The sequence below is a fragment of the Pongo abelii genome, chromosome 8, assembly GCF_028885655.2.
Source record: "Pongo abelii isolate AG06213 chromosome 8, NHGRI_mPonAbe1-v2.0_pri, whole genome shotgun sequence".
Classification (NCBI taxonomy): Eukaryota; Metazoa; Chordata; class Mammalia; order Primates; family Hominidae; genus Pongo; species Pongo abelii.
In genome coordinates, this window is record NC_071993.2 from 106,386,267 (window position 1) to 106,504,831 (window position 118,565).

General features: G+C 43.6%; 1 protein-coding gene, 2 long non-coding RNA genes and 1 pseudogene across 4 annotated transcripts; 2 read left to right on the plus strand and 2 right to left on the minus strand.

The window, feature by feature from the left end:
- Positions 1-11,656: 11,656 nt before the first annotated feature.
- Positions 11,657-80,392, minus strand: LOC129048337 (uncharacterized). 2 transcript variants are annotated; one of them, XR_010141605.1, is made up of 6 exons: positions 80,324-80,392; positions 35,570-35,613; positions 21,846-21,916; positions 20,915-21,058; positions 18,708-18,913; positions 11,657-11,747 (listed from the first exon to the last, which is right to left on the minus strand). It is a non-coding gene; the product is annotated as an uncharacterized LOC129048337 (long non-coding RNA). The 2 variants fall into 2 exon arrangements; XR_010141604.1 differs by lacking the exon at positions 11,657-11,747 and having other exon boundaries at positions 18,006-18,913.
- On the plus strand, positions 68,288-68,330 carry LOC112135319 (U7 small nuclear RNA; annotated as a pseudogene).
- An 11,296-nt stretch (positions 80,393-91,688) lies between the features above and the next one.
- LOC103891710 (uncharacterized) lies at positions 91,689-96,538 on the minus strand. The gene is made up of 5 exons (XR_655953.3): positions 96,373-96,538; positions 93,923-94,017; positions 93,137-93,452; positions 91,962-92,027; positions 91,689-91,805 (listed from the first exon to the last, which is right to left on the minus strand). It is a non-coding gene; the product is annotated as an uncharacterized LOC103891710 (long non-coding RNA).
- A 1,765-nt stretch (positions 96,539-98,303) lies between these two features.
- On the plus strand, positions 98,304-101,890 carry NKX2-3 (NK2 homeobox 3). The gene is made up of 2 exons (XM_002821057.3): positions 98,304-98,851; positions 100,362-101,890. The coding sequence occupies exons 1-2, from the start codon at positions 98,494-98,496 to the stop codon at positions 101,093-101,095; spliced, it is 1,092 nt and encodes a 363-aa protein (XP_002821103.3). The 5' UTR covers positions 98,304-98,493; the 3' UTR covers positions 101,096-101,890.
- Positions 101,891-118,565: the final 16,675 nt, after the last annotated feature.

The following is a 118,565-nucleotide window of genomic DNA, read 5'->3' on the forward strand; positions in this document are numbered from 1 at the left end:
TTTGTATAACAGATAGATCAATAGGACTGAAAACTACTGATGGTTTTACCTACTTGTTGAACGTGATTAAGTTCCATGGCACCATTTAGAAATTGTGCTGTGTAGTTTTCGTATGTTGCTTAAGAAACAGTTTAGCATAATGGTTAAAAGCATGGCCTCTGGAACTAGATTGCCTCTGTATGCCTCAGTTTCCTCCTCTGGGAATAATAATAGTTCTACCTCATGGGGTTGCTATGAGGATTAAATGATTTAATTTAATTAAATGATTTCATACAAAACTCTGAATTGTACTTGACACTTAGTACTCAAGTATTAACTGGGACTGTCATCATTACAGATGTTGTTTACAAGCACTTGCCTTTGAGATTTGTTTAGCTTTTTTATTAAATTATGAGCGGCATAGTAGAACAGTACGTAGGCTGGGGACTGGAGTCAAATTCTAGCTTTACCTCTTATAGTTTTGAAACTTTGAGTAAATTACTTAATGTCTCTGAGTTTTAATATTCTTATATGTAAATTACTTTTAAAAAGAATTTTGCTTAGTGTTGATATACACACATTTAACACAGTTATAGAAATTATTGTTTTTACTATTGTCAAAGATATTAGGAAATTAGTCCCTGGATTGCTGTAGGGTGCTAATGGTTAGGCAAACTCTCTTTGAAGTCTGCCTGATCTGGCCCCTTGCAGGCATGTACTCCGAAATATTTTTCAAATGGAAAAGAAAACAGAGAACACGATTTTCAAAATATCTAGAGCCCTCCAAGAAGTCTTTGTAGAGATCTATAAAATCTCAAGGCAATTTAAAGGTAATAAGACAACTTTATTAATAATTAATTAAAATGTAAATGTTAATGATAGCCCTTTGTATAGCTGTATTATCTTTTTCTGAAGAATAGAAAAATGTTTTAGAAACACTATTCTCTCGACATCCTGGGGCAGCAGCCTTCTCCAAAGAAACACAAAGAAGGAAATGGATTGCCTTAGCAAAAAAACAAATGAAGACACTCCAAATAACAGAAGAATGGGAAGGCTACAGACCTTGAAGTCAGAAGAAAATTTCCTCTCCTTGCCCTGTTTCTCCTTAAATGGATCACCAGTACAGTCTCTTACTTCTAGAGCCATGTTAAGCTTTCTTCTCCAAAGTTGTAATGTCCTTCTTTTGGTTGCGTCGTGTCCCAAAATCCTACTCTTTGGTACAAGATGAAGGCATATGAAGAGATAATGAAGGAAACAAATTCAATGTGTTTGCCAAGAACATAGTCTTTTAAATAACTCTTAAAGGGTTCGTTTAAAACAATGTAATAAATTGTGGTAATCTAGTACACAAAGCTAGTAGGAACCTCGTGTATTAATAATATTTCAACATTGAGCAGTAGAGGGCAGCACTGTCCTTCTTTTGCAAAATGTTGAGTACTCTTGAGGAGGAAAATAAAGGCAAAGCTCCTGACCCCTGTGTCTGGGTTTACTTTTACCATTAAAAAAAAAACAAAAAATTGGAGTATTTTTATTATGGTTTAGGTGATTATGTATAAAGAATGTCAGAGCCTGGATTGCCTGGAAGTGGTACACCAGGTAATGCAAAAAACACGGAAGGTTTGAGGTCCCCCACTCAGGATATGGGTTCTGTCTAGTAAAGATAAACAGTAGCTTGACCCTGGGTAATCAGATAGGGTTATTGTATGAACAGACCTAATGCTCCTGCACGTTCTGGATAGAAGTCAATCTACTGAAATAGCAGGATGTGGTTTTAAAAAATGTGTGTAACTCATATAGTCTTAGCCCTCCCTGATAAGTGCTTCTAAATTCTTATTCACTGCCTTTATTCTGCTGTGTTAGTGTTGCTCTCTGTCATACATGGGTCAGGTCAGAACTATCTCAAATACAGTATGTGTATTATGACTTTAAGGAGTGGTGTCAGATAAGATGGGTAAGGAATGTCTTTCATGGGACTGCAGTTGGCTAAATGGCTGTGTGTAAGTAGTGAAATTGAAGCCTTGTATGCTCGTCGTCATTCTATCACAGTATGATTTGAGTTTCCCTAACCAGTAAATAGCAAGAAAAAATGACTGTTATTTTTTACTAAAAGTTACTTGATGCTCTTTAGCAGGCTGACAGAATAATTCTAATTTTAGCGAATACAAAACCATGGTAATTCTAGCACATTTGGATTCTGTTTAACCCTGAAAACTCTTTTGGCAGCAAATCTTCAATGCCAATTTAGATAAATCCCACTAGGAATAAGCACTGAAAGACGTTGAGTCTAGTTCCCAGCTCTGCCATGTGAAGTTGGGCAAATTACAATCTCTGAGCTTTTATTTCATCTGTTAAATGGAGATAATACCTCCTAGATTTATTAAAAGGGTCAATTTAGAAAATATGTATTAAAATGGTTTGAAAGCCATTTAAGTACCTAATGAATATTTCTATCACTGTAGCCCAAAAAGATTCCTGCCTAGAAGACTTTATGTCTCTTCTCCTCATTTGGTATCATTCTATTGCCTGAGATTGTTAATTAACTTTTATGCATACTCAATATTTTCTCCCAACTTGGTTGCTAGTTCCTTGAGAGCTGAAACCATCAATTGCACTTCTTGGTATCCTCCACAACAAGGTATCTAGGTACTCAAATATTTGTTGGTTGATTACAAACATAAACCACAAGACATAATTAACTCTTTTTAAAATTGTGGTAAAAAAACATGTATTTACCATCTTAACCATTTTTAAGTATACTGTATATTCGTGTTTACTATATGCACATTGTTGTGCAACACATCTCTAGGACTTTTTCATCCAGAATTTTTTTTTTTTTTTTTTTTTTGAGACAGAGTCTTGCTGTGTCGCCCAAGCTGGAGTTCAGTGGCACCATCTTGGCTCACTGCAACCGCTGCCTCCCAGGTTCAAGTGATTCTCCTGCCTCAGCCTCCCGAGTAGCTGGGATTACATGTGCCTGCCACCATGCCTGGCAAATTTTTGTATTTTTAATAGAAATGGTGTTTTACCATGTTGGCCAGGACTGGCCTAGAACTCCAGACCTCAAGTGATCCACCCGCCTCAGCATCCCAAAGTGGTGGGATTACAGGCGTGAGCAACTGTGCCTGGCCTAGCCATTTTCTATAAACCTGAAAATAGATGCCAGAAAAGAAGGTGCCGCTATAAAATGCTTTCATGAGTGATTTATGTCTAACATACAATTAAACATTTATGAGAAGGAAATTATCAGGTTAAAATATAAACTCACTTGCCAATTATTTGATTTTCAGGATATCTGACTTTTGTTAATTACTGAAAATAAAGTATTATTTCTAATCACTGTTGGTATCACAATAGCATTTTTATTTGGCCGGTATGTGTGAGGCCTGGAGTATGAAGGGAAACTGTCCTAGAAAAGGACCTTGCATTGGCTGTAGAGAGTTCTGGAACTCTCAGGATGGCAAGACTGTATTTAACTCTTTTAAAAACAATGCACCTTTTCAAGCACAGATTTTCATCTGATGTGACTGTCAATTATGTCAAATTTGTTTGATATATTAAAAAATTGGTTTTCTCCTTTGCACAAAATAAATTCTAGATGGATATAAGATTTAAATATTTTAAACAATATAGGGAAAATAATATTTTTGAAACATAGTATTAGAGTAGAATAGACTTTCCTAATCATGGCACAATCTCAGAAGCTAGAAAGAAAATAATTGACTTTGCATGGCTATAGACACCATAAATAAATATGTGATAACATGGAAGAATATTTGCAACATGCTTATTAGTCACATCTATTATATACTCAGAGCTTCATTGTATTGGTGGAAAAATGAGGATATAAAGAAATTCAGAAAAGAATAAATACAAATAACCAGTAAACATGTCCAAAATCATCCTCATTATAAAATTGAAACCATCCTAATTTATCAATGTTTATCCATTAGACTGACAAACATTTTAAATGTTCAAAAAATAGTGTTGAGGGGAAAGAGCACTGAGGGGAGACTTAATCAATAAAGCCTTTTCTTAGAGTGCCTTTTGGTAATAACAGTCAAAATTAAAATGCACATAATACCATTTGACCAAGCAATTTCTCCTCTAGGAATCTATCCTAAAGAAATTTATACAAGTTTTCAAAGATAGGTATGTAGATATGTAGGCATACAGTTATGCATTGTAGCTTTGCTTTAATAGAAAAAGAGTAAGCACATGTATTATTTTTGTAGCCTAAAAAAAATCACGTTTTTATTGAAAATAAAAATGACAGGTTTGAAGTAGGACAGTGGCCATGGAAGTCGGAATCCACTAAGGCGTGTGTAACAACTCACCTGCTGAGTCAACAAAAATAAATAAAAATTTTTTTAAAACAGGCTTGAGAGACACTTCACAGGAATAGAAAATTTAGATAGTTTCTAACAATGATAATGAAGTAGAACAGACAGGAAAAAGTAATTCTCCAAAGCAAAGTATGTATGTGTGTAGTAACTTAAAACTTCAGATACTGTGAGAAACTATTTTTAAATGAAGAACAATGTGGTGTGCTACAGTTTAGACTTGATCTGGAAATCTGGGGAGCTACTGATGCTCCTTAGTTAATAAAATAGTGATTTTTAAAAATATGAATCCCCATTATCCGTAGCAAACTAACGCAGGAACAGGAAACCAAATACCGCATGTTCTCATAAGTGGGGCTGAATGATGAAGAACACATGGATACATGAAGGGGAATAACACACACTGGGGCCTGTCAGCGGTGGGAGGAGGAGGGAGGGAGGGCATCAGAAAGAATAGCTAATGGATGCTTGGCTGAATAGCTAGGTGATGGGATGATCTACGCAGCAAACCACCATGGCACACATTTACCTATGTAACAAACCTGCACATCCTGCACATGTACTCCTGAACTTAAGAGTTGAAGAAAAAACATGAATCCCACAATTCTGTATCCAAAGACCTAGAACAGCTCCTGACATGGAACAGACAATAAATATTGGCTGAAGGATTGAGTGAAGATATTTGCACCCAAGTTTTTATAAGAATAGATGTAAAATTGCCTAATGATTATTACTTGTTCTGCAACAAGTGTTTAATAGATACTAGTTCACTACTTATACGTGTCTAACACATCACAAAAGTTTATTTATTTAAAAGAATTTATATAGTGCTTATCATATGTTGGGTACTGTTCTAAGTTCTTTACAAACACTAACTCATTCAAGTTGTGTAAGTGAAGTAGGTAGTCTAATTATTCCATTTAACAGATGAGGCAATTGAGGCAAAGAGCAATTAAGTAACTTGCCCACGATGGCACAGCTAGACAATGGTGGGGATATGAACACAGTCTGCCTCCAGGGTCACTTCTCCATGGTGCCATATTGCATTCCATGTGGTAAAAACTTACTAAATGTAAGAATGAATAAAGTGTTACTGTTTTTGAAATTATATTATGCTTTTGCCCCAGAAACCTCAGAATATTTTACATCAAATCATGCCTAAAAATCATTCCCACAACTTCCCTTTGAGGTAGAGCATATTTCTAAAATCATGTTTTAGTGTATTACTGGTTTAATAGTTGTGTTTAAAAAGAACATGGGAGGTCATTGTTCCTATGATAAAATCACTGTATTTGTTTTTTGACATCATATTCATTTCCATGACAACACTTCCAAGTTCCAAACACAGAAATATCTTGCTCTAGAAATGGAAGAGGCATAGGGCCTACAGAGAATTACATAACAATGTCAAAATTGTTTAAAGGGGTAAGGTTGTGTGTGTTTTAATCTTTTGCATAACTAAAGCAATGAGTCTCCAACTTTTTCAATCAGGAATCATCTTTTTTTTATATCTAAGCTTTGTAGGTTTTTTTTTAAGATGGAGTCTCTGTTGCCAGGCTGGAGTGCAGTGGCATGATCATAGCTTATCACAGCCTCAAACTCCTGGGCAAAAGCAATCCTTCCACCTCAGCCTCCCAAGTAGCTGGGATTATAAGCACAACCCACCCTGCTGGCTAGTTTTCATTTTTTGTTTTTTTTTGTTTGTTTGTTTGTTTGTTTTTGTTTTTGAGATGGAGTTTTGCTCTTGTTACCCAGGCTAGAGTGCAATGGCACGATCTCGGCTCACCGCAATCTCTGCCTCCTGGGTTTAGGTGATTCTCCCACCTCAGCCTCCCAAGTAGCTGGGATCACAGGCATGCACCACCACACCCGGCTAATTTTGTATTTTTAGTAGAGACGGGGTTTCTCCGTGTTGGTCAGGCTCGTCTCGAACTCCCAACCTCAGGTGATCTGCCCACCTCAGCCTCCCAAAGTGCTGGGATTACAGGCCTGAGCCACCGCACCCAGCCAGTTTTCATTTTAACCTTAGTTTAACGCCATTCCATAAAAATACCAGTGTTTCTTTTTTTCATGATTCATTCATTCATTCCATAAATATTTATGGACCATCTACTATGCGCCAGCATTGCACTAGGTGCTAAGAATAACATGATGAACAAAAAGACAAAATCCCTTTCTTCACAGATTGAAATCTAATGGGGAAATAGATAATAAGAGTATTGGCCAAATGAAATACTAAGATTACTAAACTGTAGCCATATCTGAGTGCTACATATCTTAGTAATCTGAGATTACTAAATTACAGCCATGGTAAGTGCCACATATCTTCTTGGAAAAAGTCCATGAAAGCATAAAATAGAGGGAATTAATCTAGTTGAGGCCAGTTCTTTCCCCCTCAGAATCTTCCACCCAGCATGGATAGCATTCCACTTCTAATTCCTACCCCAGCTATACCTCTTAGACCTTACAGTTTGCACATACGACAAAGTTCTGGAGTCCATGTTGGCAGCCAATGTTTTCAAGAGAAAATGGCCCATTAAAAATAATATTTTTAATTTATTGTCTTGTCATTTTATTATTGCTTCTAGCTTTTTTCCCAAAAGACAAAAACATCACTTTAAAAATCTAATTTGCATTCATAAGATATAAGTACTTTTATCTTTGTGTTTCTGTTGGGAAATGTGAAGAATAAGACATTTCCTGTAAGAATAACATAGATCTTTATCAAGTTAAAGGAAGACACAAATATCAAGAGAAGGTAGAACCAGAAACATCTATTTGTGTTTGTTATTCTACATAGGACAAGAATCTCTAAAGGTGAAAAGGAAAACATACTGGCACTGCCCAAAGAGGACAGCTCTGTCATTGGTGGTATGTGGACATCACCGAGTGACATGCAGCATCTCCTTCATGTGTGATGGGCATGGGGGCCAGAGCTAGGCTGCAAAGTCTCCTCTGGAAGACCATTGTGTCAAAAGAGCAGGTGATGGGCATAGACAGGTCATGCTCAGAGCTGGGGCCTCTGGTTCCCCCAAGGGAGGAATGGGCTGTGAGTGAGGCATGGAAAGCAGTGTGATGAGAACTAAAGGATGCATGAGCTCCATCAGGATCCCCCAGAAGGGAAGGTTATATATAGTCAGAGGCAAGAAACAATATTGGAAAAGTTCCAGAATTATAGATGGTGTGACAACCAACAGCTTAGAATGCTTTTAATGTCACATTCAGGACATGCCCCTGTTTAAGGCAAGGGACCCTAAGATGAAGGACACCCTTGCTTAGCTCATGTAGAGGAAGGGCCTCTTTGTCTCCCACCCTTCCCCACCCTGTATTTCCTTCTCCTTTCACTTCTTTGTTATGGCAAGTATTTATCATTTCGATGACACATAGTTTCTTCTAGGGAATTTCCTTCTCCCTTGTATTGAGCTGACTTTTATCTAGGTGCTCTAATCAAAGATTGGTCCTCAGACCAGCAGTATAGTGCCACCCAGGTGCTTGTTAGAAATGCAAAATCTCAGGCCCCACCCTGGGCCTACTAAATCAGGATCTGCATTTTAAGATGATCCTCAGATTTTTCCCAAGCACAATAAATTAAGAAGCATCATTTTACCCCCATGAGCTTCCTGGACTGTAAAATGGACAAGGCCGTTCCTGACCCACCCTGCTCACACCTTTGAAGGGAAGAAGCTCTGAGATTTAAAAAAAAAAAATTATTATTATTATTATTATTAGTTTTTGGCTGGGCGAGGTGGCTCATGCCTGTAATCCCAGCACTTTGGGAGGCTGAGATGGGCGGATCACAAGGTCAAGAGATCGAGACCATCCTGGCCAACATGGTGAAACCCCATCTCTACTAAAAATACAAAAATTAGCTGGGCATGGTGGCACACACCTGTAGTCCCAGCTACTCGGGAGGCTGAGGCAGGAGAATCACTTGAACCTGGGAGGCAGAGGTTGCAGTGAGCCGAGATTGCACCACTGTACTCCAGCCTGGTGACAGAGCGAGACTCCGTCTCAAAAAAAAAAAAAAAAAATTAAAAAAAGAAAGCATTTTCAAAAGATAAAAGTGCAATAGAATTATTAAATATAAAATTTATTTGCACCTGGACAACTTGACTTATTCAAACTTTTTTAGAGTAAACAATTAAAGATTAATCAATGACTATTTGTTTCCATAATTGGTTATGTTAAATATTGTCTTGAAATGTTCTAGAGTTCTGTTTTATTTTGTTTAGATCAATGATTCTCAATCCTTGCTACACTTCAGAATTTTCTAAATTTTTCTGAAAATCCAAAGCCTGAGCCCTATTCCCAAAAGATTCTGATTCAGTGGAAGTGAATCTAACATACTGCCAGAGTTGAAAACCATTGATAGAGATGAGTCCTGAGATGAGGAGAGTTAGATCCATTGTGTAATAAGCAAACATAGAAATGCTAAGGGGCTAAAAATTGCTTGAAAAATATGGCTTGAGCTTTGCCACTGACCCTGCAAGGCTACCTCCAGGAATCTGTCCTGCTAAAATATGTGTACAAGGATGTATATGCCTGAAGGCTTGTGGCAACATTGTTTGTAATAACAAACATAATGGAAACAGTTTTAATGTCCACCAATTAGTGAGTGATTACATAAGTAGGGCACATCCATATGACGCAATACTGCACTGTTAAAATTAATGAGGCAGACCTATATGTACTGCTGTGGAAACATCTCCAAGATATATACTATTAAGTAAAACAAAACACACAACAATACATGTGTGTTTAAATACAAAACTCATTTATGTAAAAGCTATGGGCATATATACATGCACATATACATAAACGTCTAGAAAGATTACTGAAGGTCATGTACCAAATTGTTGACAGTGGTTACATCTGGGAATAGGAATGGAAGGGAAAGGGACATTTTGCTGTGTAAACCTCTAAACATTTTACAACAAAAACATATTCATGCACTACTTGCATAACTATTCAAAACATATTCCAGGGCGGTCAGCTGTCATACCATCTATAATCCTGGATAATAGACTATTTAAACTATTATTTTAATATTACAATTTTGAGTGAGTAATTCTATAATAGATAATATAGTGGTTGACAAAAAACAAAGCAAATCTAAATATAAACTCAAAACAAAAGCTCCTAGGACACGCAGGGCTTTTGTTATGGAGCCTGTCACTTCTTGACCCTGAGATGGCTGGAACTGTGTTTCCCTGACTTCTCTGGATACCCTCCCTATCCAACGTTATGCTTGGCATTGACTCTAACAGCCTCTCTGCTTCCTTGGAAAACTCACCTAGGCAAGCACTGTACTTCCAGAAGAATCTTGATGTTAGTACTTTGTAAATCCTTCCTCGGCCCAGCCCTAAAAATCACTGGAGACAGACAGTCATCTACAACTCAGCCTCGCTGAGAGTTAGGTTGCCTCCATTTCAGGCAAGTGAGAAAAGTACACTGATTAAGCTGTAGGAGAAGGGATCTGCATCCTGTCTAGGGAGAAATCCTCGAAGTCTGCTGTGATAGCTCTTCCTCTTTGAAATGGTGATTAAGCATTGGAAGTGCATAATGAGAGAAACTACTTATAAATCTGTGCCTCTCAGCTCCAGGCCACTTCTTTTTCTGTAGGAGAAAATCAAGGATTTTGCCCTAATGGCATTGGAACAAAGTCAGGGCTGAGGCAGGCCGACAGAGAGGGAGGCTTCCAGCCCACGGCAGCCCTGCTGACAGCTCGTTAGGAACTGTCCCTCTCTAGCTCCTGTTTCATTTCTTCAAGTTACAAAGCCTGACAGAGTTTGATGGGAAAACCAAGGCGGTAATGTCCCCCGTGGCAGCCGAGGCCCTGCTCATCCATCTTTGTTTGACAGATACAGAGAGCAGATGTCACCTACAAAACATTTCACTCACCTGAACCAAGTGTGCCGGGATGGCCCTGTCGCCCTCAAAGGACCCAACAGGAAGAATCCAGACCAAGGCTCATCTACCATAATTGAGATTTCTCACAAAAGAAAATCATTTTTAACAAGACAGTTCCTGCAAACCAAATGCTCATTCATGTTCTCCTCAGAAAAGTACATATAATGCCTAATAATTCAAAGAAAGTTATACTTTGATTTACAAACATCTCTTCCAGGCTACATCCTCCAGCTGGTCTTTGAGGGCTGGCAACCATTTAAGATCTGAGAAGTCAGTCTGAGGTTCCACGCAGAGGGCCTGGGACCCTGATTTTGCTGGATTTTCAGGAAAGGGAGTGTAATGAAACAAAAATGCCTCTCCACTCCAGACAGCAGAGGCTGGGATGCATTGGTATCTCAAAGTCTCCTCAACTCAGCCTCTGTCAGTGGTTCTCCAATCTTACAATCTTAACATACCTCAGAAAAATCTGTGAAGCAGACTTTTAAAATGATGTTTAAAAACATGTTTTTTTGTTTTTTTGTTTTTTTGAGGTGGAGTCTCGCTCTGTTGCCTAGGCTGGAGTGCAGGGGCGTGATCTCGGCTCACCGCAAGCTCTGCCTCCCAGGTTCACGCCATTCTCCTGCCTCAGCCTCCCAAGTAGCTGGGACTACAGGCGCCTGCCACCATGCCTGGCTAATTTTTTGTATTTTTTAGTGGAGACGGGGTTTCACCATGTTAGCCAGGATGGTCTCGATCTCCTGACCTCGTGATCCGCTCACCTTGGCCTCCCAAAGTGCTGGGATTACAGGCGTTAGCCACTGCGCCCAGCCTAAAAAGATGTTTAAAATACAGATCCTGATTCAGAAGATCTGGAGCAGCGCCAAGGAATAGGCATTTTTAACAAACTCTCTAGGTGAGTCTGGCTGCAGGTAATCCTGGGGCCCCTTTGAGAAGCAATGCCACTATCTGCAGCTGCCTAGGGCAGCACCTCCAGCCAGGGTTCCTAACAGCACCCTCAAGAAGCACCTCTTGGGGACAGCTCCCCTTCCAACTGGCTGCCAAGCCCAGACTTGGTTCTCAGCAGCTGTTCCTGTTAAAGGTAGAGCCAGTTCATCTTCAGGGTTCTTCTGAAGACAACAACAGTCCCCAGAGATCACTCCCTGAAGCAGAAGCATCTCCCAGAGACCACCCAGTGCCAACTTCTCAGATGCCCATCTGGAAGGTAACTCCCAATAAAGTCCCTGCTGAGCCCGGTGCTGCCACATGACTTTGTCATAGTAGCTGCTGATTTTAGCCAATTGCTTTTTATTAGCTGTTAAGAACCAAAATTTGAAACCAGAGTTCAACTCTTAACCATTATATCACCTTGCTCATATTCATAATAACAGTAATTCATACAACAATTATTATGGGACTATTAAGTGCTAGTATTAGGGGTTATGCTCTAAGCATACAGTGACAAACAAGACAAATACAGTTGGTCTTCCCAATCTGCAGGTTCCCCATCCACGAATTCAATCAACGGCTGATTGAAAATATCTGGGACAAAAAAAATAAAAGTTGCAATAAAAATATAGCAATACAGTATAGCAACCATCTATATAGGATTTACATTGTATTAAGGATTATAAGTAATCTAAAGATGATTTAAAGTATATGAGAGAATGTGCATGGGCCATATGTAAATACTATGCTATTTTATATAAGGGCCTTGAACATCTCCAGATTTTGGTATCTGCACGGGTCCTGGAACCAGTTCCCCCCAGATACCAAGGGACTCACAACTCTCTGGCCTTCATGGTGCTAACAATCCTGAGAGCAATCCAAATGTATAAATGAACCATTCAGTGCAGTGTGAGGAGAGCAGTTCTAGGAAATTGCTAGGTTAGATGCTGACAGACTAGCCTAGACAAGGAGGATCAAGAGGGGTTTCTCAGAAAAAGTGAGGTCTAAGCTGAGATCTAAATATGGGCACAAATTAGCCAACAGAAAAGCAGGAGAAAGGGGGCTCACAGCTGAGGATACAGCAGTTGCAAAGCCCTAGAGTTAAGAGAGCATATAACATGGTCAAAGAACTGAAAAGTGATTTGGTATGATTAGAGTGGAGAGGAAAGAGAGGTTTCAGCAATAAGACTAAAAAGGTACACTGGATGGGAAGGGTGTGTGAGATGGCAGGGGGATGAAGGGAAGTTGGTCAATGGGTATAGACTTACAGTTAGAAGAATTAAGTCCTAATATTCAGTTGCAGAGTAGGGTGACTATAGTTAGCAACAATGTATTGTGTATTTCAAAATAGCTGGAGGCCAGGACTTGAAATGTTCCCAACACTTACAAATGATAAATACTCCTGACTTCTTATACGTTCCATGCATGTAACAAAATATCACATGTACCCCATAAATATGTAAGATATTTTGTATCAAAATACACTGGACCCAGATTTAGAGGCACCCTATAAAATACCTTAAAGGGTTTTACTGTGTGTCTATGGAGATTCATCAGGTATTAGTCAAAGCATGTAGCTGAGGAGATCTGGCCTGAGCCGATGTGTGCCATGGGCATGCAGCGGGAACTGAAGCTATGGGAAGATGACATTACCCAGGAAAGACAAAAGAGGGCCTCGGCCAGCAGCCTGGGATGTGCCAGCATTTCAGGAATGGAAAGAGAAGGAAGAGTCCCCAAAAGAGCCTCAGAGAGGTAGTAAGAAAACATGAGAGGTGACAGTGTGCCCCAAATCACAAAGCTAGTAAGTGGCAAACTTAGAATTCAAAACATCTCTAACATTCCAAAGCCATGCTCCGGACCTCAACATCTCTTAAATACTGTTTTCCCTTGCTGCTTAAAATTACAGTTGATATAAAATTTTACTTACACATATTTTTCTAGGAATTCATTATATACAACAAAAAAATCATCAAGGCATTTGTTGAGTGCATCCTTGAGTTGCATTAGGAAGCAAACTTGTGAAACCTGCCTCTAGCTGCCTCCACATCTCTCCCCTGGTGTGCCCTGCCATGTCTTCAGTTTGGATATGCTTTCGTTCCCCCTAAGGAGTGTCCTCTAGGGGATAACCACATACAGTCCATTGACAAATACTTAGATTTATCTCCAGAAGTGCTCCCACAGGTGCACAAAGCACCCACAATTCTCCAAGGAGCAAACCAAACAGTAGTAATGAACATGTTCCTTACAACATGTGTGTCATCTCCAAAAGAAAGATCAATGAATGCTCTGGTTGTTTCTACTGCTTATTGTTTTATCAAAACAATAAATGCTCATTCTAAATAAAACAAATGTAGGATATATAACATTTCACAAGTATATAAAGCAAAAATAAGTTATTAAATTCCCCTACCTGTCTCCCCCAATCTATTACCTATAACCCCATTACCAGAAATATCCATGGCAAACAATTTGATATATACACACACACACACACACACACACACACACACACACTCAATTGAAGGGACTCTATTATCTATATTGCTCTGAGACTTGCTTCTTAAACTATATAATGATCAAACTTTTTATGTCTGTGTATATAGCTTTACCTACTTAATTTTTTCCACATACCAGCCCACAGTATGAAGGCACCATTACTTCTTTAACCAGTCTTTTATTGATGACCATTTGTATTGTTTCTGGGTTTTCCTGGCCTGCTTTGATTCCACAGAGTGTGAGGGGGCCCAGAAGAATATTGTTTTGGGCTAAACTCTAAACTAAGCATTTTTTGGTATTTGACATTTTTGTACTTACCTTTCCTCCCTCTTTGAGCTTGTTGGATGTTTCTCTCCTGCTGGTCCCTCCTAATCTTGTTGTTGCCTGATTTAAGGTATGTTTGTTGTTTTAAAGATTTCCGTACAGAGTCTAGGACTCTTTGGGGGATGTAAGTTCAGCAAATAAACAAACTATTGTCCTAACTTTACATTCTTATTTTAGAGGATTTCAGGAGCACAGGAAGAAGTTCCCTTGTTATCTGGGAATCGGCTTAAAAACCTAAAGTCATGTTTGAACTGTGCTTTTCATTTCCCTCTAAAGAGCATCCTAGCTAGAGCTTGACTAAATATATTTAAATTGAAGGCATATCTTATAACCTCAACGAGCTAACAGTCTCCTACAGTCTGTTGGGGAAGCAAAATTGGCATTAGGGAAACAATTAGAGCACAGTTGAGTGCTAAATTATGTGGTACAAGCCCCTGGGCAACAGTTCCGGGATGATGATGGCTCAGAGGAGTTCTCTGCCTCCAAGGGGAAAGTGGAATTTGAGCTGGGTTAGGAAGCAGGAAGTCACATTCTGAAAAGTCCAGGCAGAAGGTGGAAGGTTTTTCAAGTACCGGGTAACTTCTCATACCTTCTCCTTTTCTGACATTTTAAAGTTTTTCTTTTGGGCCTGCCTACCTCCATGAGAATGGAAGCTTGATGAGGTCAAGGACTCTGTCTTTATTGTTCACCACTGAATCCCCAGTTCCTGGAACAGTGCCTGGCACATAGTGGATGTTCCATGGATATATGAATGAACAAACGACCATGGTGTGTGTGAGGAACAGTTAGAAGACTGTTCTGTCTGGAAAGAGGTGTCTCTGTCTCTGGGAGTACAGGACTCTCCAACAGACTAGCAGAGGAGCAGCCAAGTGAGCCTCAAAACACAGGAGCAAGTGGGATAAACAGGATAAACAGGATGTGGGAGTCACTCACAATTGCCAAGGTGGACCTTGTATAGATTGCAATAGGGGACTTGAACCTGAAATCAAAACAAAAAACAAAACTGCTCTGCACAGCCTACAGGACTCCATGTACTTGGTCAACCAACAGCTAAAGTTGGAAGAAGAAAGAAAAAAAAAGATTTGTTCAGTCCTATCCAACCTTTCCCTTGTTAAGAACACAGGGAACTATTAATGTGATCACAATACTTTTATTAATGCCTACTATGATTGCATTCACTATTTAAGCAGATAGATTCATTGTAGTCTCATACTGAGCCAATTGTAGAACAAAAACTGGTCTGTTTTTTCAACTGTTGTTTTGTAGGTCTATATTTTGTTTTCCATCCTATATTTGTGCAATTGATTGTTGGGCCTAAAGGCAGTGCTTTGCATTTTTTCCTGGTGCATTCTTATTGATTTGAGACCGTCTTTCAGCTTATGTAATTCATTTAAAATCTTTATCCTATCATCAATCACAGCAGTTATCCTCCTAGCTTGGTGCATCCATACATGCGATCTGCAAATACCCCAAGGATGTGGATGCCTAGATCTAATTTGGAGAATCCTAAGGGGCAAGGAGTGTTTGCCGGCTGACTCACCCTCAGTGATGGGCAAAACTGAAATGATGTGTGGCCGCTAGGATGGGGATATGTGGGAAACTTCAGGCTGGAGTTGGGAAAGGAGTGACTGTTGGAATTCCAGGTTGAGGAAGATCCAAGTCACAATCTCTGGTTTAAGCAACCCAGAAAGATTTCTTCTAAGAAGCTGCTTTTATAAGTAAAAGGGGAAAAAATAGCTTGGTAATTTTTGAGGACAGGCAGTGACGGGGAAAGGGCATGTTGTTCAGTTTAGAAGCTAAACTAGGGGATAGGAAGAAGATGACTGGCCAGCTGAGACTGTTAGAGCTTGGGTCTCCTCACTGGCAGGAAGATATTAGATTTGCTTAGAATCAAGACTGCTGTGAAGATCTTTCCCCTCTTGCTCTCGGGAATAAATCCTACTTTGGTGTTTTAAGCTGTTTCTCTTCCGTTAGCCACTCCCCAGATTTTCACTCAAATCCTGCATTGGTCTCCTTTGTACCTTTCCTCTCACTCTGTCTCTGTTGTAAAATCAATTATAATTTGCTTACATCCCCACTTATGGGGGTACATTTTCCATCTGCTCCAAACATGCACACCCTTGGACTGCACCATTCCCCGCTCCTCCTGCCTCCCCCACCCGAGCCGCCTCCCCAGCAACTTTATCTTCCTAAGCAGCTCAGGAACACAGATGTTTTCACCCTGTTGCTCCAGCACAAGGGTATTTTCCCAGTGTCTCTCTGTGTGTATGCTCCAGGCACCATCTCTCTGGGGAGGGAGAGAGTAAATGTTTTCATTCCAAACCCTCAGGGTCAGGTCTTGTTTGTCTAAACTGTGTTTGTTGCCGTAATTATCAGATTAGCTGATCTCTGACAGCAAGTTGGGGGTTGGAGAGGGGGGAGACTATTAACCCTCTATAGGATGGTGGCTGTGCTTTCTCATGGGAATACCTTTGGGAAGAGCTGTCATTTATCTTCTAACCTGGAAGATTTGTCTAGAATTCTTTTCACCAACCCTAATAGACCTTCATAATAGTCTGTTCTAAGTAAATCCAACCATCTAGCAGCCTCCACTGCTGGGATCCAACAGGCATTTAGCAGAGATGGAGGGTTGAAAGGGCATCTCTCCAGGGATCGGCTGGGAAGAGAAAGAAATGGAGCTTAAAGAGGATCTGGATAAATAACTCTACAAACGGTGTCGGTGTCTCTTAGACCGAATAAGGAAGCCAGGAGTGTGCACTGAACATGTTCAGCTAGTCCATCCATCCCTTCCCCCTTGGCATAAGTGCAGCGAGGCTACCAGGCCCCACTTAGCATTGTTTGGGGATTTTCTGTTTTTTCTGAGATTGTTAAGATAATTTTTCACTGCTGCTGTTTTAACAAAACTAAATGTGTAGACATTTGTGAGTCTTTGTCATCAGACTCATAAGGCTGGTGCTTTCAAAATGTTCACATCTGCCCTTTCCTTCTGCCCGCAGCACCCTTGAACTTCTATATGGTCTCCAAAGACATGATAAATACAGAGATTGCTCTCTCCTTTCAACTGCAACAGTAATGATTCCTTTGCATTTTAATTAAGCCTTTTACACATGCATAAGTCTTGTATCCTCAAATGGACTAAAGACTCCTCGAGGACAAGAACTATCCTTCAGTCCCATACATTGGTTACCTGGCAAAGGACCCTAAATGCAGGTATTTAATAAGTATTTTTTGTCGACAGCATTTTTCCAAACTTCTTTTTTCTATTTCTTATCTCTGTTCCTTTCTGGGTTTGTATTTGGTTATTAGTTACTTATGATGTTTACAGATCCTTTATTTCTGGAACAGTCCTCCAATTCATACTCATCAACTCAACTCCTCCTCTTCTCTCCAAACACACACACACACACACACACACTACAAACACACACACACACACACAGAGAGAGAGAGAGAGAGAGAAACCTTTACAGAATATCTGTATACCTAGTACTGTACAAATATATTCTATGTGCAATATCTTATTTGAAGCTCACCATGGCTTGTGAAATAAGTACTATCACATGTAAGGAGGCAGAGACTCAGAGAGTTAAGTAACATAAACAAGCTCCCACAATTGTAAGTCACAGGTGTGTGTGACTCTAAAACCCATACAAATCCCATCTTGCTAGTTACTAAAGTGGAGAAAAGTTCAGATAATTAGAGAAAACATATGTTTTGCCCAAAACCTAACTAAAAATCAACCAATCTATCTTCAGTATTTTTCCCCAACAAATATAGCTATAATAATTTCTTTGTAAAATTAAAAGAAGCTCAAACCCAATGAATACATTCTGGACAATATCTTATACAACAAAATCGTTTCGATATTGTCTTAGCATATGTTTTAAAGTGAATTTGACTCATTCATCCATGTCCATGCTGTTTATAAAGCTGTTACTTCTTGCAGGCAAACATGATTTTTAGAATATTCTATGTAATCCACATACTGATTCATCAAACCACCATTAAAAAACTGCTGTTGACTTAGAATATCCCCATGTTCTGAGAAGACAAAAGTCTCTCATCTTTATTGATGTTGCCAGTCCTGGTTCCAAATGTGGACAGGGCACAGGCAGAGATTCTTGAGAGGAAATGTTCAGAAGCAGAATTGGTCAGGGAGTTTCCATATGGTGCTCCTGGTCAGCCCCAGAAGCAGGTATCAGATGGATTTCCATGGAAGCAAACAGCCAGGGACCCAGCTCTTCTCTCCCTCTAGGGAGGTGTTCTGTTCATTATGCAGCCAGCTAAGATGCCATCCTCGTCCCTCCTCTACCCAGGGTTTCCGTCTCTCTGGCACCTCCCTCCACTGCTCTTACATCCCTCACCGCAAGCCACACAGGAGGAAGAGCCAACAGATCTTGAATAGGTCAACCAAACTGTGTTTGTCAGTTCTGATAAGAGAGTCAATTGTAGAGAAATTCGAAGGACTATTTTGCTCCCAATCCAGAAACCCCTGTCCTAACTTGAATAAAAATTCACTTGGCTACATAAGGAAGGTTTTTAAAGAGCCTGGGAAATGGAAAGAGAGATGATACAAGGGCCTAAAGGGAAATTCAAAGAAGGGCTTATTTTTAAAGAAAAAACATTCAGAAAAATAGAAAGGTGATTTTGCCATCTTGTGGAAGAGTATTGCACACATGTTGAGCAAAATGAGACCGGTTCTTATGATAAAATAATTTCAGGTTCCTAAAATACCTTACTTGATCCTGGTTATCAATAATCAGCTTGTTCTTGTTAAGATATTTGAAGTGCTCAGGATATTTTCTGGCCCAGATGCCAGGAGATCTGACTGCCCCTAATAGCTGTGTGGCCTTCAGTGAGACATATATTGTGACACTTATCTGGAAAGTTGGTATTGGACGAAACAACATCAGATTCTTTCTTTTGTTGATTCTGGGCCCCTGGAGGGAAGCAAATAAGGAAAGTTGTTTAGAAAAATGACATTTTCTTGATTTAATTTTGCAAAATGCTTAGAACGGTGCCTAGCACATAATAGTGTTAGAATTATTAGTATCTATAGAAGTGGAAGCTATTATAGAAGTGTTAGCTATTATCATTGACATGATATGGATGATGAGCATGGATCCGTGCACTAGAGACACATTTTTTTACATCCATATCTAAGTTTAAGAAAAATAATGCAGTATTAATCCAGTATTCTGATAACTTTAAAGCCCTTTGTCTCTCTCTCTCTCTCTCTTTTCTTTCTTTTTTTTTTTTTTTTTTTTTTTTTACATGGAGTCTTTCTTTATTACACAGGCTAGACTCAAACTCCTGGGCTCAAGTGATCCTCCCACCCTATGCTCAGCCACCAAGTAGCTGGTATTATAGGTGTGCACCACTGCACCCAGAAAAAACCTTAATAGAAAGGAAATGAGCCATGGCTACTGAAAATTAAGACTAGCTATTATCCACAAGAGGTGCTCGCTGCCTCTTTGCAGAAGTGATTCTCAGCCAGAGACCTCAGTATTTGGAGAAGAGACCTCTTATCTATTCCCCAGGGGTCTCAGACCATTCAAATCAAAGGAAAACAGTTGATAACCTTGTAATTAATGGAAGGAGTGTCTGCTAAGCAAAGAACCACATAGAGATGTTTTCTTTGAAGATTCAGCTTTATTATTTGGCCATGGGATGAATTGGGCTGCCTTGGGAAGTAGGAGTTTCCCTTCCCTGGATTCAGGGATTCAGACATCAGATGGCTAGATGGACTGCATGACTTTGAAGAACCTTTCCCACAAAGTCTCTGATTCTAAAGCAAAGCCTACCCAGAAATACAAAGTGTCACAATGCCTGTGGACAATAGAGCAGCAGAGACTGGGCTTCAGCCAGAACACCTAGTTCTCCGAGAGCATAATATCTTGGACCTTGAATAGTGAAACTGTGTCTTCTAAGACTTTCGTAAAAAGATGATTCATGGAACGCATTACTGAGCAATGCCCTAGTTTATTCTCTCTTTTCAATTCTAAGACCTAAGAATGGAAAGCACTAAGGGAATGTCAGAGCCACGCAATCAGGGAAGGGCCAGAATCCTGGTGTCCAGTCCTGAACCTCCAGCTTTCCCTCTCTATAAACAGGTGGAGTTGTCTTGGGCTGAAGATATTTTCTAACTACTTTCTGCCCATAGCAACAGTCCAATAAAAACCTTCACTGAATAGAAACTCATATGCAATATTAGAGCAAGAAGAACAGAGAATAAGACTGAAAAGAAAATAAATAAAGAAGACAATGGCAAAGGGGCAGAATATAAAGAATTGAAGAGGCAGAGTAGAGAAAATAAGAAAATGAAGGGAGTTTTTTAAAAAAAAATTCTACTCTGAATGTATGAGATGTAGAGAGCCTTAACATTTAAAAACTGCAAAGAAAGAAAGATGGTAACATGTATTACATACTACGAAAGCCACACAAAAGAGAGTAGGGTTAAAAAAAGTTATAAATCTCTATAATTTAACTAAGATTATCTGATGAGAACATACATAAGAGATGCTAGCTGCCTCTTTGCAAAAGTAATTCTCAGCCAGAGACCTCAGTATTTGAAGAAGAGAGGTCCTGTCTATTCCCCAGGGGTCCCAGACCACCCAAATTAAAGGAGAACAGTTGATAAACTCTTAATTACAAGCAAGGCTTCTGTTGTGCCACCGTAGGGCCTTTACACTTGCCTTTTCTCGGAGGACTCCCTTCCTTCCTCCCTTCACTACTCTCCATTTCCTGCTTGTCGTTACTCTAATTATTCTGACTGTTACTGTGTGCTGGTTGGTCTGGGGGACCTTTAAAATCCCTTCCAACCCTCTGAGTCCAGAATTCTCTACCTCTGCTTTCAGAAGTACTCCCTACTGTCACCTTTACTGGGATCTGAGGTCCAGGGAATAGTGTAGCAGTATGTGATGGGCAAAGGGATGACTCACGTGATAGCTTGTGCACATTGCCATGGCTCAGCTATCTCTTTGCTGGTGGAAATAATCTGGAAGAATTGGTTCCAGGTCCATGGAGAGGTTGCTTGGTATCAGACAGTAGTCGCCATTGGAAGCAGAAGCCATGTTTCAAAGTAGCTAAGAGTTATTTTATTAACGACAGTAGAGATGATGAACTAAGTAATTTGATGAGTACTTAAAGACAAAACCATAGAACCTGCCCTTGAGGAACTCACAAACCAAATGTGGCAACTCTAGGTCTTATACATTCATAATAATCATCGCTGCCTGGTACTGAGCACCTTCTAGGTGCTGGGTACTGCTAAGCATGTAACCTTTGCCAAGTTATTTAATCCTCATGACATCCAAATGAAGCAAGTACTGTTGTCATCCTGACTTTACAAATGAGGTAGTGGAAGCCCAAAGATTACATATTTTACTGCTATCAGTCAGCTTGTGACAGATTGGGATTCAAATACTATATGCTTGGAGACACATTACTAGGCTGCCTTCACAAGTCCCCTTTTTGCATCAACCAAAATCCATTTAATGACTCAAGATTGATTGCAAGAGAACTGAGGTCCCCAGATTCAGCTCACTCTGATTTTAACACTACTTTCAAGAACTCATGCTCCTATGAGTCCTTTCTCACCGTGTCATCTGTGATCCAACCTGCTTTAACCTGTCTGTTCTCTTACCTGTCTGAACCTGCGGATGCCCACACTGAGAGATTCTCAGCCTTGGAATCCTCTATGTCTTCCCCTCATTTCACCAATCTATCCAGGACCCTGACTGCATCAAGCCTTTGTAGCAATGGCAATGTTACCCCAAACTGACTGCAGTTGCCTGTGACCTTTGGGATTCCCACCTGTGCTACTTGTCCTGTTCTTAAATCAAATGAATGACCAAGTCAGAGATTATATACCATCTTCAAGACAGGAAGTCCTGCTCTCCGGCATCTTGTCCCCTGATCCGAGGCATGGTGTCACTTTCTGCCTATAGGAACAGTCCAATAAAAAACTTCACTTGGACTCTATACCAATTTACAATTAAAATTACTAGCTTTGTGAGATTATGCAAAGTATTCATGTAACTAGGATTTGGGGATAGAAGAGGCAGAAATGTTTTCCTATAATAATAACTAATATAGCTATTGCAAATGATATTATCATTTTTTTACTTAATCCAACAATACTTTTTCAACCCAACTTGAAGATTATAATTATCTGAAAAGAAGGATATTAATTATAATTCAGACTTTTTTAGACCAACTTCCCCATTCTTCCAGTCGCCCTACCCTACCGTCCCCATGCCCTCCAGGCATCCAAAATTGTGGAATCAGCATGAATAGGGCTGGGTATCCTGTGAATACTCAGTAATTATTAACTGTCTAAATGAATTAATCTATTCGCCTCTGGTATAAGTACTTTTGCTGTCTCTCAAATTCAAATCATTTCCTCTCCTTTTACTAACACAGGCATTCATGCATTTAATTCAAACAGTTATTTACTTAGGGCTATTATGGCCTCCACAAATGCACAGTCTGGTAATGGTGCAAGGCAGTATGAGAACAAGTGCTCAGATGAGGGCCGCAGCAATGGGGAAATAGAAAGAATGTGGGCCTTGACCTCAGCAGACCTGCCTTAATTGTAAAAGTGGAGTATTGACACCCAGTTCCCAGGGTCATTAATAACATTGAATGTTTTGGGGGTTTTTTGAGCACTGTGTGTACAAACCTCTTCAATTCTCCCTGAGCCCCTACATGGGGAGAAGGGAGACTTTAAAGGGCTGAACAATTTGCCTACCTTGAAGTCTCACAGCTAGCGGTGGGCAGTGCTGGAATTTGAACACACTCTTAACTCTTCTTTATAATATCTTGTTTGTGGGAGTGGTCTGGAGGATTAAACTCCTGTCAAGGTCCTCTCAGTATGTCAGTTTCCTCATCCCCTTGTCAGGAGAGGAGGACACTAAGTTCCAGGTGTGGAAATTGGTCATGGAACCTTAAATCTGGAGAAATGTGAACGTTATCTCCTGAGGGGCAGCGGTCCACCGGCCACTCAGACCTATTGTTGCCCTAGGAAGGAAGAAAGAATTGGGATTCTGCTTCCCCTTGAGGGGACTGAGGAGTAGAACTGCAGCTAAATCAATGGACTTTGGGGACTTGTGGGGAAGAGTGGGAAAGCGGCGAGGGATAAAAGACAAGAAATATGGTGCAGTATATACTGCTTGGGTGATGGGTGCACCAGGATCTCACAAATCACCACTAAAGAATGTCTCATGTAACCAGATACCACGTGTACTCCAATAACTTATGAGAAAAAAAAAACCCTTAGCCACTCTGGAAGGACTGCAGTTAAATTACGAAGAGAAGCAGTACATCCACTGTCAGTACATCTACTCGGATGCTTTTGTCTTTTCTGGTTGCAGCTTGGTTTCGTCTTCTTTCTTAGAAAATGTTCCTTTACTTGTGAAAAGTGCTATCCTTGTTTCTACCGAACACAAAGAACAAGGAGGTTTGTCTACACCCATGTTGGCTCCAAGAGAGGATCAAAGTGTCTTTTGGGTTAGATGTGGAGACAGCAGCTGGAGAACTAGGGGAACGTGGAGGAACTGGGCAGACGGAGAGGGGATAAGATGGGAGGCAATTCGAAAGCCAGGATAACTCATCTCTTACTGCAGGGGATTATACTACCAGCTCTTCCCAGCAGGCTTTTTCACTCCCCTGCAAATGCAGACAGTGCCCCAGGAGGTCAGAGATGGGGCTATCCTAATGCCTTGATAGGAGGAAAAGACTGGATGGAGGCAGTGGAGTATAAAAAGAAAGACCTGGCCGGGTGCGGTGGCTCACGCCTGTAATCCCAGCACTTTGGGAGGCCGAGGCGGGCGGATCACAAGGTCAGGAGTTCAAGACCAGCCTGACAAATATGGTGAAACCCCGTCTCTACTAAAAAAATACAAAAATTAGCTGGGCATGGTGGCACATGCCTGTAGTCCCAGCTACTTGGGAGGCTGAGACAGGAGAATCACTTGAACCTGGGAGGCAGAGGTTGCAGTGAGCTGAGATTTCACCACTGCACTCCAGCCTGGGCAACAGAATGAGACTCTGTCTCAAAAAAAAAAAAAAAAAAAAAAAAAAAAGAAGACCTTATCAAGCTTCAGGGCCAAGGATACCAGCTGTGAGAGTTGAACAAGTTACTCAACCTCGCTGAGTGTCCTGGTGTATAATGACAATGAGACACACCTCACAGGGAAGCTGTGACAAGCTAATGAAGTCGTGTTTATAAGGGACCTGGCAAAGTAGGTGACAGTCGATCACCTGGCGAAGGATGTGACACTCAGGCTGCAGCCACAATACATGGGAGAATTTGGCTTTTGCTATATCTTACCCAAAACTTGGCTGGGCTGTTCTTATCCTCCCAAGAAAATGTATGATGACAGTAACTCTAATAGCCACTAAAGTTAGTCAATTTTGGGAAAAGAAAAAGGAGAAAAAGGAGCTGCAAAACAATTCCACTATCAGAGAGGGCAAAAATGGAAAGGAAAATTTTAGAAGAAAAGTAATACATAGTAAATCTAGAAAATAATCTAGAGTACCTCACTAGGAGGTCTAAATTTAATCTTAAAAAAGAAATCTTGGTGCCTGGGGTGGAAAAAACAAATTATCTTTTTTGCTGACTGTACAAGTAAGACGATTAAAGTAGCAATAGAAAAGAGCTTTAAAAAAAGATAGTAAAAGGTAAAAAAGGAAATCCCACACATGACTCCTAATTTTAAAACAATTATAGTAAAATATTCATCACATAAGTTTACTGTCTTAACCACTTTTATGTGTAGCGTTCAGTGGCATTAAGTACATTCACACTGCTGTGCAACCATCACCACCATCCATCTCCAGAACGCCTTTCATCTTGCAAAACTGAACCTCTGTATCCATTAAACACTAACTCCCCATTCCTACCTTCACCTACTCCCTGGCAACCACCATTCTACTTTCTGTCTCTATGAATTTGACTACCCTATGTATCTCATATAAGTGGAATCACACAGTATTTGTCTTTTTGTGATTGACTTATTTCACTTAGCATAATGGACTCCCAGCTTGTTAACCAGATATATTCCAAAGTTATTTACAATATGATGTATGGATATAAGTCACAGTAAATTTTTTTTCTTTTTTTCTTTTTTTGTGATGGAGTCTCGCTCTGTTGCCTGGGCTGGAGTGCAGTGGCGCCATCTTGGCTCATTGCAATTTCCACTTCCTGGGTTCAAGCAATGCTCCTGCTTCAGCCTCCCGAGTAGCTGGGACTACAGGCATGCACCACCACGTCCGGCTAAATTTTTGCATTTTTAGTAGAGGCGGGGTTTCACCGTGTTGCCCAGGTTGGTCTTAAACTCCTGACCTCAGGCGAATGTTTTAAGTAAAGAGAAAATTCAGATCCTACCAGGCTGGCTTGACCCAATGCCAATTTCCATAATGAAAATGGCTCTCCCCATATGTGGAAGAGGAAGTGCATACAGATGCAATGTGATCCCAGTGAAACCCCAAATGCAGCTTCTGGGGCCACAAACTTCTGCCCCTCTCTTGAATTTCTTTGTGTTGCCACAACATAAGAGTTCAGAGAGGTGTTGACAGCATTTCCCTTTATGCTTTCCATAGGGTCCATATCATTATTACCCCTTCCCTGGACATTCACAATAACTCCTAATATGCAGGCAGGATATAAGTTAGATTACTTATATTTACTGAGAACTTACCATGCACCAGACACAGTCAACTTTTTAAAGTGGACAATTTTAAAGACAAAACTTTAATGGGCAACATAATCATCTCCTACCATCTCTGTTCCTTTCTTTCTCAGATTATGAAGTAGCTATGGAATTTGAATGGGTTCATTCTTCAGCTCCCAGAAAAAAACTTTGATTGGTTTAACTGGCCACAGTAATTGATGTGGGAATGAGGCCATGACATAATTTCAACTTAGAAGACATGTTCACTGGAGGTGAACTAGGAAGCACAAAGAAAGAATAAGCAGTCTTAGGATGAAGGCAGTGCTATGGACACCAGAATTCCATGGTTCAGGCTGTTCAGCATCAACTGTTCCTGACAGCCACCCTAACGTGCCTCCAGTTTCCTGGGCCAACAGCTGCCTGTCATTGTTGAAGTTTCTTTGAGTTGGGTCTTCTGTTACTTACAACTTAAATCACCCTCACTGATTGCTATGTACTTCATTGTTCTCCTCCACTCTCCACCAATCCATATGCTGAAGCCTAACCCCCAACGTGATGGTATTTGGAGACTGGGACTTTGGGAGATAATTAGATTTAGATTCAGTCATGAGGATGGGACCTTCAAGATGGGAATAGTATCCTTATAAAAAGTGGTACTAGAAAGCCTCTTTTTCTCTCTCTCTGACACATAAGAACACAGCAAGAAGGCAGCCATCTGCAAGCCAGGAAGAGAGCCCTCACCAGAACTTGACCATGCTGACACCCTGATCTCAGATGTCCAGCCTCCAGAACTGCAAAAAAGACACATTTTCGTTGTTTAAGCTACCTAGTTTATGGTATTTTGTTACAGCAGCCCAATCTGACTAATACACTGAAACAGGCATATTAGGGTACATGCCACCAGCAGAGTGGTTCAACTGCAGGTCCACACTTACCCAGTGAAGGTGACAGCCTAGAGTGTGACTCAGTCTCTTCCCAACCCTGTCTGCATCACCCCTGGGAGAGTCAGCTCCTCCCACAACTGCAGTCCTGACAGCAGCATCATGCCTCTGAAATGATCTTGCAAACAAGCTGTCATTGGAGTGCTGAGAGAGTGGCAATATCAACTAAAAAAATGAAGAAGAGCAACAGAGGAGGAAGAGGAGGAGAAGAGGGAAAGAAGCGAGGCGCTGTGGTGAAGAGTAGTACTTCTCATCTCCACCAGAACAGCAGAGAACAATCAAAGCACACCATCAGGACATCTCGGGGTACGGCCAGAAAAGCCATTACCATTCGTGCCAATATCTTTGAAATCTTGTATTTTATCATAAAAAGTTATGCAGTTTCTGTATTCTACTTCATCATGTGCCTTTATATTTTTTATATCAAAATGTCTCCCTAAAAACCTTTGAGAAGGGCCATTTTATCTCAAATCTTTGAAATAATTTCCTAGTCCTACCGTGCTTGCCCAGAGATGTTCACACCCCAATATGAGAAGCACATGTACATCAGAAAGAGGACTGGACGTAGAGTTTTAAATCTAAGTTCTTTTCCAATACCATGCCTTCCTAGTCTTGATCTTGAAATATCACTCATCATCTTTAAGCTTCTCTTTCGCCATGAGTAAAAGAAAGGATGACACCAACACCTTCTCTCCCGTTCTCATAGAAGCATCAAGCTCCAAGTAGTTAATGTGAGAGAAAGGACTTGGGAGAACAGGAAGCCCTGGCCTTTTTGTCATGTAGGGTATTTTCCCAAGAATATTTTGGAAGTTTCCTTTAATTTGTTCTTGGACTAACCTTTCCTATTCACTCTGATACCTTTTTGTTCAACCCTTGTATCTGTGCATGGAAGAGCACAGGAGGCAAAAAAGAATAAGGATTTATAGTCACTTGTCAATAGGGGTGGAAGAGAAGTCAGATTCTTACTTGTTTGAGATAAAGTCTAGCTCTGTTGCCAGGCTGGAGTGCAGTGGTGTGATTTCTGCTCACTGCAACCTCCACCTCCTGGGTTCAAGTGATTCTCCTGCCTCAGCCTCCTGAGTAGCTGAGATCACAGGTGTGTACCACCACCCTCGGCTAATTTTTGTATTTTTAGTAGAGATGGGGTTTCACCATGTTGACCAAGCTGGTCTCGAACTCGTGACCTCAAATGATCCACCTGCCTTGGCCTCCTAAAGTGCTAGGATTACAGGCATGAGCCACTGTGCTCGGCCAGATTCTTATTCTTGAGTGACCTCTACATCCCTTCGTTCCCTTCATGTCTATATCTTCCACCCTTATCATGGCATCTCAAGTTTCCCTACTTAAGAGAATCTGAGTCTGTATCCCTCATACTTACCTTATGAACAAATCACCTGGGATACAGGAAGGCAAGTGACTTCCATCTCCAGTAACAGCTCTGGTTCATTGGTTGCTTAGAACATTACATTGAGAAGAATCACTCAATGGGAAAGAATATAGATGGGTTGGAGATGTCTGCACAGACAGGGAAGTGAGAACAGCCACATTTGTGGCATCACTAGCTGTCCTTGGTTGACAGGCTCAAGATAAGTCAACTCAGAGAAGTGTTGGACGGGCACGGTGGCTCAGGCCTGTAATCCCAGCACTTTGGGAGGCCAACACGAGCAGATCACTTGAGGTCAGGGGTTCGAGACCAGCCTGGCCAACATGGTGAAATCCTATCTCTACTAAAAATACAAAAATTAGCTGCGCGTGATGGCAACCTATAATCCCAGCTACTTGGGAGGCTGAGGCAGGAGAATTGTATGAACCTGGGAGGTGGAGGTCACAGTGAGCCAAGATCGTGCCACTGCAGTATTCCAGCCTGGGGAAGAGAGTGAGACTCCGTCTTAAATTAAAAAAAAAAAAAAAGTCACAATTATTGAAAGCTGGAAGGTTTTCAGAAAAATCTCAAATGTAGGCATTTCCATCCTTGCGGTCTTGACTCGTGAGGCATTTACAAACTCAGTAATAATGACTTATATCTTATTTTTGATAATATGAAGGCCCAGCTCCTTCCCTATGATAGGGTTGTCAAGATTCTTTCCTTTTGAGCAGAATAGTATCTACCCATTCACTAATGGTGTATCACGCTAGTCACTATGATTGACAGTTGTTGAAGTCACAAAAATTTCTGGAATGTTATTGGTCCACCTGACAGTCCAGGATGCCAATTGAACCCATGAGCAATTGTGGACTTGAATACACAGTGATGACCTAAGATAAGTGACTGCTTGCAGAGAACAATGCTAATAAACAAACTCCTGGTGATTAAGAGCCTGGGAATCAATGTTCTAATGAAATATGATATCAATCTTAATGTAACTGCTTCAAATCCTACCCCGTAATTCTGAAATTTTTAGGGGCTTCAGATTTGGATGAACACACCATGAGTTTATTTCAAAATGCCTATTTCTATTTCAGTATGCAATTACTTGAGACTTTTTTGAAAAAAATAACAAATAGCTTCTATTAAATAATTGTCTTTTTGTTGCAGAATTCTAAAGGGTTTATGAACTGTGTACATACACTGCATTTAAGCTTTTCGATTATTTGACTACTTTGGTGTTTTCAGTTTGCCAGAAAGCAGGCCCTCATAGATGAAAGGCCCAGCTGGTGTTCAAAAGCCATCGATTTGCCTTGTCGGCTCTTTAGGCAACCAGGCTTTCTAAGTGGGTAGGCCCTAGGGTGTTTGTTTCATTTTGGTCATGTCCTACTGTGCTTCGACATAAAGCTACACAACAACCATAAAAGACATAATGATTACATACTTTTGGAATTTCTTTCTATTTTTCCAGGGTTTCTTTAGGACCTACCATTTCTTTTTTTTTTTTTTTTAGATGGAATCTCATTCTGTCACCCAGGCTGGAGTGCAGTGGCATGATCTTGGCTCACTGCAACCTCTGCCTCTCGGGTTCAAGCAATTCTCTTGCCTCAGCCTCCTGAGTATCTGGGACTACAGGAGTGACAAACCTCATCCAGCTAATTTTTGTATTTTTAGTAGAGACAGAGATTCACCACGTTGGCCAGGCTGGTCTTGCTCCTGACCTTAGGTGATCCATCCACCTCCGCCTCCCAAAGTGCTGGGAATACAGGCGTGAGCCACCGTGCCCAGCCGGGCCTACCATTTGTTTCTATCTGAGCTTCCCTTGCCAGTGAACTCTTGCATTTTAAGTAATAGCCAATTGAGGAAAAAGCTGTGAAATGAGAACATTTCAGAGAAAATCACCTTGAAGAGTGACAGGCTGAGGTTTGGGGTGGCCTGTAGGAGCCCTGTGCCTGGAAGAGATGACAGGCACCTACATCTCTCCTAAAAGCAATGGGGAGGTGGTTAGTAATAAGGGACTTCTCTATTATACTTCTCCTGCTCCCAATTTCTTTTCCTTATTCTCTTAAATTGTTTTCTCCCTCTCTTTTTATCATTTCCTTTGGTTTCTCTCCTGTCCTTTTTTCTAATTTCCCTTTTTATTCTCTTTCTTTTTCTCCTCCCTTTTTTTCTTCTGTCCCTCATCCCTTCACTTCTGTCCTATTTCTCTGCCCTTTCTGTGAAAACCATTTTCCCTTTATGGCGTCAGACTGTTTCCCAAAGTGTGTTCCACCAGGCACTGGATCCACAGTTTGCTTTGTGGAAAATAAAAAAAGATGGGTCCGAAGCAGGCCATCAGTGATTCAATAAGTTCAAGAAACAGTGTCAGCCTCCTGGAGCGTCCACATTCCACAGGTTCTGAGAAATTCTGCTGTGAAGAAACTGTCTAACTTGCCTTATCCCAGAGCACCCTAAACTTCCTGACCTCAGTGTCATTTTCCTTCCAAAGAAATGAATCTCATTGAGAATCTCTGTGGTAGAGCCTCTTGTCTTCCTCACTTTGGGGCTTCTGAGCACTTCTTTCATCCAGCCAAGCCTGATGTCAAGGTGTCTTCTCACGTGCTGAGGGCCACCACAGTCAGGGTCTCCCTTTTGGTCGACCACCTTCACTGTCCACCCTGCAGCCACCTACCACTCAGACTTGCAAAAGTACTGTATTGCTCACCTCATGTGTTAAACATTTAAGTTGGGTTGTTTTGTTGTTGTTGTTGTTGTTTCTAAAAAATTGTCAAAGATTATTTTTGAAGAATACTTGCAGTGTGGCAGAGGTACAAGCAGGGGAATATTTTGGTTCCCTGCTGGTAGTAATGCTCCCATCGTTGCAGAGGGCAATTTGGCAATATGTAGCCACAGCCTTAAAATTCTACTGAGTGGTGGGGCAGGCACAGTGGGTCATGCCTGTAATCCCAGTACTTTGGGGGTCCGAGGCAGGAGGATCTCTTGAGCCCAGGAATTTGAGACAAGACTTTTGCAACAAAGCAAAATCCCATCTCTACAAAAAATAGAAAAATTAGCCAGGTATGGTGGTGCGTGCCTGTAGTCCCAGCTACTTGGGAGGATGAAGTAGGAGAATCACTTGAGCCCAGGAAGTAGAGGTTGCAGTGAGCTGTGATCACACCACTGCACTCTAGCCTGGGCAACAGATTAAGACTCTATATTAGAAAAAAAAAAAAAGCAACACATTCTGTTTGGGGGACTTTCGCCTAAGAAAACAATTAAGAATGGATGCAAAGAGTTAGCTACAAGGATTCTTTACTGGAGTGTTCTCTCTAATAGCAAAAACTTGAGAACTACCTTAATATCCAATGATGGAAGATGGTTTGAGTACACTGTAGCATATTCATATAATAAAGTAGCTCTGAAGAGTGGAGTTTTAGAAGAGTATTTAAAATAGATACCCCAAAATAATTTTCTGTAACAAACATACATATGCCCATTGTGATCCCATTTCTGTCAAATCAACATACACCGAGTGTGACATATGCCTATAAATATTCGAAGCTGGGAAGAGCAGTCACCAAAATTTAGCAGTAATCACCGCTTCCAGGGTAGTTCATTTCAGCTTCCTCTTGTTTGTCTGTGCTTTCTGATTTTTATATAAAAAAGCGTATGTTTTTTGTATATTGAAGGGAAACAATAAATTAGAAAAATTAACAAAAATGGTTGGTGATCCTTTACATGCTTTGTTACCATTTAAAGTCCCAGTTTACTCCAAATAGGGTCCTGTCAACACCAACTGGGACTTTTCTGTCTCTTGGGGGGTAAGCGCTCCATGAGGAAGGTCAAAGAGAATGTCAACCTTCCTTCTGCTATCTGAGGAAATCTGGATACGAGCGCCAACTTCTAGGTTGTGATGCTGCAATTTACTGAGAAAAAAAAAAAGATCAACACACCCCACCATCTATTTATTTAATATTAAAAATAATATTTCACTGAGTTTGGCTGGCGTCAGCCCGAGCAGTTACTCATACAGGAATTCAAACAAAAGCAGCATTGGCTCTGGGCCAGTGGGTTGGTGCTGGGTGGTCCATGTCGGTCCTTAGCTCAGAGCAGTTCCTAAGGCTGCTTTGAGACCTGTTTTTGGTTGGGAAGATGATGTATTCATTTATTTATTAGAAACATTTTAACAGGAAATGCTAATAGTTTGCATTGAGGGAGAACTGCCCTGGAGACAGCTGGAGGAACCCAACAGACATCGCTGGGGGGGAGATTGCTGCTCATGGCCTTGGAATTAAATCAGGGTCTGTTATGAGAGTCTACACTGGTACCCAGCACACTAAACTCGCCCAAAACACCCTGGTTGCTTTGCTTCAGGACAGAGGAGGAAGGAGCAGCTCCACTCTTTCAGCTGCCCTGGCTCTCTTCTCTGTTGCCGTTTGTTTCTCAGAAACCTAACAGTGTATTTTTCATATGACTGTGAACACAGACGCCGGCTCTGCTAGGAGTGAACAGGCCCTATGGACACAAACCTCCAGGTGGGGTTTTGTGAACCAAGGTATAAGCAGCACATGTGTAACTCGAACCCACATTGAGCGTGCCTGTGGGCTGGAGTCATATGCGAGTTCAGGGGTTACACGTGCATATCCTTTATGTGTATGAGGACGAGTGAAAGACCAATGTTTGCAAGGGATTCTAGGCGTGTCCTCAAGCTCCAGAGCGCATTCCATTGTTAGAACACATTCATGGGTATTTTGTGGAACCACAGAGAAAATGAAATATAGAGGAGGGTGTAAATCAAGCACAAATGTCTATGCATGAGAAAAACATGAGCTGGCTTGTATATATTTTTTTAAATCCTCTTCTAGCTCTTTTGAAAGTGTGTGGAACTTTACTCGTGGGGGAAGAGCGTGATTACAGTGCCACAGGGAATGGGGTTGTCTCACTCATTCTGGCACGACAAAAGGGCTGTTCCTGTGTTTCCAGATAACAATGGAGGTGAAGCCTGACCCTGGAAACCAGTCAAGATTCTCAGAGATAAACCCTTGGGCAGCAAGAACACAGTCAATGAAAAGAAACTGACCCTTTGCCTCTTGAGTCACAGAATTCCCACAAATGCTGTGTCCTCGTCAGCTCTGGCAGGACTCACCACCACAGCCCCAGACATCGCCACCACTTTATAAACAGTGTGGAGGGCATGCTGGAGTCTCTGAGGAGGGGGCTGTGCTACAAGTCAGGGCATCTTTACCTCCAGCACCTAAAAATACTGGATGCCTCCCTCCCTCCCATTTTCTTCTAGAGGTAAAACTTTCCTTCCAGGCTCACAAAGTTATGAGAAAGCCCCTTCAACAGTTTTCCTCTGGCAGCATTTCCATGCAGATCACTCCTCTAGGTCTGCCGCTGCTGAAAGTACCTCAAATGAGCCTTTAACCTGACAGATTTTGGTGTTCTAAAACCTGAAGCAAGAGCCTTTGGAAGGACTGCACAGCCTTGGAACTAGGGGCAGGAAGTTTCAGGGCAAGGGTGGTAGAGGACCTGGGCTAGGATGAGGAAGTCTGGAGCGAGAAAAGAGGAGAAAGAGGGGTTTGCATCAGTGGCAATAGAGGTAAGCAGTAGGTTGGAAATTCATTAAGTGTCTTGTTTAAGGTCCAAAATTAATCAGTCCCTTAGAGCCTCAAGTTCCTCAGCAAAATCAGAGTGTTGAAGTTTCTGGATTTTAAATCCAATGAACTAGGACTTCATTCCTTAACCACTGCTTTCCTGTAAAACTCTAAAAACATTCAGCATTGTATAAGCCACTAGAACAATGGTTTTCAACGTTGGCTGCATATGGAATCACTCGGAGAGTTTTAAGCAATGTTAATGCATGAATTCAGCTCCAGAGATTCTGATGGAATTGGTCTGGATGAGGCCTGTACACCAGGATTTCTCTCTCCTTTCATGAGTCCTCTCCCTGAAATGCAGATATTGTCTAAAATTCTGTCTGTAATCCTCATATTTCTATTTTTTTCTCTATTTCTCTTCTCATTCACTCCTACATCATTAACTATCACTTATTTCAGGATGATGCTCAAATCTGTCTAGATCCATGACTTATTTATCCTGCTTTCTTTTGTCCATCTATATCTAAATGATGATGTTCTAGCCTCCAATTCATGTTCATTCCCCAACTCAACATCTTACCCCCAAAGCTCTTTCATTTCTTGATGGTATACCTCCCATTATCTTATCACCAAAGCTCCAAATCTTAGTGTTATCTTTGTATGATGAATTTAAAAATGTATTAATATGAGCATGTCCCCAATCTCTCTACCACCTACTTGTAAGAGAATGTTGTCTTTGATAGCTTGGCTAAGCCTGCCCTCTTAGGAGAGTTCTGCCTTTTTCAGGCTGGTCCCTTAAGTTTCATGATTCAAAACCAAGAGAATGGAAAAACAAAGATAAGACTGAAGAGGCAGAAGGAAGGAAAGAAAAAACAAAAGACAAGGGCTTCATGGGCTGAGGCTTTTGAGAGAGTTTCCAGGAAAAAGAGATGGAAAGTAGGAGGTTAGAAGAGTGAGAAACTCCAGAACTGATGAGTTCTAAGTACTAAAGACAGAAAAGAGAAGTTTAAAAATTGTTCCTAAACTATGAAGTGTATGCTTTTTAAAGTTCTTAGAGAATGGCAAGTAAAATTTTGAATTAGTTTTAAAATACTTTTGATTATTAGACTTTTTTTTAGTTCAGTGTTGCTTTGAGACTGAGTTATGTGGATGTACAGCTTATATTTGGATTATATACAACACCTCCTTCTTCAGTTATCATATCAAAATGTTGCCAAACCCTATAATTTTTCCCCTTTCAGCTTTATCACTCTGTACTTCCCAACAACATCATAAACTTCAGCTAGACTGCCTACTTTTTCTCTAAGCATATCTCAAACATTTTTCCTTTGGACTTTGGCTTATTCTGTTCCCTACACCCAGAATCACTGTCCATTTCCATCACTTGAAAATTTCTATACATCAAAGCACAGCTTAGAGTCCACTTTGTTGAGGCCTTCCCTGCTGATGCTCCATGCATTCTACATCCCTTCCTGCCTTTGCAATTGTCCATAACAACAATAACGATGATGATAATACCAATAGCTCACATTTATATGGAGTGCACTATGTCCAGGCACTGTTTTAAGTGCTTTGCACACATTATTTTATTTAATTCTTGCAATAACCCTGGGAAGTTGTACTGTGGGAACTAAGACAGGAAGGTTAAGTGACTTCCCCATGGTTACACAGCTATAATTGTCACAGACAGGATTTGCATCCAGGTTGCAGAGTCCTCATCCTTTCTGTAGTACACTTATACTTTAATACCTCAGTACATGCCTGAAATATCCTTGTCATTCCTCTAGGTCTGCAGGAAGTTTCCATTTATTACTGCTTCACATTTTGCAGCTCCGCCCATTCAACACCAACAAATAAATGGTTGTGTTTCACTATCGTCAGATTTACATCGTCGCTTAAGGGTTTGCACTGGCATCCAAATAGAAGACATCAGTGTGTGCATGATCAGGATTTTGACTTAGAGAGATCCACTTTAGGCTGAAGTCTTCAGGGACGCTTAATCTAAGAGCAGGGAGCGTATGTTTATAAATCTTACCTTTGAGTTTCATCTTCTTCCTCATAATGTCTTTGACATGTCAACTGTAAAGCAAACCATAGAATGGCCATACTTGAGTGAGGCAAAGATTTAACGCTGCTGCTCTCGGTCAAGTGGCTATACCTAGAACTACAGTTGTGTTTTACCAGTCATCGTGAAGTACACACACAGTGATTTAATGCAGCTTGGTTTATGTTCAGATGCAGCTCTGTTCTAACTTCTTGGAGAGAGCAGTGGGGTTCCTGTTAAAGGGCAATCCACTTGGTCAGGAATTGTTTTCAGGTGAACAAAACTATGGTTTGATTTGAGAACTACATAAATCAATTAGTTTTAATTCTGCAAAATACATAAGTAACTTTTAGGATAAAAGCATGCTGTAAAGTTTAAATGTAGACTTCCACTTCCGGCCAACATTGAATAACAAGGATTGGCTTACTCTCCTAGCTGAAACAACCAAATAAATTGACAAAATATGTGAAACAACAGTTTGAAAGACACTGGATATCAGGCAAAAAAGGACAGTGGTCTCGAGAGATGTAATGAAGTAAGTGCTACAATTGCCATGGTTTACTGCCTTGAGAGAGTTTGCAAGCCACACCACAAAGAAAGGGGAACCTGGGTAGAACCAGGCAAACTCCATGAGTTGAGAATACAGAACAGAGAATCTGGGGAGACCAAGGCTGCTAGGATGTTCCCGAGGCTTGCAGAGGGTTCTCACTCAAGTATTCAGCTAAGGACTGATCAGCACATGCACATGAGGAAACTATCGGAGGCCAGAAAAAAAAACACCCAAAAAACTAGAGGTACTGGCTGGGCACAATAGCTCACACCTATAATCCCATGTCTTTGAGAGGCCAAGGCAGGAGGATTGTTTGGGGGCAGGAGTTTGAGACCAGCCTGGGCAACATAGCAAGACCCTGTCTCTACTAAAAATTTAAAAGTTGGCCAGGTGTGGTGGATGCACCTGTAGTACCAGCTACTCAGAAGGCTGAGGTGGGGGAATGGCGTGAGCCCAGGAGATTAAAGCTGCAGTGAGCTATGATTACACCACTGCACTCCAGCCTGGGTGACAGTGTGAACCTGTCAAAAGAGAAAGAGAGAAAGAAGGAAGGAAGGAAGAAGGAAGGAAGGAAGGAAGGAAAGGAAGGAGCCAGGCACAGTGGCTCACGCCTGTAATCCAAACACTTTGGGAGGCCGAGGCGGGCAGATCACCTGAGGTCAAGATTTCGAGACAAGCCTGGCCAACATCGTGAAACCCCATCTCTACTGAACATACAAAAATTAGTTGGGCATGGTGGTGCAAGCCTGTAATACCAGCTACTGGGAGGCTGAGGCAGGAGAATCACTGGAACCCAGGAGGTGGAGGTTGCAGTGAGCCAAGATCGTGCCACTGCATCCCAGCCTGGGCGACAGAGTGAGACTTGGTCTCAAAAAGAAAAAAGAAAGAAGGAAGGAAAGAAAGAAAAAGAAAGAAAGAGAGAGAGAGAGAAAAAGGAAGGAAAGAAAGAAAGAGAGAGAGGAAGGAAGGAAGGAAGGAAGAAAGAAAGAAAGAAGGAAAGAAAGGAAAGAAAGAAAGAAAGAAAGAAAGAAAGAAAGAAAGAAAGAAAGAAAAAAGAAAAGAGATAACACTGGCAGTCACTCCCATAAGGCTGGGAATAGCATCTGTTCTCACCAGCCAGACTTGAAAACCTCAAGGTTCATGGTGGGGTATGTGAGAGTGTACATAAGGGCACTGCATCAGTGGTAAGACCTAGTTAATTCTAGACCAAACACCGCTCCAGTCCTATCTAAGAAACCTTAAAAACAAGAGCCAAAAGGATCAAACTGTTTCCAAGTGATTTATCCAAATTCTAGAACAAAGCTCCACAGTATTATTGGAATACAGAAATAACCAGCACCAAACAAAAAATTTAAATGCCTGGAATCCAATAAAAATTTGCCAGACATCAAAATAGCAAGAAAGTATAATCTATAGCAAGGAGATTAACAACTGAAACAGAAACAGAACAGATACAGATTTAGATTTAGCAGAGAAGGACATTAAAAATAGTTATAACTATTACATATGCTCCAAAAGTTAAGTAGAGACATGGAAGATAACTATTATATATGTTCCAAAAGTTAAGTAGAGACATGGAAGATATGTTTTCTTAAAAACAAATACCATTTATTTATAATTATGTGGTTAGGAAGGACATGTTTTAAAAATGGACTTTACTGAGAGACAACCAATATGTTACTTTTCCCAAAAATATTTTGGCATAATGTTAATAGACTTCTTGTTTATTGTAATATTTTGGTATTATGTTAATTGACTTCTTATTATCTTGTTTATAATTTGTTATGGATTTTTTATTGTGGTAAAAAATGCATAAAATGTACCACTTTAATCATTTCTAAGTATACAATTCAGTAGTGTTAAATATATTCACATGGTTGTACAACCCATCTCCGAATCTTTTTCTTCTTGCAAAACTGAAACTACTCATTAAATAACAACTCTCCATTTCCCCCTACCCCTGGTCCCTGGAAACCACCATTCTACTTTGTTGTTCTAAATGTGTTTTGTTTTTTGTTTTTTGGGTTTTTTTTCTTTTGAGATAGTTTTGCTCATGTTGCCCAGGCTGAAATGAAATGGCGTGTTCTTGGCTCACTGCAACCTCCACCTCCCAGGTTCAAGTGATTCTCCTGCCTCAGCCTCCCCAGTAGGTGGGATTACAGAAGCATGCCACCACTCCCAGCTAATTTTTGTATTTTTAGTAGAGACGGGATTTCACCATGTTGGCCAGGCTGGTCTCGAACTCCTGACCTTAGGTGATCCGCCTGCCTCCACCTCCCAAAGTGCTGGGATTACAGGCATGAGCCACCATGCCTGGCCTGTTTTTATGAATTTGACTACACTATACACCTTATATAAGTAGACTCACATGGAATTTGTCTTTTTGTGACTGGCTTATTTCACTTAGCATAATGTCCTCAAGGTTCATCCATGTTGTAGCATGTGTCAGAATTTCTTTCCTTTTTAAGGCTGAAAAATTTTCCATTGTGTGCATACACCACATTTTACCTCTCCAGCAATGGACACTTGGGCTGCTTCTACCTCTTGACTATTGTGAATAGTGCTGCTATTAACTGGGGAGTGTAAATATCTCTTTTTGATATTGCTTGGCCTAGATTCTTTTGGATATATGTCCAGAGGAGGAATTACTATCATATGGTAATTCTATTTTTAATTTCTAAGAAACGACCCTACTGTTTTTTATAGTGGCAACACCATTTTACATTCTCATCAATAGTAAACAAGCATTTCAATTTCTCCCATCCTTATCAGTACTTTTTTTTCTGTTTATTTAGTTCTTTTTTTTAAATTTACTTTTATTTTGATTCAGGGTACATGTGCAGTTTTGTACCCATTCTCATGAATATAAGGTAATATCTCACTATGTTTTTTGTTTTGTTTGTTTTTGAGACGGACTTCCGCTCTAGTTGCCCGGGAGGTGGCTCCTGGGTTCAAGCGATTCTCCTGCCTCAGCCTCCCAAGTAGCTGGAATTACAGACATGCACCAACACGCCTGGCTAATTTTGTATTTTTTTTTTAGTAGAGACAGGGTTTCTCCATGTTGGTCAGGCTGGTCTCGAACTCCCAACGTCAGGCAATTCACCCACCTCAGCCTCCCAAAGTGCTGGGATTACAGGTGTGAGCCACCATGCTGGGCCTCACCGTATTTTTCATTTGCATCTCCCTAATGATTAGTGATGTTTAGTATCTTTTCATACGCTAATTGGCCATTTCTATATCATCTTTGGAGAAATGTCTATTCAACTTTTTGCCCATTTTTAAATTTTTTTTTGTTCAGCTGTAGCAAGAATATATATTTTTTAAAAATCTAAATCACATTTGTAGACATGAAAACAATATGTGAGGTAAAAAATACGCTGGATGATATTAGTGGCAAATTAAACACAGCAAGCAAAGATTAGTGACATTGAAGATACAGCAATAGGACTATCCAAAATGGAACAAAGAAAATATAGTATTTTAAAAACATCCCACCATTAGATCTGACAAAATTAAATAAATAAATAAAAATAAAAACAGAGAATCAGTAATTTCTTTCTTTCCTTCTCTTTTAAAGACAGGGTCTTGCCCTGTCATCCAGGCAGGAGTGCTGTGGCATGATGATCTTGGCTTACTGCAGCCTCAGTCTCCTGGGCTCAAGTGATCCACCCAACTCAGCCCCCCAAGTAGCTGAGACAACAGGTACATGACACCACATTTGGCTAATTTTCACACTTTTTGTAGAGATAGGGTTTTGCCATGTTGCCCAGGCTGGTCTTGAACTCCTAGGCTTAAGTGATCCACCTGCTTCACTCAGCCTCCCAAAATGCTGGGATTATAGGCATGAGCCACTTTACCTCGCTAGTAATTTCTTTAAGAAGCCTAATATACACATAATTGGAGTCCTCCAAGAAAAGGAGAGGGAAGAGGGCCAAAAATATATTTTTCCAAACATTATGAAAATCCATAGATCCAAGAAGCTCAGTGAACCTCCAGTATAAGGCAAATGAAAAATAGCACCAAGGCACATCATAAACAAATTAGTCAAAATCAGTGATAAAGAGAAAATATTACAAGTAGCCAGAAAAAAGACAGAAAGACACACTGCTTACAGAGGAACAAAGATAGGTTGACAGATTTGGTTTTGGAAACAATGCAAATGCTTCCTTGTGAGGAAGCAACATCATTAAAATATTGAAAGGACAAAAAAGTATCAGGCAAGAATTCTATACCCTGTGAAAATATCTTTCTAAAGCGAAAGCTGAAAGAATTCATCACCAGCAGGCTCATACTAAGAGAACTATTAAAATAAATCCTTCCAACAGAGAGACGATTATAACAAATGGAAACATGGATCTACACAAAGAAATAAGAAAGCTGGAAACACGTAAATATATGTCTTATTATACTTCTTTAAGTCTCTTTGAAAGCCCATTTATTGTCTAAACAAAATAACAATGTAGCATGGAGTTTATAACGTATGTAAAAGTAAAATGTATGACACCAATTGCACAAAGGTAAGGAGGGGAGAAAGGAAAGTATACTATTGTAAGGTTGTTATACTAAATATAAAGTGGAATAATATCATTTGAAAGTAAACTGTGATATATTAGACATGTATCTATAAACCCTAAAGCAACCACTAAAATAAAACTGTTATAGATAATAAGGCAACAAAGGAGATAAAATGGAATTGTAAAAAAATTAACCCAAAAGAAGGCAGAAAAGGATGGAAGGGGTAGAAGAACAAATGGAATAAATAGCAAGATAATAGATTTATTGGTTCCCTCTCCCCATTTTCCCCACCAGTCAAGTCCTCAGAGCAAAGGATGATAGATTTAAACCTAGCCATATAATAACAACATTAAATGTAAATGGTCTACTACAATTCAAAATCGGAGATAGATTGGATTTTTTTTAAAGCAAGAAGCAACTGTATGCTATCTATAAGAAATGTACTTCAAATCTAAAGACACATAGGGGTTAAAAGTAAAGGGACAGGAAAAGATATTCCATGCCGACACTTAGCAAAAGAAACCTGGAGTTGCTATGTTAAGGCAGTATAGATTTCAGAGCAGAGTATTATCAGGGGTAAAGATGTCAAGCCATTTCATCAAAAGAACATAACACTTAGGTGTGGTGGTTCATGCCTATAATCCCAGTTTTTTGGGAGGCCAGGACGGAAGGATCACTAGAGCCTAAAAGTTTGAGACTAGATGAGATCTCAAAGCGAGATCCCATCTCTACAGAAAAAAAAAAAAAAAATTAAAAATCAGCCGGATGTGGTGTTATGTGCCTGTAGTCCCAGCTACTTGGGAGGCTGAGGCAGGAAGAGTCCCTGAGCCTGGGAGGTGGAGTGTGCAGTGAGCCATGCTTGTGACACTGCAGTCCAGCCTGGGCAACAGATTAAGACGCTGTCTCAAAAAAAGAAAAGAAAAAGAAACAACATAACAATCTAGCACATTTACGTGCCTAAGAACAGAACTTCAAAATATAGGAAGCAAAAACTGGTAGAACTGTAAAAAGAAATGGACAAATCCAGTTATAATTTGTCATTTAAATACCCTTCTCTCAACAATTCATAAAACAAGTAGAAAGAAAATTAGGGTAGAGAAAAGTTAAACAACACAATCAACCAAGTTGACCTAATTGACATTTATAGAACATGTTATGCAACATAAGCAGAGCCCACATTCTTGTTATGTGCACATGGAACGAACTTTCACCAACATATAAGTAAGATACTTGGCCACAAACTAGTCAAATACATTTAAAAGAATTCAAGACATAAAAGGTGTGTTCTCTAACCACAATGGAATTAAAGTAGACACAGAAAACAAAGGTCTCTGGAAAATCCTCAAGTATTTGGAAATCAAATGACAACTTCTAACGTACTCATGAATCAAATAAGAAATCAAAAGGGGGATTAGAAAATATTAATCCCCCTTTTAAGGGGGCTGGGCGAGGTGGCTCAAGCCTGTAATCCCAGCACTGTGGGAGGCCAAGGCAGGTGGATCACCTGAGGTCAGGAGTTCGAGACCAGCCTGGGCAACATGGTGAAACCCTGCCTCTACTAAAAATACAAAAACTAGCTGAGTGTGGTGGTGCATGCCTGTAATTCCAGCTACTCAGGAGCCTGAGGCAGGAGAATTGCTTGAACCCCAGAGGTAGAGGTTGCAGTGAGCCAAGATCGCACCATTGCATTCCAGCCTAGGCAACAGGGTGAGACTCTGGAAGAAGAAGGAGGAGGAGGAGGAGGAGGAGGAGAGGGAGAGGGATGGGGAGGGGGAGGAGGAGGAGGAGAAGAAGAAAATATTAACTGAAAGAAAATGAAAATACAACATATCAAAATTTGTGGGATACTACTTGGGAGAATCTAATAGCATTAAGTGTCTATATTAGAAAAGAAGGATCTCACGTCAATGAACTGAATCATTGGTGGATCTCAGCTTCCACCTCAAGAAACCAGAAAAAACAGAACTAATTAAATCTAAAGTAGAAAGAGATGAAGTAGAAAAGAGAAAAATAGAAAAAAAATCAATGAAACCAAAAGTTGATTCTTTGAAAATATCAATAAAATTGATAAAACTCTAACCAGACTGATCAGGAAAAAAAAATAAAAATTATTAATATAAGAAATGAGACAGGGACCACACAGATGCTAAACATATTAAAAAATAATGAAGGAATATTATGAAAAATCAACGCCAACAAATTTAGCAAATTACATGAAATTGACAAATTCTTTGAAGAACACAAACTACCAAAGCTCATTCAAAAGGATATTGATGACTTGAATAGCCCTTTATCTACTAAAGAAATTGAATTTGTAATTAAAAACTTCTCCACAAAGAAAACTTCAGGCCCAGATGACCTCATTAGTGAATTCTACCAAACATTTGAGGAAGAAATAATACCAAATCTATATTAATTCTTCTAGAAAATTGAAAAAGTAGGAATACTCCTCAACTCACTGGATGAGGCCAGCATTACCCTGATACTAAAACCAGATAAAGGCATTACAAGGAAACTACAGACCAATATCCCTTATGAACATAGGTACAAAAATGCTAAACAAAATTTGTCAAAATGAATCCAGCTATATATAAAAAGGATAACACTTCATGACCAAGTGGGGTTTATCCCAGGAATATAAGGCTGGTTTAACATTTGAAAAATCAGTGTAATTCACCATATTAATTAAATTAAAAAGAAAAACCATATAGTCATCTCAACAAATGCAGAGAAATTATTAACAAAACCCAACATCCACTTCTGATTTTTTTTTAATGGACAAACTAGGAATAGTTCGGAGCATCCTCAATCTGATTTTTTTTTTAATCTCTAAAAAATCTACAGCTAACATACTTAACGATGAAAGACTGAATCCTTTCTCTCTGTGAGCAGGAACATGATAGTAATATTTACCCTTAATACCCCTATTCAACACTGTACTGAGAACGTAGACAATGAAATAATAAAGAAAAGAAAATGAAAGCATCCAGTGGGGAAGAAACAAGTAAAACGCTCTCTATTCACAGATGACATGATCATCTATGCAGAAAGTCTTACAGAATTTACAAAAAACTCCTAGAGTGAGTTCAGCAAGGTTGCATGATACAAGATCAATATGCAAAAAATAATGATATTTCTATACACCGGCAATGAACAATTGGAAACTGAAATTTTAAAATACTATTTACAAGAGCATTGAAAGATGTAAATGCTTATGTATAAAACTGATGAAAGATATAAATGCTTATGTATAAATCTGACAAAAGATGTGGAAGAATTGTACATAGAAAACTTCAAAGCAACATTGAGAGAAATTAAAAACCTAAATAGAGAGATACACCATATTCATGACTCTGAAAGCACAATTTTTTAAGATTTTGATTCTCCCCAAAATGATCTGTAGATTCAATGCAGTTTCAATAAAAATCCCAGCAAACTTTTAGTAGAATTTGAAAAATTATCTCTAAAATTTATATGGAAATGCAAAGTCCGAAGAACTTTGAAAAGAAGCATTGTCCAAACAACTTTGAAAAAGGAAAAGTAGAAGGACTAACACTATTATAAAGCCACAGTAATCAAGATAATGTATCACTAAATCAATGTATGACAATCAGTAGCATTTCTTTTTTTTTTTTTTTTTTTTTTTTTTTGAGATGGAGTCTCGCTCTTGTTGCCCAGGCTGGAGTGCAATGGCGCAATCTCAGCTCACTGCAACCTCTGCCTCCTGGGTTCAAGCGACCCTCCTGTCTCAGCCTTCTGAGTAGCTGGGATTATAGGCATCTGCCACCATGCCCAGCTAATTTTTTGTACTTTTAGTAGAGATGGGGTTTCACTATGTTGGCCAGGCTGGTCTCAAACTCCTGACCTTGTGATTCACCCGCCTCGGCCTCCCAAAGTGCTGGGATTACAGGTGGGAGCCACCATGCCCGGCCCAGTAGCATTACTATACACCAATAACGTGCAGGGTGAGAGTCAAATCAAGAACACAATCCTATTTATAACAGGAATAAAGAAAATGAAATACCTAGGAATACAGCTAATCAGGGAGGTGAAATATTACTACAATGAGAATTACAAAACACTGCTCAAAAAAATCAGATGATGCAAATGAATGGGAAAACATTCCATCCTCATGCAAACGAAGAATCAATATCATTAAAATGGCCATACTGCCCAAAGCAACTTACAAATTCAATGCTATTCCTAACAAACTACTAATGCCATTCTTCACAGAATTAGAAAAACCATTCTAAAATTCATATGGAACCAAAACAGAACTGAATATCTAAAGCAATCCTAAGCAAAAAGAACAAAACCAGAGGCATCACACTACCCAACTTCAAAATATTCTATATAAGCCTACAGTAACCAAAACAGCATGGTACTGATACAAAAACAGACACATCGACCAATGGAACAGAAGAGAAAACTCAGAAATAAAGCTGCACATCTCCAACCACCTGATCTTCAACAAGGCCAACATAAACAATGGGCAAAGGACCCCCTGTTCAATAGATGCTGCTGAGATAACTGGCTAGGCATATACAGAAGAATGAAACTGGACCCTTACCTTTTACCATATGTAAAAATTAACTCAAGATGGATTAAGATTTAAATGTAAGACCTCAAACTATAAAAATCCCAGAAGAAAACCTAGGAAATACCTGTCTGGACATCAACCTTGGCAAAGAATTTTTGGCTAAGTCCCCAAAAGCAATTGCAACAAAAATGAAAATTGACAGGTGGGAATCAATTAAACTAAAGAGGTTCTGCACAGCAAAAGAAATTATCAACAGAGTAAACAGACAACCTACAGAATGGGAGAAAATATTAGCAAACTACACATCCAACAAAGGTCTAATATCCAGAATTTAAAAGGAACTTAAATCAACAAGCAAGAAACAACCCCCCTTAAAAAATAGGCAAATGACATGAACAGACTCTCCTCAAAAGAAGACATACAAGTAGCCAACAAACAAATGAAAAAATGCTCTTCATCACTCATCATCAGAGAAATGCAAATCAAAACCACAATGAGATACCACCTCACACCAGTGAGAAAGGCTATTATTAAAAAGTCAAAAAACAATAGATATTGATGAGGCTTCAGAGAAAACAGAATGCTTATACAGTGTTGGTGGGAATGTAAATTAGTTCAGCCACTGTGGAAGGCAACTTGGAGATTTCTCAAAGAACTTAAGACAGAGCTATCGTTTGATCCAGCAATCCCATCTCTGGATACATACCCAAAGGAAAATGGATCATTTTACCAAAAACACATATGCATGTGTATGTTTATTGCCATGCTATTCACAAGAGCAAAGACATGGAATCAACCTAGATGCCAATCAATGGTGGATTGGATAAAGAAAATGTAATACGTACATACCATGGAATACTATGCAGCCACAAAAAAAGAATGAAATCTTTTCCTTTGCAGCAATGTGTATGGAGCTGGAGGCCATAATCCTAAATGAATTAACACAGGAACAGAAAACTAAATACTGCATGTTCTCACTTATAAGTGGAAGCTAAACATTGAGCACACATGAACATAAACATGGGAAAAATAGACACTGTGGACTACTAGAGAGGGGAGGGGGGAGGGAAAAGGGACGGGGAGTGTGGGCTGAAAAACTACCTATTGGGTGCTACGCTCACTACCTGGGTGCAATATACCCATGTAACAAATCTGCACATAAAAGTTGTATCTAAAATAACAGTTAAAATTGTTAAAAAAGAAACTAATTTTTTTTTTTTTGAGACGCAGTCTGTCTCTGTCACCAGGCTAGAGTGCAGAGGCTCAATCTCAGCTCACTGCAACCTCCGCCTCCCGGGTTCCCTCAGTCTCCTTAGTAGCTGGGACTACAGGTGTGTGCCACCACGCCCAGCTAATTTTTGTATTTTTAGTAGAGACGAGGTTTCACCATGTTGGCCAGGATGGTCTCGATCTCTTGACCTCGTGATCCGCCCGCCTCGGCTTCCCAAAGTGCTAGGATTACAGGCATGAACCATCGTGCTCGGCCAGAAACTAATAATTTTTTAAAGGACAATGTATCAGATTAAAGACAGACAATGAGATCAACAGAAATAGATGCACACATATATGAAAAACTGATTTTCAACAAAGGTAGAAAGCAATTTAGTAGATTGTCTTTTCAACAAATGATGCTGAAAAAATTAGATATCCATATATAAGACCTATAATGATATGTAAGACCTAAAATGATAACATTTCTAGAAGTAAACAAAGGAGACAATTTTTATGACCCTGGGTTAGGTAAAAATTTCTTAGACCCAGCCCAGCTTGGTGGCTCATGTCTGTAATCCTAGCAGTTTGCAAGGCTGAGGCGGGTGGATTGTTTGAGCTCAGGAGTTCAAGACCAGCCTGGGCAATATGGCAAAACCTCATATCTACCAAAAAAAAAAAAAAATTAGCCAGGCATAGCCGGGTGCAGTGGCTCATGCCTGTAATCCCTGCACTTTGGGAGGCCGAGGCAGGTGGATCATTTGAGGTCAGGAGTTTGAGACCAGCCTGGCCAACATGGTTAAACCCCATCTCTACGAAAAATACAAAAAATTAGCCAGGCTTGGTGGTGGGCACCTGTAATCCTAGCTACTCGGGAGGCTGAGGCAGGAGAATAGCTTGAACCCAGGAGGCAGAGGTTGCAGTAAGCCGAGATCGAGCCACTGTACTCCAGCCTGGGTGACAGAGTAAGACCCTATCTCAAAAAAAAAAAAAAAAAAAAAAAAAAAATTAGCCAGGCATGGTGGTGAGCACCTGCAGTAACAGCTACTTGGGGGGCGCTGAGGTGGGAGGATCAGTTGAGCCCGGTAGGCAAAGTTGCAGTAAGCCATGATCATGCCACTGCACTGTAGCCTGGGTGACAAAGCAAGACCCTGTCTCAAAAAAAAAAAAAAAAAAAAAAAAAAAGACACAAATGAAGCACATTTAATAAAAAAGAAATTGATAAACTGGATTTCATCAAAATTGAAAACTTCTGCTCTTTGAAAGACACTGCTAAGAGAATAAAGACAAGCCACAAGTTGGAAGAAAATATTTGCAAATCATATATACGATAAAAGATGTAGCTAGAATATATAAAGAACTATCAAAACCTAATTAGAAAAAAATTCAATAATAAACAATTAACCCACCCAATAAGAAAATGGCAAATGACTTGAACAGACACTTCACCAAAGAGGACATATAGATGGCAAAAAAGCACATGAAAAGATAACTTCATTAGTCATCATGGAAATGCAAATTAAAAGCACACACATACCTATTATAATGGGTTACATTAAAGTAGACCATTCAAAGAGTTGAAGATTTGAAGGAACTAGAACTCTCATACATTGTTGGTGGGAGGATAAAATGGTCCAACTACTTTGAAAAATAGTTTGGGAGTTTCTTTAAAAATTAAATACAATTCTTCTATGATCCAGCAACATCACTCCTAGGTATTTACCCAAAAGACATGAAAGCATGTCGTTGTACAAAGAATTATACACGAATGGTCATAACACTCTGATGTGTAATAGCCCAAAAGCATGATCCAGAATCAGCAGGATCAATAGCACCTGAGAAGTTGTTAGAAATGCAAATTTTTATGCCTCACCCCAGACTTACTGAATGAGATGGTTTATGAGTTAATCAATTTCCCTTTGGACTGGGAATTGTCCCAGTAATCAGTGATTAATAAACCCTTCAGATAGTTCTGAAACTGGCTAGAATGTGAGAACCACAGCCCACCTTTCACCCTCACCCGTACCCCGACAATTCCCCAATCACACTTTGAGAACAACTACCTCAATCAATGCTTCTCCAACTTCTAAGTGCACAGAAATGACCTGGGGATCTTGTGTAAATGGATTCTGATTCAGTAGGTTTGGGAGGGACTACAGCTACTGCTTTTTGCTTTTTTTTTTTTTTTTTTTTGAGCCAGGTTCTCCCTCTGTCACTCAGGCTGGAGTGCAGTGGCACCATCACGGATGGATCACTGCTACCTCCAGCTCCTGGGCTCAAGTGATCAGCCTCACCTCCCAAGTAGGTGGGACTACAGACATACAACACCACGCCTGGCTAATTTTTTTCTATTTTGTTTTTGGTGGTGTTGAGATGGGTTTCAGTTTTGTTGCCCAGACTGATCTCAAACTCCTGGGCTCAATCGATCCTCCCACTTCCGCCTCCCAAAGTGCTGAAATTATAGGTGTGAGCCATCGAGCCCAGCCAAGAGATTCTGCATTTCTAAAAAGCTCCCAGGTAATGCTGATTCTGTTGGTTCTGGGAATGATGGCAAAGACTGCTGTTCTTGGAAATGCCCTAATTTCTCAAAAACAGAGCACGTTTGACTACCTCAGTTCTTCTCCCAGAGAAAATCCATTGAGTATTAGGATGGAATGTAGCCTTTCTTACTCTCTTCTGCTCTGGTACCTACGCAGTTTGGGAAAAGAACCAAAGCCCTCCCCTCTCCAGCAGACAGGGACTCTGTTCTGGAATGTTCTTTTGACAGCTCTAAAATTCTGACATTTCTTTGGAGCCTAGCCCCAGCGATTCACAACATTAAAATTACCCATGGAGCTTTTAAAAATACAGATGCCTGGGCCCCACCCCAGAGACTGTTTTTATTTGTCTGGTGTGAAGCCTACGCATCAGTTTTGTTTTTAGAGACAGGATCTTGCTCTGTTGCTCAGGCTGGAGGGCAGTGGTGCAATTATAGCTTGCTGCAGCCTTGAATTCCTGGTCTTAAACGATTCTCCTGCCACAGCCTCCCAAGCATCTAGGACAACAGGTGCACACCACCATGCCTGGCTAATTGTTTTTTTTTTTTTTTTTTTTTTTGTAAAGATGGGTCTCACTATGTTGCCCAAGGTGGTCTGAAACTCTGGCCTCAAGCAATCCTCCCATCTTGGCCTCCCAAACTGCTGGGATTAAGGGCATGAGCCACCAGGCCTAACCTAGGCATCAGTATTTTTAAAGCTCTCCTGGTGATCCTACTGTGAGCCAGAGCTTATAATCACTAACCGTCCCTGTGCCCCCAGACTACCCTCTTCCTTTTTAACATTCATTTAACAAATATTGCTAAGCCACTATTTCCCAGACTCTGAGCTAATGTGCCGGGTATACTGAGATGGATAAGCCATGGTCCCTGCCCTCAGGAAGGTCATAGTCCAATGGGAAAGACAGACAAGTCCACTCACAACTGTAATACCTACGATAACGGATACTGGCAGAGATACAACAGTGATATTTCATTCAGTAAATTCGCATTTATTGAGAATTTACAAGCTACAGGCACTAGGAACGTTACAGGGAGCATGACAGATACAATCCTGGCTTTCATGGAGCTCATGTCCGATAGGATCCAAGTCACAAGGGACACAGAAGAGGGGCCCCCAATCCAAATTGGAGTGATCAGAAAGGGTCCTCCCATGGTCCCAGTGCTTCCGTCGAACCTTAAAATCTCGTATCATCCAGGCCCAAGAAGAGAGGACAGCACTCCAGGCAGAAAGCACAGCACAGGCAAAGGCACTAAGGTATGGAAGAAGATGGCACATCCAGAGAACTGCAACGCCACCGCAGAGAATGCGCCCTGGAAGCCTGGTCCTCGGCGTTTGGCTCACCGCTTCTCCTCGGTGAAGGCAGCTTTTCCCCTTCTGCTTCATCACACACTCCAGAGTCCACACATGCACAGCTCTCTTCCAGTTCATTCCATCATTCCAGAACTCCAAAATCTGACATCATTTATGAAGGGGTCTTAGCCCGAGAACCTTCCTCCTCTCTTCTTCCGACTCTAAGACCACTGCCCAGACACACCTGGGCTCCACTTTTCCGCTACCGCCACCAGAAAAGGCCTCCAGGTGGAGCCCTTTCATTCCATTCTTTTGCTATTACACGCCCATTTTACATTTCCTACCTAATTTCCACTCCACTGAATTTCCTCCCCACAAACCCCCGGACTGGAACTATCATCATCCTTAATTTGAGGAAGATCACAGGAAGCGTGTTCAATACACAAACCGGTTGAGTTGCTCACTTTGAGCCTTTTCCTTAATCAAGAAGCCCATCATCATTCTTAGCTCTCTCCTGGCTTCTCCAGCCCCTGGGAAGCTCCCTGTGCTCCTGCCTGAAATGCTTCCCCAACTCCCCTCGCCAGAGGTTGGATGTTCCCTACCCCTCAGGAAAGATTCCGAGTGGAAACTCGGACAATACCTGCTCAAAGAATTATTCCCCGGATAACTGGACATCTGGGCAGGGAAGAGGATACATTTTTTTTTTTTTTTTTAGAAAAAAAGTCCAGCATGCCAATCTCCACTCCCTGCTTTCTGCCCAAGAGACAGCCAGAAGGGGCGGTTCCTGCAGAAGAGGCAGAGAGAGGCTGCTGTTGAGAAGCAAGCTGCGGATTCCCTTTGGACAACCATGCAAACCTGTTTTAACCATCACAACAATCGTGCCACTTGCTTCCCCTAGCCGTTTCCCCTTACCACCTAGGTCCTCTCCATTTTCCAGTTATGCTTAACACCCAGGCTGGAAAATAAGACCCCAGCAGAAGGTAGGGAAGAATTGTTCTCCATGTTCCGAAGAGTGCGGGCCATACTGAAGCCATCTTGGCATCTCGCAGAACACCTAGCATAGTGCCTCATCTCTTCCAGGCAGATTGCTTTGTAATGGATGCATATATAAAAACATTCTATGGATTCTAGCCTATTTGGAGAACAGAAGCTACAGCAGTGCAAGGCCAATTCCAGGGTTTACCCTAAAGTCCACAGAGATAGTCACTACTTTTCTACTTATTTCCATTTACTACATGTGGGTTGAGAAGATGTTTCAATTTCTCTGTCACACTCTTTTTTTGTTTTTGAGACAGGGTCTTACTTTGTCATCTAGGTTGCATTGCAGCGGTGAGAACACAGCTCACTGCAGCCTTAAACTCTCAGGCTCAAGTGATCATCCCACCTTAACCTCCTGAGAAGTAGCTGGGACTATAGGTGCACGCTACCATGCCCAGCTAGTTTTTTTTTAATTTCTTGTAGAGATGGGAGTCTCACTATGTTGCCTAGGCTGGTCTCAAATTCCTGTGCTCAAGTAATCCTCCTGCCTCGGACTCCCTAAGTGCTGGGATTATAGGCATGAGCCTCTGTCACACGTTTATTGAACAAATACTGCCTACTGGTGCTGTGACACAGTGACTGAATGACAGTTGTCATAGGACCAATCAGACATAAGGACTTATCCTACTAAGGACTGTAACACCACTTCTAATGATCTCTTCCTTAGCATGCTCATCCACTCATTTGGTGACCACCAAACTGCAGGGCAGTTGTAGTGGATTGAAGATAGCCATCCAATTTTTTTGCCACTTCTTCTGTTGCGATGTGGAGTCTAATTTCTCTTTCCTTTGAATCTGGCTGGCATTAGTGACTTGCTTGACCAATAAAATGTTCTGGGACTTTCAAGACTAGATCATAAGAAGCCTTTCAGCTTTCACGCAGGCCTCTTGGAGCAACTGCTCTTGAGGAAGAAGAAATCTTCATGCTGACACCACTCTGCTGTTAGAATGCCTGAGCTACCCACTTGGAGAGGCTGCATGGAGAAGGAGATGCCTGACCAGAACAGCTTCACACAGGAGAAGAAACTTTCAAATAACTCCAGCCTCAGCTGTCATGTGATAGCAACGGAACCACCCAGCAGAGTTCAACATTCAGAACCATGAGATAATAATAAATTATTTGTTCTTAAATACTGCAATAAAAACAAATGAATAATGGTTAGATATTATCCCTGGGGGGAGCTGGGTGAAGGGTACAAAGGAATTCTCTGTACTGTTTTGTACCTTCTTGTGAATATTAAATTATTTTTAAGTCATTAACAAAACACCAGCCCACCTGATCTAGAGAAGATCCATTTTGAAAGAAATAAAGACAGCTGGAGATTCTCCCTAAACCATGCCCCAGATGCTGACAATACCAGCACTGGTTGCAGCCACAAGTATGTGTGGCTATGGCCCTATACACTTTGCTGTTTTTGAAGGCTCAGGAGAAAGCTCTGACCCCACCCCACACCTCCAGTGCTGGGGTGACTCAGCTTCAATCCTAATGCTTCACTCATCACATCTGGGTCTCCTCCTGGGGAAACACCCAGTTCTTCCTTTTGTCTAGTGAGAAAGAGACTGCTTTAGTTCTTCATTTTTCAAAGACTGACATAACGATATGAACGGGCATGAAATGTCACTCAGCCAAAGGAGAGAGATTTTCTCTGCCTGTGTTTTTTAAAAACTCCTTTTCTTTGGTTTTAAAAAGCCCCTCATAAACAAGTGAAATCATGTCCTCATTCTGCCTTGCTTTAAAGGTATTCCACCCCACTGTCTCTTCAGGGAGATCATGCCCCTCCCAGATAGCCTCCCTGGAGACCCCAGTCCTCAACTACGCTTCCATCACAGAAGATGACTGAAAGAGTAGACCTTCTACTTGTGAATTGCAGACTCTCACTCATCCACGCTGATGGCCCGTGACAAATAGAGGCAGCCACTTTGAGTTGGGAGTAGGTGGCATATAGGGTGATATTGTTGAGATCAATACAGCAATCCACAAATAGTTATTGGAGAATCTGATTTTTCACAACACTGAGCTAGGCACTGTTGAGGTATAGATGTGTGAGCTAGAGACAAAGGACTGTCATAGAAAAGCTTTGGACTTCAAGGGCCTGGACTGACATCCCAGTTTTGCCATTTACTGGCAATATGGCCTTGGGCTGGTCTTTCATTCCCTCTGAGGGGACGAGAAAATTCTCCTTACCAACCCCTGGGGCTTGTGAAAATCAAAAGTGAGGGCAGTACTTTGTCAACCACTGGGCCAATGGAGGCTATTATTATCACACAGCATTGTGTGTTAGGAGGTCAGAGAAGGAAGAGGGCGCTGAGCAGGAGCTGTCAGGGAGGACTTGATGGAGGACGCTGGTCTAAAGTGGACCTTGGAGGAAGGAAAGGATTGGGAAAGGCAGAAAAGGCATTCCTCCCAAGGGGAACTGAGGGAGGGATTTGTATCCTGTGGGGGAGGGAGGAAAGTAAGGAAACTTGACCTAACCTGTGAGAGGGGTTTTGATTGAGGAACCATATGGAAAACAAGTTTAGGGAGATAAGGGGGCCCCTGATTATGAAGGATCTAGAAAAAAATAAAGCTACATAACAGGATAAAGATACTAGGCAAAGGATGTGCACCTTCCTACCTGCTCTGTACCACAAAATATATCCCAAACTCCCATTCTTCTAAAGTATTTACTACTCTGGTCTATACTGTGAAACCACCATAGTAAACTACATTGGACAATGGAAGTTGAAACAGCAATAATAAGGTAATCAGTTATATTGATAGATCCCATATATAGGGAGGGGACACTTTGAATTTTATTCTTTTTGTTTGTTTCAGTTTTTGTTTTAGCTTTTTTGTTTGTTTAGAGATAGGGGTCTCTCTATGCTGCCCAGCCTAGATTTGAACTCCCAGGCTCGAGCAATCCTCCCACCTCAGTCTCTCGAGTAGCTGGTACTACAGGCATGTGCCACTGTGTCTGGCTTAGAATTTATTCTTTATGCTCTGAGAAACAAAATGATGTTTATCTAGTTGACTGCCTTCTAAAAGATGTGGCGAAGTATTTTCCTAACTAGAAGGTTCTAGGACAGGCAACCGTGTACTTTTGCTTCACACATTGATCTACTCCAGCTCTAAATCAGCATACTGAGAGGAAAGGGCAGCTTGCATCTCTACACACTCCTTCACTAAGATTCAGTCAGGCTAGAACGCCACAGCTCTAGCCTGTCATATGCCCCAAGCATGGGTATCTTGCAATTATCCATGGCTGGGGTAATCCAACATAACAAATCAATCTCCTTCCAAGGCAAAGATCATGAAAAGTTCTCCTTTTTGCTTTCTGTACAAGTGTTCCTAATCTTTCTTTAGCATCTTACTACTTCGGGGGTGGGGGGTGCACTTTTATTTAACCTAAGTTTCCTCCTCATTAAAAGGAAATAGAGGAGTCTGGTTGAATGCTAGAAAAATGCAAAGCATGCCAAATATAACAGCAAATTCAGCTATATTGTGGTTAAAGAATCATTGAAAAGAATCACATCTCAAAAGCTGCTGTCTCTCCTGGTCCTTGTAAGAAGGAACCAACAATTTTTCACAAAATTATGGCTATTCTTTCAAGTTGAATTACTTCTTGAAAACAAGTACAAAACCAAAGTAAATAAAATGTATTTAAAAATGAGAAAAACAGGCTAGGCACAGTGGCTCATGCCTGTAATCCCAGCACTTTGGGTGGTTGAGGCAGGGAGATTGCTTGAGCCCAGTAGTTCGAGACCAGCCTGGGCAACATAGGGAGACACTGTCTCTACAAAAAAAAAAAGAAAGAAAAAAATAGCCAGGCAAGGTGGCATGGACCTGTATTCCCAGCTACTCAGGATGCTGAGGTGTGAGAATCACCTGAACCCAGGAGGTCAAGGATGCGGTGAGCCGTGATCAAGCCACTGCACTCCAGCCTGAAACAGAGTGAGACCTTGTCAAAAAAAAAAAAAAAGAGAGAGAGAGAGAAACTTAGTTGGTGCTACTAGACTTAAAGTCTGAGTTGAGTTTGTGTCTGTTCTTTTTGTATTCCTGTTACCTAGCATGATAAATATACACTGAGTAAAATCTAGTGATAATAGTAAATAATGTATCATGAAAATAAGAAAAGGGATAAACTAGATCCAACACAAACAGCAGATGAAAATGATCAGTGAAGAAATCTTGTGTACCTAATGTGAGAGTACACATGTCATCACCAGGAACAAACATATATTAACTGTCCACAATGCAAATAGAGCTATGATATCTTCTTAGCCTAAAATGCAGCCACAGTTCCTATCCTGGGGGACTTACCAATTGCTGGAGAAAACAACACACAAACTTATTCAATGGAAATACATAAAAACAATTATCTACCGACTGTCGAAAGAAAAATAGCGTGTCAGAAATTGTGCTGGCAAGCTGGAGAGTAGGTGTGGTTACTCAGGAAACAAGAAATTCCTTATCATCAAATACTGTTTATTGAGACTGATTTTGATCATTCGGAGAAGATGAAAATAGAGAATGAGGTTGAGCTTGAGAATAAAATTGAAGATGAAGATCAATAATAAGGGTGGAGGCTCATTACTCACATTATCCTCATAACCAGCCTGGGAAGTATATTGGACAGATATCCCGATTTCATTGATAAAAAAAACTGAGGCTCAGAGAAGACCTAATGTCTTCTTCAAATATCCCAGAGGGAAGTTAGACAGTGATGGACCTAGAATTTGGTTCTATTCTTTAGCCCCAATCACGCTGAAAACAGAGTGGAGTTGATTTTTAAATGAGGGATAGTTAAGTTGTAAAGTGAGCTTACACGGTGAAAAACATGTATCATAAAAACTATGCTTGAAAAGTCCATAATTCAGCCATAAAGTAGAATAGATGTGCCCATACTTACATGCCTCTCTAAAGGCATATCCACGGCCAGTTTTTTCTCCTGGATAAGAGCAGGGCTCTATAAATTGAGTACTAGGTGGAGAATTTGGCTCATATTTAAAGACCATGTTGTTCTTCACTCCTCACCTCTCACCCCAACCCCTCCCCTGACACAGAAAAATATGTATCTATATTATATATAAAGATACCGGAATCACACTCCTTGCTGCAAAATCCTACATCATGACAGGCACATGGCAAATGAGACCAAATGAGCTGAGCAGATTCACCTCTCCAGTCTCACTCTCTGAAGTTAAGTCTTTGCATTTTAAGTCTGAACTCTGTAGTTGGCAGATCCTATTTGCTTCTTTGCAGAAAGGCAAACCTGTTTCAAAAGGTTTCTTTTTCAAAAAGTCAACTTTATTGAAGTATAATCCACAAACAATAAAACATACCCATCTTAAGCATATAGTTCGACAAGTTTCACATACGTATATACACGTGTAACCGCCACCAAACTGAATGAGTAAGATATTTCTGTCCCCCCAAAAAGTTCCACTGTGGCTCTTTGCAGTAATTTCCCAACTCTGACACTAGGCAACTACTCATACATTTCCCTTTTCTAGAATGTTTAGAATTTTGTATAATTGGAATTTCCCTTTCCAAAAATTTCATGTAAATGGAATCATGTAGCATGTATTCTTCTGTAAAAATGACCCATTTAAGACCAGGTGCGGTGGCTCACGCCTGTAATTCCAGCACTATGGGAGGCCGAGGTGGGTTGATCACCTGAGGTCAGGAGTTCAAGATGAGTCTGGCCAACATGGTGAGACCCTGTTTCTGCTAAAAATACGAAAATTATCTGGGTATTGTGGTGCACACCTGTAGTCTCAGCTACTCAGGAGGCTGAGGCAGGAGAATCGCTTAAACCCAGAAGGTGGAAGTTGCAGTGAGCCGAGATCGCGCCTCTGCACTCCAGCCTGGGTGACTGGGTGAGACTCTGTCTCAAAGAAAAAGAAATAATAAACCCACTCTTAAACAAGGATTTAAGGATTTAACCCCTTTGTAGAAATATAATAACTACAGAAGGTAGTAAAGCCTTTGAATATAACTTAAAGGGAAAAAAAGAACATAATATAAAGGAGGGAAGTTGCTCTACGAATAAGGGACAAAATGCTCAATTCTTGAAGATAGAAGAATCAATAGATAATCAAGCTCAGGAGACCTCAATAAGGTCAACTTCAGTAGCAGGATGGTTTAGGATGGATCATTGTGGAAAATGAAAGCAGATAAAAACCATTCAGAAAAATGTGAAGGTAAGAAGGAAGGAAGAAGTAGAAAAAGCCAGGCAATCAGCGTCAAACCTTTTTTTCAGCCCTGTTTTGTCACGTACAAGCTGTATGACTTTAGGCAATTCGTGTGCCCCATATGATCCTGATTTCCTTGTCTATATGCTAAAGGCATTGGACTGCATACGTGATTTCTGCATAGCTGCATTATTAGATGTAAGTTTCACAAGGACAGGAACTTTGTCTTTCACTGCTGTGATCCCAGCATCCAGCAAAATGCTAGCATTCAATATTTGTTGAATGAATGAATGAATCTAAGCTTTCTCTTCTAGCTCTACATCCAATCACTTTTGGCAGAATCATCTGACATGTTGTTGGTATCTCAGGCCTTGCCAGCCACCAATGAGTCTTGACCCAAACTACCCTCCTAGCCACATGACCCATGTACATGTGAAGACTAAATGTGAATCTTGCCCACCCATTAAAAGCCATTGAGACAAACACTTCCCAATGTACTCAGAAAGAGAAACAACCTTCAGTCTCCCAGGACAGCCAAGGGTGGAGAACAAAGTGGCAAATGATCTGACCCTATAATTTGTGGCAGGAAAATTTATGACATACGGGTCTTCTAATGGGGTACACTTAGTGGACAAATGAGACTGAAAGATCAGGTGTGTGACCTTCTAGTGTTACTAAGATGGTTGTAAGCATCGTTTTCTTTGGCCTAACACATTTAACTCTGAAAGTTTGGCAGCTCTATCACATGCCAAAAGACCTTACCCCAAAGGCTGCAAACTCAAATGCCTTCAGGGACTGGATAATAATGAATAAATAGGAATATGCTGATATAGAATGTGAGAAGTGTAGTGAGCTTGAAAGTACATGCTTAAACTTAAAAATCTGATTCAATTTTTAAAATGCTTTGCCCATCAAGCTACCAATGACTTTCTTCACAGAATTGGAAAAAACTACTTTAAAGTTCATATGGAACCAAAAAAGAGCCCGCATCGCCAAGTCAATCCTAAGCCAAAAGAACAAAGCTGGAGGCATCACGCTACCTGACTTCAAACTATACTACAAGGCTACAGTAACCAAAACAGCATGGTACTGGTACCAAAACAGAGATATAGACCAATGGAACAGAACACAGACCTCAGAAATAATGCCACATATCTATAACTATCTGATCTTTGACAAACCTGACAAAAACAAGAAATGGGGAAACGATTCCCTATTTAATAAATGGTGTTGGGAAAACTGGCTAGCCATATGTAGAAAGCTGAAACTGGATCCCTTCCTTACACCTTATACAAAAACTAATTCAAGATGGATTAAAGACTTAAATGTTAGACCTAAAACCATAAAAATCCCCCTAGAAGAAAACCTAGGCAATACCATTCAGGACATAGGCATGGGCAAGGGCTTCATGTCTAAAACACCAAAAGCAATGACAACAAAAGCCAAAATTGACAAATGGGATCTAATTAAATTCAAGAGCTTCTGCACAGCAAAAGAAACTACCATCAGAGTGAACAGGCAACCTACAAAATGGGAGAAAATTTTTGCAACCTACTCATCTGACAAAGGGCTAATATCTGGAATCACAATGAACACAAACAAATTTACAAGAAAAAAACAAACAACCCCATCAACAAGTGGGCAAAGGATATGAACAGACACTTCTCAAAAGAAGACATTTATGCAGCCAAAAAACACATGAAAAAATGCTCATCATCACTGGCCATCAGAGAAATGCAAATCAAAACCACAGTGAGATACCATCTCACACCAGTTAGAATGGCGATCATTAAAAAGTCAGGAAACAACAGGTGCTGGAGAGGATGTGGAGAAATAGGAACACTTTTACACTGTTGGTGGGACTGTAAACTAGTTCAACCACTGTGGAAGTCAGTATGGCAATACCTCAGGGATCTAGAACTAGAAATACCATTTGACCCAGCCATCCCATTACTGGGTATATACCCAAAGGATTATAAATCATGCTGCTATAAAGACACATGCACTTACGTTTATAGCGGCACTATTCACAACAGCAAAGACTTGGAACCAGCCTAAATGTCCAACAACGATAGACTGGATTAAGAAAATGTGGCACATATACACCATGGAATACTATGCAGCCATGAAAAATGATGAGTTCATGTCCTTTGTAGGGACATGGATGAAACCGGAAACCATCATTCTCAGCAAACTATCACAAGGACAAAAAAACCAAACACCGCATGTTCTCGCTAATAGATGGGAATTGAACAGTGAGAACACATGGACACAGGAAGGGGAACATCACACACCGGGGACTGCTGTAGGGTGGGGGGAGGGGGGAGGGATAACATTAGGAGATATACCTAATGCTAAATGACGAGTTAATGGGTGCAGCACACCAACATGGCACATGTATACATATGTAACAAATCTGCACATTGTGCACATGTACCCTAAAACTTAAAGTATAATAATAATATAAAAAAATGATTTGCTGGTGAAAAGATTGCTTTTAATATTAGGCCCCTGGGTTGCCAGTTTTATATTACATCATGATTATATTTATGATGATGGGAGTCTCTCCAGTGGCAGCTCTTAGAAAAGCCCTGAGCACACAGTAGGAATTTAATGAATACTTCTTGAGTTAACAGATTGTGTTTATGGACTGGGGTTTTATTGGAATGAAAAGTCTAAAGAAGTGAGTTCTTTTTATCATCTCTTCTCTCCACCTTGCTTCCCAGTAACATGCCTGCTCCAATTTCTGGTTGTTCCACACTTTCAGCTTGCCCACCTTGAAGCAAATTTGACACTCTAATTTTCATTTGTCAGGTCAAGCCTGCTTTTATGTTTCTGTCTCTCTGTCTCCCTCTCTTTCTTCTTCTTCTTCTTCTCCTCCTCCTTCTTCTTCTTCTCCTTCTTCTTTCTTCTTTCTTCATCTTCCCATGTCCTCTTCCTTCCAGGACAGAAGTTGGTTCGCTTTATTCTGCAAACTTCCACCCACTTTTTGACCCTGGCATGCTGCATGCCAGTTTTCTCTTTATTAACTCTCCAAGTTTGTGCTCCTCTTTCTATTATAAAAATTTCTCAGGGCCAGACATGGTTGCTCACATCTGTAATCATGCCAGTTTGGGAGGCCAAGGTGGGAGGATCGCTTGAGCCCAGGAGTTCGAGACATAGTGAGACCCTGTCTCTCCAAAAAGATAAAAAGATTAGCTGGTTGTGGTGGCAGGTGCCTGCAGTCCCAGCTACATCCAGGCTGAGGTGCAAGGATCACTTGAGCTCGGGAGATTGAAGCTGCAGTGAGCCATGATTGCACCACTGCACTCCAGCCTGGATGACAGAGCAAGACCCTATCTCAAAAAATTTATCAGTAAACTTATTCACACCACTGTATTAATGACAATATGTTACTCCTCCAAGAATGCTTAGTTTCCAAGGGGATATAAGGGCACTACTGAATGCAAAGGAACACATCCAGGCAGTGAGAAAAACTCTAATATTTGGCCCACTCACCTCCTAGGTTACCCTCAGATCACAGTACCACTTTCATAGTGTCAATGGAGTAAGGACAATCAAGAGCCAGGTACATTTTCTTCTGCTATAAAGTAAGAAGAACAAAGCTGGACTGGCAGAAAGTTTAGTAATTATGTGCTTTGGTTTACATTCCAATTTTGCCTTTTACTAGAAGATCTGGAGCAGATTACTTAACCTGTCCATGCTTTAGTTTCCCCACCTCTAAGATGGAGATAATAATATATACCTTGTGGGTTGCTGTGAGGGTTAGAAGAGTTAATATATCTAAAGCCCAAGAAGAGAGGTTGGCACATAATTAGAATCATATGAATGTTAGCTGTTATTGCTTGCAGATTAGGGCCAGTGGCTACTTACAAGGTTGGAGAGTTAAAAGGGCACCTGCATTAAGACATTTAGCATGGTACTTAACAAACAGTAAATGTTCAATAAATTCCTGTAGTTACTTGAGGGTATGGTAGGCTAAATAATGCCCCCTGTATTAATCAAGGTTATCCAGAGAAACAGAACCAATAGAGGAGATAGATAGATACAGACATAGACATGGACATAGACATAGATATAGATATATCTCCTATATAATAGGATATGGCTGTAAACATAGTTGTCCTTATCTTAACAGCTTTCACTCTGAAAATTTGGCAGCCTCTATCACATCCCAAAAGACCTTGACCCAGAGGTTGCAAACTCAAATGCCTTCAGGGGCTGAATAAGTAATGAATAAATTGGAAATATGCCTGTATAGAGTATGAGAAGTGTGGTGAGATTGAAAGTACATGCTTAAACTAAAAAACAAATTGGATTCAATTTTTAAGATGCTTTTTTGGAAAAGCTATATATATATATATATATATATATATGAGCAGAGAGGGAGAGAGGAGATTTATTGCAGGAATTGGCCCATGTGGCTATGGAGGCTAAGTCCCATAATCTGCCATCTGGCCTGAGAATTGAGTGGCTGATGGAGTAAGTGCTGGTCTGAGCCCTAAAGCCTGAGAACCAAGAGCATCATTATCTGATGTCTGAGGGCAGGAGAAGATGGATGTTTCAGTTTAAGCAGAAAGAGAGCAAATTTGCCCTTTCCTCAACCTTTTTCTTCTACTCAGGTGCTCAACAGGTTGGAGATGCACCCCCACATGGGTGAGGATGGGTCTTCCTTCCTCAGTCTACCAATTCCAGAAACACCCTCACAGACACATCCAGAAATAATGTTTTCCCAGCTATCTGGGCATCCCTTAGCCCAGTCAAGTTGACACATAACATAAAACATCACAGCCCCCAAAAAAATCCAATTTCTCACCCTATGGAACCTGTGAATATTTCCTTGCATGGGCAAAGGGGTTTTTGCAGGATCTTGAAATGAGGAAATTATTCTGGGTCATCCAGGTAGGCCCTAAATTAATCCCAAGTGTCCTGTAAGAGGGAGGCAGAGGATGATTAGACTACAGAAGAGACACATGACAGAAGCCGAGAGAGGCAGGCTCAGAGGTAGAAAATGCTACGCCACTGGCTTTGAAGATGGAGGAAGGGGCTGCAAGCCAAGAAATAACAGCAGCTACCAGAGGCTGAAAGATGCAAGAAACGGATTCTCCCCTGGAGCCTCCAGAAGGAACCAGCCCTACTGGCACCTGGATTTTAACCTCATAAGACTCAATTTGGACTTTGCATTTCCAGAACTGTAAGAGGATGAATTTCTGTTGTATAAAGCTACTAAGTTTGTGGCCATTTGTTACAGCAGCCATAAGAAACTAACACAGAGTGCTCATTTATCCAGAGGCTCCTTTATAGCACAGTAGGATCTTCAAGGAAATCAGGGGAGCAAGAATGCTTTAGGGATAAACAGCTGTTAAGACTCTTTGGAGAAAATTTTGGTACCTCTCTTAACCACAGGGAGAATCCAGTTAAACTTTCTTTTGCCCTGGGTTTGGAGGGAAAGGAAGGAGCTGATGATCCCAATCTATTTGCAGCAATGCAAGAGTCAACAGCCAAAATGGTCATTTTTTGCGGTTTTTTAAAACAATAGAGTTTGTTATTTCTTTTCCAAATGCATCAGCGGGACCAGTGGAGAAGGTCTGGAAAGCAACAGCTAAGATTAGCTTCCAAGCTCCCACTGAGACCTTGAGTGGCTGTCAGCTCTGCAGGGAACAGCAGCAAACCCTCACGCAAATGGCCTATAAAAAAGGCCTTGTCAGAGGCACCTTGACCTGCCAGGGCTTCTCTGGTACTCTGATTCCCAGTGGCCCTCCCAGGGTTATGCTCCCTTGCATGATGTATTTCCCCTGCCTTTTTTAGAGCTGCATTATGCTTGCTCCAGGAAACAGCCTCTTCCTTCTCATAAACACAGCCTTGAGTTTCTGACCAAGCACCCTGCCACTCCGTGGCTCCTCGTCCATCCATCACACCTTGCTGTCACCCTGGCCGCGATTGTGAAGAACTGGTCCAACTCCAGAAGTGAAGTCAGGGTGGGGAGAAGGAAGGGGCAAGCCGTGGGAGCAGCCGAGGTCACACACACCCCAATTCCAGCCCACTGATGAATTCCTTGGAAGCTGGCTGGACTGCACAGTGAGCAAGCCTTTCCGATGACCCAGCAAGTATGTTGGAAAGGTCTTGATAAGGTCACCACCAGAGGTAGACTTGGCATTTCCACTCCCTCAGCTGCATGTGCAGAGCTCAGGGATACACTAGATGAGAGATGCCAGGGAGAGACTGAATCCTGAAAAGAGTGTGTACCCATGTAAGATAAGGGAGGTGTAGTGAAAAACCCTGGTTCCTTATAAGTGGTATTATAGATATAGCTAAGGATGAGATTTGAAGGGTCAACGTGACCCACCCACAACATATATGCTCCATCGGCTCTGGTAGTGCACCTGGCATTCCCATTAATGGTTTAAAAAGAGCTAACATGTATTGAATGCCGACCACGTGCCAGGCACTTTTCTCAGTGTCTCATTCAATCCTCTCCCTCATCCTATCAGGTAGGTATCATTATTGCCTCATTTTACAGATGAGAAAATTGAGGTATGCTGTATAAGTTATGAATGGTCACAAAGCCAGTAAGTGGTAGAACTGAGATTCAAACCCATGCAGCAACCCAGTGTCCACACTGTTTACCGTCATGCTATCCTGCTTCTCAGGAGCAGCCAAAACATTAAAAACAGGACAATTGATACAGATATTATCTAGGAGTGTGAATATCAAAAAGTTATTTCCTCTGCTGCTCCCAACACTTGCCCCTTCCTTCTCTCCCCCATGGGGAGAGAACTTATCCAACTCTCCTCTCTGGAGTTGGATAAGTTCTCCATAGTCACGGTGCGGAGCATGGAGGAAGCCCTCAATGCTAGAAATGTTCTATATCAGGGTCTGGATATTGGTTATACAGTATATATTGTGCAAAAATTCATCAAGCTGTGCACTTAAGATTTGTGTACTTTCCTGTATGTGCATAGTATATCTTAATTAAACATACAAACACACAATCTCCCTCATTCTCCCTTCTCCTCTCCATTCCCTTCTCATTATTGCCAGGGCCTTCCTTATGAAATTTTGAATCATGCAGCTATTCAAGTAATTGTGTGGTAGAGGGCAAAGAGTATTGTAACCTGTGTCAATGTTTTTATTTAGGAAGAAGAAGGAAGTTTGAAGGAACTACAACAGATTTGGTGCAATATGTACTTGCAAGAGAATGGAAGCTGAGGCTTGGAGCAGCAGAGAGAGAGGAGTGTATGTCCCACTGCCTTGCCATGGTCAGGGGCTGATCACCCCTGTGGAGGCGCATAAGGTGATGGAGTGATATATTATTTTATCCATACTGCACCCCTTTCATAATCCTTCAACCTGATTTTCCCCAAAAACACTCAGTGCAAAACATGCTCTCAGCTCTTATCACATCCAATGGCCTTTTCTCTCAGTTGTCATCCTCCTTGATGTCCTGTAACCATAGGTCTTTCTTTTTTTTTTTTTCGAGGCAGAGTTTTGCTCTTGTTGCCCAGGCTAGAGGGCAATGGTGTGATCTCGGCTCACCGCAACTTCTGCCTCCCGGGTTCAAGTGATTCTTCTGCCTCAGCCTCCTGAGTAGCTGGGATTACAGGCGTGTGCCACCACGCCTGGCTAATTTTTGTATTTTTAGTAGAGACAGGGTTTCACCATGTTGGTTAGGCTGGTCTCGAACTCCTGACCTTGTGATCCGCCTGCCTCACTCAGGCCACCTTTTGTCTTTTGACCAAGCCCTGCCTTCTTTGGTGGGACTCTTCATCTGACTTTGGTGGTACTACACTATCCTCTCATTCTCTCTCTCCAGTGCTTCTTCTCTGTCTCCTTCATTTGTCACTTCCTTCTTCTGATGACCCTAAACATGACTCTACGTTAAGACTTCATCCTTACTGGGTGCGGTGGCTCATGCCTGTAATCCCAGCACTTTGGGAGGCCCAGGCAGGTGGATCACCTGAGGTCAGGAGTTCGAGACCAGCCTGGCCAACATGGTGAAACCCCGTCTCTACTAAAAATACAAAAAAAATTAGCTGGGTGTGGTGGCAGGCGCCTGTAATCCCAGCTACTTGGGAGGCTGAGGCATGAGAATTGCTTGAACCTGGGAGGCGGAGGTTACAGTGAGCCAAGATCGCGCCATTGCACTCCAGCCTGGGCGACCCAGTGAGACTCCTCAAAAAGAAAAGAAAAGAAAAAAAGACTTCATCCTTGGCCTCTCCACATCTTACTCTCAATTCTGTCTCTAGTCATCTCCTGCCATGGCCTCTACCTACCATCACCTCTATCTCAATGAGTCCTAACTCATTACAGTCCTAACTCTACAGTTAGGACTCATTATAGATGATATATTATATTATCTATTATCCTATTATTATAGATATTTTTTCTGAACTGTAATCCAGCATCTCCAAGTGACTACTCAACACCTCTATCTAGAGGTTTTTCCAAAAGTAGCATGTGAAATGGATGTGTACTATCCTTCCCCATAATCAGCTCTAAGCCTGAATTCTTCCTTTCATCCCGGCTCAAACCTTGGCATCTTCCCTGATGCTTCTTCCTCTTTTCCAATGTCCAGTAAATCCCTACATCCCATAGCTCTTTCTTTGCAAAATCTCCCCAACCAGTTCTTTCTCCAAGGCAGATCCTCATCAGCTCATCTCAAACTCCTGGTAGGGTAGGCAGGGAGACTGGAGTCTTTGAAAAGGTAGTTCCTTACCCAAATACGTTCCTCCAAAGCTCAAAATTCCACATCACCAAATCATCATATTGTGTAAAGTACCATCATCTCCTGCAGTCTTCTTTTAAGATGCAAAATTCTTAGGAGGAAGGACGTGGTTTTAAAGTAAGAAGATAAGTTTGAATCCCAGCTCTGTTCTTTAGTGTGTGGCCTTTCAGCAAGTCCTGAGCTTCATGGAACCTTTGTTTTCTGGTATTTAAAACAAGGATATTAATTCTTGCCAAGCTACCTCACAGCTAATGTTGCTTTGAAGAGAAATTTTAAAAGACCTATGAGCTCTTCAATATGTATTATTTGGTTATGTTCCCAGCAACTTTGTGTAAATGGTTTTGCTGGTTCTCTAAGAGAAAGAACAAGGGTGCTTGGTATTGAAGGATAAGGAGCCTGCCTGGTTCCGCCGGTTTGCCTCAGAGCAGCCCTGTAACTCTATCACATAATTACGTGTATGTATAATACATATCTATAATTATATGTATATGTACATATAAAATACATATATCATATAATATGTATATTATATATGTAATGTCATCTTAGAATGACATCTAAGATTATCTTTAAAAATTAACAAATTACACCTATTAGATATATGCATAATTATATATTATATAACATAATCACATATATATGTATATAATCACTTGTAATGGTACCAGATTATGAAGAGAACTGAGGAATAGTGGTCTACTAAAATCTAGAAATATCTGCAAGTTTATTTAGGATAAAATGTCGTGGTAGTTGGAAAGTATGTTAAAATACTCAGCAAAGAAAAAGAAATAGATGAAATGAAATGGAAAAATGTTAATAATTTTTCAATCTAGGTAGTGGACATGTGGATGCTCATTATGGTGTTCTATCTACTTTTACATGTTTCAAAATTTATATAATAAAAATTTGAATGTATTAAAGACAAAAGTAATTAATAATATTAAAATATTCATCATATATTATTAACTTTTAAAATAAGCTATGAAAAAATAAATAGAGTATGTTACCATACTTGTACCAAAAAAAAAGGAAGAAAAGGAATATAAATTGTAGCACTGGCAGTAAACACCCGCCAAGTTATCACTTTGTTATTGCTGGGTGGGATTGTGATTTTTAAAAATCATCTCATTTTGCTTTTCCTATTTTGTAATTTTTATCTGATAATTATTTGCCTTTTGTTTAAATTGTGGAAAATGCTATCTAAAATCCAATAAATAACACCTATTAGATGAATATTTCAGAGACTGAGGATAATCTGCCTTGGTGAAACTATGAAAAAAACAGGCACTTCCATTCCTATTTGATGAGAATGTAAACTATTATAATCTTTTTAGTGAGTAAATTGGCAATAACTATTAAAATTCTAAATGTTTGCTGGACACGGTGGCTCATGCCTGTAATCCCAACACTTTGGGAGAACAAGGCAGGTGGATCACGAGGTCAGGAGTTTGAGACCAGCCTGGCCAACATAGTGAAACCCCGTCTCTACTAAAAATACAGAAAACTAGCTGGGCGTGGTGGTGGGCACCTGTAATCCCAGCTACTCGGGAGGCTGAGGCAGGAGAATCGCTTGAACCAGGAGGGCAGATGTTGCAGTAGCTGAGATCATGCCACTGCACTCCAGCCTGGGCAACTGGGCGAGACTCCGTCTCAAAAAAAATTCTAAATATTTATGTCTTATTTTTCAGAAATAAATAAAAGAAGAAAGAAAGAAAATAAAGCCCCAAAAAGAAAAAGTGGAGATAAAATAACCCAGGGGATCATCAATAATGGACTGGCTAAATCCATCATGGTTCATCCATACAATGGACTATTACGCAGAAGTATGTGAGGCAACAGTAAGCGGTATTTGGTGGGGAGGTAGGTGCAGAAACCTTGTATAAAATGCTGCCATTTGTGCAAAAGGTAAAAAGGAAGAAAAAAGGAATATGTGCTTATTTACTTGTACGTGGATAAAATGTTTCTGAAAGATATATTTTAAAAACTGATAACATTGGTTGACTCTAGAGAAGGAAACTAGGGGCTGGGTACATGCAAAAATAGGATACTACACATTTTGAAATTAGAAAAACATGAATTTAATGCCCATTCATATAAATAAACATAATTACATTAAATACAAAATATAAAAATAGGGTTACAGCTCTTTTAGAATTTGTCTAGCAGATTTTCCAGTTAAAAAAAAAAATACAAAATATGGTAAAACAAAAAAGGGAGGGTATGGCATCAAGTCAGTATATTTCCAAATGAGTGCAATTACAAGAGAAAGAACAACCAGAATGACATCTAAGATCATCTTAAAAGCCTCTTGTTCCTATTTTTTTTTAACCATGATTCTACCAATCAAGCCTGCTAGAAGTATTATAACAATAGTTTTTATTACTTGCCCCATGGCACAGGTTTTAATGATGGGTTTGGAAATCAGGGTTCTAGCCTTGGATTACCCATGGTAGCGCAATGGGAGATGACGGGTTTCTCCATCATTCTTCCCTATAATCACGCTTTGACCCTCCCCTCCAGGACCAAGCCTTTTCCAAATATTCAGAACTTTATTGAAAGGGGCAAAACCTGATGAGGCAACTTGTATACAGTTTGCTTTGGTGCCTCTGTGAGTACATAATCCATTGGCCAGATCACCTGTTAAGTTTCCTTTCCTTCAAGATCCCAGACTTCTGGGTTCCCCCTCTCCTATTGGAAGACGTGTACTTAAGGCTTTGGAGCTAGCTGTCCATTAGGCCAGGCAAACGCAAAGCTCAGAGAATGCCATCTGGAGCAAATATAGGCTGGTTGGCTTGGGGTTTTTCTGCACATGTATCAGCTTGATTAGCCCCAAGGTGCCTTCCAATTCTAACATTCTGCTGTTCTAGAAATCCAGGATTGCCTCTATTACCCCAAGTGACAGAAAAGTTAGCTGAACAGCTAGACATACATAATGTCCTTGATTTTTGCATCTTCATACACAGGTCTGGCTCTTTTCTGAAAGAAAAATTTTATGTTAGGATCCAGAATTTAACCTCACACCATAGCCCTACCTTTGTTTGTTTGTTATTTAGTTTTTTTCACTTCCCAATTACAAGAAAGGTAGAAGTAATAGAATCAAGAAGCTGAATTCCAAGCTAGCAATGGGGAAAGCTGAGAGCCAATCCAATGTGTACCATAGAATCCTCAAAGTCTCAGAACAAGCAGCATCAGGCAGGAAAATGGAAGATGCCTCCCTGAGAATTTGACCAGACCAACAGGAAATGCCTACAGATTCTGACATTGAAGGTTATGCAACAAACAGCTCACCCAAATCACAATACAGTGAGGCTCAGAGTCAGACGTCCCACTCCTCTTTGAGGTTCCCATCAGCACATTTAGATCAGATCTTAATCGGAAGTCTACATACATTCAAGTAGCACTAGACATCCAAGGAAAGCCGCTATCATGAAGTACAAAGATTAAAAAAAAAGTCAAATGTAACTTGAAAGATACAGCAATTATGCAGAGAGAAGAAAACAAAACTATCAATATTACCTTCAGAGAAAGAAGATATTGCAACCAGGAAACAGGAACAGAATGTTGTGTTTCAACAAAGTAGTATTCAGAGAACAAAATAAAAAGGAGCTCATAAAATTAAAAACATGAAAGCAACAATGAAAAACTCAGCTATTGAATAGGATACTACATAGAAAGTCTTCCAGAAAGTTAAGCAAAAAGTCAAAGAGGTAAAAAAAAAAAATGACAAAATAAGAAAAACAAACGGCCAGCCCAAAAGACCGAATATCCAAATAATTGAAGAGGAAAAGAAAAAATAGAGGGACAAAAACCAATAAAATAACCCGAAAACATTTAGCAAACCGAGGGACATGAATTGATAGGCAGAAAGGATCCCCCAAGTGCTTAACACAACAGATGAAAATAGACCCACAGGGTGGCATATTATGGTGGAATTTCACAATATTGAGGGGAAAGAAAGCTTCTACAAGAGTCCAGAGAAAGCAAAGGTGATTTATGGAGGATTAGGACTTCTCAACACTTAACATGGGGAAGCTAGAAGACCATGGAACAATGTTTTCAGCCTGTAATTCCAGTACTTTGGGAGGCTGAGGCGGGAGGATCTCTTGAGGTCAAAAGTTTGAGAACAGCCTGGTTAACATAGTGAGACCCTATCTCTAAAAAGAAAAGAAAAGAATTTAAAAAGGGGAAAAGCCAGGTGCGGTGGCTCACGCCTGTAATACCAGCATTTTGGGAGGCCAAGGCCGGCGGATCATGAGGTCAGGAGTTTGAGGCCATCCTGGCCAACGTGGTGAAACCCCTTCTCCACTAAAAATACAAAAATTAGCTGGGCATGGTGGCGCGCCTGTAGTCCCAGCTACTCAGGAAGCTGAGGCAGGAGAATTGCTTGAACCCGGGAGGCGGAGGTTGCAGTGAGCCAAGATCGCGACACTACACTCCAGCCTGGTGACAGAGTGAGACTCCGCCTAAAAATAAATAAATAAATAAAATAAAAAATACATACATACATACATACATACATACATACATACATACATAAAAAATCACCCAGGCATAGTGGTGTGCACCTGTAGTCCCAGCTACTCAGGAGGCTGAGGCACGAGAATTGCTTGAACCCAGGAGGCGGAGGTTGCAGTGAGCGGAGATCGTGCCACTACACTCCAGCTTGGTGACAGAGCAAGACTCTGTCTCAAAAAAAGGGGGGCAGACAGATTTCCAAATAATGAAGAAAAATCATTTTCCAAACAAAATTTCTAGATCTAGACAATCCATCTACTAAAGATAAGGGTAGAATAAAAGTAATTCTAAGTTTTCAAGGTCTTAGATTGTTGATATACCATGTATCCTCCCTTTTTCAAAAAGCTCTTGGAAGCAGTGTTCCTACAAAATAAGGCAGTAATCATGAAAAGAATGTGGGACACAGGAAAGCGGTGAGCCAGCATTGGAGAGGGGTGAAGGCAGTCCCGAAGAGACTGATGGAGAGTCTAAAAGAACAGTTTTGTTCCCATGAAGAGGGGTCTTGCCCATTGTCTCGTCCAAGATGGTGCAGGTAAACTCTCGGGAAAGCTACGGCAGGACTATGACTCAGAGGCTCTGTTCACCTTATCTCCTCCTGAGCGCCATCATCTAATAGTGACAATATTGTTCTTTTCATAGGCAGCTAGCTTTATGTTTGAGACTCGGGTTTTTTCCCCAGAACTTTGGCAATAGGGTGTTTAGAGAGACACAGATTGAAAAATTCTAAGGAAATAGGCAACACAATAATATCTGGGGGTAAAGGAAAGCACACTATGAAAGAAGGGAACTTCTAAGTCCTAGCAATGGTTTATTTCTCTACCTGGGTGGTGAGTTAAGTGTTTATATTCTCGTTGTTATTAAAACTGAACATATGTTTTATATACTCCATTCTATTTAGTACACACATATGAACAATAACTACATAGAAGAAAAAATCCATACTCTTAATACCTAGTCACAGGTATTAACATTTTCAAGTATTTCCTTTCATCTTTTTTCTGTGTACTTGACATAACTGAGATGATACTCTGCATACATTTTTGATATGTTCTTTTTTTTGAGATGGAGTCTTGCTCTGTTGCCCAGGCTGGAGTGCAGTGTCGCGATCTCTGCTCACTGCAAGCTCCGCCCCCCGGGTTCATGCCATTCTCCTGCCTCAGCCTCCCGAGTAGCTGGGACTACAGGCTCCTGCCACCACGCCCGGCTAATTTTTTTTTGTATTTTTAGTAGAGACGGGGTTTCACAGTGTTCGCCAGGATGTTCTTGATCTCCTGACCTCGTGATCCGCCTGCCTCGGCTTCCCAAAGTGCTGGGATTACAGGCATGAGCCACCGTGCCCGGCCTGATATATTCTTTTGTGAGAACTGTTTAACATAAGCATCTTACATTAAATTCTTTGCATACTTATCATTTTAGGAACCATGTAATATTGCATTGAAACTCTTCCCTATTTCAAAGAGTATAACTCTTGAGAATGACTTGACTGAATCTTTGTGTTGGTAATAGCTTGTATGTGAAAATGCTTGCAGGGAAATTCAGAATGTCTTCTCACCACCTCATCACCCTGTCAAAACCATACACCTCCTTGAAGGTCCAGTTCAAACCCCATCTCCTCCATGAATCATTCCCCGACCTCTGCAGAGAAGCACTCTCCTCTAACCTTCCAGAATCCAGAGTTCTTGTCTATTCTGGCTTTTTTTTTTTTTTTAAAGACAGGGTCTCACTCTGTTGCCCTGGCTGGAGTGCAGTGGTGTGATCATGGCTCACTGCAACCTCCACCTTCTGGGCTCAGGTGATCCTCCTACTTCAGCCTCCAGAGTAGCTGGGATTACAGGTGTGTGCTTCCATGCCTGACTAATTTTTGTGTTTTTTTGTAAGGATGGGGTTTCACTACATTGACCAGGCTAGTCTCGAACTCCTGGGCTCAAGCGATTCACCTGCCTACGTCTCCCAAAGTGCTGGGATTACAGTTGTCAGCGACCATGCCAGGCCAGCTACTCTGCGTCTTTTTAAAGCTTTTTATGTGCTCATTTCTTTTCTCTCTGGTACACTGTAAGTTCCTGGGAACAGAAATCTGTCTCTAGAGGGGCTGGAATATACTAAGTGCACCATAACTAATAAGTAAATAAATTTAGAAGGCTGCTTTTTTATTTGTTTTAATATCCTGCATTGCAAATAGTATATATGATTAGGTCATTTATGAGCGTTCGCTCAATTTGAAGGTTCTCAAGTGGAAACATTCTGCTTGTTCATAATTACCACATTCAGAAACTAGAAGTATGACCACTCCTGCTGTCTCTGATAATGGATTTTATATTTGCTTTGAGGGCTGGGTTAAGCAATGGTTGAGTTCTAAAAATAACATTTATGTTTATTGAGGGCCTATTACGTGCCAGACACCAGGCCAAGAAGTTTTCATGCATCTGTAATTTAGTTCCTACAGTAACACTATAAGGTAAACCACTGAGTTTTCTCATTTTACAGCTGAGGAAATGAAGTCATCTGCAGGGAGTCAACTAGGTTGTACATGGAAGAATTAGAACTCCAACTCAGCTACACATGATTCTCGTATTTCTCACTTCTGAGCAAGGCTGCCTCCTCAGATATAAAAGTATAAAATCTAGGATTTGGCTTCCAACTCTCAGTTCCATATTGAAAATCATTCTCCATCAAATGGCTGACACTTGTGAATATATATTTTATTGATAAATACAAAGAATATTAGATAATATTTAGAAGAGAGATAAGAAAGAAATCCACAGTTTCACCGCCTAACAATTACTGTCATTTTAGAGTGTTCTCTTCCAGTCTTTCCCCATATGTATACCTTTAAAAAGAAAGAAATAGGCCAGGCCCAGTGGCTCATGCCTGTAATCCCAGCACTTTGGGAGGCTAAGGTGGGCAAATCACCTGAGGTCAGGAGTTTGAGACCAGCCTGGCCAACACGGTGAAACTCCATCTCTACTAAAAATACAAAAAATTAGCCGGATGTGGTGGCAGGTGCCTGTAATCCCAGCTACTCAGGAGGCTGATGCAGGAGAATCGCTTGAACCTGGGGGACGGAAGTTGCAGTGAGCCAAGATCCCATCATTGCACTCCAGCCTGGGCAACAAGAGTGAAACTCTGTAAAAGAAAGAAAGAGAGAAAGAGAGAAGGAGAGAAGGAGAGAAGGAGAGAAGGAGAAAAGGAGAGAAGGAAGGAAGGAGGGAAAGAAAGAGAAAAAAATATCCTCAGATAGTTATGTGTGTGCTTTTAAGCAGAAGAGTCTGCTTAGTGGTAGGGTGAAGACAGGGGTAGCACCGAAGACAAACTTCAGCTATTCTACCACCTGGGGCTCATCTGACATCCGATAGAAACATGAAAACATAACAAAGATTAAAGAGCAATTAACACAGATCTGACTGCCTGCGCCGAGATGGCTTGTGTGTAGCAGGGGCTCCTGGATGAGAAGGGGGCAGAAGTTAACAGAGCTGACTTGTGCCTTCAGTGTCATGTCTTATGTATTCAGCTGCTGACTGTGCAGCAGAGTGTAATATAGTTTACTAGAAAATGTTGACCTTTAGCTGCATTCTTAATTCTTAACTTTTCAGTTATTGAAAGCCCATTTTCCTGGTAAAGACATCAGGGAAATCCTTCTGCCCCATCCTCCTCCTTCTCCCACCCCCTGATAGGCAGAAGAGTGGTTTCCAAAGATGCCACACCCTAATCTCTGGAAGATGTGAATATTTTACCTTACATAGCAAAATTTTGCACTGTGATTAGGAGTACTGACCTTGATATGAGGAAATTAACCTGGATTACCCAGGTGAACTCAATTCAATCACATCAATTTTTTTCTTTTCCTTTTTTTTTTTTTTTTTTAGATAGAGTCTCGCTCTGCTGCCCAGGCTGGAGTGCAGTGGTGCAGTCTTGGCTCCACCTCCCGGGTTCAAGCAATTCTCCTGCCTCAGCCTCCCAAGTAGCTGAGATTACAGGCACCTGCCACCACACCTAGCTAATTTTTGAATTTTTAGTAGAGATGGGGGTTTCACCATGTTGGCCAGACTGGTCTCGAACTCCTGACCTCAGGTGATCCACCCGCCTCGGCTTCATGAACCACCATGCACAACCACATCAATTCTTAAAAGCAATGAACTTTTCCAATCTGTGGTCACAGAGAGATGTGACTACAGAAGGTCAGTGAGAGAACCACAGAGATGGCAGCATGAGGACTTGGTCTGTCATGGCTGGCTTTGAAGATGGAGGCAGGGGGCTACCAGCCAAGGAATGTGGGTAGCCTCCAGAAGCTGGAAAATTCAAAGAAATGGATTCTTCCCTAGAGCATCCAGAAAAGCTTATACCTTGATTATTTTAGCCACGTGAGATCTGTGTCAGATTTCTGACCTATAGAATTGTAAAATTAAAAATTTGCATTTCCAACAGATGAAAGGCAGAAGAAATTGTGTTCTGTACAGCAAAAGAACAATTAACAAAGTGAACAGACCTCACACAATGGGAGAAAATATTTGCAAACTATCTATCTGACAATGGATTAATAATCAGAAGATATAAGGAGCTCAAACAACTCAACAGGAAAAAATGTAATTACTATTTTTTTAAATGAGCAAAAGGTCTGAAGAGACATTTCTTTCTTTCTTTTTTTTTTTTTTATTTGAGACGGAGTTTTGCTTTTGTCGCCCAGGCTGGATTGCAATGGTATGATCTCGGCTAACTGCAAACTCCGCCTCCCAGGTTCAAGCAATTCTCCTGCCTCAGCCTCCCCAGTAGCTAGGATTACAGGCTCCCGCCACCACACCCACCTAATTTTTGTATTTTTAGTAGAGACAGGGTTTCACCATATTGGCCAGGCTTGTCACGAACTCCTGACCTCAGGTGATCTACCCACCTTGGCCTCCCAAACTGCTGGGATTCTTAAAAGAAGACATATAAATAGCAAACAAGCATATGAAAAGGTGCTCAACATCATTGATCATCAGAGAAATGCAAATCAAAACTATAATGAGATATAATTTCACTCCAGTTAAAATGGCTTATATCCTAAAAACAGGCAATAACAAATGCTGGCAAGGATGTGGAGAAAAAGGAACCCTTGTACACTGTTGGCAGGAAGGTAAATTAATACAACCACTATGGAGAACAGTATGGACGTTCCTCGAAAAACAAAAAAACAGAACTATTATATGATCCAGCAATCCCACTGCTAGGTATTAATATATACCCAAAAGAAAGGAAATCAGTATATCAAAGAGATAGCTGCACTCTTATGTTTATTGCAGCACTATTCACAATAGCTGTATTAGCAGTTCTCGCTCTGCTAATAAAGACATACCCAAGACTGGATAATTTATAAAGGAGAGAGATTTAATTGACTCACAGTTTCACATGGGTGGGAAGGCCTCACAATCATGGTGGAAGGCAAAGGAGGAGCAAAGTCACATCTTGCATGGTGGCAGGCAAGAAGAGCTTGTGCAAGGGGACCTCCTATTTATAAAACCATCAGATCTTCTGAGACTTATTCATTCACTACCACAAGAACGGTATGGGGAACACTGTACCCATGATTCAATTATTTCCACCCGGTCCTGCCCTTGACACGTGGGCATTATTACAATTCAAGGTGAGATTTGGGTGGGGACACAACCAAACCATATCAATAGCCAAGAGTTGGAATCAACCTAAATGTTCATCAACAACCAGTAGATAAAGAAAGTGTGATATATATACACAATGGAGTACTATTCAGCCATAAAAAATGAGATCCTGTCATTTACAACAACATGGGTGGAACTGGAGGTCCTTATGGTAAGTGAGATAAACCAGGCACAGGAATCCAAACTTCTCATGTTTTCACTCATTTGTGGGAGCTAAAAATTAAAACAATTGAACTCATGGAGACAGACAGTAAAATGATGGTTACCAGAGGCTGGGAAGAGTGGTGGGTGGGTGTGAGCAGTGGGGGTGGTTAATGGGTACAAAAATATAGTTAGAATGAATAAGATCTAGTATTTGACAGCACAACAGGGTGACTACAGTCAACAGTAATTTATTGTACATTGTAAAAATCACTAAGAGTGTAATTGGAATGTTTATAACACAAAAAAGAATAAATGCTTGAGGTGATGGATACCCCATTTACCCTGATGTGAGATGTGATTATTACACATTGTAGGCATGTATCAGAATATCTCATGTACCCCATAAATATACACATCTGCTATGTACCCATAGAAATTTTGTAAATAAATTAATTGCAATTTATAGATACATGGAATATTATTCAGCCATAAAAAAGAAGGAAATCCTGCCATTTGCAACAACATGGATGAACTCTGAGGGCATTATGCTAAGTGAAATAAGTCAGACAGAGAAAGACAAATACTGTATGATCTCACTTATATGTGGAATCTAGAAGAGCTGAACTCATAGAAAAAGAGAGAAGAATGTGGTGGCCAGGGGCTGGGGACTGGGGGAAATGAGGAGACGCTGGTCAAAGGGTATGAACTTTAGTTATAAGATAAATAAGTTCTGGGGATTTAATGTACAGCATGATGAGTATAGTTAATAATACAGACGTTCCTCAACTTACAATACAGTTACACCCTGATAAACTCATCATAAACTGAAAATATCATGTCAGAAATGAATTTAATACACCTAACCTACCAAACATCATAGCTTTAGCTTAGCCTACCTTAAACGTGCTCAGAACACTTTTGCCTAGGTTGGGCAAAATCATTGAACACAAAGCCTATCTTATAATAAAGTATTGAATATCTCGTGTAATTTATTGAATACTGTGCTGAAAGTGAAAAAAAGAATGGCTGGATGAATATTAATGTATACATTAAGTCAAAAAGTCATAAAGTTGAAAAAGTGTGAGTTGAACCATTGTAAGTCAGGTACTGTGTGTACTGTATTGTACACTTGAAATTTGCAAAGACAGTAGATCCAAAACTTTCTCCCCATACACACAAAAAAAATGGGAGACGGGGCAGGAATTTTCCTTTTAAGTCATGGTGGTAATTTGTTACAGTAGCAATAGAAAACTAATTTCTCTCTCTCTGTGTGTGTGTGTGTGTAAATTACGTCTTTACTGACTAGTGTATGTGACTACTGTATGCTTAATTCTCCAGTCCTTCATAGATCCTTAATATCCTCAAATGGAGACCATCTCAGTGACTGCAACAAGTTTCCCAGGCTTCAACTTCCAGATCTTCAAATCTACTCATCTCAAAAAGAAAACAAGAAAAGAAGCAGAAACTCTAGAAGTCACTCTCTGTACTGTCTAAAGGGACTAGTGACAGAAACCTTGTCTGTCTGCTGAATCCCCAACGCCTAGAAGAGTGCCTGGTACGTAGTGGTAACTCAATGAACATTTGTTGATTGACTGCTTGATTGAGGAACAGTAACATAGAAATTTGTATCTTTTACCAAAGCCATGTACTGGAGCTCTTTGCTGCTGCAGACTCTGAGTCTCATCATGACCTCGTCTTCCTCCAGGGAGAGAGATGAATGCAAATGACCCACTAGGGTAGAGCTGGGGTTGAAATAAACCCAGGAGTAGCTCTGCTTGGCCAATGAATACTTTGTGTAAGTGTAGCTTATGCTGTGCATGGAGATATATATACAAAGATTCCTTAGTTATTTATTCAACCAAAATTAAGAGTCTACTATGTGTAGCAGTCTCTGCCACATTCTAAGAACACAAAGATATATAGGACACAGCCACTGCCATCCTAGCATTAACAACCTAGGAATGGCTATAGGCATCCTTACAATGTGGTGGACACTGTTTTACATACAACAATCTCATTTAAATATTAGAACAGTAACCAGATAAGTGGGTATTAGTCCCTCTTTATGGATGAGGAAACTGAAGTTCAGAAAGTTAAATAACTTAGACAAGTTACTTAGCAAGTAAATGGTTCATGCCAGGTTTAGAATTCAGGTTTATCTGGCTCCAAAAGCACATAGTAGCTATTGACATTGCGTAGTAACCTACAGTTTGCAAACCACTTTTATTACACATTATCTTACTCCATCCAACAAAGGTTATGAAATAGGTATTACTATACCCATTTTACCAAACAGAAAACTCAAACTCAATTTTTCTACCCAAGTCACAAAGTTCTTCAGTGACAAAAACAGAATTGAAACCCAGATCTTTTGTCTCTAGCCCCTATTCCCTTTCCACTCTGCCATGGTTTCATTAATCGGAATTCTTCACACAGACCCACCCGCTATCATAAGTGTGATCTAAGACCCTGATGAAAGCACATGGGAGAATATAAATAAGGCAAACAGGACTGCTAGAGTTGAAGCTTATGCCATGTGAACATTTCTTAGTTAGAGCTGGGTTTACTCTGCTATCAATTATAATCCCTTGCTTGATCTGGGGCTAGCAATTTCATAGCTATCTTCAAGTGTCCTATTGGGTGTATCTTATCCATTTCTTAACATTTGGAACAAGCCCCACTTTGTTCAACACTTTAACATTATAATAGTGTTCATCAAAGCTCATGGTCTAATTAGTTACCTATTACAACAGAGAAGACAGGTCCCCAATTAATCAATATACTAAAAGCTCTTCTCCTCCTTTCCAATAAGACTTTGGCCTTGGCAACTGCACAAATATCAAATTAGGCCTGGATCAAAAGAATTAATGGTTATCAAGGTTACTTAAGATTGATAGTGAATAGGCCAGGCATGGTGGCTCATGCCTATAATCCCAGCACTTTGGGAGGCTGAGGCAGGAGGATTGCTTGAGCTCAGGAGTTTGAGACCAGCCTGGGCAACATAATGAGACTCTCATCTCTATAGAAAAAAAATAATAATTAGCCAGGCTCCCACTTGAACCCAAGAATTGAAGCTGCAGTGAGTTATGATCATGCCACTGCACTTCAGCCTGTCTCAAAAACAAAACAAAACAAAACAAAACAAGACAAAACAAAACAAAACAACTGATAGTGACTGGAGAACGTATCTGAAAATTCCTGAAGAGTAGTGATCATTTCTTGTTTTCATTCCTGTAGCTTCCATCGCATCTAGGTCAACACCTGGTCCATGGCAAGTAATTACTCATTGAGTGAAAGCTCCAAATATGCCAACTCAGGAATACTCTGTAAAGGATCATAGAACCTAGGAACACCTGAAAGCAAATGGAAGCCAGTGCTTCAAGAAGAAAAATTTATATCCACCTTGCCACTGACCATGTGGTTACACTCTGAACCCACCACCACCAAGCGTAAGAATTAAACTTGGCATTTAAGTCTAGTGGACTACCTCTTCCACAAACAACGTGGTCTTCAACAAGTTTCTCTTCTTGTGTGTAAAATATAGGGTCAAGGTAGGAATGGGGATTCAGGATTAATTTCAGTTAATTCCTGAAGTCTTTTCAGAGCCTTTGCCAGCACTTTGGGAACCTTCACCAAGATGCCCCATCTCCACTTCCATCTCTGCTATTCCCACATGCCTCACCTGCTGTGCCCACCAATGTCATGTACACCACCTCCAAGCAGTCTCCACAGAAAAGCCTAGAATCCCTGCTTTCCCACCCACCTCCCAGCTCTCCAAGGAGATCTTCCTTTCAATATCCAAGCAGCCAACCAAAGTGTTGATGCTAATCTGTGAGGATCAGATGCAATGATTCTTACATTTTTGTGTGAAAAAAATCCTCTGAGCATTAAGATGAAAATGCAGGATTCTGGATCTACCCACAGAGGGGGTCTTAGAATGAGAAGGGACTCTAGAATCTTCTAACAAACACCCCTAGAAGATTGTGATGCAGATGATCCAAAGACCACTCTTTCAGATGAAGTGATCTAGGTTTTGATCCTAGACCACAGGTTCTTCACCTGGCAGTTTATGAATTCCCAAGGGATCCGAGGACCAAATCCAGGTCCTTAGTTAAGTCCACAAACTTAAAAAGGGAAAAATACAGGCATACCTCAGAGATATTGTAGATTCTGTTCTAGACCACTGCAATCAAACTAGTGGCGCAATAAAGTGAGTTACATAAATTTTTTTGTTTCCCAATGCAAATAAAAGTTATGTTTACACTGTATTATAGTCTACTGAGTGTGCAAGAGGATTGTACATCCCATAATTTAAAAATACCTTATTGCTAAAAAAATGCTAACGATCATCTGAGACTTCAGCAAGTCACAATCTTTTTGCTGGTAGAGGCTTTTGCCTTGACATTGATGGTTCTTTTGACTGATCAAGGTGGTGGTTGCTGAAGGCTGGCATGGCTGTGGCGATTTCTTAAAAGAAGACGACAATCAAGTTTGCCATATCAATTGACTCTTCCTTTCACAAAAGGTTTCTCTGTAGCATGCGATGCTGGTTGATAGCATTTTACCTACAGTAACTTCCTTCAAAATTGGAGGCAATTCTCCCAAATCCTGCCACTGCTTTGTCAACTAAGTTTATGGAATATTCTAAATCCTTTGTTGTCATTTCAACAATGTTCACAGCATCTTCACCAGGAACAGATTCATCCCAAGAAACTCCTTTCTTTCTTTCTTTTTTTTTTTTTTTTTTTCTGAGAGAGAGTCTTGCTCTGTCACCCAGGCTGGAGTGCAGTGGTGCGATCTCGGCTTATTGCAACCTCCACCTTCCCAGGTTCATGCCATTCTCCTGCCTCAGCTTCCCGAGTAGCTGGGACTATGGGCGCCTGCCACCATGCCCGGCTAATTTTTTTGTATTTTTAGTAGAGACGGGGTTTCACCATGTTAGCCAGGATGGTCTTCATCTCCTGACCTCGTGATCCACCTGCCTCCCAAAGTGCTGGGATTACAAGCATGAGCCACCGGGCCCGGCCAAGAAACCACTTTCTTTGCCCATCTATAAGAACCAACTTGCCATCCATTCAAGCTCTATCTTCAGATTGCAGCAGTTTAGTCATAGCTCCACTTCTAATTCCAGTTCTCTTGCTATTTCCACCACATCTACAGTTATTTCCCTCACCAAAGTCTTGAACCTCTCAAAGTAATCCATGAGGCTTGGAATCAGCCTCTCCCAAACTTCTGTTAATGTTGATATTTTGACCTCCTCCCATGAATCACAAATGTTTTTAACAGCATCTAAAATGGTGAATCCTTTCCAGAAGGTTTTCAATTGACTTTGCTCTGATCCATCAGAGGAATCACTATATATTGGCAGCTATAGACTTAGACACTGAGTTTCTTAAATAAGACTTGAAAATGAAAATTACTCCTTGATCCATGGGCCGCAGAATGGATACTGTATTAGCAGGCATGAAAATAACATTAATCTCCTTGTACCTCTCCATAAGAGCTCTAAGTGACCAGGTCACTGTCGATGAACAGTAATATTTTGATTTTTTTTTTTTTCTGAGCAGCAGATCTCAACTCAGGCCAAGGTGGGCAGATCGCCTGAGGTTGGGAGTTTAAGACCAGCCTGACAAACATGGAGAAACCCTGTCTCTACTGAAAATACAAAATTAGCCGGGCGTGGTGGCGCATGCCTGTAATCCCAGCTACTCAGGAGGCTGAGACAGGAGAATCGCTTGAACCTGGGAGGTAGAGGTTGTGGTGAGCCGAGATTGTGCCATTGCACTCTAGCCTGGGCAACAAGAGCGGAACTCTGTCTCAAAAAAAAAAAAAAATTTAGTAAACCATGCCATAAACAGATGTGCTGTCATCCAGGATTTGTTGTTCCATTTACAGAGCACAGGTAGATTTAGCATAATTCTTAAGGGCCCTAGGATTTTTGGAATGGCAAATGATCTTTGGCTTCAACTTAAAGTCACCAGCTGCATTAGACCCTAACAAGAGATTCAGCCTGTCATTTGAAGCTTTGAAGCCAAGCATTGACTTCTGCTCTCTCATGATCAAAGTCTTCAATGGTCTCTTCTTCCAAGAGAAGGCTGTATTATCTACATTGAAAATCTGCTGTGTGAACCTGGGAGGCAGAGGCTACAGTGGGCTGAGATCATGCCATTGCACTCCAGCCTGGGCGACAGGGCGAGACTCCGTCTCAAAAAAAAAAAGAAAGAAAAAAGAAGAGAAAAAGAAAATTTGCTGTTTAGTGTAGCCACATTCATCAATCAACTTAGCTTGGTCTTCTGAATAACTTAGTGCAGCTTTTGCATAAGCATTTGCTGCTTCGCCTTGCATTTTTTTACATTATGGAAATGGCTTCTTTCCTTAAATCTCATGAACCAACGTCTACTAGCATCCAACTTTTCTTCTGCAGCTTCCTCACCTCTCTCCACCTTCGTAGAATTAAAGAGTTAGGGCCTTGCTCTGAATTTGCCTTTGGCTTAAGAGAATGTTGTGGCTGGTTTGATCTTCTATCCAGACCATTCAAAATTTCTCCATATCTGCAATAAGGCTGTTTTGTTTTCTTGTCATTTGTATGTTCACTGAAGTAGCACTTTTAATTTCGTTCAACAACTTTCCCTTTGCATTTACAGCTGGGCTAAATGGTGCAAGAGGCCTAGCTTTTAGCCTATCTCAGTTTTGGACATGCCTTCCTCACTAAGCTTGGTCCTATTTCTAGCTTTTTATTTAAAGAGAGACACACGACTCTTCCTTTCACTTGAACACTTACGGGCCATTGTAGGGTTATTAATTGGCCCAATTTAAATAGTGTTGTGCCTCAGGAAATAGGGAGGTTTGAGGAGGGGAGGACAGAATGGCCTGTCAGTGGATCAGACAGAACACATACAACATTTATCGATTAAGCTCACTGTTTTAGATGGGCACAGTTCATAGTACCCCAAAATAATTACAATAGTATTATCAAAGATCACTGATTACAGATCACCATAACAGATAGAATAATAATCCAAAAGTTTGAAATAGTACAAGTATTACCAAAATGTGACCCAGAGACATGAAGTGAGCACACACTTTTGGAAAAATGCCACCAATAGACTTGCTCAATGAAGGGTTGCCACAAACCTTCAATTTGTTAAAAATGCATTATCTGTGAGGCACAATAAAACAAAGTGTAATAAAATGAGGTTACCTGTATATCTTTTTTATTTTTATTAGCTGTAACTAGAAGTTAACATTTTTCTTTCTTTCTTTCTTTTTCTTTCCTTTCTTTCTTTCTTTCTTTTCCTTTCTTTCTTTTTTTTTCTTTCTTTCTTTTTCTTTCTTTTTTGACACAGGGTCTCACTTTGTCACCCAGGCTGGAGTGCAGTGATCATGGCTCACTGTAGCCTTGACCTCCCGGGCTCTAGTGATCCTTTCACCTCAGCCTCCTGAATACCTGGGACCACAGGTACATGCCACCATGCCCAGCTAATTTTTTTATTTTTATTTTTTGTACACATGGGATCTTACTAGGTTCCCCAGGCTGGGCCTGAACTCCTGGGCTCAAAGGATCCTCCCGCCTCGGCCTCCCCAAATGCTGGGATTATAGACATGAGCCACTGCACCCTGCCTAGCATTTCTTCTGAATGTCTTTTGATAAAGGCAATAAACCCAGTAGTATTAGTAGCACCTGTGACTCCGCCACCAATAGAAATCATTGATATTGTTAGAGCACATTACTGCTGTGGCAGATACCTTGAAATTCTATTTACACTCATCACTGCTTTGAAATTATGGTTGTTGTTTAGATAGATCTGCCACTAGATTTTGTTATTTAATCAAATAATAAAGAATTATGTATATTACCATATCATTATTTTTAAAAATATATTTTTATAATTGTAATTTAATGTAATTGGTTTCTTTTGTGATCTATATATTTCATTTTATACATTTAAAAATATTATCCTGGGGGGGGGGGTGTCAATAGGCTTCACCAGACTGCCAATGGGGCCCTTGGCATGCACACACAAAAAGTTTAAAGGGTCCTGCTCTAGGCAGAGCCAGTTATGCCAGGAAACAATTTTTGGCAACCCTGCTCTCTATTTTCTTTCTCTTGCTCCTCCCCAGAACCCAACCTTTCAGCCAGGTGGTGGACTGCACCAGAATTACAGAGTTCTCAGGGATAAAGAAGGAGCCACTCTGGGCATGGACTGTGTCCTGAAAGTGACTTTGGCAAGGGTTAGGAGAGGCTGGGTTCCCTGCAGCTTCCCTGGGCCTGGACAACTTGTCCCTTTGTTTTCCCAGTCAAACTGAGCCACCCTTCCTAGTTCAGAATCCACTGTTTAATACAAATGTTGACTTGAGGGGTTAAGAAAACCACTCCACAGATGAGCAGAAACTTCCTGGAACCATTCACAAAATATTCATCAGAAATAGAAACCCAGAGAGGTGGAGAACTAGGACTGCCCACTCTTGTGCCAGCACCATCATCTCTACATGATTTCATATTTACAGGCTGGCCCAAGAATAAATAGGGTGGCCATATCATTTTGGAAAGAGAGGCTAAAGAAGTAATGCCAAACAAGCCGGCCAAATGCCTCCCTTGGCTTAATGGGTGTTTGGGCAGTGCCCACCAATTACAAGTCCCTCCGCTTTATAGACTCCTAAAGTAGCTGCTGAAAGCACTATCCAGTTTACAAATGAGAAAGAAGCCTGAACACAACATCCTGGTGGTTGGGCTGGCAGCTCCTGCTAAGAGTTTATCTTTGCATCCGCAGCCGGAAAGGAATCGGCATTCCTAGGCTTGTGACTTAAAGAAAATTAACGACTGAGCCAGACACGTCCTGAGGACCCCCTACCCTTGCAGTCCTAACACTCCGGGGCGAGATTTCTAGGTTAGGGGGAATGCCCCATCTTCTGGCTTTGGCCAAGCCTGGGATTTCTTAGAAGGTTGCGGGGCCAATCAGCAGCCATAAATCTTAGAGAACCTTCACCGTTTTACAAGGGAGTTCGCAAGGGCTGCCCTTCTCCCTCACGCGGTCTATTTACAACGCCGAAATCTCCGTGTTAATGGACCTAGGATAATGGTGTTTACTTTACCGCGATAAAGCGCTGGGCTTCCTGGGGGAGCGGCTGTAAAATGTCCTGGAGGTAGGGATGGAAGGGGCGCCGTAAAAGCGGGCGCTGGAAGGGCGGGGGCACCAGGTTCTCCTTCAGGCCGGCGCCCCCGCCCTCCACCCTCTAGGCCAGGCTGAGCAGCCCAGGCCTCGCGGGCGAGCACCGTTCCCACATAAATCACCAGCGCCAGAGTCTCGGGAAAAGGCGCATTTTTCATTGCTGGCTGCAGGGCAACTCCAGACCGCGAACGAGAAACAGAAGTTGTCTTTAGATAAACCGTTCACCGGAGCGCGCGTTGTGGCAGCAGGGTCCGCAGAGCACAGGGCAACCCGGGTCTGGCGCTGCGCCCCCGCCAGCCGATCACTCTCCCAGAGGCCCCCCAAGAAACCCAGATCCTCTCAAGGGCTGGTCCCACGTCCTCCTGCCAGAGAGGAGATAGGGAGCCAAGCGGGAAGGAAAAGGAGAACTTCAGGGTTTGGAGAGACTGGAGAAGTGGTGCTCGCGAAGGCAAAACCTCAAAAACCCGAAAGCCTAACTCCGCGTTTACCAGCAATGTAATTTCGAGCAAGTGACTTTACCCCTCAGAGCTTCAGGAACCTTAAGTTGTAAAACAAAAAGTACTACCTTCTTATTATGTGTTCAAAATTAACGTGAAATCAAATGCGAGTTGTATAACCGGACCCAGGAGGTTCTCTGAAGCCGCTGGAATTGTTGGCAAAGGGTCACGCGTATCTGGGGAGAGGATCCCAAGCAAGTGCTCAAACCACAAAACAGTGAGAACCACCGCCCTAGCTCTGTAGACAGACTATACGGCTAGAATCCTGGCTCTACCACTTTCTAGCTGTGAGATCTTGCTCAAGTTACCGAAGCCTCCTGTTTTCTCTTCTGTAAAAAGGGATAATCGTTCCTACGATTATGTGGAGAGTAAAAGCGCTAGGCACGGTGTCTGGCACGTAGTAAATGCTAACTAAACGATTAGCTACATTCACGCATCGGCCCCTAGCCCTATAGCAAAGACACTTGTCTCCGAAGTCAAGAATTCCAGGCCTAGTCTTTTCAAACTGAAGGCTGCCAAGATCTATGAAACCCTACGTTGGTCCTGGGCGCCAGTGGGCAACTCGCCCATTGCCAGATGAGGCCTTTCCACTGCGTTGGATGGGTGCGCGGGTCGCGTTTTGTTCCCGGGCTAGCAGTGGGTAAGCGTGTGCGCACCTTGCGCCGGGCGCTGCAGGTCCTCTGCAGCTCCCGGAGGTGCGCACTCGGTGGGCGGCCGCCCTTTGAAGGCAGCTGTAACCCTGCCGGCCGCCAGGCGCCCGGGGCTTGGCCCTAATCCGGATTTGGAGGCCGAAGCAGTAAGCAGTCAGCCACCGACTGCGAGGAAATCAAAGCGGCCGCCATCCTGGTAGCTCCCGGTCTTGTTTACTTGTTGACGCGCGCTCACCCAAGCAAGACGACCTCGAGTTTGGTATCCGCCTAGAGAGAAGAGGGGTAGGGGTCCCGGGAGCAGCCAGCCTCCAACCCGCTGGAGGCCAAGGTTTCCAATTGCGGCTGACAAGTTTCCTTCCCTTCTAAGGTCAGAGGTCTAGCCTGGGAGAGGCCCGCTCCCCTTTCCCTCCAGGCCCACCCGGCGCGGTGTCCTGGAGCCCCGTTTCCAGCCGCGCCTTCTTCTCCCCTCCTAGCTAGTTATCCATTAGTATAATCCTCTGTCCAAACACTGCAGCCAGGACGGCCAGACGTTTGGTGTAAACAGACCCGGGGGAACAATTCTAACGATATAAATAAAATAACCATTAATAGCGCAAATTGTTCGATGAACCGGAGGCCGAGCACCCGGGACTCCAGCCTCGCTGGGGTTTGTGTACACAGCGTGGACACCACGCATCCGTCAGGTGAATCTGAGGTTCTTGTCCCGGTCAAAATCTAAACCAGGCACAGGTGAGGTCCCCTCAAGCGCGTCAAAGGGGACCCGGCTCCTAACACTCACAGGCCGCGACACGCACGCGGCTCAGGACAGACGCACACAGCGAGGTCGCCGGGCGGCCGCAGCTCGCATTAACGTAACCGCCGGGGCCCGCCCCAAACAGAGTAACTGGGGTGAGCCCTGCTCTTCAAAAATTCTCCCCCTTGCCCCGTGGCCAGCCGCGGCCTCAAAGGGCGCCACCTGGTCACATCGGCAGCCTCCGTGTGAGCAGGGACACAGAGCCCACACCCCAAACGGAAAAAAAATCAACCTCCACTTGTCCCGGGCTTCATAATAATAAACTAACATTTATTGGGCGTTTCTTGTGCCAGGCACCACGCTAAGTGCTTCACAGAGGTAATTTCCTTGAATCCTCAGGCGACCTAAGAGGTAGATGCTTCTAGAGTATTCCCAGTTCCACAAGTCAGAAAAGCAGAAACCTCAGAGAGGTTACGGAATTTGCCTGGAGACCCATGGAGACATAATTTGAATCCACAACTCTGCTCCAGGAAGCGCACGGTGCCTCCCCGAGATGCAGCCACTTGCACAGATTCCGGGGTGCCTGGCTGCCAAGGTCTGAAGCCTAGCTCCGCGCATTCCCGGCTCCGCCGGGCTGCAGGGGGTTTGTTTTCCAGTGGGAAGTTCCTACTTCTCCCGAGAGCGTCGGCAGCGTGGTCTGAGAGGTCAGGACAGAGGCAGGAGGGGAGCCTCCTCGGAAAGCCCTGTGACCTATTCCCAGGGACCCAGCAGTGGGCTCCCAGCGGGCCCTGCTCTGGCGTCGGGGTTGCAGATGCCGCCCAGGAGGAGGCGAGCGAGGCCTCCGGGACAATAGGTCAACCCTGCGGGGGTCGCGGGGGGAGGCGGGGTCACTTGGAAAAACGCCTCCCTGGGGCCAGATGGCCGTGGAGTCATGGTTCCCGGAGTCCGGCTGGGGCAGGACGTTGTCTCCAGCCCACCCAGGCGTGGAGCGGAGGCGTCCTGCACCCACTCCTTACTTGCTTCGTGACCTTGGACAAATAATTTTATTTCTGGGGCCTCAATGTCCAAGGCTCTAACATGGGGCGGGAGGGGCGATGATACTTGTCTCCGAGGGATGTAGCGATCGGAAGAGACCTTTGTGTGGAACGCTTTGTTCACCGGTGGAAAGTGTATTATCATGATTAGTGTTAACTTGACAGTAGGCACCTCAGAAGGCGGGGACGAGGGCTGGCAGCCCCATACTGAATAGAAAGCGAAGGACGGAGGTGGGGAGAAAGGAAACTGCTCTGGGGGGCGGAGGTGGGGGTACACGTAGGAGGGAAGGGGAGGGGGCTAGAGCAGGCTCCGCCCCACCGTCCGGCAGTGTTTATTTTCAAGGCAGCTTCCAGTCAATCCTGTCACCGGGGCACATTCTTTTCGGGGGCTGTGAACCACCGTCAGGGCTCTGCAGGAAGATTTGAGGAGGGGGAGGGCTGTCGAGTAGGGAGCAGGAATTCGCAGAGTAGAGAGAACTGCGTCTGGGCAGGCAGTCCCTGCGTGGCGCAGGGGAAGCAGAAGGGGGAAGAGAGGAAGCTGAGTGTTCAAGGCAAGGAATTTTAACAACTTTGGGCAATTTACCTCACCCTTCTGAGCCTCAGTTCCCTCCTCTGAAATGGCTATATTAATAGGGCCAAAGACAAGAGCTGCTGCAAGAAGCAGAAGCAGTAACAATGGCGGACACTTAGCAAGAGTTTACAGCAGCCTGGCGATGTTCTGGGATCTTCATACCCAATGAGACAGCGGGCTCTCCCAGCCCAGTAGAAGTCTCTTGACTATGGTCTGCCAGTTTATGTGGGGGCTGGGTGGGGAGGGGAAGCTCTTTACCTCTGAGCCCATTAGTGCTTGTAGAAAAGCCATGAACAGTAGCTAGTTCTGTCCGTATGGTCATTGGTGGTGGGATTGCTAATGTTATTGCTGTCAGCTGTATTATTTCTATTGTTACAGCCGCTCACTACCAACCCTAAAAGGTAGTCGCCATTAACTCCTTTATGGAAAGGAAACAGGATCAGAGAGGGTAAGTGACTTGCCTAAAGTCACACAGCAGGTGTGAGGCCAAGCGGAGAGATAAGAAACCAGGCAAATCCAATGGCCAGATGCTGTCACCCACCGCAGAGGTAAAAGGAGAGAGGGCACAGTTTAGTGCAGGGCGAGGCCTGGGTGAGAGAAGGACACCCACCTCCAGGGCAGGTCCCCAGCAGCTGATTTATTTGCATTCCAGCAGGGACGCTAATTGACCAGATCTTTATCTCAACACGATAACAATGACATGAGACTTCAGGGATTTGTTTACAGCAGCTAAAAATGATGCATTTGTGGGAGTGGGAAGCTGGGTTGGAGTGCGGGTTTTGTTTGCGGCTGCTTTAGCTTCAGAGGGTGGGGAGTGGCTACTGGGGGAGTGGGGAGGCTGAGAGGAGGCTGCTGGTCATTCTGAGAGTATTTCCTAAAACTAATGATTAAGAGAATTAGTCTCCTTGTTTAAAGACCCAAAAAACACAAAATTTGATGGACAAATAATGCTTTTCTAAGTGGGAAAACAGAGGGCCTGGGAACCCAACTCTCCGCCAACCTCTGCTCAGCTAGAGGAGAGGTTCGGCACCTCTGTGCCTAACAACCGCCCCTCACCACGCACACCCCCAGCCGCCACCGCAAGAACCGTTTCTCCTCGCATAGGTGCGGAACGCTCTGTAAGTGCTTTTCTTAATCTTTAAGGCAGGCCTATAAAGTCCACATCATTATTATCTTCTTTTGTAAGTGAGAAAACAGCCATTTAACAAGGTTGAAGGACTGGCTCAAAATCACAAGACTACAAAAACAGCAGGACTCCACACCTAGATCTGGTGGACTACAGGGCCAGTGCTCCAGCCCAAGACAGAGGCATGAGTTGTGATTATGACTTAGAGAAAGCAACATCTCCCTGGGCCCCATCCCAAACTCAACCTCCTCATCTATGGACTCTCCTTGCAGAGGAGGGTGTCACCGGGGCAACCCTTGCACATGAATGTTCAGGAGGTCTGTCTACAGCCACTCACATGCATGCTTACTGACTTACCAGTTGTGGGAGGTATAAGATATTCACATCTGCCTGTGTACATGCTCACTTATGTGGGGGCACAATACATACGTATATATACACACGGGCCACCCTTCTACTATACTCATGTAGAGGGCATGACACATGGAGTTTTTAAAAGTCTAAATTTCAGAATATTTCAAGGTAGTTTTATTACTTTCAACAACACACACAGTCATTACAATTCTGCTAATAAAATCTATTCCCTCTTCTCTGACTACAGCTTAGACAGGCCCTTATGGAACTACTTTGTACAAGACTAATTGTAATGACCCCATAAATTGCCTTATAGAAATAGTGCATCTGATAGTCATGGAACTTAATTTTCATCTTGGATCATATAAACATTTCTCTCCAAATCTTATGTCACTACCAGTAATTCACATTATTGTGGGGCGGGGTGGGTGGGGAAGGAAGGAGGGAATTTAGAATGAGTGTTGGCCAGCCCTACGTTAATGACCACATGATCTGAAAGAGCAGAGCCTTAATGTGGAGTCTACATTTATGGGGAGTCCGGAGTGCCTTCTTCCCCATGCCCATCCACATGTGCACTCACTAATGTGTTCACACAGGAAAGCACTTTCCTCTTCATTCAAGGAGAAAGACAAGTCTGTAGAAACATTTATATCATGTCTCTATCCACCTACTGGAAACCTATATTTCTCAGGAGAGGAAACTGCCACCAATCTCAAAAATATGGCTGCAGCTGGAAGGTAAAGGGTAGAGGGTGGCTGGCTGCCTGTCTGCCATGCATCTGGGGAGCCCAGCTCCCAGGGGAGAATGCATGAGACTTAGTCTCCTCTCAGGAGGCCAGTGACTCAGTGCCCCCCACTGGCCCCAGTTAGGGAAAAGGTAGGAGATTACTGGTGGACCCAGAGCAGCTAGAGTGCTCTGTCCTTGGCTGGTGTGAGAAGCCAGGGACCCCATTCTTTTCTCTTAGATTTGGCTCCTGCACTTTAAGGGAATCTCTGAAACACCTTCCAGTTGGGGTGATCTCAAGACAATACAACCCCCAGTCTAAAGTGGGGCTGTTGGGAAAGAAAGGAAGGTCAGTTTGCTCTCACCTGTGTGTGGTGCAGTGGGGGTGGGTGTTCCTGGTCTGGGAGCCCCCATCTGCTCTTAGGGATGCCTGGGGCCCAGGCCTCATGGTCACCTCCAGCTCTGTTCTGGTTCTCTTGAGACTGCCACAATAGAAGGAAATGGAGAAGGATCTGCCTGGAGTGGGGATTTCCATGGGGAGGGCAGCCAAGCCTGCCACCTGGAGCCCCACAGACCAGCTAGGGCCCACTGCTGAGGCCATGGGGGAGTGGCGGCTTGGGAGGTGGGAGAGGTCTTACCAGTTGGAGCAGGGCACAGAGTAGCTTCCCTTTCACAAGCCCAGGGGTGCATTTTCCTGAGCAGCCCTGAGGGTCAGAAGCAGAGGGGTGGGATGGGGGAAGGAATGTGGGGCTCAGGAGTGGAGTCTTGCTCAGTCTCACCCCACCTCGGCGAAGCCCTCCTGTGCTGCCCTGATTCCCTTCACATCAAACATCTGCAGGGTCCACGATCAAAAAGCCTGAGAGCATCAGAGTGGAGGGGGTAAGAAGGGAGGGAAAAGAGGAGAATGAAACAAGATGAGGGGAAGAGTGAGAAAATGGGCAGGAGGGAAACAGGTGGGGAGGAGTGGAAACAGTGAGAAAGGAAGCTGAGGAGATGGGGGAGGAGATGAGGAAGAAAGGAAGTGGGGGAAGGGCAGAAGGGAAAAGGGGTGGCAGAGTAAAATGGGCTCCCTCAGAGAGGAAGGGGCTACGAAGGGAAAAAGGCTAGCAGTGAAGGAGAGGAGGAGGATTGCAGGCGGAAGAGCGCGCGCGTTTTAGAATCCCCGACTCAGAGGCTCTGCCTGGCCTCAGGATGTGGCGAGCCTCAAGAGGTAAGAAGGTCCTCGCCTCTGGTTGGCAGGAGTGCGGAGAGGTGGAGGGGAGTTCGAGAACCTAGAGGCAGGATCAAGGACAAAGGCCCACCTTGTGCGGGCCGACCAAGTCTCCCCAGTCCTCTTCGCTAGGGCCCCAGGCCCTTGGCGGGCGGATGGAGAGAGATGCCCCAGGAAAAAAGCCCAGCACTGCTAGGCCCTAAGTGCACGGGCTTGCAGACGCGGCGCCAGTGGCCGGCAGGGCACAATGAGGCTTGGGGCCCTTACAGTCGCTGCAACCTGGAGGTACCGAACCGGGGACCTCCGACCTGACATGCCGGCGAGGCTGCGAGGTCCGGAGCCTGGACCTGGTTCCTAGAGAGCGCCACTCCTTCTGACCCCTGTGGCGTGCGTCCTGGCGCGCCGCACCCGCCTGGTGCCTCGGCCCACTCTGTTGTTCCCTGGCTGATTCTGAGCAAGGCCAGCAGCCCACGGCCCCACCCGACCCCCACATCTCCGCAGGGTGAGGCGAGCCGAGCCGGAACTGCGCCGGGGCAGTGGTGATGGCTGGGCGTCCCTGCAGCTTCAGGGGCCAAGGGCAATCGGGGGGCTAGGCCCGCAGACCTGGCCGTCTGCTGACGCAGCGAAGGTCTAGCGGAACCTTGGGGATCGCTCTCCCAGTGCGGACCGAAGGCCCAGACCTCCAGGCTGGACGCGGCGAAGGCCGCATAAGACGTTACTTAAACATGTTACTTAAACAAGACTGCAGTAAACGTTTCTTTCTAAGTGAGAAAGGTCTTTTTCGTTCTTAGACGGTTTGAAGGTATTTGTGCCAACGTGACCCCCAGGGAGATTTGGAGGAAGCTTTCTACGTCCTAGGAGGCTGAGATCCCACGGAGCCGGTTTACGGTTGAGAGCAGACAGTTTCGAGTAGATAGCGCTGGAAGGGACACGAAGAATCTCTCTTGCTTCTTGGAACGCGATAACCACATTTCTCTCTCTGTTCCCCCGCTACTAAAAATCAGCAATCCGCACAGAGCAGGCAGCCGCTCTGGTTCAAATGAATTAATTTGCCCAAGACAGCAGCCGCTCTTCTGAAGTCAGATTACATTTTTAAAAGTTTATACACATTGAAATTTCGCTACAGAAAGTTAAACGCACGCTAGCAACAACAACAAAAAAGTTAAGGAATGTATTCAGAATTCCAATTTAATCCTCAAGTTAAAACTGCTCACTGAACACCCAAATAGCACACGCAAACAGTACAAATAAATGTCTGTATACAGGAGTCCTTTATTTAGGTGTTTTTTGTTTGAAAAAATATTGAATTGATTTTCCTTCAACAAAGATACAGTCTTTTCGACATGTTTTATTAACAGAACTGGTTTTGGTAAAGAAAGTGTAATTTACATTTTTATCTTTAAAATTTTTGGAGGGGCAGATCCACAAAGATAGCTGTGAAGTCCTCTCCCTGAGAAATCGAAAGTCACATTCTCAGCAAGGACCTGTAATTTACAAAGAACTATACAAATTACTGTATTCAGACTAATTTTCTCCCAGGTAAAAGAAATGGTGGTTAATTTAGAAAACTCAATTCCAAATAAAATTTAGGAAAATTTGGCATTCCTGCAAACACATGCAAAACAAACTGAGTGCTTAAAACAGCATTTCAAAATCTCTTTTATGAAATTCCTTCGACAAGAAAAAAACCTCCCAAGAAATTAGAACAGTTTAATGCCTTCTAGGACTCACTAACCCAGTTGACATTTCTTTAAAAGCACAAAATGTATTCACCCGTCTTGCAATTAAAATGATATTGCTTCTGAATTGCTTTAAAAAAAGGATAGCTTTCTAACATTCCTTAACAAAAAACCAAAGCAAAGCACACTTGCACATACACACAGAACACACACCCCACCACCACCACCACCACCACTACCACCAACAAATTAACAAAAACCCATTTAGTGGGTCTCTCTCTCTCTCTCTCTTTCATAAGTTGACATTGAAAATGAAACCTCTAGGAGAGCAATAAACAAAAATGAAAAGATTCACCTGAAATGTTCTGGCTATCTGAGTTCATCACAGGATGATTTTTTCATGCTTTAATAGAAAAATCTCTTCTGATTGTAGTGTTACATTGTTACATTTGATTAGAAAGCCACGATAACTTTCAACTTGTTTGCAGCCTTAGTTACATAATTAAATGACAATTTGAAAAGTTGAGAGACAACGGGATAAGCAGTGGCATTTACAACTAAAATTATCCATTATCTGCCTATATTTATATGTGCATTAAGCAACCTTTGTGTAGACAATAACAGCTATGAGAACACTTTACAGTTTTCAAAAAATTGTCACATTTTTCATTTGATAATGCATTTATTGTAATGGCTAGCATGTGGTTTTCCTTAAAAAAAAAAAAAAAAAAAAAAAAGGTACAGACGTTTAGGCATCTATACAGCACTTCCCCTTCAAGGACTTTGCCACCATTTACTGATGATCTTTAATCATAGGGTGGGGGAGAGAGCTTATATAAATGTATGAGGTGATGAAAGGGTAGGAAGGCAGATACACTCGATTAAAATAAAATCAAACGCTTCCATGGATGCAGCCATACTTACTTTATCTGACAGTAATTAGCTAAACTGTCTGGAACGAAAACCTATTATTAGTAGAGCACAGCTCGAGGATTTCGAAGATCTGCTTTTCAGACAAGAGAATGCAAATGCCCCAGAAGGCGATCGTAACTAGATAGGCGTTGGAACCAGATCCCACTCTGATAAGAGACTCCTGCGGAGCGACTGCTGCTGTACAACTACCGCTCTCGAGTTCTCCTCCCTTCAGGCCCGCGGCCGTCGCGGGTACAGGCTGCGCGCGCGGGAAAAGGAGGCCACCTAGATGAGATTGGCCTGGCGGGTATCCCTGCGGGGAAGCACGGCCACTGGGGAACCAGACCAAGGGAGTCTGAACAATACTGAGAGGGTAGCTGGAGACAACCCAAACTCCTGCTCTGGGCATAAAACTCAGATCAACCTTAGGGATGCTGTAGCGGATAGAGGTTTTCCGCAAGCTGGAACAACACTGCACTGGGCTGGGTATGGGGAAAGGAAGCGGCGATAAGGCCTAGGCGCCGCCCGCTAGGCCCCTTCGCCTGGGAGTCCTCACAGGCCCTGGTGGCCTACTGAGGAGCAACCTGTCCAGGGTCCTCAAGAGACAACCGCTTAGGCCTGGCGCAAGGTACCTGGCCCGGGGGCGGCTGGGGCGGCGGAATTTGGGGTAGAGGGGCACCCGTGGGCCTGCTGGTGGGGAGGAGACAGCCTCCTGCATGAGCTCACAGAGGCGCCCTGGTGGGCTCCGGCGGCTGCAGAGCGTCTGTGGGGGTGTATCGGCGATCAGGCGCTGGAGGGGCGCTTTGTCCTGGTCGCAGTTTTAAGACCTGGATTGTTGGGGCTAGATTTATGTAAGGCTTAGGAGCGAAGCGAGACTGAGAAGCAGGGGAATGTAACAAGGAGAAATGCAGGCTTCGGTTGGAAACTGGGGAGAGAGAGATTGTTTCGATAGCCTTTCTCGTTTTCTTTTTCCAGAATCATGAAATCACCCGAGGAGAAGAAAACTGGGGACTAGAAGAGAGCAGAAACATTTCCCCTGAGACAGTTTTGCCCCGGAGGTGGGGTGGTGAAGTGGGGCTGGAGCTCAGCTTCCTGCTTTTATGCTCGGCGGCCACCGTGATGCACACACACTCAAGGTCCGCCACCCCGCAGTGCCGTGCACCCCTCTGCCCCCACCTCGGAATCTTTGTGTCCCAGCGCTCGGGATCCATAGCAAAACCAGGCACATTCCTCCCTCTGCAGACTCACCGCCTGGTTTGTAGACACTGGTCTCCGCCTGGGGCGTCAATAGTTTCAGGATTTAAAGCAGAAAGACACCGGGCGCCCCTGTGGCTGAGGAATGGCGGTTCCAGCACAAGACTCTGCCCACAGAGGGTCTCTCCCTACTGCCTGCGGGCCGCCTCCACCCTAAGTACTCCGGGGCGCACGTGGCCCGCGCGGCATCCCAGCTCCCCGGGCGGACCCAGGGGCTGCCTCTCCACAACATTTCCGCTCCCTTCTGCAGAGCCCCGCCTCTCCCACCTCCCGACAGGCTGTTCTTTCTCCCTTCAGCCTTGGGCACCCACTCCTGTCGCCGTTGCGGGACCCGCGTGGCAGCCCTCCACCCTCGCACCCACTCCCAGCCGGTGTCTTATGCCGCTCGGAGGCAATGTCCACCGTCCCTGCACCTTTCACCTGCCCCTTCCAGGTGAGACGGGTATCTTCCCACTCCGCCATCCTGACCGCCAAAAAAATGCTTGGATTGGCTGGGGCCGGATGAGGACAGCCACGGTTGAGCTGGAGCCGTTCCCTATTTTTTTAAGGCCAGCGCTGCACACGGGTCTTTCTGTGGCCCTCAAAGCAGCGCCCGCTGCTCCTCACTGGGCTAGGCCTGGTAGCGAGCAAATGCCTATTGTGGAAGAAGATGGTCCCAGAGTTTCCAGCTCAGAGTTTCCAGAATCTGTGGGGGACCGCATAGACTCCCCCAGAAAACAACCAGGGCCTCATGAAGGTGCCAGAAGGCGTGTAGGTAGAGAAATTTTAAAAGCCTGTCGGAGAGGCAAGGCCTACATTCAGGCTCCTGATTTCAATAGGCGGAAAAGAAGGCTGCCAAGGCTGGGTCACCTCCCTTGTGAGGACAGATCCTGCTCTCAGTATGTGCCACACTCCAGCCACGCACCACCAATGCAGTCAACAAACACTGCTTGACCTCCCATACAGAAAAGCAGTCGTTGACACGTACTGAGCGCTTAACACGCGTGAGGCCCTGCACTAAGATTCTGGTATGTTTCGCCTCATTCAACCCTAGCAACAACCAAAAAAGGTATTACTGCCTTCGTTTTATAGACGAGGAAACAGACTTAGAAATGCCGAAGATCACACACTGACTAGGCCAAGCAAGAGCTGTCGAATACCAAAGTTTAGTCATAACTCTATCTTCCTTTCACATACTGCTCTGTGCGGCTGCTGCCAGGGATACAACGGCAAAAGCAACCCCAGGACACTGCCCTCATGGAGCTTACAGTCTAACTGGGACGACCAGGCAGGCACATACAGCTATAGAATTAAGTGGGAAGTGATAAGTGACATGCATGTCCTTTGCTAACACAAGCTGCAAGTTCAGAGCCTGAAAGAGGGGACTTCCGGCTAGACGATCTAGGAACTCTTCCTTGGAGAACATTTTCCACTCGTGGAGGCCAAGGGTCAGAAACATGTTCCAAGTGGAGAGAAAGCTTGAGCAAAGGCAACAAGTTGAAAACGGACATGTCGCCCACCCATAGATAGATAAAACACTCCATCTCCTCGTGGATCCAGCGCCCGGTATTTACCCGCCAGGAAGTTTTCCTGCCCCGCGCAGCAGCTGAAAAAAACACACTCCTGGGGCATCCTTCCCTGGCGTTGGTTCGTGGACAGCAAGCCTCCCAGAACTGGCCTAGGTCGGGAAGGTGCAGCCACGCGGGAATCAATGGTTCAGGAACCGGATCAGCGCAGCCTCGCCCGCAGCGTCTCGGACTTCAGGACTCTATACTAGTCCTTGTCTATTTCTGGTAGAGCCGCAACATCTCACTCGCGGAGAGCAGGAGGCGTGGCCCAACATGAGCCGGAACCTATGGGGAGGGAGGTTGGGGCGCCAGCCCCGCCCCCCGACGTGACGCAAGTCTCCGGGACACAGGCTTCGGAGCCCGGGCCCCAGTCCCTGCAGTGGCTGTAACAAAACCCAGACCCCCAGGTCCCGGCCAATGGAGGCGATTTAGACTGGAGTGAGACCGCGTCTGTCAAAAGCCCGACTCGGCAGCAGCGGCGGAGTCCAGGAGGAGAGCTGGAGCCGCCGCGCTGCCTCCCCGCCCCCGCCGGGATTTATTATTTGGACTGGACAATTAAGTGGCCCTGATGATGTTACCAAGCCCGGTCACCTCCACCCCTTTCTCAGTCAAAGACATTTTGAATCTGGAGCAGCAGCAGCAGCACTTCCATGGTGCGCACTTGCAGGCGGACTTGGAGCACCACTTCCACTCTGCGCCCTGCATGCTGGCCGCAGCTGAGGGGACGCAATTTTCTGACGGAGGGGAGGAGGACGAGGAAGACGAGGGCGAGAAATTGTCCTATTTGAACTCACTAGCCGCAGCAGACGGCCACGGGGATTCAGGGCTGTGTCCCCAGGGCTATGTCCACACGGTCCTGCGAGACTCGTGCAGCGGGCCCAAGGAACATGAAGAGGAACCCGAGGTCGTGAGGGACCGGAGCCAAAGTGAGTAGAAGGGGAAAGAAAACTCACCCGCACACCTGGAGCAATGGCAGAGCGCACACAAACAGCCCACAAACCTTGCCAGTGCAGCTGCCCACCCCTTTACCCTTTGGCTGGGGCCATGCCTCCGCCCTGGTCACCGACAGCCCCACAAAGCGCAGGTACCTGTAAGGGAGCCGGGGTGGAGAGACAAGGACGAGGTGACCCTGACAACTACTCCCCCCCAAAGGGGGAAATGAGGGAAGGGAAGGTGGTTACTGCTGCCCTGATGCTGAGAGGCGACGTGGGCTCAGCGCCTGGGTCCTCATAACTGGCAGTATTTTTGCTCTCCCCCACTCCAAAGGCTCTTCCCCCAAAAAGGGCAGGAGCCTGGACCTTTTTCGTTTTCCCTCTAGGGTGAGGTGAGTTCTCTTAGCCCAGGGCAGCCACCCCTTCTTCTCCGAAAAGACAGCCCAAGCAGCCTGTGTCTCTCGCACCGGCAGGGGCAGGAACTTTGGTGGAGGCCAGCTGGGCGGTTTCCTCCCTTCTCTGCTTGGAGCTCAGCGTCCTTGAACCCGTGGCACTCGGTAGAGAGAGAGGAGATGATCGGAAAGTGCGTGGGAACAATGTCTATTCCGCGCGACCATAGCTCTCACATCCCTAAGGCGCCAGCCTTTTTTGAAAATCCGTAACGTTTTGCTTTGTGTCCCAGGCTGCGGGCCGAATAGAAAATGCGCCGAACTTGAGTCCGAGATCTTGGCTGCTCACATCGGACGGGAAGTGAATTGATAGAGAGATGGGATAATCAAATAAAGTCCCCAAGGAAGTGTATTTAAGAGGACAGAATCACAGTCTTTCCCCAAGTGGCGGTTTGATGTGGCAGAGGCCAAGGCCTATGCTCTCATAGTTCCCAGAGCCTAAAATCGGCATGAAACTGTCTATAACTAGTCAATCAAACTTCATTTTCAAAGTGCACATAGACGTTGTCATAACATTTGCATGTAGTCTTTTATAAGCCACACACACACACACACACACACACACACACAAGTCCCTGGGCTATGCACAAGTGTTACACTCAGAACAGATTTTCGCGCAACCCATGCCCACGGGCCCACTCATACCAACACGCCTCACACCTTCAGTTATCCTTGGTGGAGTAGAAGGCAAACGAGTTTGCAAATACTGCAGTCATTATGTAGTTGCAAGCCTTCATCCTGAAAATAGTCATTAGCATGTCGAGCCGCATATTTAATACAGAGTAATCTCTTCTCTCGCAGATGCTCAAGATCCAAATAAACACGCACTAACTACCCCTCTCCACGAAACGCGCCTCCGCCTGCTAAGGGCATTCTTTGGGTACTGGGGCTGTTGCAGGGTCCCACAGCGCCAGGAGCCACAAACGTTCCCAAAAGTCCAGCCATTTACTACCGCACGCTCTGCGCAGCCACCAAAAGGGGTCACGGTGCTCCAGTACAGGAGCCGCGGTGCGGCCGGGAACAACTAAGGACGCTGTTGTTTGCTTCTTCCGCAGAAAGCTGCCAGCTGAAGAAGTCTCTAGAGACGGCCGGAGACTGCAAGGCGGCGGAGGAGAGCGAGAGGCCGAAGCCACGCAGCCGCCGGAAGCCCCGGGTCCTCTTCTCGCAAGCCCAGGTCTTCGAGCTGGAACGCAGGTTCAAGCAGCAGCGGTACCTGTCGGCACCCGAGCGCGAACACCTCGCCAGCAGCCTGAAGCTCACATCCACGCAGGTGAAAATCTGGTTCCAGAATCGCAGGTACAAGTGCAAGAGACAGCGGCAGGACAAGTCTCTGGAGCTTGGCGCACACGCGCCCCCGCCGCCGCCGCGCCGCGTGGCGGTCCCGGTGCTGGTGCGGGACGGCAAGCCGTGCGTCACGCCCAGCGCGCAGGCCTACGGCGCGCCCTACAGCGTGGGCGCCAGCGCCTACTCCTACAACAGCTTCCCCGCTTACGGCTATGGGAACTCGGCCGCGGCCGCCGCCGCCGCCGCTGCCGCCGCCGCCGCCGCGGCGGCCTACAGCGGCAGCTATGGCTGTGCGTACCCGGCGGGCGGCGGCGGCGGCGGCGGGACCTCCGCGGCGGCCACTGCCATGCAGCCCGCCTGCAGCGCGGCTGGAGGCGGCCCCTTTGTGAACGTGAGCAACCTAGGAGGCTTCGGCAGCGGCGGCGGCGCACAGCCGTTGCACCAGGGTACTGCAGCCGGGGCCGCGTGCGCTCAGGGCACCTTGCAGGGCATCCGGGCCTGGTAGGGACGGGGCGGGTCATGCGGCGGGCACCCCAGCGCAGCCTGGCGCCGCGGGACTGAAGCTTGAGAAGGGCCTGACCTAAAGGTCAGGTCCCCTCGTTAAAAAAATATATACGTCTAGCTCCTCAGGGCTTCGGATCGCAGCTCACTCGAGGCCTGGGGAAGGGGGCTCAAGGGCGAGGAGGATGACTGGGTCCGGTCGCCAGGACTGTCTCTGAGGCAGAAAAGCCGGCTGGGCGCCGGGGAGGACGATGGCCCCGACCCTGGCAGCGAGGGGAGAGCAGGAGGCTAGGACCCTGGCCACGCTTGGTTCTTCCAAAGCGAGAAGGGCTTCTCTCCCTCGGCCTTTCCGCGGCCTCCGCGAAGCGTTGGCGGGGAGCCCAAGGACGTAACAAATTAAAAGCATGAAGGAGAGAAAAATGGGGGTCGTGGCTTGAGAAATTCCAGGCCCTACGGATCCTCTGCCCCCTTTGAGGGCCTGGAGCGCCATAGCACAGTCGATTTCGTTTCGCAGCTGTCTCCCCTCCGCAGCAGATACCTCGGTCCAGATCTCCGGATTGTCAGGGGACGCAGGACTCTTCGAGGAAAACCAGCCGAATGAGATCAAAAGTCGGGGGTGGGGGGAGGCTGAACAAACTCGGGACCTGGTGGCCCACCGGAGGTGTTACCGGGTTTCCTTTCTGTTTCGTATTCTGTATTCAGCACATGTTATCTATCTATATAACTATAACCACACGCCATGTACACACCCGCTGCCACACACTACAGGAGTCAATAAACAAGGTGCAATATTTTCAAATCGTTGGCCTGCTACAGAATTTGTTTAGCTCCAAAGAGTGGAGAGGAATCCTTTAAATAGGGCGGGAAGGGGAGGAAAAGGTGCGAGGGGGAAAGCCATCCTCCGTGGGCGATCGCAGGCCTGGTCTCCCATGAGCCAGGCCCCAGGCTGCAAGTCTGGTCTCTTCGGGGCTTTGTTCATTAATTTCTGTTTACTCTTGCGGGCTGGACAGGTCGAAGGCTCAGGGCCATTTGAAGTCCCTGGCTTTGCCGTTCCCCCTAAGTTTTACCCAGATGCTTGCACTAGCTGTATAGACCTGCGTTCCGTCAAGTCTTGGACTCTGCCGCACTTCGAGGGTCGCCAGGGAAAAGGAAGCCTCGCTCGCAGTCCCAGCTGTTGGCCGCGCGAAGGCGGCTCCTTCCCTGGCTGCAGCCAGGGCTACCAACGCGCCCGGGGGCGCTGCGCTGCGCCCCGCCGCGGCCGAGCTCTCCCCCTTGGCCGCCCTCCCTTCTCCCCCGGCGGCCGCGGCTTTATGCGGCTCCTTGTCACTTGCGGAGAATGCCTGTGCAAGGCCTGTGCTGCCACACGGCCGATTGTGAGCGTGCCAAGGCGGGTGAATGGGGAGGCCTCAGAGCGCCGCGCCATTGTGGGGCCGGGCCTCGCTGAAAGGCGGCTCCGGGCCGGGAAGGTGCGGAAAGAATGGCTTTTTATTGGAGTGCCGAACAAAAGGTGTGGTAGGAAGGCGAGGTCCCCTGCGCGAACAAAAACCCCAGCGCGTCGGATTGACGTCCCCCCCGAGCTCCCCATTGCTTCTCAGAGCGGGGGCTTTGTGCAGCAGTCTGCTCAACAGAGGGACGGAGAAATGTGCGGGGGTTTTGTTCCCCACTTTTTGTGAGCTGGGGGAGGGGGCGGCAGGGGGACGGGGGCTGGGCGGGCAGCAGGGAGGGGCGCGCTGATTAGGCCGGGCCAGCCGGGGCGCTGAGACGTTCAGCGGGAGTCGGTGGCCTGAATGCTGGGTCATTATTGCTACAAGTTTAGCAATTTCACCCTTACAGGAGGGGGTGGGGCTACTAGGCTGTGGCGGGGCCGCCCGGCTGGGGAGCTGGAGAGACCCGAGGAGGAGGAAGAAAAAGAAGGAGGGGAGGGAGGGAGGCAAGCAGGCAAGGGAGCCCTCCGAAGCCCTCTGACCGCCCAGGATGCGACTTGGACACATCCGAAAGGGCCTAGCGGGAGGCTAGAGAAGCGACACTTGGGGGGCGAAGACCTTCCCTCCCCTCGCCTCTCAGGCAGCAGAAAGACCCCAGAGCCGAGCGTGAGCCAGTGCACCAGACTGCCGGTCCCGCAGCAACTCGCGGCCGGGTCCCTCCTCTTTCACGTCGCCCCCGAACTGGGACACAGCCTCCCACCACCGGGATGCCCCAATCCCCTTCCCTACCGCGCTCCCTCTTCTGGAGCCGTTACCTTCCCATGGATTGCTTAGGCAAAGGGCTGGAGAGGAAATTCTTGGCTTCTTACTTGCTTCTCACAGCCTGCAGCTGCAGACTTTCTTTCATTCATTCATCCATTCAACTAGGTATACTGAGCACCTACTATATATTCACTTGTACTGTTGAGTTGCTGGGAACGGTGAAAAAAAAAGTGTCCCTAGACTGGTGGATTTTATTTTCAGGTGTGCAGGTGTGGGTGGAGGGAGGGTGAGACAATAAACAAATGCAAAAACAGAAGACGAATTCTAAAAAGGAAATAGAACCAAACGCAGGGAGCGGGGGTCTTTTCAAGTAGGCGGTGGGGAAAGCCTGTTGAGATTACATTTAAGTCAATGCCTGAATGACAAAAGGAAGTCATTCCAACAGTGCTTTGCTATCTCAGCCTCCATGCCTCTGCACATGCCCTCCCGTCCAGCTGGAATGCCCTTCCACCCCCATTTTTCTGGTGAACTTTTGCCTGTCCTTCAAGGCCAAGCTTCTTTCCTGAACCACCTAAGTAGAGGTAATCATTCTCACATTTGTGCCACCAGAGTCTTAGGTACTTTCCAATATCATAACATGGTGTCATGCAAAGATTTATTTGTCTCTCTCCCTCCACAGGAGGTTGTGGAGGGCCAGGTTGGCATCTTTTCCCTCTGGGACAGGTACAACAGTAGGAGCTCATGGGGCCAGGAGGGTTGTGGGATGCCCTCTGGGCTCCGTCAGCACCTCTTCCCTGGTGCTCCACGGCTGCCTGAATTGCCTGGGTGCTGTTGAGCTGTGGCCTTGGCTGCTAGCTTCGAGGGAAAGGTGGAACTGGAATCTTGGCTTCCCTGGGCCTAGTTCAGGATACTTGGCAACCCATCTCCAACCCAGCCGAAGGTCCCACCTCTTCTGTACCCCCTGATGCTGCCTAAGGACATCCCTGCCCACAATGTTGCACCTCGTCCTACAGCTCAATACCTAGAATAGGAGGGAGGCTAAGCCTTTGGTGAAGACCTTGACCCCAGGGCACAAAATTTGGGGCCTGGGGAACACTAGGATGTGTAAGAAACCCAGGACCCATGTCTGGGACCCAATTTGACTTCCCCTACATTCATTAGGTGCGGGGAATGGAAAGTCAGCAAGACCTGGGCTAGCACCCTGTAATAGCTCACTCCCCAGGTGGAATTTCAGCACCTTTGCTCTTGGAACTGAAGTCTCTAGGAATAGCTGCCCTTGCTCCACTGGGGGTTTCCTAAGTAAGCAACTACTTTGCCTTCAATCCAGTCCCTTATCTTGCTGGGCCTTGGCCTCTCGGTGCTCCCAGCACCACACCCCCACTTTCCTTGCTGGGCTTCCTTTTGCCCTGCGTTGGTCTTCCTTCACTCTGCATTCCCTCTTGTTCTGGAAAAGTGGCTTGTGATCCTCACAGAGGAAACAGAACTGGTTCTGTGGATTGGCTTCCGCAGGTTTGCGTGTCCTGAGATACTTGAAGCCAGCCTAGACCAGCCCGCTCCCTACCCTGCTCCGGAGCCTGCAGTCTCCAGGTATAAATAGCTCCCACCATTTCATTGGAGGATTTCCCTATTGCTCATTGCTGGGGTTCCTCCATCAGAGGTTGAAAACCCTTGACCAACGCAGGTACCTCTTCCTTGGGCTCCCTCTCCAGGGTAAAAGTTCCCCTGACAGGACAAACTGCTGCTTCATTGAATTGTCCTGTGAGCCAGAAGGAATCAAAATCCACACAGGCCTTCTAATGACCCATGAGACTTGGAACAGGCCAAGTAAGTTGTTCCTCTGGGCTGTGGTTTTTGAGATCTATGGTAGAGAGAAGGGTGAACCATATGATTTCAGAGGTCACTTCAGGTTCAACCCTCCTGGGTTCCCTTAGATGAGTGTGTAACCCCTCCCCACCCACTAAGCTCAGGGTGGGTTGGCACCACTGAGGGAAGAAGTGGGATAGGTTTTAGATGGCTAGTACTTTTTCCTGCAAAGCCTGATCTTGAGGAGTTAAGAGGATGAACTCTGAAGTCAGACTGAGTCTATTCTATTCTCAGCAGCACCACAACCAGCAGTGGAAACCTTGAATAAGTTAGAAGTGCCCTGAACCTCAGTTTCTCCCTCTATAAAATGGGTATGCTTGTAGCACCTCTTTTTTTTTTTTTTTTTTTTTTGCCTACAGTAAAACATGCAAATAGTTAAGGATGCAACTCAGTGAATGTTTATATAGTAAACATTCGTGTATCAATCATTTTGGCTTTAAAAGTTAAATAAGACGATCAAGCTCAATACCTAGGATATTGCGTCTACGTTCTAGGAAGATGTCTAGGACTCTATTCCGCCCTCGAGGCACTCCCAGGTCCCTGGGGTGAGGGGGTGGGAACAGGGGCGCGGGGCGGTCGTGGGAAACAGGGCGGCACAAGGACCGAAAACCCCAGCTCCGCGGGCGCGCGTCACCACAGAGATCCGGCAGAGCCATTGCGGATAAACCTGGGACAGGTGGCGCCCGGCGGGGTCTGCAGGGCTTTGACTTCTGCTGCATCTGGGACATTCCACAGAAGGGGAAGGTGGAAGGACGTTTCCTGGGGGAGGTACGAGTCCTCTCTAGCCCACCACTGCAGGGAGGAAAGAGTAAGGAGTGGAAACCCGTCCCCTCTCCGCGGGGCTTCTCCCGGGCCCGCGCGCGCCGCCGGAGTGACTTGGGGCCGCGCCTCTGCCAGGGTGGGGCGGGGTTGGCAGGCGCTTCCCTGGAGACTCGCCCGTGCCGGAGACCGGGAGGTCCAAGGCCCCAGTCGCAGCCGCCCAGTTCCTCGCTTTCTGGTTCAGGACGCCAGTGGGGACTTCCCGGGCGCCTTCTCCCAACTCCAGGGGCCCGAGCCCTGGAAGGACTGTGATTTGTCCGTGACTGGAGAGAGTTCAGTGCAGTCTGGCCCCGCGCGAGAGGGGAGGATCCTTTCCAACCGCCCGGAGCAGCGCAGGTGCCACGGGGCGGGGCGCCCAGGGGCCGGCCGCTGCTTCCCAGGCGGGCCCGGGGCGGTCAGAGCCAGCTGGGCCGGGAGTGCCCTGGCGAGCCCCGGGAGAGCCTAGCCGACTCTGCGGGTGAGAGTCCAAACTGCAAGATCCAGCAGTCCTGACGGTCGCGGAGGTAGGACGTCCTGGGTGGTGCTTAAGGGGCACGGGGAGGCCTCTGCAGGGAGTCCTGGGGAGGCGTCAGGGGGAGGGGGCACTGATCTCTAAACCGCGTTTGCTTTGTGGAAAATATGCCCCCACCCCACCCCACCTAGATTGTAAGTAACAGATTAATAACAGCTGAGGTTTTCCAAAGGGGCGATTAGTAAACTTATTGGAGTGGGAGATACATACAGAAAACCCCAAGCGTACGGCTCGCTCTATCTTTATAAACGGAACCCTTCCATGCTACCAACTCCCAGATGAAGAAGCAGAACATTATCAGTCCCCGGAAAGTACCCCCATGCTCCCTTCTTGTCACTACTACCTGGAGCCACTAAGGGTAACCACTGTCCTGGCTTCTAACAGCACAGGTTAGTTTTGCCTGTTTGGGAACATTATCTAAATGGAATCATATAGATTGCACTCTTGTGCGCCTGCTTCATTCGTTCGTGAGATTTATCCATACGGCTGCGTGTAGTTGTAGGTCGTTCATTTCAGTTACTTTAGAGTGTTCCATGGTGTGAATATACCACAATCAATGTATCCATTCTGCTGTTTATAGGTATTTGGATTGTTTCTAGTTTTAGGCTGTTGTGAATAGCACCACTACGATATGCTAAAACAGTGTCCAATAGAACTTCCTGCGATGATAAAAATGTTCTATATCTGTGCTGTCCAACATGGTAGCCATTAGTGACATGTGACTTTTGAGCACTTGAAATGTGACAGGTGTGACTGAGGAACTGAATTTTTAATTTTCTAAAGTTGTAATTAATTTAAATGTAAATAGCTAATACGGCAAGAGTTACTCTATTGGACAGCACAGTTCTAGCTTGTCTTTTGGTGACCACAATACATATTTCTATTCAGTATATGCCTAGGAGTGCAATTGCTATGTCTTTTTTTTTTTTTTTTTTTTTTTTTTTTTGAGACGGAGTCTTACTCTGTCACCCAGGCTGGAGTGCAGTGGTGCAATCTCGGTTCACTGCAACCTCCGCCTCCCAGGTTCAAGTGATTCTCCTGCCTCCACCTCCCGAGTAGCTGGGATTACAGGCTTGCGCCACCACGCCCAGCTAATTTTTGTAATTTTAGTAGAGACAGGGTTTCACTATGTTGGCCAGGCTGGTCTCGAACTCCTTACCTCAGGTGATCTGCCCGCCTCAGGCTCCCAAAGTGCTGGGATTACAGGCGTGAGCCACCGCGCCCAGCTCGCTATGTCATAGATACAAATATTAGCCTTAATAGGGTCTGCCAAGCAGTTTTCTACGGTTGGTCAGACCAATTTACACTCTTACCAGTGTTAGCACCATATGGTCCCCAATACTTAGTATTTTTATTTCATTTCTCTTTCATTTTAGCCATTCTGGTGAGCATGTAGTTAAAAGAGGCTTTTGTTCACTTTTGTGTAAGATTGTGAAATTGCCATTTAACCATAGTGAAGAAGAAGAAGATGATGGTGGTGGTTGGGGGTTTCTTGGAGGCTGAGAGAGGCCATGTGAGTCTAAAGCCCACCCTTTTCGTGACTCCACCTTGCAGTCAGACCTCCCGCTCAATCACTTTCTCCGATAGGAACTAGACCTAGGGCATCAGCAGGACTTGAGGGAAGGGCTGTGTGTTTGCAGATTATCCATCTCCCATAGCTCTTGTTACTTTATGCCTTCTCAGAATCAGTGTCCGCTCTTCTTTTACTGCTACTCATTAGAATGCCTCACCAGAGGAGATGGTGAACTTGCTTGGCAGGCTGCAATCAGGGTAGAGAAGCCAGGTTTTGTTCTGGCCACAGTTTTAGTTTGTGGCTTGGCTTTGCCATGTGTAAAACAGCATTAGCAATCCTTGGGGCTAGACATGATGGCTCACATCTATAATCTCAGCACTTTGAGAGGCTGAGGTGGGAGGATCACTTGAGGTAAGGTATTTGAGAGCAGCCTGGGCAACACAGTGAGACATTGTCTTTACTAAAAATAATAAAAAAAAAAAACACTAGCTGGGTGCAGTGGTGTGTACCTATAGTCCCAGCTACTAGGCAGGCTGAGGCAGGAGGATTGATTGAGCCCAGGAGGTTGAGGCTTCAGTGAGCTATGGTCTCGCCACTGCACTCCAGCCGGGGCGACAGGGTGAGATTGCTCAAAAACAAAACAGGCTGGACACGGTGGCTCACACCTGTAATCTCAGCACTTTGGGAGGCCGAGGTGGATCATTTGAGGTCAGGAGTTTGAGACCAGCCTGGCCAACATGGTGAAACCCCATCTCTAATAAAAATAAACACACACACACAAATTAGCCAGGCATGGTGGCACAGGCCTGTAGTCCCAGCTACTTGGGAGGCTGAGGCAGGAGAATCGCTTGAACCCGGGACGCGGAGGTTGCAGTGAGCCGAGATCGCATGACTGCAGTCTGCCTGGGTGACCCAGAGAAACTCTGTCTCAAAACAAAAACAAAAACGAAACAAAAACAAAAAACAACCCTTGGGTGTGCTTGCTGGGAAGTAAAGCAAAGTCAACCCTGTGGAGGCAGCAGGGAGATTTCTTACTATGCGTCAGGCTGTGTGTGTGTGTGTGTTTGTGTGTGTGTGTGTGTGTGTGTGTGTGTGTGTTGCTTTGTAGACATTCTCTTTAATCCTCAGAATAGCCATGTGAAGATTCCTTATTTACACATGAAGAAACTGAGGCTCAGAGAGATTAAGTCACTCTCCCCAAGGGCCACAGCAAGTAAACAGTAGCAATAACCTCAATAGGACTTTTCACCCAGTGACACTAAGAACATTTCTGTTTTCTACCTCTCTCCTCTGGGTAAACTGACTAGTGCAGATCTTGAAATTCTGGATGAAATTAGATGCCCTATGCTACACCTCCTTTTGTATGGACCTAGGCTGACCATTGACCACCTATGTGTTGGAAATTAAGCGAAGTGTTTGTTATGTTAAAATACCAGTGAAATTCACTTTGCGTGATACAATGAGTTCTTGGAAAGTTGTGTGCAAAGAGCTTTTTGCCATGGGTAGGGAGAAAAATTGAGTACATTTAAACTCATCACTGGAGTTTGTTCTTTAAAAGTATCCCAAGCTGAATTATTTTGTAAAGGGAAGGATTCCTTTGAAATATGAATAATAACCCAGAATTTCTTTTTTAAGTTGAGGGTTACAAGTAATTTTTAAAAAGTGACGAACAACTCAAAATTGTATGCAAGATTCATCAATATTTCATACCTATTCCCTGGTTCATTGAGAACGGTTATCTTGAAAGTTTCACTGGGGCCATCTTGGGAGTGAATTATCTGGGAGGTACGCAGATTTGTTCTCAATCCAGATAATGAGTAACTAGAAACCCATTGCCCCCATGGCTACTGGTGGATTCAGGCTCAGTATGGCTATATTTTACAGTCCTTGATCACTTGGTGAGCCTCACAGAAGGGGCTCAAGAGTCAAAGGATTATTATATTACATCACCTTTTGGGCCCCTTCCAGCCCTGAGAGTCTTTAAACTAAATTTGTTACATGCCTATAGATTCAGCTGTACATTTCACCTAAGAATCACCAAAGTCTAACTCTTTTCTGATGCCCAGTTCTGCCTGCAGCATCCTAAGCAAGGCATTGTCCCGTATCTCCTGGACACCACCCATAGGAGAACCACTCACCCCTCTACTCAATAAGTGTGAAAAAATTCTGTCTAATGTTCACATGGAATCTGCCCTCCTGCAACTTCCATCACTGGCAACTCCTGTTTTTACAGATGTCTACTTCTGCATGTCAACTCTTCACATATTTAAAGTCAGCCATTGAATGCTGTGTAGACCCTCTCTTCTCCCAGTAAAATAACCTCGGTTTCTTTGACTATCCTCAACCTCCTTGCCATTCCTCAGTAGATGTTCTCTAGCTCCCATTTCTTCTGTGCCTGGGCTGTTCTGCTGTGTTCCTCAAAGGAGGGCCCCCCTTCCTAAGCCTTTAAACACATCTATCCATCCTCCCCCACTCTTCTGAGAAGGAAGGGGCCAGCTGGGAGGCTCTCCTCAAATTAAGGTTTTATTCCTTAGTCTTCAGAGGAATAAGTACCATTCTTCTCTCTACAAGTAATACTTCCGTTTAAAGTCTAGATAAAAGCTTCTTTCCTATTTCTAGAAATAATGCTTCTGAGGCTGGGCATAGTGGCTCACACCTGTAATACCAACACTTTGGGAGGCCGAGGTGGGAGGATTGCTTGAGCCCAGGAGTTTGCCAGCCTGGGCAACATGGCCAAACCCCGTCTCTACAAAAAATACAAAAATTAGCCAGGCATGATGGTGCACACCACTAGTCCCAGATACTAGGCCGACTGAGGGGGGAGGATCACCTGAGCCGGGGGAGGTTGAGGCTGCAGTGAGCTGAGATGGTGCCACTGGATGACAGAGTGAGATCCTGTCTCGAGGAGGAAGAGGAGGGGGAGCAGTGGGAGGAGGGGAAGGTGGAAGGGGGAGGAAGAGAAGAAGAAAAGAAAAGAAAAAGAAATAATTCTTCTGAATTTTGAGTTCTGAGGTCCTACCACTCTGCAATCTAATATTCTCTACCTTCCTTTCTCTCTCAAACATGTAGCCATCTCTCCATATTACCTTCTCTTAATACTGATGCCTCTTTCTTAAATATCTTTCCTCCCTTTTTCTGTCAGTTTCTGCCTATTTTTTCACCAGCTCCTTCCCTCTCCCCCAGCCTAACTGATGTTTGCTTTCTAGGTGGTGGACACTGATGCCTGGTTGGAAGTTGCCTTTTTGGTCCTCTGGCTCAATTCTTCCCAGACACCTGTGCCCACTCTCCAGCACTCCTGAGGAGTCATTGTCCTCAAAGAGTCACTCTTTGAGGTCAGCATTGGTCCAGTGGCTTCTCTTCAGGGTTGTCCTTTATTACTTCTCTTTAACATTTGGCATAATGACTTTTTTCCTGGAAAGTCTTCTCACAGTTTTGACACTATGTACTTGGCTGATTATTTCCTTGCACAAAGTATAGCTCCTCAGTCTTCCTTCTCCATCCCCACTTAAGGGAACCCTCCAAGGCTCAGTGGCTTTTCAACACTCTTTCGATCCTAAAGCTGGTCATTGCACAGTGTCAACTATCACTTTTATACTACGGGCCCCTGAATCTACAGCTTTAGCCTTGGTTTCCCTCTAATGTCATATTTCCAAATGCCTAGAGGATAATTCTACTTGTGCACCCCACTGTCATCTCAAGTTCATCACCACTCCCCAAAAGTACTCACATCTCAGCTTCAGCCAATGGCATCACCTGTCCTTGTTTTCTTCCCTTTGTTTGTTTGTTGAACCAATCAGTCAACAAAAGCTTTCCCCAAGAGTCTCTCTTCACTTAAAGCAGAAGGAAAGGGAGGACTAACGTTACTGAGCATCTAATGCTTTTCAGGTACTGGGCTTTCACCCTGACCCATTTCATACTAGAAACATTCTGAAAAGTAAGTGCCATTATTCTCATGTTTTGGATTAAGAAATCAAACTTTGAGAATGTTGAGCCTTGTTCAATGACACCCAGCTCTAGAGTGACAGAACCAAGTTCAAATCAAGGTCTATCTGATTTTAAAGCCTAAGCACTTTACTGTAATGACCTCCTAACTTGCCCCCTTGGTGTGAGTATATTGTTGATAAACCCAGTCCTCATGCAGGCACTGACTTATTTTCCCCAGTGACTCTTACTCAAAGGTACCTACATTTTTTTCAACCACACTATGGCTCCTCGCTGTGCATAGAATCAAATATACACTCAGGCCAGTAATGAACTCCTATTACTTTGCCTAGTCAACCAAATTTCCCACTTTTTTTATGATCTACACAATCTCCTTACCATCCTGCTCCCGCTACCCCTTTATTAACCATGCTCATTCCTGGGGAAACCTCTCAGTTCTTCCAAAACTCCTCGGAACTTCAAGTCAAGTGCCTCTTAATGATGAAGTCTTTTGCAGCCAGCACAGCCCACAGTGATTGCACATTCTCTGAATGTAGATGAAATAGTGACCGAATGCAGTGGCTCATATCTGTAATCCCAGCACTTTGGGAGGCTGAGGCGGTGGATGGCTTGAGTACAGGAGTTCAAGACCAGCCTGGGAAGCATGGCAAAACCCCATCTCTACAAAAAAAATACAAAAATTAGCCAGGCATGGTGGCATGCACCTATAGTCCCAGCTACTCAGGAAGCTGAGTTGGTAGCATCACCTAAGCCTGGGAGGTTAAGGCTGCAGTGAGTCATGATTGTGCCACTGCACTCCAGCCTGGGCAACAGAGTGAGACTCCATCTCTTAAAAAAAAAAAAAAGTAGTCTTGTTTGTGGTCTCATTACTTCCATTCTCAATTAGAAAATAAGCTCCTTGAGGGCAAGGATCATGTTTTTATGCTTCCTTTGTATTACCCACAGAGATGGATATAAATGAAATAATTTAGGAAAAAAAGATTAGAAAAGTATAAAATGCAATATAAATGAAGTATATTATTCTTAATATTGCTAATGTTATAAACATTGGGAGAATTTATTGTCTGGTTCAATTGTGTACAAGTTCAAGTTCAGCAAACAACAGTAACTTGAGGGATTCGATAAATAAAACAGGCCTAGGGTTCTTCTTCCTCCTTCTATTTAATCCTTAACAGCACTGTCTTGCCTACTCAGACTGAATGTGTTAGAGAGGCACCTACATTGTCCACTAGATGACTGGCTCCTTAAGGACATGGAAGGCCCAAATCATAGTTGCTCCATTTTACAGATGAGAGAAAACTGAGGGTTTTAGAGAGGTTAAGCAACTTGCACAAGGTCACGCAGCTAGTATCAGAGCAGGAGATAAAGCTGATCTGTTTGCCTTCTCCAGAAAACTCTTTGAGACACATTGACCAATTTTTGGCCGCTTCAAGTGGATGTCCATTTCCTCCTCAATAGCTGCTCTTGGTGATGTCTCTGCTAAGAACTGCACCCATACTTTGGCTCTATCAATGATCCTGTTCGTTTAGCATCTCCTGAGTGGTGAGAAGCAGTCAAGTGCCCTGCCTCTGCCCTCTAGTGATGACCACGGGATGCCCAACTCCTCCTGGCACTGTCTCTGAGGGACCTGTCAGTACCTTCTGATGTTGCCAGGGACCGGAGGCCACACAGACTAAGGCTACAGAAAGGTACAGGTCTCCTAGGCTTCCTTCCTGGGCTGTTCCTTGAGGGAAGTCTTGGGTTCTCTGGGCCCCCCACTCCTGCTGGTCCTTTAAGGAAGACCCACCCATTCCTGACAATGACCGAAATCGGATAAGAGAGGGACTTGGTGATAGCCCGAAATTCCTTTTCAAGGGGTCAGCGAAAGCATCTGACTCAGAGTCCAGAGAATGGATGTCTGTTCTTAGCTTCCGTAGCCCTTTGTTCATTGATACACACCTATGCCTGGTATTGTCATGAGTTCCAAAATGTACTTATTTTATGTGACCTTGAGCCAGTCTCTTAATCTCTCAGAGCGGTAGCATCCTAATCTGAAAAGGGAATGAAAATCTTCTTGCCTCACCTACCTATAAGGATGTGATGAGGATCGAGCCAGAGAGCCAGTGTAAAATGGGGTGAGGTTGAAGGTAGCTCTCCTTCCTCTTCCAATGTCGTCTCGGGGCACTAGAGCCTATGTGCAGACCAAGCCTCCAGGGCTGTCCACCATCTCAGTGTTCCTTCAGATAAATAAGCTCACTGCTCTGATTGGATGCTGGCTTACTTAGGACCACCAGTGCCTTTGGGTAAATTAGAAAAAGACATCATTTCCTCTGAGTGGATATGGCTTTTGCCAGGTGCTCTGCTTGGTGGATGGAAATGGATTTCTCTTGGGGCAGGTGTTCTCATTCAGTGAACAACCCACACAGCCAAACATCATGGTTTTGATGCCATCAGCGTCTGTTTATCCCTCTCTCTATTCCCTGAATAACCAAATTGATATGCTGATCACATTTAAAGGACACTAAATCATTACATTAGGAAAAAGTCAGCCATAAATAGGTGATGTGGCCTCTGGGGGAGGAAATTTCCAGCCCTGTGACTGGGGTTTCTTGATCTTCTCGGGCATGGGGCAAACAGTGCTCTTGTCACTGGCCCTACAGACTAAAGAAGAATTCCTCCCTTAGCTGACCGTCATCCTATACAGTGATTGTGGACAATGATGAATTTCAGACTTGCACTTTGAGGGCAAGTGAGAATAAATGACCCTCTGATGGAAAATGACAGTCCTGTGGGTAGCAGGGCCTGGCAGTGCATTTTATTTTTGTTTGTTTGTTTTAAGACAGGTTCTCACTCTGTTGTCTGGACTGGGGTGCAATGGCACAATCTTGGCTCCCTGCTACCTACACCTCCTAGGCTTAAGCCATCCTCCCACCCTCAGTCTCCCGAGCAGCTAAGACTACAGGCATGTACCACTATGTCCAACTAATTTTTGTATCTTTTGTGAAGACAGATTTTCACCATGTTGCCCAGGCTGGTCTTGAAGTCCTGTACTTAGGCAATCCTGCTGCCTCGGCCTCCCAAAGTGCTGGGACTACAGGCGTGAGCCACCACGCCCAAACTTGTCAGGGCATTTTAGACTCTGTTGTTTTCTGTCTCCCTGATATTAATCTCTTTCTCTTTCCACTTCTCTCTGCTCCCCTATTTTCCTCTCCCCGTCTCTCCTCCTTCTCACCGCTTCACTCCCTTTTCTTTCTATGTATCTGTATTCCTCTGAAATCCTCTGCTTGTCATTCCTCTCTCCTTTTCCATTCCCTCTTTCTTCCCTCCCTCTCCTTTTATCCACTAACTGACTTTATTTTTTTAATTTATTTTTTGAGATGGAGTCTTGCTCTGTTGCCCGGGCTGGAGTGAGTGGCGTGATCTCAGCTCACTGCAACCTCCGCCTCCTGGGTTCAAGCGATTCTCCTGCCTCAGCCTTCCAAGTAGCTGGGATTACAGGCGTGCACCACCACACCGGGCTAATTTTTGTATTTTTAGTAAAGACGGGGTTTTGCCATATTGGCAAGGCTGGTCACAAACTCCTGGCCTCAAGTGATCCACCCACCTTGGCCCCCCAAAGTACTGGGATTACAGGCATAAGCCGCCGCACCCAGCCTATTTTTAATTTTTTTTATTATGTGCAGCTCGCTGGTGCCACTCTCCTCCAACTCACTGACTTTATAATATGGAATTAAAGCAGTGGCACACGTCTGTGATCCCAGCACTTTGAGAGGCCAAGGCAGGTGAATCACCTGAGGTCAGGAGTTCGAGACCAGCCTGACCAACATAGTGAAACCCCATCTCTACTAAATACAAAAAATTAGCTGGGCGTGGTGGCGCATGCCATTAATCCCATCTGCTCAGGAGGTTGAGGCAGGAGAATCGCTTGAACCTGGGAGGTGGAGGTTGCAGTGAGCCGAGATCTCACCATTGCACTCCAGCCTGGGCAACAAGAGTGAAACTCCGTCCCAAAAAATAATAAAAATGGAATTAAAGAATATTCAATAGCTTTATACATTCTATTATTTATATTTTAAAATTAGACAACTTGAATCAGTCATACTTCTCCAATAAAAATAGCAGCATATTAACTGGCTCTTCTATTTGTATATAAACTATAAGTGCTCTTTTCTGTGCATCAGTGATCTTTGTAAGGAAAAGCTCCCCCGCCACAGTTTGTACAATAAACCGTGGTGCATGCCTATAGAAAGGAAGGAAGCCCGCAGGGAGGCCTTCGTCTGATGAGCATCAATCCTGTTCAGGATACCAGCAGCAAGGAAGGTTTCAGATCACAGAATGTGGAAAGAAATTTTCAAGGCTCTTTGCTTTGTTTCCAGGCTCTCCCTGCACCTTACCCACCCCCTGCAGGTCTAGAGAAGTTACATGATTTCTCCAAAGTCACACAGCCAGTTCATGGCAAAACCTCTAGCAGAACCTATTTGTCGAACACAACAAATATATGACAAGGGATATGTAATATCCTCTTCTGTAGGAGCTGCAAGAATTCACACAGCTTAATAAGACCCAGTCACCTCTTAAATGAAATTTACTACCTCCAGGGAGAAGATAGATCATTGAACCAACACTCATTTACCAGGTGGACAAAATCAAATTCAACACAAAAGTCTATAGATTACATGTCAAATTACATTCGCACACAATAGGTCATGCTAATGGAGGGTCAGGGATTTGGGCCATCCACACAGATGATGATCTGTTTTCCCTTCAGCACTTGGCGCATACCCAGGGCCTCGCTCACTGACATGTTAGACAACAGCTCACCGCAAACAGCTGCTCCTGTTGCTAGTGGCTTTCAGCCTTCTCCAAGTACCTTCTCCTGCAATAAGCCACATGACTCCTCTTCCTGGGGAGGCTGTGATCTGTAGTTAGCAGGCAGTCTTGCTAACTGCCTTTGAGTTTCTGAAGTCCTAAATTCCCAGAGCATTTTGGTCTTTCTTCCTGCCTTTTTTTTTTTCCTTTTTAGTGGTACCTATCACTTTCTGTTCAGTTGAAAAAATATTCATGGGTATTTACTACAGTCAAGCATTGTGCTGAGCACTAGGAATAAGCCAGGCTCCCCACCCTCCAGTGAGTTAAGTGTCATGGTGGGGTAGGGGCGAGGACAGACTCAGGAAGAACATCTCCCTCCCTCTATGATGGGAGGTGAAAACCTGGGGGCTGCACAGGGTATTATTGGCCCAATAGGAGGGGTCAGGGCAGACTTCAGGGAGATGACACTTGAGCCAAGCCTTGAGGCATAAATAGCAAGGCATTTGCCAGGCAGAATGAAGGAAAGTAAAACTAGTTGTGTAAAAGGGGAGGTGGGAAGTTAGAGGAGAGGGGGGATTGGAGGGGGAAGTAGGGGCCAGTTGTCCTCACTTGCTGCATCACTACCAAGCTTCCCCACATGGACACCATCTCTCTATGTTGAGGAGAAACAGGCAGAAATGCGTAGGTTTTGTTTTGACTCTAACAACAATTTCCTTTGGCTTTAAAACTTATGTTGGACAGAAACACAACTACTGTATGATCTCACTTATATATGAAATCTTAAAAAGTTGAACTCAGAAGCTGAGAGTACAACAGTGGTTACCGGGAATGGGGATGGGAGGAGAGGGGGCAGACAAAGTTGCAAAATTTCAGTTAAACAAGAGGAATAAATTCAAGAGACCTGTTGTACAACATGATGATGACAGTGAATAACAATGTATTGTATACTCAAAAATTGCTAACAGGGTAGATTTTAAGTGTTTTCACTACAAATAAATGATAAGTATGGGAGGTAATAGATTGTTAATTAGCTTGATTCATCTATTGCACAATGTGCACACATATGAAAACATCATGTTGTACAACATAAATATACACAATTTTTATTTGCCGATTAAAAATAATTTAAAAAAATTTATGTTGGAATGATAAGGGAAATCATGCAGAGGAGAGGGGCATATGAGAATTCTTGGCTGAGTGCAGTGGCTGACATCTGTGATCCCAGCATTTGGGAAGCTGATGTGGGCGGATTGCTTGAGCCCAGGAGTTCGAGGCCAGACTGGGCATCCTAGTGGGACCCCCATCTCTACAAAAATGAAAAAATTAGCCAGATATGGTGGCACATCCCTGTAGTCCCAGCTACTCAGGAGGCTGAGCGGGGAGGATCACTTGAGCCTGGGAGGTTGAGGCTGCAGTGAGCTGTGATTGTGCCATGGCATTCCAGCCTGGGTGACAGAGCTGAGATCCTGTCTCAAAAATAAAAATAAAAATAAAAATGCAAGATTTAAAAAAGAGAATTATCACACTTTATGCTTAATTTTTGGTGAATCTAAAAATATTCCCCAAAATAAAGTCTACTAATTAATAAAATCTACTAATTAAAAAAAAACCCTTATGTTGGGTTAATTTATTTATTTTAGGGGACAGCCAAAGTTATCTCAGTTGTCATAGAAAACATGGAAATCCATGGAGGTTGTGATCAAGTGTCTCCCTTCCCTTCGCATTCCTATTTCTCCCTTGTCTCTCCCACCTCAGTGAAGGGCCCCACCATCACCTCTTCTCACAGGTTAGAAACCTGGGCATCTTCCTCAGTCCTTCCATCCTCCTCACCTTAGCCCATCGCAGAGTTCTA

Bases quoted from the DNA above. Each gene is read 5' to 3' on its own strand.
- NKX2-3 (XM_002821057.3), top strand. From the start codon at position 98,494: ATGATGTTACCAAGCCCGGTCACCTCCACCCCTTTCTCAGTCAAAGAC. The intron at 98,852-100,361 runs GTGAGTAGAAGG...CTTCTTCCGCAG, and splicing joins CGTGAGGGACCGGAGCCAAA to AAAGCTGCCAGCTGAAGAAG.